The sequence below is a fragment of the Mauremys mutica genome, chromosome 13 (assembly GCF_020497125.1).
Source record: "Mauremys mutica isolate MM-2020 ecotype Southern chromosome 13, ASM2049712v1, whole genome shotgun sequence".
Lineage (NCBI taxonomy): Eukaryota > Metazoa > Chordata > Testudines > Geoemydidae > Mauremys > Mauremys mutica.
The window spans coordinates 4123501-4235258 of record NC_059084.1 but is presented as its reverse complement, the minus strand read 5'-3'; the positions used below and the strand labels follow the sequence as shown (position 1 = coordinate 4235258).

General features: G+C 40.4%; 1 protein-coding gene and 1 long non-coding RNA gene across 12 annotated transcripts; one reads left to right on the top strand and one right to left on the bottom strand.

Moving 5' to 3' along the window:
- Positions 1 to 3117: 3117 nt before the first annotated feature.
- On the bottom strand, positions 3118 to 8416 carry LOC123348080. Of its 2 annotated transcripts, none has more exons than XR_006573161.1 (3): positions 8027 to 8416; positions 4518 to 4779; positions 3118 to 3315 (listed from the first exon to the last, which is right to left on the bottom strand). It is a non-coding gene; the product is annotated as an uncharacterized LOC123348080 (long non-coding RNA). The 2 variants fall into 2 exon arrangements; XR_006573162.1 differs by having other exon boundaries at positions 8188 to 8413.
- A 113-nt stretch (positions 8417 to 8529) lies between these two features.
- ZBTB46 (zinc finger and BTB domain containing 46) lies at positions 8530 to 105623 on the top strand. Of its 10 annotated transcripts, none has more exons than XM_044985394.1 (9): positions 8530 to 8725; positions 9871 to 9938; positions 10890 to 10990; positions 16669 to 16801; positions 30682 to 31651; positions 66663 to 66938; positions 74664 to 74836; positions 75901 to 75952; positions 76038 to 76854. In XM_044985394.1, the coding sequence occupies exons 5-9, from the start codon at positions 30715 to 30717 to the stop codon at positions 76628 to 76630; spliced, it is 2031 nt and encodes a 676-aa protein (XP_044841329.1). In that variant the 5' UTR covers positions 8530 to 8725; positions 9871 to 9938; positions 10890 to 10990; positions 16669 to 16801; positions 30682 to 30714; the 3' UTR covers positions 76631 to 76854. The 10 variants fall into 10 exon arrangements, with proteins under 10 accessions (XP_044841329.1, XP_044841326.1, XP_044841328.1 ...); XM_044985391.1 differs by having other exon boundaries at positions 9729 to 9938; XM_044985393.1 differs by lacking the exon at positions 9871 to 9938.
- Positions 105624 to 111758: the final 6135 nt, after the last annotated feature.

Genomic DNA, 111758 nt, shown 5'->3' with positions numbered 1-111758 from the left:
TGGGCAGGTCCAATTGCAGTGGGAACTGCACCCAACTGCTGGGAACATGACGGTTGAGTGAGTTTGGATGGGTCCCCGGTGGACCCCACCGACCTGGAGAAAAAGGCTGCACTGGTTCACATTGCATGCTGCCGATTTCTGAGGAGATAGAAAGTCTCTGTGAGTTGACAGCCTGGAGACAGATACTGATCTCCCTGTAACCTGGTAGACTTTGCCAACAAGTGCCACACAGCTGGCATTAATACCACCTTTCTGAGTACAGGGGGAAACAGGTAACCTCTGGTAGTACTGAGTGGTGGGTTTGACCTTTTAACGGTGACCACTGTGTATCACCCACAGCTGACGCAAGAGCCCTCTGGCAGCCTGTGGTCAGCACCTATCACCTCAGCATTTAGACTTCTGCATTTTGCTTCAATACCATACGATGGCTGTTGTCGTGTGGGAGAAAGTTGGAATGGAAATTACTGTACATTCTTTTTGTAAACCAGTGGATAGGGTGCAGTACTTCAGTTAAGGACGCTTCGGTTCTCTTCTTGGCTAAGTCACTTAGGGTACATGTACCCTGCAATTAAACACCCGCAACTGGTCCGTGTAAGCTGGCTCGAGCGCGTTCTGTTGTATCTGTAAAAGGCAGTGTAGACGTTTGGGATCGGACTGGAGCCCAAGTTCTGGGACCCTGCGAGGTGGGAGGTTCCCAGGGCTCAGGCTGCAGCCTGAACCGTACAGGGCCGCCCAGAGGGAGGGGCAAGTGGGGCAATTTGCCCCAGGCCCCTAGGGGCCCCCATGAGAATATAATATTCTATAGCATTGCAACTTTTTTTTAACGGAAGGGGCCCCTGAAATTGCTTTGCCCTGGGCCCCCTGAAGCCTCTGGGCGGCCCTGGAACCATACATCTACATCGCAGTGTTACAGCTCCTCAGCCTGAGCCCCATGAGTCCGAGTCAGCTGGCACGGGCCAAGCACGGTGTTTAACTGCAGTGTAGACATGCCCTCTGACTGAATTTTCAACTCGAGTGCCTAAAGTTATGCACATAAAATAAAACTGACCTGCTTTTCAGAAATGCTGACTGCCTGCAGCTCTCACTGACTTCAGTGGTGGCTCAGCACTGCTGAAAATCAGGGTAAATATGGATTTAGGGGCCTAACTTTAGGCACTCGAGATTAAAAATGTCAGCCTGTGAACCGAACTTTAAAACAGTTTGTGTGCATGTGTGCACCAGCTCTTGCACACGCGTTATTTTTTGCACTATCAGTTGGGCGTACAAATTCTAGACTTTTCACTCACATACCCCACTGGCAGATCAAATAAGTTATGTAAAAATACATTTTGTTATCGGCACGGACAAGTTACTTGGGTGTCATTTAAAAATGTAGCCCTTACTGTGTGGTGGCCTTCTGTGGTGCTGATGGTGTTGGCAGTATTTTGTGTGATATCACAAAGGCCCCAGTTCTTCAAAAACTCACACGTGTACTCAACCTTATACACAGGAGTCTCCTTATTGATTTCAGTGGGACAACTCACATGCATAAAGTTAGACCCAGGCATAAATCTTTGCACGAGTGGGGCCTATGACTAATAGGCATAAACTTTGTGTTTTAGAGCTTTTTTCCATAAAAGTCATGATCTTTACACCCCAGCTCGTCCCCAATTAAGCAAGATTTCTTTCTGCATGATTCCTCACAGATTTAGCTCTAAATATGCCCAGTATATTGGAATATATTTTAATGTGGGTAAACTATTTGCTAAATATCATTACGTGGTTTTAAACAACTTGTAGTGTAACATAAAGGTCATTCATTTGACTTTCAACTATTATGTGCAATGACTGTGATTTATTTCAACCGAAACTGTGATTCTGTGCAATTTTTGCCATGGCTTTTCCCATTTTTTACAATGACAAGCACTTAGATATCTCTGCACCAAATACTTTGAATTGCACATACTGCGCTATTATGGGACACTGATAAAGTGCCATGAAATTTGGGACACTGTAGTAAATCCAGGTCAGTGGAGGTAAGGGACACTTGTTCTTGGAGCAGGTATACTTCATGGGAACATAGGCCAAATTCACCAATAGCAAAGTTTATTGATTTCAGTGGTGTTATATCAGGAATGTTTGCACCAAACTGTTTTAAGAAGACTTCATTCATTGACAGGTTTCAGAGTAGCAGCCGTGTTAGTCTGTATCTGCAAAAAGAACAGGAGTACTTGTGGCACCTTAAAGACTAACAAATTTATTTTAGCATGAGCTTTCGTGAGCTGCAGCTCATGCTAAAATAAATTTGTTAGTCTTTAAGTCTTTAAGGTGCCACAAGTACTCCTGTTCTTTTTTCATTCATTGAGAAGAACAAGTGAATCCTCTAGATTCACCTGTCAACATTTTTCAGATATATGATCTATAAGTATATGTAGCCTGAAGCATTGATCACACTCTGGCTAATTTCTGGAGAGTCTGAGTAATCTCCTTTGCTGGAGTACTAGAATTATGAGGCGATATCTGTCTGTGCTCATTGCAGAGAAGTGAAGGGATTGGGTGAGGAGTGCTTAGTTTTTAGTTCATTCATACATAACTGAAGCATTTTAGGGGACCATGTAGTGCCCTCAGTTACATGGTGCAAGTCCCATTGATGTTTCAACTGTCATTGTGCACAGATGAGAGCAGAATTTGGCTCATAGTATCTAACCTAGATAACTAAAGTCTAGAATGTGGCCTCAATTGTTGTACAAACTCCAAATATTCTGAGTAAACCCCAAACCACACTGCACAGCCTCTTCAGTAGAGTTATATATAGTTTAACTGCTGCTTCTATTTTTTAAGTAGATATATTGTACTGGTGCACTATTTATGCAATCTGCATGAAACAAAGGGTTTGTACACAAGCTCTGCAATTTGTTTGGTTTCTACAGAAAACAAAGATTTCTTTGCAGACAACAAGGAGCTCCCCCAGTGAAGTCCTTCCTATACAAATGGACTGGTTGAGAGATTGTAGCAAAATGGAGTTAGTTTAATGGAAAACTAGTTTATTTATCTAATAATGTAGATATTAGCATTTAGTTAGGGGCATTTACCTGTTTGTATCTCATAACAATAAAAAGACAATGAAGGTGCCCATCCTAAAATGATACAGTGCATCTGAACCACTGTAAACTGTATCACAGTTTGCCAGCATGAAGGGACATGGGTTGGAGAGGGAAAGGAGAAATCAAATTTATTTTAAACATGTCACCATTGGATTGGTGGACTCCAGGAAAAAGAAAAGCCCATATCACTTGTTCTCTCCAGATGTACAGTGAGTCCATCTTAAATAAAGACCTGCAAAAAGAAAAGATCTGATTAAAGGATAAATTGTCAGCCCACCAGTCCAAAACACGGCGATAGAGGGAAGTTGACCCCAATCAAAGTAGAAAACTTGTTAAAAGAATATACTCGTACCCAGTGCTCCAACGTATAAAATTAGATAGAAAGTGAACCTGATGCAAAATGGCTTGCAAAAGGGAAGCAAAGACCATTTACATGAATGACTGTAAGAGGAAGACTGTGTTGCTACAGCAAAGTTATCCATACTAAAGACCACTGGCTTCTCAGTCTGCACTAAAGTTGGACACAACCAAACACCCTAGAGCTCAGCACTTCCAGATTATGACGAATTTGCAATGGGACCTGAATTTTGCAGCTTGGGCCCTTCTTTAAGTTCAATATTTTGAGGGGAATGTATTTTTGGAGCATTAAACATCTTCTGAGTCAGGGCAGTTCCTTTCAAGAACTGCACTGAAGGAGGTCAGTAGGATGTGGCTGGTTAAATATGTTATAAATGATCATCATCCCCCACCTCTTGCGTTTTTACAAACCTGAGGACCATTTCCTGTTGCTTCCCACTACTTGAATACTTGTGTTTCTGCTCCTCTCTAATGATGTGCCTTGATTAATAATGAAGAAGCAACATATTGCCCCCGTTCTGCCCTTCAGTGCACAGAATAAAACTAAACCAACATTGTGCATTTAGTAACACAAACAGAACTAGATTTAACTTTCAAGCAGTTAAACAGCAGAACAGGGTAATGAGAAAAAATAAATGTGTGTGGTGGGGGAAGAGATGGGGGTGGAGAGAGGGAATTTTATTCTCCTGGGGTTTTTGTAATCTTCATTCACCATATTTAGTAGGATTGTGACTTGCCCTTGCTAGCTCATGGAGAATTCCCCCATGTGTTTACTCCCACAACCTAGTGAATGCCTCCTTACACATCATGGAAAAAAAATACAATTGACATGTTGACTCCCACTAGAGAAGGAATTCTCACTCACCAAGCAAGCACAGGCTGAGAGTATGTCTGTGTGAGAGAGAAAGAGACAAATACTTTTTCATTAGCTCAGTTTAAATGTGGTTTACTCCTAAAATGACCTGGTCAGGGTTGCACATCACCTCCCTTTTTTCCTTTATGGTCCCCTGACAAAGAAACCAGATGACCTTCGATTCAGTGTAATATGGACAGGAATATAGGTCCTTTAACACGTACTTTTAACATCAGCAGTTTGGAGGAAAATTGGCTGGAAAAGGTGAGAGTCTTGGAATTTTCATGCAACCAGAACCACCATGTTGGGCGGTAATGGGTCTCAGTCAAATTGCTTTCTTTCCGCTCTGGTCAGAAATGAATTGGCTCTGAGGATTGGGATTCATTTGTAGGGTGCATGGAAATCCCTGTAAGAATGGCCTCTTGAAAATGAGAACTGACGAAGCAGCTTATCAGCTCAGAATGCTTGTTATTTGGTTTTGGACATCTGTTTTAGGGTACAAAACATAGAGAAAAAGAGTGATTCAACCACTTGGGATTTTGTCTTGGTCCCCAGTACAACACATTCTGAAGTTAGCAAAATTACAAAGAGTTAGAAGAAATTACTTCGCATTTATCAAATGCAATTTCTGTTATGGTTTATAGATAGATAGGGGGACGGATGTATCTAGAGCTGAGCAGGGCACTGGGAGTAAGGATACTTGAGAAGTACTCATGGGATCTGCAACTGAATCATTGTGTGAAAACAAGCAAATCGTGTAGCCCTGTACCTCAGTTTCCCAGAACACGTGTGCAAAAATGTGTGGGCCTAATTTGTGTACACAGTTATTGTGAATAGATGCTCAGCATTTGCACATGCCTATATGATGACTGTGTATGTAGAGTGAGTATGCAAATATGAACGCATTAAAGTGTTCATATATTTCTTATCACAAGAGAACTGCTTGCAAGAATATGACTTCTAAATGCTTCTTCAGTGCTAAAAACTAAGGCTGCAGAGAAAGAAGCCTCAACCTCCCTGGGCATATGATCTGGATTTATGAGCTTTGTGATTTGGCAGCCTTGGAAAGGGTGGGATACAGAAGAGGTGGCCTTTAATCCTTGACATATATCAATGGTCCACTGTTACACACTGTTTAACTCTGTATCATGCTTCCAGTTGACGTGCTTTTCATTCAGCAAACACCTCTTGGACCACACCTAGGGTGACCAAATGTCCCCATTTTATAGGGACAATCCCGATATTTGGGGCTTTGTCTTATATAGGGGCATGCTACCCCCTGCATTCCCATCCCAGTTTTTCACACTTGCTATCTTGTCATCTGAACTACACCATCCTCTCTTTCCTGCCTTTTCTCCTTCTCTCTTCTTTTCCCACTGTCAGTTCTTTCCTTCTTTCTGGGGGGCAGCTTCCCCTCTTCTGAGGACAGATTGTGTAATTGCATACTTACTTAAAACGCAATACAAACTGCTCATCAAAACAAACAAACAAAAACCCTATCTCTGCACAGCAAAATACAGGCTCAAGTGTATTAAACCCATCCAGCTTTCCCCAGCCCTTTGTGTTGTGCAGCTTCAGGAAACTCAGCCTCTCTCCACCCTCCCCCTCTTTGAAAGCATTCCCCAGGGCAGTGCCCAGTCTGCAGCTGCTGCAGCTCATGGGGGAGTGAGTCCAGCATGACACACACAACTAAATAAATAAATACTTTCCTCTAACAAAGAGAGGAGGATGAAATTCTGGGTAGGGGTAGAACTAGGGCATGCATGCTTGGAATTGAAGGAGTCCAGGGGTGATAGAGGAATTCTCCTGCCTGGAATTAGAGGAGTCTTGGAAAGAGAAGAGTCCAGGAAAGGAATAATAGGATGGTTTACAGCTAGAAACAGAGAAACCCAGGGATAACACAGAGTGTTACAAACATACTTAGATATAGTTATATGGCCTGATTTATTGTGTTCCTCCCCCACAACCCAGCTTCCACTTGTGCACCTGTAATTATAGGCACTGTGATTCATCTTTAAAGCATACAATTGCTGCAACCACAGTGGAAATATTCTAATATCTGTATGTACATGTGAGGATATGTTCACATGTAAAACCCATCTGATAATTTAACATGGACCATGAGGAGTTGTGTGTTAAAATTCTGCCACCTGTGTGCAGGTGACAGTGACTTTCAACTGAATGTGCAGCAATGTGCACACAAGAAGACTGGGTTTACATAAAAGGAGGCTGAGGTCTAAAAATCAGGTCCATTACTTTTAATTTTATATTCCCTAAACTAAGAATTGTGCCCTTCATTGCATACATAGACAACTACTGCAAACTGTTAATTTGCATTTTAATGGAATTCTTTCTAGGGAGATGATAGTTGTACTCCTTTAGCAATACAGAAGAAAAGGTAATTGAAAATGTACTGGAGTTAAGACATTTCATTTTCATTAATTAAGTGCATTGGGTTTTTTTCCTAAAATAAAATTGTTTGGGTTTTTGGGGGGTGGGATGGAGTAGGAAGAAAGACATGCTGGAACACCTGTTCATCCACTTTAAAACTTACTAGGGATCAAAAGATCCTTTTAGGAATGCACTTAAGTAAGGAGCAGTGGTGTAATTTGACTGATTTCAGTGGAGTAGGTTCTCTTTATTCCAGAGCTCCATTTGATCCAATATCTGTTTGCATGGGGGAAAAATAAGTGACCTTATATGTACCATGATTTGAGGAAAAGGAAATTAGGGAGCAGATTCTGAGCTTAGGCACACAACTGTCTGTGCAATTACTGAGGTTACACACAGAAATCAGATAACTGCACATAAACAGCCACTTCCAGTTATTTACATACATAATTACCCAATTTGCGTTCATAATCACAATAAGTGCATGTACTTAAATACTTGGAATATTTGGTCCTAATCTTTCCAGCTAAATTCTGCCCTTTTACAACTGTACAACAACATGGGCTTCAGAGACCCATTGTCTTGCCTGTTAAAGCCATCTCAAGAGTGTGGTGTCCTGCAGGCTCCAGAGCTGTTAGCTCAATCCCATGACAAACAGATTGACATATAGCACACTTCTTTGATCTTTTCGTGTTATAGTCAAAGGGCATTATACTTTGCACTTAAATAATGTTTTTCAGCTGTAGATCCCAAGGCATCCAACATAAGCGAGGAAGCATGATCTCCATTTTACTGTGACAGAGTGCTAGAATCCAATTCTCCTGACTTCCAGCCATGATCTCTGTTAGACCCACACTGCCCACTTGCAATCCCATTGAAGTCAGGGGTCTCTGAAGTGAGCATGGTTGTATTGTTCTTGGGGGAGCAGGTTATCCTTTATAAAAGCCCTCCCTCCTTCATGTGTAACTAAAGTACAGAGAGTAGCTTGCAGAATCTCCCTACGTGTACATACAGAAGCTCATCCAATAAAAGATATTACCTCACCCAGCTTGTCTCGCTAATATCCAGGGATCCTACTAGCCCACAGCTACAACAACACTGCAAATAGTGGAATTAATTTTTTATACAACATTAATATTTATTGTAAAGCATTTTTATCAATTTAAATTTTCACAGAACGATGGGGGAAGGGGTCAACATCACAGCTACAAACATCCAAGTAAACCGCCTTCAGCCAAAGGGTAACTAAGTAAGTTCTCAGCCGGCATTTTCCTTGCATATTTCGATTACCGGGGACGGAAACATTTCCTCGTGGGCTGCGAGCGTGGGGGGTGAAACTGACCTTTGCTGACATTTACCAATAACCCTCCAAACCCGCCGAGCCGCCGCGGGGGCTAGCAACTGAACACCCCCCCCCAGTTCCCTGCTTGCCCGGCGGGCGCTCTGGGGGTGGCTGGGGGCGCTGGGCCTGATGCGGGGGGGCGGCGGGGGAGACTGAGGCACCTGCGGGCCAGGTGGGGGGTGGGCTGCTCCCGAGGAGGCACCTCAGGGGCCCGGCCAAAGGGGGATCCCGGCGGGGCGGGGGGGGACGCAGCCCCTCGGCAAGGCCAACGCTCAACCGCGCACCCCACCCCCTTCTCGGGGTGTCTCCCATGATGCTCCGCGCACTCCCCTCACTTCCGGTGTCCGGCAGTGGCAGCTGCTGACGGCGCCCCCGATCCCCTGGCGCAAGGGAGACGGGAGGAGGCGGGGCTAGGGGCGGGGCTTACGGAGGCCCGTGTCCGGCGTCCTCCAGTGGGAGCGCAGCAGGGGAGGGGAGGGAGGCCGCACGAGCCTCGTTAGCCACGCCCCCTTACCGGTCTCGGGCCCGCGCCCGCGCGCCCGCCGCCTGGGAGCGCGCGCCAGGGGGAGCAGCGGGAGCGCGCCCCGCCCCCCTCTAGCTTTCCCCCCCTCATCCCCACCCGTGAGGAGAGACATTGAGTGACCGAAGGAGCCAAAGCTCCGGCCGCTCCGAGACCCCGCTCCCCCGCCTGGGGCCCAGGTAAGCGAGACCCCCCCCCAGCCAGGCTCCCCCCGCACCCCGGGGGCTCGGCACGGCTGCCCGGTGCCCCCTCCCCTGAGGAGAGCGGCCGGTGAGGGGAGGGGGCCTGACTCCCCCAGCCCGCTCTCTCCGCTTCTCCCGGCCCCTCAGGGGAGAGGGATTCGGCCCGCCACCCCGAGCGACCTGCCCTCCCCAGCCTGGTCCGGGGCTCCGGGCTGTCCCCGGGGCACTGGCCGCTCCCCCCCCCCCCGGCCTCGGCTGGGCGCTGGGTCCCGGGGCAGCGCGGCGACGCGTCCCGCTGAGGGGGGGGGGGGTTCCAGGTGCCGCCGGGGCGATGGGGAGCACGAGCCGCTCGTAGTCCGGGGGGGGGTCGTTAGCGAGGTAGCTGCCCCCACTTCCCTCGGGCGGGGCGGGGGGTTGAGCACGGGAGTCGCGCGGCGCTTCGGGGGTGGGCGGCGCTGGCCTGGCGGAGGCGCCCCCCGCCCACCCCCCCAGGAGATGAGGGAGGCAGTTACCCGCCTCGCCCCCCGGGGTGCCGGCAGCACAGGGGGGCAGGCTGGGGGCGGTGCTGGAAGCCTGATTCACCCGGTGCCGAGGACCCCTCCTCCTCCCTGGCTGCCTCGGGGGAGAGTTGTTCCCCCCTCCCCCCAAGAGTGGGGTAACGGGGGGGGGGTGTCAGTGCCGCGATCCCAGGTGCTGGGGTCCTGACAGTGGGGAGGCTGTCTGAGCCCAAATGTCTCCTCTGCCCTGAAAACACCCTTCCCTATCCCTGAACCTCTCTGAGCCCCATGGGGGCCGCTGGGCAAAGCCCACTGCACTCGGGGGGGGGGGATTTTCCCTTTGTGGAAGGGGTATGGAGCCCCCTTGGGCACGCGTGACTGACTTGGCGTGGGTGGATGGGTTAACTAGGTGAGTGGCAGGGTTTAACCCCCCCTCCCCCATGACTCGTCCCCCCTCCTCCCTCTCCCCCCTCCCTGTAACCTCCAAAAGGGGAATTTTCCAGCTGGTAATTTCTGCTGCGTCAACACCCAGCTCAAGGGAGAGGAGAGGAGACAAGGGGGCATTTTAACAGCAGCTTCACTTGCAAATAACAAGCCTGAATTCTGGCTCCAGAATTAAAAACCTTTCCACCCCCAAAAAATCAGCATCTGTGCAAGTTGGACCAAGAGTTTGTCAAGAGTGTGGTTCAAAACTGCTTGGAAAAAGGGATGAGGTAATAATACTGGTGAAGCATGTTGTATTTCTCTCTCTCTCTCTCTCTCTCTCTTTTTAAAGCCAGGCCTGTTTTGGGTTATTGTCTCCCCCTAAAGCCAGACACAGATCGCCTGGCCTTGCCTCCATTTTAATTGCAGGCTGAAATGGGGGAAGTGACCCTATTAAAAAAAAATAATAATAACCTCCAAACAATGCCTCTCCTCTTTGGAGATGTAGGTGATTTTTAATATACTTGTAACAAGTGCAAAAGTGACTGAAATTGTTTTCTGTCAGGGTGAAAAACTATGTGCATAACGTCCTCCTCCCCACCGAAAAAAACCAAAGTATTTGTAAAAATAGGGAGGAGAGAAGAGGTGTTTATGAAGGTGTTTGTAAAATAAGGGGTTGTAGTACTGGATTGCCTTTGTGTCCCTGTAAATAGACATGTCAGTTTCACAAAGTAATACAAGTAGTGTCTGATAACTCAATCCCAGATGACAAATAGAGAATGGAGCAGATTTTCGAGACTGTTATAGTGGGAGGATTTCTCTTTGATGGGGAAAAAAATTGTTGATACTTAATGCACCACTAAAGAACCTGTGTTAAAATGTGTAATTGAACACTTTGAAAAAATCGAAATAAGTAGAACAATATTTTTTACACATGGCAAGGAAAATATAAACAAAGAAAGGTGTAACAGAGACTTTTAATGACTTTCCACATGCTTTCTATTTTACAATCTCAGCGATTCATTCGGCATGGATTATAGGGACAAGATTATTATCAGCATTGTTTAAAGATATGCTAATTAGCAAACGTGTTTTGCAAACAGTGCTATTGCAGACACCTGTACCGAAGTTCTTACATGCATTTTAATTGCCTCACTTGTATTATTTTTTACATTAGTATGGGTCTAGCTCCCAGTTGTCCTCAACAAAATATTTATTACATGTTCAAATTTTATGTCTAGTTCCATTTTTGTTAAATTACCTACCTTAAAGAGACTTTTTCCAAAGAGAGGATGGTGCAGGGAGAAGGGGGAACAGAATGATAATTGAAAGAGAGAACAAGGTAAGGTGATTTTAAAAACAGACAAAAACAAGGGTGTAATTTTACAAAAGAAGCTTACAGTTACTGGATCTTTTTTCCACTTGTATATTTTATTGTATATCTTCATAACTATTATTGCAAGAGTTAGCGAAAATGCATTTACTTCTTATGGCAAGTTCTATTTTATTGTGGATTAAATTTGGCTTTACTGATTTGAATTAAAAGAAATGGAATTTAACCATTGTTTGTCAAGTTCTCTATTTTTAAATCATTTTAGTGATGGAAAAAATGGGTGGAGGAGTGTATTATTAGTCACAACATTTTCAACATGTGGTGAAGAATTATCACTTTGAGGTGTTTTTGGGAGCTAACAGAAGCTGATAGAGAAGATTGCCCCATGGGCCACGCTGGGAACTACATAATGTTTGTATTTGCTGGAATTCTCATACACATGTTCCTGAAAATTATGATTTGGTTTGATAGACTAATGGGATAATTGCAGTTTAAATAGAAAATTATAGACTTTTGTTTTTCTGATGGGACATTTCCTCATGTTCCAACTTCACTATTATAGTAAAATAGCATCTTTTTAGATGCCAGTCACTTTCACTTACTTTTGTTAGTTTTCATGTAAGTGATTGGAAATAAAGTTTTATATTAGTTCTATGTGCAAAACTGAGAGTAAATTTTACAGACTTTAAGAGTGAAAATGATAATTTTATATTTTAAAAGCTATATAATGTAATTTCTGTTAATGTGGTGATATACATTTTAATAAGTTGAACCTTTGAAAATATGACCTGTACACATGATTCTTAGAGACTAAAGAAAATGGGCCACTTTCTCCCCATGGTCTGTATTTTTTCTGGGACAGTTGTACAGCAGTGGATATGTTCAATGCAAGAGGCTTTTATAATTGGACAGCTTAGAGGAAAACCAGTTTGGCAAGTAGTCTTCCCCCCCCCCCCCACCTCCTCCCTCCCCGCAAAAAGGAAAGGTCTTTAGCCTGTTACTTACCGTTTTTATATTCATTCATGCTCTGGCACGGTGTTGCGTTGATGTGAGATGGGGTATATTTTGAAACTGTTTTTGCCTTGCCTTCTCTTCCCAGTTGAAGTTCCTCCTAATAACACCCATTTTGATCTATTATGTACATATGCTTAAAGTTTTTAACGAAATGTTTCCTGTCTTGCCAGCTGAAGGCTACCACCCAATCCACATTTTTGTTCCTAGTTAGTATTTCCTACAACGGCCCAACTTTTTCTAAGGCTTCTTTCTCAGTGACTATTTTTGCCTGTGTTAACTTGCTACTCTGGAGCACTCCATGATGTATTCTAAACTGTCTTGCTCTGGTGTGAAGCACTCACATGGGTTTTCCTTGCTCCTACATGCTTAGTTTAATGGGCAAACAAAGGGGTAAAGAGAGGGCTTAGTTTAAATCTTTGAACAGCTACCTGCTGTTCTAATGGTTATTCCTTATACTCATTGTAATTCCTTGGAGCCAGCAGTTTCTGTCCATTACTGGCAACAAACTACAGTAGAAAATTCTGACACTTTACACAAAAGGATTAATATAACATTTTTATTTTGTTGTCAGTTTACTGCTGACCTATCTTAAACTTTCTGAATGTGCAGTGTACTTATACAATATGTCTCTTAACATTTATGTATCTTGCAGTTCAATAATGATAATGGAAAATGTCCTGTGTGGTTGTCTGTAAATTGCAGATACAATAAAAAGGACCTAACAAAGTTGTGGGATGCATAATTTTTGCTTAGCGTGCAATGATGATACTGGTTCTTTAATGATGCCTGTGATATTTCATGCTGCTTACCTTAAGATATAGACATGGACATATTTCAAGTGTTAATTTTTTAATGAACCATTATTTTAGGGGGGTTGTATCAAAAGAATATTCTCCGATGGTCTTGGCTAGTTCTTATTTCCCAATCTACGTGATTTCCCCAGACCTTCTACTGAATTAGTTGTCACTGGTGTTCTATCAGTCTTAGGGCAGGGGAGAGAAGAATTTTGACTCCCACAGCCCAAAGTATTAAATTACTTATCTGATGCTGCCTTGATGTTTTTGAATGCACAGCAATTGGGAGATTTGGGTTCTGATCCCACCTCTGCTAATGACTCAGTGTGCGAGTCACATAATCTCTATGTATATCTTTGGTCATCTCTAAAATGATGATGCTAATGCTTACCCACCTCTTTAAAGGGCTTCCAAATTCATAGATGATGTGTTCTATTAGCACACAGCATGCTTCTTCGTCTTAATTAATTAATGCAAAATAGTCTGAAATTTTGGGTACGTTTGTCAAACATTATGGTATATTTCTGTAAGAGATTTGTATTTCATTCTTCCGTAAAGTCATCAGCAATATAGTTAGAGGAAATTACAGTTGTAATTTTCTTACCTAAGCACACTTTAAGGAAACATTCGTTTATTAAATTGAAGTGTGGATTTTTCATTATTCTTGAATTCTTTGCTGAAGATGGGATTATTGACAGAACTCTAGTTAGATGGAACCATGATCTGCTTGATGTTAAAATTTGATATACGTGTGTGTGTGCATGCACAAGAATGAGCAATATGTCTGTAGATATGTGCAGTAGCTAGTTGAAAAGTAACTGGTACAGTTTCCCTTTAAATAGATGCGTACTTGCACTCCGTTCCCGTATTATTATGGAGTTTGTTCCTGTTCAATTATTTTATTAACTTATACATTTATATACTAACTATTCATATTAGTTATCTAAAATTCACTTATATAATGAGGTTGGGGTGGGAGTTTCCAGATATGGGACAGCAAAGAAGTCTAAAATATTCTACACATACAGTTACTGGTGTATGTGCTGAAATATACTTAGTAACTAGAATAGCAGGGTATATGTGCCAAGAATTTAGCTACTGACTGTATTTAGCAAACTGAGCAGGGGCTCACATACTGAGGAATAGTTAAAATTGAGAGTAGTTCCACACTTACCCAGTTACCTTTCACAATTTTTTCTTAGGTTATTACTAAAGCTCTTTGGATATAAATGACCTGCTGTGTTCCATCCAAGCCAGTCTTCTCTTTGTCACAAGTTAAGCAATGTAGAGTCAGGAAAACATATCAGAAAAGGCAGTTGATCCTATTGTCTATTAACTGCTCTTGGCACTTGATATCAAATGCTTGCAGAGAAGATGCAAAATCTTAATTGTGCATTACTGTAGCATTGGACGAAACTTCTTCCTGACCCTGCCTGGCTGAAGCATGAGGATTGATTAGTGTGTATGTCTATCTGGTAGTTGGAAAAAGCGTTCCCAATACCAGCTAATTTGGGGACTAAGCCAGATAGCCTGGATGAAAAATACCTGTGCTGCCACACCCGTCAGAACTATGCCCCCGATGTTTTAAATAATGAAATGGGTGTGAAATGTTTTTATTTGTAACATATTGTCAAACAGTTTTCTATTTACGATTAAAAAAAAATCTTAACTTACTATCACCATATCCTTCTTGGTTTCATTCCATTTCCTTTTTATTTTTTTGATAGATTATTAGATTTAAATTCTATTTATACCAAAAAAAATAGAAAGGGATGTCTGTCTACCATGCTAAATTACCGTAAATACCAAAAACAGATTGTCCACAAAACACCAAACATGGTGTATTTAATTCTGCAGTGTTTTAGTGTTTTCTCTCTCTTTTTATCATCCTTGACTTTCTTTACTTATGTTAAATTCTCTACCTCAACTTTTACATTTTGTTTCTCCCTTGTCTCCTGCAAAATACTTCTCAATTCCATACTTCTCTTCTCTAATATCTCAGAATTGTTCCTCTTTCTTTCACCCACCCCTTTTCACATTGAACTTGGAAACTTTGTCAGACATCCCATAGTGAGTGTACTAAACCAAACAGTAAGAAGGGTGAGGAGATCTCACTCTTTAGGTGCAATACTGGATGAGATATAGTTTCTAATGCTGGGATTCCTGCTAGGGTGCTTGCTGTTCTTTGACCTGCCTTTGGGGGCTTGGCATACTTCTCAAGCATCCTCTAACTAAGGTATCCTGCTTTTCAGATGCTTTATTTGCTAATTCCTGTTTTTTCCTCTGTGATGCAAGCCCCAGTGGTGTGAAACACTGCTGGAGCTGTTGTTCTGTCTCTGCTACATAGGTTACAGACTGAGGGCGCAGAGATGTGGCAGATAAGCAGTGTTTATGTGGCATGGGGGTGAGGGAAGGAGATGGAGAGAAAGGAGGGGAATGAATAAGAGGTGGGAGGACATGAGGAAATGAATTAGAAGTCAAGTACAAAGGGAATGCAGAGAGAGGGGATGAGAGGAGAAATAATAAGGAGAATATTGTGTTCTACATTGTATTCCCACACTGAAGCATTTTGAAGTTGAGAGGTTTATAGATCATGGTAACTTCTAATATCACAAAAGACTGATTTAATTAGTGGGCTGCGAGGGAGGATGCCATCCAGCCATAAGTATCAGCAATGTTATCAAGTGGAATAGGGAGGTTCTTGCTAATTTTTTGTTTGTGTTGGTGTAAAAAAATCCTGCTTCTTTAAGTTCAGTTAAGTCTCTAGTTGTACTTCCTTTTGTATCCTTGCTATTTTTTCAGAAGTTTCTCAGATTGCTAAAGGGCAACAGTTCATTTAGTGTCCTTGTGCAGTGCTTTTCTGTAACTGTGATTTGCTCTAAATGGAAGATGGATTCAATAGGGCTGGGAATAGAACCCATGTCTCCTACAGACTTCCTGTATTGTACTGGACAGATTATTTTAATCTTTGTCAAACTGAGTTGCCTTAGCAAAATCCATTTTAGAGAGATCTCATGGGGGGGAATGTTTGTTTATTAAGACTATTGAGGCGCTTGGATGGATGGTGTAATAGAAATGCAAAGTATAACACCACCAAAGTAAACACTTCACAATGTATTTAATTTTTTTTCACATTACTTACTTTTGGGACATATTGTTTGTTGAGATCATTAGGCATTCCTTCACTGTACTCCTGTGTGCTGGAAGTGTGAGGTTTTTGTACTGTACATTTTTCCTTTGCCTGATCACTGTAGTAACTGTATTCTGTTTTATTGTTATAATATCAATGTATTTTAAATACCTTTCTTTGGCAGTGTGTCACACTTCAGATAGAAGGAACTTCTGTATAACAGAGAGATTCTTTTGGTCTCTTGTGAAAGCCATGAGGCCACTTCTTTAATATTATAAAGATTCAGTTCCTGTATTGAAAGGGACTTGGAAGCATTGGGTTCAGGATTTCTTTCATAATGAGTTCTGCTGACCACATGTCTATTAATAGTATACAATCCTTAGTTAATTAAGACTGGAATCAGTATTTTTAAAATCATCTGCAAACTTAATAAAGTTTGCTTTCTATGCAGCTGATTTTAGACATTAACATTTTTGTGCAATTGTTCAGGAATATTTCTCTTCATGAGATGGTAAATATAATAGTATTTTGCATGATTTAACAGGTATACCAGTTTAAAGCACATGCTTTCTTTTTATTATTAAATAATAACTTTTAGTTTACTACTTAGACAACTTCCAGGCTTGGCTTTTTTTAATTGTTGCCTGTAAGAACGTGCAAGTCATAATATGTAATATCTGACTTAAAACTTACTGACTTTTAAATAGCTTAAAATTAAGATTATTGTTTCTTCTCTTCTTCCTTCCCAGTTACAGGACAGTTGATGAACCTTCCAAAGCCTGTTACCAGAAACGCTTTCCCTCCGTTCATTAAAACATGTATGGTGTACCATGACACCTCGTGGCATTTATCTTTACTAAAGAAAACAGTTTTCAACTACTGGTAAGTTCTGAACACTTAAAGTTGCTTTTTAGTTTGTGTGTGGTGGGGAGAAAGCATTACCGTGAGGACTTTGAATTGTCTTTAACCTTCGTTATCAATGTTAAGTTAAAATTTAATTTAAAAACTTAACACAGAATTAAAACCTGACGCAAATTTCTTTGGTTACTGTACTGCTCCTAACTTCTGGCGTGGGCACCTTCATTAATCCTGATCAGTCTGTTGTTCTCTCTGAGTAAATGAGAAGCCGGAAGAGAGACTATCACAGGACTCAAAACAAGAAAAAAAAGTAGGGGTGATGCAAAAACAGGAAAGGTAGGAGCTTCACTGCTCTTACTGTTCCTATTCTAGCTCAGCCTCAGTTCTATGAAGCCTAGCCATGGTCAGGTGCAAACAAGAGTTAGCAGTGATGGACCATAACAACAGAGTGGACATTTGTAGTTCTTTTGTATTTAGAAAAAACAGCTGTGGTTCCTCAAACTTTCTTAGACTTGCTGAAATAGTATGGCTTTAATGCTATGTCATTAAAAAAACTGGTATTGTTGATGTGAAAATTGATTCCCTTCCTTAAGGGAGCTAGTCTGTGACTAATAACTGTACAGAACACAGCTCTTAGAACGTAGGTATGTGAGTTTCAGAAAGTGGCTAGCCCTTTTAAAAGAGAGTGCACCTGGGACTGAGGAATATACTGAAAAAATCTTGTTATGATGGAGTTACAGCACACAAACTAAATTTAGAACAAGGTAGAGTGAAGAATTATAATTGAAACTTAAATGCGTTAAGAGTAATGAATAACATGTTTTCTTCATAATGTTTTATAGCAGGGAGATAGGTAAAACATAACAGTGAATCACATTATTTAAGAAGATGAAGTCATAACAAATAAATATACTGTCATATATAAGATTAAACACCTCATATCATTAACCCCTCGTTGTCGTCGTCGTCCCCTCCCCCCCAAAAATTGTCTGAAAGTCGCCTCTTCATCTGTAAACTAAGTTCCTGATCCTGGAAACTGTACTCCATTGGCTTCAGTGGGAGTACTCACACTATATAAAGTTACTCATGTGCATGATGAGTCTTTGCAAGATCAGGACCTATGTTTTTATACTGGATGTTCAAAGACACACTTGGTTTGCACAATGTTTAAAAGCACAGCTTGATTAAACAGTTGTCCAACAGAAGTAAGCACCCTTAATTTGATTTAAGAAACAAGTCCTTTTGGCCAGGAAAAAAAAAAGTCAAAATTGTGAATTCCAGATTCCTTCAAATATAGACCAATATCTGTGGTAAGGACAAACTGGACCTTTGGACCTGTGGTGTCACTGAGAACTAGACATGACTTATGATGAAGGCACTCCAATATACCATCTTGTCCCTATAGATAATAGAGAATGAAGACATTTACTTAAGGACCAGAATGGGTACTTGCCCTTATTTTTACTCCTGCAATCTCTACCCCTAGAAAGCACTGTCTTCTAATCTGAGAAACATTATGGATAAGGCAGAGATCTTTACTTTTATTAGATTTTTACATAAGCAGAGAATGTTTAGCTGATAAGTCACTTAAATATCAAGAACAAGTAATAGCAGTGATGAAACAAAAGTAAAAGTCTTTGACATGGCAACTTTTCATAACTAGGGGATCCTTAGGACATGTAGGATTGGGAGACATTCATCAGAGGGATTTCAGCCTGTCTTTTGTCCCTTTTTCCTTCATCAGCTTCTAATTTCTTTTTAAAGAGAGAACTGCTTCCTCTGCGCACACAGACTACAAGAGGTATTCTTTGTCTCCCTGTGAATCTGCAAGCACTAACTTTAAGATACTGAGGTTCTCACTGGTGATGTGGCAAACATTCCTTTCTTCATAAATTTAGGCCTGATCCTGCAAAGACCAACACATGCCTTAATTTCAATTGAATCAGTAAATTAAGCTGATCTTTGTAGAACTGAGACTTAAAATTAAATTTGGCTGTGAATATATAGTATGTAATCTGAATGTAAACATCACTGATTGATATCCAAGAGCATCCCACATCCGGAAGCTTTGTGCTTAGGGATCTTCACTATCACAAACTCTACCAAACTCAAAGGAAAGGTAACTATAGCAAGTAGCATCCAGGGCATTTTATACTTAATGGGACAATGACAAAGTGAACACCTGTGAAACATTTCAAAACTACTGCTTTGTAAAATAATAATTAGAAAAACAAACAGGTAATGTCATAGCCCTGGGCCTCTCCATGTTGATCGTGTCCATTAAGACCACTTCTCAAAAGTCATGGTGTAATGAGCCTGCAACTATAATTAGCATAATCGGGTAGAGGAATATGCAACTGAATTCTGGCACTGGGTTGAGACTAATTTCAAACTGCAGGAAAATTTCTTCCTTTTAGAGATTCTTATGATAGAGGGTGTCCAAGAACACAGAAAGACATCCAATTCAATCAATACAAGAACGGTTGGCAACTACACTCTTGGCATATTTACATGTTCTAACAGATCAGTGGATGAGGGAGGGAGTCAGCTGATTCACTCAGGCTATTTCCAAGCACTCTACCTCAGAGAACAGGTTCAAACTCTCAACCTGTATGGTGCAGATTAAGTCAGGAAACTCAAAATATGGTAGAAGATGGGAGCTTAGACATCAGTGGAGTCTACAGTTAGAAGATGACCTCTTCTAGGAGGAGAGCTGAAGGTGTCGTCTGGGCCAGAAATACTTTAGACCATGCTACCGCAATGCTAGAGATAAACAAAAACACATTAAAACCTCAACAGCCAGAACTGAAATAAGTGGGAGCAATCAATACAGATCAATGGATCCTAGGATTCTCTTCCGTACATTCCCCCCCGAAATACATCCTTACAGAAATAGGCTCTGCTTCTGGAGAGTGAGCTCTTCCATTACAAGCATGAGTAGCAGGAGAGTGATTACTGGGAATCATCATCCATCAGCGCTTTCCTTCTGCTGCTTTTTCTGACCCATTAAGTAGGTGGAGTAACCCAAACACAGACACAATTCTCTTCTGTTTTTCTGTTTTCCGATTAATTTGTAGTAGTGTAAGAACACACCTATGCCTGCCTTCCTGTACATTTTATTTTTCCAGTGTTCTCAACTAGAGCCAAGTGAAATTGACAAGCATCCTGTGTCCTATTCTGCAAGCAGCAGAGTTGAAAGTGTGACCCAACCTAGCAAAGTTCGTCTGCACTGGAATTTTAAAAATGTTGGAATGCTGGGGGATGGGTGTGTGTGTGTGAGGACATGGGCAGGTGATAAGGGAAAGAGAAACATGGGATGCATTCATTTAATTTTACATGGTAAACTTTTGGACTGAGTTTCAGTTCTTTCTTAATCTGTTAGCTGAATCTGTTTTATCTTGATATCTGTGAGCAACACTTGAATTTTTTTGTCTATATTCCAGTTAAGCTTTTCCCCCAGGACAGTATGGAATGGTAGATTGTTCTTAGTATGGCATATAATACATCCATTAATACAGAATGGGCAGGGATGGTGTCCCTAGCCTCTGTTTGCCAGAAGTTGGGAATGGACGACAGGGATGGATCACTTGATGATTATCTGTTGTGTTCATTCCCTTTGGGGCACCTGGCATAGGCCACTGTCGGAAGACAGGATACTGGGCTAGACAGACCTTTGATCTGACCCAGTATGGCCATTTTTATGTTGTTTTTTTTATAAATAATAGGCTACTATAAAATATGTCCTTAGTTTGTTTTTTTTTTCCACTCTCAAGGCTATGTACTATTTAATTTTACACAGGCTAAATTATTTGTGCACTTTTTTGGTTAGATTTTTTTTTAGGACAAAAACCTTCTCCTGGATGATGCTTTGGATTGATCAAAGAATTTTATAATCTGTGTTTTTGTTGCTGTTTTCCTTCTGAGCAAAAGAAACAAAATACCTTAGAATTGTTGTCTCCAAGATTTTTATGGGGGACAGTTCTGTAGACTTACCTTGCAACCATGAAGTGTGTTTTCTGCCTCTCATTTTATTCATGACTAAAATGTGATGTACCAGGGTTTTTTTATTTTTTATTTTTTATTTTTTGGAACCCTTTAATTTTAATTGGGTTAAATCTTAATCTTGGGACTACTCATATGTGTAATGTTGACAGGATAGTCCTATAACCATTTCCTATTTTAAAGGACTGTTCTAACTTAACTGATGATTCTTGAATTTTGGTAAGGCTGCTACTCTGTCCTTAGGGCATACCTGTATGCCTAGGTATTGATGGTGTAAAATCAACAATTTCTGAATTGCTTAGAGTACTTAGCACAGTGGAGATAAGATTAGTGCAGGGTTGTGCCCTTAAGGTTCTAAATTTCAGATACTAATTCAGTCTGAAAACTAAATAGTTAGTTTTACTACTATGTGTAAGTGCATTTTTGTTTAGAAACAATTTGTATACTATTTTTGCAGTCCGTTTATTAATATGCTTTCAGTAGAATCAAATTACTATATTTGCACATTAGCTTGTGGAGAAAATATGTTCAGACTACAGTTTATTGCTTGGGTGGGAGAGGATTTGTCAGCGTCCCTACAGATGAGCTTTCATTGTTCACTGGCCTCTTGGAAGGCAGTGTTGTGGCAACCTTCCTTCACCAGAGTATAGAGTTTTCCTCCCTCTGGAGGGTGTTATAATAACTGATAGGTCAATCAGAAAGGTCCTGTAGACTAGAGAGGCTTTCTATGTCAGAGACTGGGGATGCTGTCTCTGCAGGGTCCTTATTCCTTTGTTCCCTAGAAAGTGAGAGGCTGTACTTGGGAAACTAACGTGGTAATTGAGCATAGTAATGCAGAGCAGTGGTGGAATTGACCATATTTCAAAGTTCAGACTGGTAAAATACTAAAGCCTTTGAATGGTATATCTAACATACATTTTCTAAACCATTGGAAATGAGCTCTCCAAGGTTTGTTAGCTGTTTTTATCAATTAAAATGTTCTCTGCTCAGATTGGTTAGCAGAATAATTTATTCACTTGTACAATAAAAGTGGTATTAAAAAACCATAAATAGCCTGATCTCCATAGTATCTGTTATATAACACTGTCAAAGTAGTAGACAATTGCATTTTAATTTAATTTTAAATGAAGCTTCTTAAACATTTTTAAAACCTTATTTACTTTACATACAACAATAGTTTAGTTATATACTAAAGACTTATAGAAAGAGACCATCTAAAAACGTTAAAATGTATTACGAGCACGTGAAACCTTACATTAGCATGAATAAATGAAGACTCAGCACACCGCTTCTGAAAGGTTGCCGACCCCTGCTCTAGATTGAGTGAAGTGGTGCTTTAAACTGTAGCTAGCTGGCCAGTCGGGGCAGGAGGTGTGAATTGAGCTAATAATGGAGTGGGAGCTCAGCTATTCTGTGCTGCTAATACACTCTGTGCAGCTCAAATATTTTGTGGTGTGACCGCTGTCATGTGAACTAGGCTAACTTGAGTGCAGTTAACGCAAGCTAACACTACAGTGAAGGTAAGCAGTGGATTGGTTGTTAGTATTTATGTAACTACCATAGGAAATCAGGCAGACTGTTGTAGATGGAGGTCTGGGTTGGGGGTGCCCTACTTTTTTCAACCTCGATTCATACCACATTATTGGATATTTTATAAATGTGTTGCTAATATCTTTTTTTTTTGAGGAAGCTCTGTTTCTGTTGTGACCCCAATGAATACTTTTCAAGTCAGAAATTATACAACACTTTAAACTTGGATACATTCTATTTGAAGTTTTTCCTAAAGGCTGGAAGTTTGCATGTGATAGTTGTATATTGGAAACGGGTTGCGTAAAGTAAAATTCCGTGGAATTAAGGAGGAATACATAGCAGCGCAAAGGTAGAATTTATTAAACTAAAATTTTAGTGACATCACATATGATATATTGGTGAAAGGAGCTGGATAGACACATTACCCAAGAAAAATGGGATTTGATCTGGAAAAGAGGACCAGCATTCTCAATCTGAGATTTAGACGAAGATGTTTTTTCAAGGGTACCTCATATTGGAAGAAATTGTGGAGTGAGAGAAGATTTATGCATATATGGTGGACATATCCACTCATTAGAGAGTATTAGGATGCAGCTTATTACCAAATACCACAATTGTTGGATATTTATAACCAAATGATCCTTTGGTAATCCTCCTGGGCTTTCTATCAGAAATGGTCACACACAAGGAAGTAAAGAGTTACTCTCATCTGCTAGTAGCTGCAAGGTTACTGGTAGCCTTGGAAAAAGATAAATAGTCCAACACTAGAGAAATCATTCAAAAATGTGGGAGGTTTTTATGTAAAAATTGATGCACCAATTGTGTACCCAACACTATAGACAGAGGACAAATACTCTAGTCACTTAGCTATTTGGTTACGAATTATTCAGTACTCAGATTATACTCACCTCTTTCCCCCCCCCCCCCCCAAATAAAAGCACTTTCCAACTTTTTTGAATATTAACAACTGATAGACCTGCTGGACTTGTTAAATGTGTAATCAGAAGTTTCACTCAGTTTTATAAAATCACCAAAACATCATGTTATGGTAGTATGAAGATGCTCACTCTGTAATATGGTAACACCTTATTTAATCATCAGATCTTTATTTTATTACCTTAAGTTTCTCTAAAGCTCATTGTTGTAATGATTGTTTTGTCTCCTGATATTTACATAGCAAGGATTTGTAAAGAGGTTAACTTCTTAAATATAGCTTCAGAAAATATTTCTAATGACATCAGTAATTATTTAAGTAGATAATACTGTTTTGTGATGAGTGAAATATTGGTAACAGGATGTCTGCCAAAAAAACCAATACAGGTCTTACTTACATTTTGCTTTTAATAACTGTGCAGACTGTTCTGATCCAAAACTGGAACTTGTCTGTTCTTGGTATTCTATTTTTTGCCTGAGATATAGGCTAAATCTTAAATCATGTATTCTCTTCAAACTCAGCACCTCTTTGTACTTCTCACATGCTTTCTTTAAAGGCTGCTTCCTTATGTGTTTATGGGTATCTTGATAGGAAGGTAGCTATACTAAAGTTTGGTTATAGATTGATCCTGTTTGTAAAATGAGGCTTTAATCTCTGATAAAAAGACTGTGGTGCGCTTAACTTGGTTACATATTGACTGTAATGGGACTACTAACAATGTGTAAAGTTATGCACACAGGCAAGTATTCCAAATTTGGGACAAATTTAAAAGAAGTAAGGCATCTTTGAAATATGCAGGATACAAGTAAAGGCTTAGTGAAGAATAAACGAAGCTGTGGATAACTTCCGATTAAACAAAAAGAGATACATTTTCAAGACTCTTACTAACATTAGAGTTTGGAGAATTAAAGCATGTCAGAGAGATCGGTAGAGTGTGTGTGTGTGTGTGTGTGTGTGTGTACACCATGCAGTAAATGTTTCAAAATATAAAACTAAAACTGCTCATGAAGTAAAGTTAGCGTAATGCTAATCCATTCACTTAATAGTAAAACTTTCAAATTTGTTAATTTAATTGAGACCTGATTTTTAATACTCTGATGCTATGTTCGTTTAATTTTGTTCATCTATTAATGACCCTATTATTGTTAGTGAAATCATTCTGGAAGTTGTCAGTTATTGATTATTTTATTTTTTGAAATCTTTCATCTGGGTTAGTAGAACTGTGTTGGGCACATGTATGACTTCATCTGGTAAATATTTTCATTTAAAAAAAACTGCTATTTTCTTCAAAACTAGGACTCTTCTTATTAAATAGTTCTATTTAAGTCTTTCAGGAGCCACATTACATTTAAATACTAAGTAGAACTCAGGCCTAAATAATCCAATCCGAGTTAATTGAGATCTTGTTCAGAGTATTAAAAAGAGCTTTGATAAGCTCACATTTTAATAGTTTTGTCTATGTGATGATCTGTTTTTCTAAAATTGACTTCTGCTCCACAATTTATATTTCTTTAGTCTCAGGTGCTTTCATTAGTCATTGGAGGGGCTACATTTCTATAGAACTCCCATTATTTCTCATAAATAGCTATATTTAATCACAAAGGAGGGTAGAAAACCAAACCTTAAAACCACAAAGCAGTGTGTAAAACTGGAACACGGGAGAGGAGGATTTTGAAGCTTACTGAATTAACTACTAGCAAATTGCCTTAAATTTAACTTGTGCTAATTCCCTAGTGATCCTTGACATAAAACAGATGCTCTAGTTTGACATAGGTAGACAAAAAAACTAACGAATTCTTCTGAATTTGAGGCATATTTAATTTTCTCCCCCAAAGACCTCTTATATAAAAAGTACAATGATGTTATAAACGTGGTGAATGTGGAACAAAGTATATAAGGTGACCGGTTCTGTGACACAGATCAAGTAATTTATAACTGTTTCTCTCAAATTGGAAGATGTTAAACTTTACTAGTCAAACTGAACACAATGTTCTTATTATTGCCCACAAATTTGAAGGTGACAGATAATGTGGAATTCTCTTGGTGCGATGGTCACTAGTCCTCACAAATATTTTCACCACCTTGCAAATTGATGTCAGAAAGAGTGTGTGTGTGTGTGTGTGTGTGTAATATATATATATATATATCACCACCTTGCAAATTGATGTCAGAAAGAGTGTGTGTGTGTGTGTGTGTGTGTGTAATATATATATATATATATATATATATATATATATATATATATATATATATATATATATAAAAATACATTTTATTTTATTGTCTCCTCTTGCCTATCACTCCCTCTGGAAAGACCCACAAGAAGTTTCTCCAAAGACTTAAGATACCAGTCTCCAGACTTTCTTCAATTTAGGGAGACAGGAATGAGAAATTCAGTCATTCTTTCCAGTAGTGAGGTGTTATCAGTTTTTTCCACTTTTCTTTTGTAGCTATTCTGCCAGAATCAGATTTACCGTTGAGTGATTTTTGTTAGTCTCAGAGCTAGCTTGCTCCCCTTCCCTCAAGTAGATGAATCTAAGAACCCAAAGATTAGAAAATTCTCAGCATGCAGCACATCTCTTTGCATCAAACTTGTCTTCACTTTCAAGGCCCTTCACGGCCTATCTCCACCCTACTTGTTATGTCATTGTCTATCGGGAAGTTGACTCCCGCCTCTGATTGGTTGCTGATGCCACCCTCCATTTCCTACTTGTTAAACTTTTAAACAAGCACTTTTATGTTTTCTCCTATGCTGTCCATCCCACTTGGGAGGAGCCTCCACCCCCCCCTAAACATCTGCAAAGTTATCGAAAGATGCTCCTTCAAAACGGTCCTGAAACTTTTATTTTTCCATGATACCTAGAAAAAGTTGATAGCACAGCAGCTGAGACCATTGTCTGTTATGCTGACCAATATTGTCTCATTGTTTTCTTTTACTCTGTTTTGTCTCTTGTGTTATCCTTAGATTGTGGGACAGGGCCATCTTTTTGTTCATGTTTGTTCTACCACAGTAGGATGTTGGTCCATGACTAAGGCTTTTAGGTGCTACAGTAATACAACTACAGTGCTTTTGCAGTAAGCCACTTTTCGTGGCCCTGCAGAGCCTGGTTTCCAGTACTCTTACCACTCTTGTACTTAATATTTTAGTAGAGCCTGAACTCAGAGCAGAATAATTGAGCTCCTCAACCTTCTTTGGGCCAATCCTCACTCCAAACTGGCTTTAGTTCTCATGCAGTCTGCATCTATCTTGTCTGACAATACCACAGCTACTTACTGTCAGCCCTGTGCCTCAAGATTCTTGGCAGATTTGCATGGCCTACACTCCAAAGACCCTGCCCCATAGGGAAATATTTTGGGGGAGAGTCGAGCGTTTCATTCCCCCCCCCCCCCCCCAAATGTATCGTTCAACCTTCTTCCTCTTTAGTGCCCTTAGAAATATGGGCAAGCAAACTAGGATCATTCAACTCCTGCCCTTCTTTGATTAGTGATTCTTTCATCCTGCCCAGAGACTGCATCTTCTGCCAAGGGCTTGGTGAGTGGGAAGGAAGGCAATACTTGGTCCTTTATTGCTAGACTCTAGAATCTGGTAAGAATATACTGAACAGGAAATAGCCAAATCCAGTGAGAAGCTCTCCTCATCCAGTGAGACTAGCAAGTGCTCTGTCTGTAAAGACAAAGCTAGTAAAGATTGATTCAGGTTAGCTCCAGGGGCTCAGTCTCAAAAGGGTCTAGTCAAAGAAGCCCTGCTTGAATTTAAAACAAACAAAATGAAGAAAAGCAGCAGGAGATTCACATCACAAGCTAGCACAGGTTCCTTTATCCTAGCCACCTTCAATCTAGACACTTACACTGATTTCATCACTGTGGTACAAATGGCTTTTCTCTGATGTAAGATAACTAGTAATGAGATGTATATCCAGAAGGCAGACAACACACAAAGAAAAAACATACATATAGCCAAAATAAGCTGAAGGAAACACAAGTAGTGGCAGAGGTCTTCCTTATCAAATGCTAGGGAAATTATCTGAACTTCAGATTGAAGGCATTGAAGAAGAAACCCAAGAAAGGCTGCTGCTGCCTAAATTCTTCAAGATGGGTGAAAATGTTGCTAAATACTCTTGATATTATCCATAGCAAAATGAGGAAAAGTAACTCCAAGGGGAGCCTATTTCCAACGAAGTCCAAGAAGTTGCTCCCTTTCATGTAAACTTTCATGTTGGAATGGGAACACCAAAAGGAAAGAAGACACACATTAAAAAACAAACAAACAAACAAAAAAAACCCTGTTCACTTCATAACTGAGATTTCTTGCATCTTCCTTTGAATGAATGGATGGATGATGGACCACTCATTTGATCCTATATGGTTGTTCCAATTTCATAAAAGGCAAAGCTGACTTCTACAGCCTCTAAAAGTAGATGCAGCAGTGGCCTCTTTAATAAAAAATACTGTCCTTCCATTTCAGAAGGGGGGTTTCAGGAGCCCACTGGTACAAAATTATGAAGCTGTGGCAGTCATGTTCAAATCATCAATCACAGTATTTGTAGCCTAGACAGATCTAACAGTTTTTTTCCTTCCAAGTCCAAACACTGGAAGAACTGATTTTCAAATGTTCTCTCACTTTGATGAGAGAAGACTCTGCCTAATTCTTGTATAGGGTCTCTAAGGCTATGTCTGCGCTACAGCCAGATCGATGCTCTGGCGATCAATGCACCGGGGGTCAATTTAGCGGGTCTAGTGAAGACCCGCTAGATCGATAGCAGAGCGCTCTCCGGTTGACCCGGTACTCCACCGGGAACGAGAGGAGCAAGGTAAGTCGATGGGAGAGTGTCTCCTGTCAACCCCTATGTCGACCTAAGCTACATTGACTCCAGCTATGTTGTTCACGTAGCTGGAGTTGTCTAATTTAAGTTGACTTACCGTGGTAGTGTAGACGTGGGCTAAGATTTGTGGCATGGGTAATGGCTTCCAGTGCAATCTCCAGAACCCCTATATCTGAGAACTACTGGTTGAACCTGGAAATCTATCTGCAGTGATGTCAACCAGATATTCTGCAGGTACATAGCATCAGCCTCTTCTAATTCATGCCAGAAAGGCTAGCCCTCTTATGGGTCTTGTTTTCCTTGGTCCTTCTTTAAAAGAGCTTCTGGCTACTCCCAAGGAAGAGGATAGATATTCCCAAGGAGGAAAATCTAGGGCTTACTCCATCTGGAATTTAAACACACAAAATAACACATGGCTACCAGTTCTACCTGTCCAAGGATTCCTCTGCCCTTGGAAGAGGCTACTATTTTCAAGCATCACTTGTCAAAGATCATCTGACTGGTACCAGAAGATACTACACCATGGGATTTTCACATTCCTGAGGAGACAGTTATATTCTTGCAGATCTCAAGGAACCTCTGCAGACAAAGCAATGTGTGAAACAGTAGCTCACCTGCTGAAGTTTGAAGTCATTAGAGAGGTCCCTGAAATGGAGAGGTCTTATAGCATACTATACATCTATTGATCTAGAATACCTCCACATCCCAATTTCTGAAAGTCATTGGAGATGACTTAGTTTTGCATACTAGCTGCTTTCATGGGATGGAGAAGCGTTCAAATAATTATGGAACTAATTACACATACAGTTGAGATTTTGGAAAAACTAGTGAATTCTGAGGTATGGTATTGGAGAGGAGTGCTTCAGGAGATTGTCTTGCCTCTATCAGCTTCATGTATTCAAAATAATTTTTCTGAAGATGGAATTACTTCACCTGAGAGACGAAGATAATGTGCATAATGTCAACAGAAATAATTCTCTCAAGACCCTGGAAGGACAACACATATCTGATAGTAGCTGAACGGATAATGAGCTTAATTCCTGGCATCACAGAAGAAAATTCAATCAGACTATAAGACAGAGGTGACTTATTTAATGCTATATGGAAACCATATATGGACTATGTTCATGCTGATATTGGAAAATTAAATAGTAGTTCACTTGTGAATTTGATCCTACTTGCATTATGGATAAAATGTTAACCTTAACAAACCTTGTTTTATGAATTTCTTCAGAAGAAACAAGCTTGAACATTTAGCGGCTTTGAGAGGAGACTTCTGTTGGCAGTTAGTTTTTTTTTTTTCTTTTAAATTAAAGATGGTCAGGGAGAATATACTGATGTTGGCGAAGCTAGTAACGTCATCCAGTCTTGGCAGGAATCTGCTGTGAGGGTCTTCTGAATTGGTGGGTAAAATTCCAAGTCTGATGCAACAGATACTGTTTTGGGAGTCGGAGAACCCTTACTATGCGTACATCTACAGTATTTGGAGACAAATAGTGTTTTAGGGGCCCTTGATTGAAAAAAGGGTGGTTATATAGAGAATAAATCAAATCCATTAGTTCAAAAAGTATGCCTGGTAGATAAATTGTGTACAATACTATTTATCATGTCACTAAAAATGTTTTGATCGTAAATAGAAAAGGAGTTTAAGTTCAGGTGAAATTAACTTGATAGTCTTCATACATTACAACTTTACTTGATTGAGTGGGGATTTAAAATTTTCCGAAATGTGGTTTCAGATCTTTGTCTGATTTTTTTCTCTGACACCGTAACAGCATTATAGCCCCAAAGCAACAATATAGCAAAGTAAATGGCTAGTTTCAATTGGCTTTTACTTTTTGAGGATTTAGAGTATTTAGTGTGCTATACATAAGTTTCCCCCCCCCCCCCAAGGAAATATTACTGCTACAGGATACTATTCAGTGGTTTGCATCCATTAGCATAGTTTCAAATCTACTTCTTATTTATCAAATCTTAAATGATAAAAAACTGACAGGTATTTTACCTGGACCATTTTAATAACACAAAGCTTGTCTACAACACTAATGTGTTGCACATTAATTGGACCATGCTGACTGCTGGTGTGCACTAAAGATACCCTAGTGTTCTCTGACTCAGTGCTGCTTGAAACAGTACTATGTTAAAGCACACTAGGGAATCTTTAGTGCACACCAGCAGGGTATTCATGCAATAGTTAATGCACAACATGTTACTGCACTTCAGAAATCACACCTCCCATAGTGTGCATTATCCCACTGTGTAGACAAGCCCTTATTGACAAGCTTTTTCACCATAATCCTGTGTTAATTTAAAGTATAATCAATGGTACATGTAAAATAATGTCTGAGATGTTTCTGTATATTTGAGATTGAACTTCCACTCTGATTTCTCTTAATATTGTGAATTATTTGAATACTAGCATTAAGAATAAGATTAATCACATAAGGAACGCACAATCTGTGCTCGGCAATAATTTTTGTTTTATGGTGACAAGATAATCCTAGAAGAGCATTTAGTGTGGTGCAGTTTCATTTCATTTCACCAGTGCTATTGACAAAATACATTTTTACGTTTTGTTTTGCATTTTGAGGTAACACTTTCCTTTCTTCCTCCAGAGTCTGTGGACGAGAAAACACAAAGATTCCCAAATGAATAACCGAAAGGAAGATATGGAGATTGCCTCCCATTACCGTCATCTGCTTCGTGAGCTCAATGAGCAGAGACAGCATGGCATCCTCTGTGATGTTTGCATTATAGTGGAGGGGAAGATTTTTAAGGCTCACAAAAATGTTCTGCTCGGGAGCAGCCGCTACTTCAAGACTCTTTACTGCCAGGTGCAGAAGACATCTGACCAGGCCACAGTCACTCATTTAGACATTGTAACTGCACAGGGCTTTAAAGCCATCATTGACTTTATGTATTCTGCACACTTAGCGTTGACGAGCAGAAATGTCATTGAGGTGATGTCAGCAGCTAGCTATCTTCAAATGACTGATATTGTACAAGCTTGTCACAATTTCATAAAAGCGGCTCTTGACATAAGTATAAAGTCTGATGCCTCAGATGATCTTGTTGATTATGAACTTGGGGCCGCTTCCAGCAGTAGTACAGATGCTTTGATTTCAGCAGTGGTGGCTGGTAGGAGTATTTCTCCGTGGTTAGCTCGACGAACAAGTCCAGCGAACTCTTCTGGAGATTCGGCCATTGCTAGCTGTCATGAAGGAGGGAGCAGTTATGGAAAAGAGGATCAGGAACCAAAAACAGATAGCCACGATGACATTTCATCCCAGTCTCTTTGGTCCAGTGACATGAGCTATGGGTCTTTGCGTATCAAAGAGGAGCAAATTTCACCATCTCACTATGGAGGGAATGAATTGCGTTCTGCCAAGGATAGTGCAATACAGAACACTTTCTCAGAACAAGGAGCAGGGGATGGCTGGCAACCCACTGGACGCAGAAAGAATAGAAAAAATAAAGAAACTGTGCGTCATATTACACAGCAAGTAGAGACTGACAGCAGGGCAAGCTCTCCAGTGCCATCTTTTTTATCTGCCTCAGGATGGCCATACAACAATCGTGACCCAAGTAAGGTTTTTTTTTTCTCTTTTGATTTTCAGCAATGAGCAACTGTAGTAATGCAAATATAGACAGTATTTTGCTTATACCACACTGTTGTCATTCACTGAAATAAAAATATTAAGAACTTCTGGGGATTGATAATGGAATATAGAACCTTATATCTTTACGTCATTTATCCAAATTTATCTTTGGATAGTAGAGGACTGAAGTCATAGTCATCTGATAGATATTAATTTGTGAATAAAATAGTGGCTTAAGTCAGGTCCTTGATGTACAATTGTCTGCCACCAAAACTTCCATTCTTACTAGCAGTGTTGGTAAAGGATTGAAATTGGACTTGACCACCTGCTAGAACAGTGGTTCCCAAACTTTAACAACCCGTGAACCCCTTTCACTAAAATGTCAGTCTCGTGAACCCCCTCCTAAAAATGAATATTTTCAGGAATTTTCTCCCTTACCTGAGGATAAAGTATAAAAGCAGTGATCTTGGAAGTATAAAATCTGTTTTTATGAAATGCTTATTACACACTTATTTATTATTTATCATTAAAGTATTTTATTACATAATGAAAATGGCAACACTCTTCCAAGATCTCACTTTGGCAGCTTGTATCACTTTGATTAAGCCTGTTATAAGACAAGGCTCCTAGGTTTCATCAAGGAGTATCAGAGTGAAACAGCATGAAGGTATTTAAGAAGCCAACTCAGAGTTCCTCCTACACAACATTCAGGTCTTGAGCAGTCCAGGCAAACAACACACGTTACACAAAGCTTAAACTTGTTCTTCATCATAATTAAAAAAACAATACTAGCAGCCTATTTAATTTTAAAAACCGCAAAAAAAATCCACCTCCCTTTCAGTTTCTTATAAGGAGTCTTGAAGTTTGAGTCTCCTCGGTGTGATAGATATGCTTGCTTTGATCTGCATAGCTCTTGGAAGTCCCTGGGGCTCCGGGCTGGCCCTGTGGTGCCTGGGATCCCTAGGGACAGCTCTGTCCGCCATTAGAGAATTTTTTCCCAAGAACCCCCTATGACATTTCGTGAACCCCCAGGGGTTCATGAACCCCAGTTTGGGAACCACTGTGCTAGAATAATCATTTCAGGTCAGGGCTGAGGAGCACTGGTTGTATAGAGAAAGGAGTCTTTTAATTGCTACTGCATGTGCTCTAATCGCTGCATCTTAATGAGACTACTGTTTTTAACACTCCTTTCTAGTACCTACAGGAGCGCCAATTTCACTCATATGGCCTACTTAGATCACTCCTCAATGGAGGAACAGCTATGGTGTTGACAGAGGGGGCAATTAAGGACAACATAGCATCTACGTTCCTCCTTAATCAGATGTCAGCCAAGTGTTTAGTAGCTTTAAGAATGGAAGTCCTCATGTAGTTTTATGGTTTAGACCCTCTATTAGTTTATTATGAACATCTGCAGTCTTTCAGATGAGCAGCTTTAAATGCGTTGCAAGGGAGACAAACACATTCTTCAATTCTTTTGAATCTTCATCAGTGTTTATCTTTAAAATAATATGAAAATTGTCTAGCTATATTCACTTTATCCACCAGTTATTTAAGAATAAATATTTGCCTGTCAAAATTATGCCTGAGATTTTCAAAGGAGCCTGAGTGTGTTAAGTGCCCAACTGCCATTGAATTTCAGTGAGTACAAGATCCTCAACTCCCTTCGCCTTCTTTGGAAATCCCAGCCTGTCATGAGTTATTAACCAAATCTATGTTACTGCATGCTGGTACATAAAGCCAGGAAAGGGGGAGGGGGATGTGTGTGTGTGTGTGTGAGAGGTGTAATGTATAAAGTAAATACTATTATATGTTTTCATATATCTTGTGAGAAACAGAACTATAATTTTAGGAAAAAAAGCTACATAATTGATACTATTTGAAGTTGAAGGGCAGTATTAGTGAAATATTTGTGGTCTGGAATTTGAATGTTAAATGTCATGGAAAGTCAAATTAGATGGAATGAGTAACAGTCTAGAAATATTTTTGGATTTATTTTGTTGTGTGTAGCAAAAAGCTTGCATATAATTTTGATCATCCATATTGGTTAATGATAAAAACCTAAACAATTTTAATTTAAAACCAACAATGCCAAATGATAGTATTGGCTTATAATGAATTTTGGATTTATAGTTCTCAAACTTCAGAGTATACTTGAATAAAGCCTGTTCCCAGTTAAGTGATGTTGTTCAAGCAGAAGTATTTCTGGCTTGCACACCACCCCATAAAAACCACTCAAGCATTTATATTATTCACACTGCGGACATTTTTGGACTGGTTTATAGAGTAAAATACAAGTATGCTGGAATGGCTGCAAAAATGGAACTGCAAAACTAATTGCAGGGATATGTTCGAGGATTGTTTTAAAAGTATAGTTTCTTAAAACATATGTCAGAGAGATTCAGTGGCATAATACAGGAGATTCTGCTGTTGGAATTAATAGGGTCTATGTTACTGAGTTCCTAAGGTACTGAACAGTATTAACTTGAAAATGGCCACAAAAATACCCCACTCTCACCCAAAAGAGATTTCCAGCATTGATTCAGTGCAGTCTTCAGACATCTGCTTCAGTGGACGCTATCAAATAGTTTAGGATGGCCTTAAATCTACATTTTGTGTGTTAAAACTAGGGCTGTCAAGTGGTTGAAAAAATGAATCACGATTAATCACGCTGTAAAACAATAATAGAATACCACTTATTTAAATATTTGTGGATGTTTTCTACGTTTTCAAATATATTGATTTCAATTACAACACAGAATACGAAGTGTACAGTGCTCACTTTATTTTTATTACAAATATTTGCACTGTAAAAATGATAAACAGAAGAAATAGTATTTTTCAGTTCATCTCATACAGGTACTGTTGTGCAATCTCTTTCACAATAAAGAGAAACTTACAATGTAGATTTTTTTTGTTGTGTTTTTCTCTTTCCCGATAAAGAAATTGTACAACGGTACTTGTATGAGGTGAATTGAAAAATGCTATTTCTTTTGTGTCATTTTTACAGTGCAAATATTTGTAATAAAAATAGTGAGCACTGTACACTTCGTATTCTGTGTTGTAATTGAAATCAATATATTTGAAAACGTAGAAAAACATCAAAAATATTTAATAAATTTCAGTAGGTATTGTTTAACAGTATGATTAGCCACGATTAGTTTTTAATCACATTTAATTTTTTTGAGTTAATCGCATGAGTTAACTGCGATTAACTGACAGCCCTAGTTAAAACACAGATAGACCCTAATCACTAGAACTTCTTTAATTAAATCTTTTTTAAAAAAAACCCTAAACATTCCAGTAATGCCAGTAGATCAGAAAGAGAAACTAATTAGAAACACTCTTATTTATTGTTCACTGTTGAAATTGAGTGAAATGCCAGAAATAAACAAACGGGGTGATGCCAGCACAGATAGGGACCTACAGAGGTCTGTCTGCTGCATCGCAAACACTATGGTCCTGAATACCCCCTTCTTCAGTAAGATTGACTGTATCTGAAGGCTGGCCAGCTTGTGGTATTCCTACTTAAGCCAGCTGGAGAATTGATCAGAGACAGAATTCTCCTCTCCTTTACTGTTGCAGAGTGATGTTGCTCCTTTGCAGCATATGTACCACCTCTCCACAAGACTCTGTTCCCTGCTACAAGAGTGGGCTTGGATTGAATGCTGCTTGGCACACTTCAGCGAGAGCACTCTGTGATCCACCATAGTGCCAGAATCATTCCCTAAAAGTGTTTTAAGTGACTGAGAGATACTGTTTTTCTGTTTCACACCTTGTGTATTTGCTTTCTGTTTCTGGTTACAACTTAATCTTTGATACTTAGGATGCTTGCCAGTTGCAAATTTCCTTCCTGTGCCCAACTCTGCAGGTAAATTGGATGAAATGAAATCTAATTAAATAAACTATTCCAGGGCCGCCCAGAGGGGGGGGCAAAGGGGGCTATTTGCCCCGGGCTCCGCAGGGGCCCCCAAGAGAAGAGCGGAGGCTCCTGCCTCCGCCCCTCTCCTGGAGCCTCAGCGCATCAAGCGCCGAGTCTCCGCCGGGGCCCCTGAGCCCCGATCCGAGCCGCGTGGTGAGGGGGCGGGGCTGGGAGCTCCAACGGGGCCTGAGCCCCGCCCCACTCAGAGCGGCGTGGGGAGGGGGCGGGGCAGCTGCCTCCGCTCGGTGTGGAGCTCCCAGCCCCGCCCTCTCACCGCGCGGCGCTGAGCGGGACGGAGCTCAGGCCCCGCCGGAGACGCGCTCGGGTAAGAGGCTGAGGCTGGGGGAAGCGGGACCCGCCGCCGCAGCACAGCCCGGTCTTCGGCGGCGGGGGGGCCCTTCTGTTCCGGGACCTGCCGCCGAAGTGCCCCGAAGGCTCGCGGCGGGGACCCCCCCCCCGCCACCGAATTACCGCCGAAGACCGGGCTGCGCTTCAGCGGCGGGTCACGCTTCGGCGGTAATTTGGCGGCAGGGGACTCCCGCCGCGGGTCTTCGGGGCACTTTGGCGGTGGGTCCCGGAACGGAAGGGCCCCCCCCGCCGCCGAAGACCCCGGGCCCCTGGAATCCTCTGGGCGGCCCTGAGCTATTCATGTGAGTTCACTTCACCATTCCAGTGGGTGGAGATAGGAAAAAATCAGAGCTTAGTTGACCACTTCCTCCACTCCTATGAGTACCGGTAATAGGGCTTTCTGCCTCAAATTAATTTTTTCCATCTCCAGCAGGTGGAAGCAACCCTCTTGCTAGCTACTAAATCTAATAAACTGCTAGGCTTCAGAGCTGAGCTTAGGTTAGTCACTGATATTTTTTGGTTTCTTTAGCTTCTTAATTACCTATTTATTTAGTGTCCAAAAATATGCTAAGCACCTCACAAAGCTGTAATAGATATGCCCCAGCCCCAGGGAACTGATCATCTAAATAGATTAAAAACAAGAGATGATGGCAAATGCATGCCATATGCAAGCAGTGTTAGAGGTAATGTTTAGCATGTTTTGTTACCATTACCTTTTAACAAATTCCAGCCCCCTCCTCACTGTGAATTTAATAGTCTCCACCCTAATGAAAATCTTTTCAAACTGTCCCTAACTTTTTATGTAAGGTTCTCTGTCCTCTTTGCTAATCTGGAAGTGGGAGCCAAGGTGGAAAAAGTACTAACTCAATATTGAGGGAATTGGTGCTTGATATACCATCATCATGTGTGTGTTTGGGATACCTAGAAGAAGAAAATATTTAAAACTTGCTACAGATTTTGAGGCCCCATCTCCTCTTCATCTTGTTGAAATCTGACTGTAAGTATCTTGAGACATCTGATTGTCCTGGAATCAGGTCTTTTAGAACAATATTTGCAAATAATACCAAGCCACAGGTTAGTGTAGACCTTCTGGCAGCCTAAAATGATGATTCCCTGAAGGCCATTACAGGTTTATAGTCTGAAAGTGTTGATATCTTGCACTTGTTCTTCCCTAGAATTTTCTCTAGACCCTATAGAAATAGAAAGAAGCATGATTGTGTGTGGATTTTGGAGTGGGAGGAGAGTAATACAGGGTTCCATTGTCATCGCTAAGTCCCCTTAATTTATTGGTAACTTTTGACAGGTGGGTATTTTAGAGTTGCTGGGTTGACAGGAAAAGAATGAAAATAATTTTCTTTCTTGTTAGGACTTGAAGTAACAAGTGCTAGCCCAGAAACCCCTCCTGTGTTTTGCAGAAATAATTCATGTATTAAAACTTTGATGCTGTTATGGAGTTGATTATATAGTAAGTTATTTTCTGAAATTCTTTGCTAGTGTACACAACTGAACTGTAAAGGAGATACCAGCCCTTCAGGGTAATGGAGCTTATTTCAGTGGGAAACATACATTTTGTCAATACAGGTGCTGCATATTAGAAGGGTCCTAAATACCATAGCGGGCTGTATTTAAACCCATTGAGTGGCGCCTCAAACCCAAAAATATTCAGTTTCTTGGTGAAAAGGCTAAGAGAATAATTCATGGATCTGTTGGCTCCCGATCCCAGATGTGAATAAAGACACTGCTTTGCTTCCCTGAATTCCACTACACCACAGGCCAGTTAAATAAATAAAGCAAAGGTGTGGAGTAATTGTGATAACATTGTATTGGCCACAGGCACCATGGTACTTGGATACCATAGAAATAGCAAATGGGGAAAGGGATTCTTACTGTTTGCGGTGAAGTCTGGATCCACTTTCTCCAGGAAGGAATGCAGAAGCAGGATTTGTTAAAGAATCTGGAGTAAATTGAGATTCTAGACTGCTGAAAATGTGACAACTGCGTCATAAGTTGCAGTTTCTGAAGGATGGCCTTAATTGCACAAAATGTTTGTGCATCCCCTCTCATGGAGCTCTTTGGTGGTATCCAAGGAGTGAAAAAGGTTCTAGCTTGGTGAAGTATGCTAGGTCAGCTGTGTGGTCCAGTTTATGTTTCCTGGCATCTGTGGACACTTTATTTAACTGAAAGGGTCTTTCATGCAGATTTCTTTAGTGCTTTTGCTGTGTTCCTTTCCCATTGCTATTTGGATTACTGTAAATTGTCTTGCCAGTCTGTCTTTCCCTTTCCTCATATCTGGGATATGCTGGATTTTTTTCTCATAATTTAGGATACTTTAATTGCCTTACCTGTCAGTTGCTTTCCTATGAGGTGCCTGTCAATCCACCCCTCCTTTTTTCGGTTGGGGGAAAAAAACACTATACTACTTGCTCTGTGTTTTAAGTGTATGCTATTTAGTTGTTCTAGTTGTTTTTGTAGCTAGGCAGAGCAAAGGGGGTAAGGTTCATGGGATGTTCTTGTTTACTGACATCTCTACACTGTATTCATATCTGTATAGGATATCTAATAGGAGCAACCACCTTCACATGATTACTAGATCTTCACTTGGTTAATCTGCTAGTTTCTTTTCTGCAAGTCATTTATTAGAATTAAAGTACTCCGCTCTTCCTTTAAGAAGGTATTGAGACTTGTGGAAAGATGTATACTCCTTTACAGTAAGTCTTTTCTGACAAAATTTACTAGAATCGCAACTTTTAAAAGGTAAATTGAGAAATGTATTTTCACATTGCAACTTTTGTACAATTGTTTAAACAAGAAGAAGCTTTTTACAGATATTTAGCTTAAGAACTTGGCTGGCTTATTTTTCAACTTCCTGTTATAAACCCTTTAGCATTAGTAAAGAATTAAAATGCTGCTTCTTGGATTATTCTGAATATAAAAAAAGCATCTGAAGTTTCAGACAAGGTCTTGTTTATTTTTTAGACTGTTCAGTTAGTGTTAGGAATATTCCCTTTACAGGATTAAATAGAGTCAGACTCTGGACTATAGGATTTGATGGTATTAAAGGTTGGCCTCACAGAGGTCAGTTATCTTCACAGGAAGAGCTGTTAGCCTTGTAAAACAGATGTGTTGCTTTTCTCATATAATTGAAACTTCTGCCACTCTTTTTATGTGTGTTTGAGAAATTTATTAACCGTTTTGCTAATACATGTCAACTCAAGCACAGTAGTTCTGGTTCAGAAATTTATTTCTAAGGAAACACTCCCACTCATCTTTTGAATCTTTGCTCCCAAAAGCTTGGAATGATTGTTAATAGTTTAAAATAAATAAATAAGTCATGTAGCATTAGATAATTTTTCAAACCAAAACTGAATACATTCATTTTCCAAGATACAGAGTCTGTGGAACTTATAACCAAGTTTCAGCAGCTAGCACATGTAATAGCTGTATTTTGAATGAGAGGCTCTAGTTGTTATATTAATTTTATGGGGGTTTAAAGGGGTATCGCTACCTTTTGTGGCCAAATTAATCTACCATCACAACTGAGTCATATTTCCAAGATGTATGTTGTGCAGTTATTATCTAATTAATATTAAAATGCCTTAAAATTGTTGGGACCTGAGAAACCCAAACACTCTCCAGTCAAAACCCTTTATGCTGTGAAACATCAACTGTTGCCAATGGCGTGGAAGGCTCAGCCACATAGTGAGTAGAACTCCACACAATCCTGCTGCCTGCTGTTGGAGGACTGTTGTCTGTAATCCTGGTGGAGAATTCAGCTGGCTGCACGCTCTGTTATTTTGAAGAGAAAGCAAGAATGCTAAATGATACAAAGGGGTGTTTGTAAAATTGAACAAGAATAAAAGCATGAGAAAACATGCAGTGTCTTCATCCTCTAATATTTTCATACAATATTTTAACTCTAAGCATAGAGCATCAGCTTCATTATTTAAATATGTTTCTTTAAAGAATGGAAGAGAAAGTGCCTGTAGGCTACCAGAGCAGTGCAAGAATTTGGTGTGTGTTCAAACTAAAGTGTCAAAATGTCAACAAACTATTTCCATTTTCACATAAAGTGAAAAGAGAAACCCTAGGGGAAAAAAAGTTTTAATTCATTAAGCTACTAAGGTAGTATTTACTAAACAAAGACCACCTTGGTTCTGAAGTAAATGTTCCGTTTGGTCGTTGTGGGGAGTGGTATGTATAACTGCGAAATAGACTATGAAATGTTGTTCAGAGCGTTTGAGTATATTAAAGAAATACTTCTTGAGTTTTTTTAATCAAGCTAACAACAAAAAATTAGTGTAGCACTTCTGTGCAAAACTGCTATTGAATACAGATGTCAAACTTATTTACCTAAAAGATTTTAATAATTGGAAGGGCAATACCATACTAACTTTCTTATTTTGCACATTACCTTGTACACTACTTGAAGATATTTTAAGATTGCTATAGGAGTAGAAAGAGAGTGAATAGAGCAATGTATTGGGTTCTGTTCCATGACGCTGGAGTGAAGGGTGGTCTGGCTGAACTGAAGAATAAAACTTGAATACCTTTGATAGTACACTAGACTCGTGAAGGAATGAGATGTCTGAAAATTAAAATACTTTGTCATAATACAGAGCAACCTTGTTTATACCCTGCTTAGGTTCCTAGTTCACAACATTTTCTCAATATTTTTCGGCTTGCAAGAATGTCTTTCTACAAGTTGTCAAGATTTCCATCACATGTTGACCTTGATATCCAAAGCCTTCAGCTCCTGACGGACAGGTCTGTCATGGTTACAAGGATAGATGCACCTCTGTCTCCTTTCTGGTTTTTGAGTGTACCCCATCAAGTGTCTACCTCTGCTGGGGTGGAAGCCACAATTTTTCCCTTCACAGATGGGGCCTTGGCTGATGGTAGCCTATGTACCAACTGCACTTACACTGCAAGTCCAAGTGGAATTTAGTATTTGGTTTTCTTCCCTTGCAGCAGTTCTCAAACTTCATTGCACTACGACCCCCTTCTGACAACAAAAATGACTATGTGACCAGGGGTGGATGGAGGAAGCAGGAGTGGAGCCCAAGTACTGCTGCCCCAGGCTGGAGCCCTTGGGCATCACCAAGTCTAACACTGGCCCTGCTGACCCTATTAAAATGGGGTCACAGCTCACTTCGGGGTCACAACCCACAGTTTGATAACTGCTGCCTTAGGGAGTCTGTGACCAGTGATGAATATGGCAACAGGTCATTTCTATTGACCTTTCAGGAACAATGATCTAGCAGAATACTATTTGCTGAGGTAAACTGCCAACCATGAGTGGTCCTAGAAGGACTTGTGTTCTCAAGCTTATATCCAGCAAATGGAGCTTTCTGTGTTGGACCTTTTTGCTACCAAGAACAAATGGTCTTTGTTCTTTGCCAAAATATGTACCCGCCCAAGGTCCTTGGATAGGCATTTACAGCTGTTTCTTCTTTGCTGCTATAGTTGTTCAAGATAGCTTCATCACACATGTGCAGTCACACTTCTGATTGTAGTGTATACTTACTCTAACAGCTATTGTAGTACAAAAAAACCCCACTGAAATCCTTTTCTGTTCATTATTTTCCCTCTTCCCAGATATGAAGTCTCCTACCTGCAAGCTATTCTTACCCCTCCACAGTGACAGCAGCTCTACTAAAAATGCCCAGGCATGCTAGCCTTTCAAAATCTCTCCAAGCTATTACTCGCCCATCCTTCCCAGCAGCTATCCCTCTTTCCAACTCTGCTACTAAATTTTTCTGTAGTCCCACATCCCATTACAGCCCCACAAATGGGTATGCAACCCTTCTGTAATAACTTAATCCATCACCCTAGGATATAGGAAGTGTATCTGCAAGGAAGAAGAGCTAGTAATATGCATTTTCAAAGTACCCTTTCCCAATATATTTTGTATAATTACTGAGCTTTTGTTCAGGGTAATGTGTGTCTCTCAGCAGACTTGTCTAAGGCAAGTTTTAACAAATCACTGGCTGGGCTGGGGTTTATATCTTCCTACTAGAGATTTTTATATCAAATAGAAATACAGAACATATGGTTAAAATCTTAATTGTGGAAGGTGATGGGTATGGTATAAGAGCCTAGATGGCATAGACTAAGTTGTACATCAGGGACAGCTAACTGACACTGAGCTTCCCAAAACAGTTGGTTTTTATTTCATTTTCTGCAATCCAGATGCCATATGTTGCAGCTCCTCAACTGGTGGGCATATCTGCCATATATTTGGCACAAAAGAACACACTCTTGTTGACTCATAATTAGTATAGTCTTCATGGAGGCACCTTCATATGTTGCTTCTGTCAATGAAAATCTCTTTCCCTGTTCTTCCTCTTTCTAAATGGCAGTGTCTTTTCTTTCAGCTCTGCCTTTGGAAAGATCTGGTGAGTGAGACAATGGTATTAAAGTTTAACAATAAAATTGAATGATCTTTGCAGAAGTTCTGCTATCTAAAAGAGTGATATGTTGCTTCTGAGCCTGAAAAGGAGGTAAATAAACCAAATTTGCAGCAATCACCAGACAATTTATTGCTAGTTAATTTGTCAGTTTTTGCCCGTGCAAAATGAAGACCGTGTCAGTTAATGGGTAAAGAAACTTCCTTGCCTAGCCAGACACTGTATATAGGCAATTCTTGAGTCCTATGTGACTCAATGGAGCTAAACTAAGTGGTCAGCAGGTTTATATACAGAAAAGAACAATGAGGTGGTGGGTACATTAAAATGTACATTCATTTGGTAGCTGGGAGCCATTACAAATGAGCCATATTGGTTTCCACTTTCAGCATTTTATACATTTGTCTCCCACATTGAAATCTTCAGTCTGGTTTTAAATGTAATGGCTCCCAGCTACTAAACCATTTTCAAATTTTCATAGCTCCCTCTGTGGTCCAGGCCATTCATAGTTTGCTATCTGTGGACTTCCACTGCCATCCATGGGTCAGCATCTATGATGCAACTTTGATGCACTTTTTGAAGGTTTTCAGCCTGTCAGGTCCTTATCCATCAGACTGTCCCATTGAGCTATAGATATTCATAACATGAGGAAAAATGTTGGAGTTCTCCATCACAAATAGGGAATCATGACATCAGAAGAAAGACAAGTGTGTACAGCCATCAACATTGTTTTCAGGTTAAAAAGTACATAAGAATAGTGTGTGATCACTGAACACATTGGCATTTGCATGCATGCTGTTCTGAAAATCTTGCTTTGATGTGTGTAGTGATCCCCATCCTATGAACTGTGTGGACAAGACATGAAAAATCGTGGAGAAGTAATATTGGACCTTTACGAATTGCAGTAATTTGGAAAAGCCAGAGAAGACCTATTTGTTTAAGAAAAATTTGCTGAAACAATACAAACACTCAAGTATTATGTTATGCCTGCTAATTTTTTTTGATAACCAGACATTTTGCTGCAACTATATTACAGTCCTTAGTGCCAGGGGCTGACAACGGGAGCCCCGGCTGTGTGCAGGGTTGACAGCGGGAGCCCCAGCCACTGTCAGCTCAGAGAAATGGGGTTCTACTTCACTAATGGGGGGGGGAAGTGTGTTGCAAACCTTAAAATGTATTTAAATTTTACAAAGTAAGCTAATTAAAATCAAAATTGCAGTGGAAGCCTAATATTGTGGGATCTGCAGTATTGAAAATTAAGTAGGCCTTGTATATGAAATTCTTCTGCAAGAAAGTTATTTTGAGATCTTTGTGTAAGATATTTTCCTTTTATATGACTTCTTGTCTTCTGTATATCTGAGTGGGATCCACTTCATCTAACTCTTCATAATATGGATCATTAACCTTAGTCAGCAGAACACTCTGTTTAGTGAGTGGGACACTTCCCCTGTAGAATGTGGATGGCGGGCATCTGTCTGCGGAACTGGTAGTCTAATTGGCACATATCATCATGGAGAACGAAGGTTCTCTAGAGTCTGCTCTAGGGAAACAAATTTGAGGGTGGAGGGCCATTTAACAGGAATACTTACGGGTTCAGTAGTTCATATTCGGTATTCAAGGACAATTACAGAAGAGTCTGTGCTCCTTGGATGTTGCTTGGAAGAAGTAAACTGAATCAGTCCTCCTGAATATATCTGGATTAACTTAAAAATTAGTGAGTGTGGGAGATTGCCAGTTTGCTGATGGTAAGTATCCATTGTAAAATTTTATAAGAATTCAAAATGTTGGTTCTCCCAAAAATACATATTTTCCAGCAAGCCACCAAAATACACAGTGGTATGTAAGATGTAGAAAAAGAAGGTGCAAGCCATCATCGGCTGAGGCCTTATGTCACAGGCAGATAGTAGTGTTTTGGTTCACTGACATTGTAATTGTAGAGGTACTAGCGTCTTACCCGTTACTTAGAGCAAGTCTACCCTACAAAATTAAGTCAACCTAAGTTATGGTGAAGTATTGCCTCCACAGTAATTAAATTGTTTTTCATGTCCACACTACGCTTCTTGTGTTGGTGGTTTGCATCCTTTCCTGGAGAACTTCCAGTCATTTAACTATAAGTGAGGGGCATTGTGGGACAGCTCAGAAAGGCAGCAACAGTTGATGTAAGCAACACAGTGTCGCATTGACACTGTGTTGACTTAACTATATCAACCTAAGCCTTAGGCTACTCCTCTTGCGAAGGTAGAGTTATTAAGTCAGTATAGTGGGCTAGTTCACTACATTTCATAGAATAACAGGGTTGGAAGGGACCTCAGGAGGTCATCTAGTCCAACCCGCTGCTCAAAGCAGGACCAATCCCCAGACAGATTTTTGCCCCAGATCCCTAAATGGTCCCCTCAAGGATCAAACTCCCAACCCTGGGTTTAGCAGGCCAATGCTCAAAACACTGAGCTGTCCTAGTTACAGTGATGGGAGCTACATTTTAGTATAGACGCGTACACAGTTAAATTGCCTTGTGTCGACCTAACTCTGTAGTGTAGACCAGGATTTATTTGTACCAATGGCCCCATGAGGTTTCTGCAGTTAATGGAATTGTGAATTCCCATCCTCTTGTCACTTAAAGTAAGTATTGACCTAATAAAATCCTTGTATGAAAGGGGCTATTGAAATATATATTTAAGCTCATGGGGACCCTTTGGACCTTTGTTTTTGGTCTCTATTTCTAACCATCAAGATGGCAGTTGTGGTGGTTTTTGAGTGGGCCCATAAGTTTCGGTGAACTCTTCTAGGTTTATATAATGTATTTTTTATGTAGATAAATTTTTAAAAGGAGGTTTATAAAATACAATTCTATCCAGTCGAGCCAAGTGAAATTTGGAAGAGACAGATTGATTGCTTTCCAGAGTAATTTTCTATAAATTAGCTAACAAAAGAGGTTTATGCTATTCTATCAAGTTTTGTTTGAAAAGGTCCTAAGACGCTATCCTTTTTGTATTTTGTGTGGACTCCATAAAGGAAACCAAAGCCTCAGTCATTCTGTTGTAGATTTTATTAAGTAGATCTTAATGATGTACAATTATCTGTCCAATGAATGTCAAAGGACATTGTGTCTAGAGATGGAGAACAGGCTTTATTTGAATTTTTAATAAAATTTGTAATATAGTATTTTGAGGTTCTTCTTCAAGTGCTTGCTCATATCGATTCCAATTAGGTGTGCGCGCGCTGCGTGCACACTCGTCGGAAGATTTTTACCCTAGCAACACTCGGTGGGTCGGCTGGGTTGCCCCCTGGAGTGCCGCCGCTATAGTGTCATATATATACCCCTGCCGACCCAACGGCCCTTCAGTTCCTTCTTACCGCCTGTGATGGTCGTTGGAACTGTGGAGCGCGGCTTTGCTGATCTCCACATCCCTAGCTTCTCATAGTTCTTTGCTCTTTACTGAGTTGCGTTGCTCTGCCTCGGTACAACAGGTACTCTTGGGCAGTAGGAAGCCTTCCACTAGGATGACACATCTCGCCAAGTGGAAGCGTTTCTCCCACTGGTGCGCTCAGAGTAACTTAGTTCCCAGACAGGTATCTGTCCCTACTGTCCTGGATTACCTCTGGTCCCTGAAAGAGCAGGGCCTGGCGGTCTCTTTTATAAAGGTACATCTGGCAGCTATTTCCACCTTCCACCCAGGCGAAAGTGGCCATTCAATTTTTTCTCACCCCATAGTTTCCAGGTTCCTTAAGGGATTGGAACGCTTGTACTCTCAAGTCAGACGCCCAACCCCTACCTGGGATCTAAACCTGGTGCTAGCCAAGCTTATGGGGGCCCCCTTTGAGCCTCTGGCCACCTGCTCGCTGCTGTACCTTTCCTGGAAGACAGCCTTCCTCGTCGCTATCACCTTGGCGGACAAGTATCGGCGCTTCGGGCCTTGACAGCGGATACCCCGTATAAAGTATTCCACAAGGACAAGATACAGCTGTGACCGCACCCCTCTTTCCTCCCTAAGGTGGTGTCTGCTTTTCATGTCAATCAAGATATCTTCCTCCCAGTCTTTTTCCCGAAGCCGCGCTCATCGTGTCGGGAACAACTACTACATACCTTGGATGTCCATAGGGCTCTCGCTTTTTATATAGAGAGAACCAAACCCTTCCGACGTTCGCCTCACCTCTTTGTAGCGGTGGCAGACCGCATGAAAGGCATGCCGGTCTCTTCCCAACGAATCTCATCTTGGGTGACATTCTGCATCCGAACATGCTATGAATTGGCTCATATTCCGGCTAGCCATCTCACCGCCCATTCTACTCGGGCGCAAGCCTCTTCTGCCACTTTCCTGGCCCATGTCCCCATCCAGGAAATATGTCGGGCTGCTACCTGGTCATCGATTCACACCTTTGCCTCACATTACGCATTGGTTCAACAGTCCAGAAACGATGCAGCCTTTGGTTCAGCAGTTTTTTGCATTTTGCAACGTCTCACTCCAACCCCACCGCCTAGGTAAGGCTTGGGAATCACCTAATTGGAATCGATATGAGCAAGCACTCGAAGAAGAAAAGACGGTTACTCACCTTTGTAACTGTTGTTCTTCAAGATGTGTTGCTCATATCCATTCCAAACCCGCCCTCCTTCCCCTCTGTCAGAGTAGCCGGCAAGAAGGAACTGAAGGGCCGTTGGGTCGGCAGGGGTATATATCTGGCGCTATAGCGGCGCCACTCCAGGGGACGACATAGCCAACCCACCGAGTGTTGCTAGGGTAAAAATCTTCCGATAAGCATGCACGTGGCACGCGCACACCTAATTGGAATGGATATGAGCAACACATCTCGAAGAACAACAGTTAAAGGTGAGTAACCATCTTTTTTTGCACCCCTAACAGATGCTGTAGGTTGTATACTTTCTTTTGTAGATCCATTGTTTTTGTTTAGCACTGCTGTTGCACAGATGTGGAAAAGGGGGACAGAAAATAACTGGTCCAAGACACAAGTATCTACAACAGTGATACTCAGTGTTATTGGAGCAGGATGAAGCTGCAACCCATCAGTCTCCTTTTTATTTTTTTAGTTCCAGTGTTAAATATAAAATTGAACATTAGTGTTTGAGTATTGCTACATTAGTGAATTTAAAACTGGTTTAGTGAAAAGTTGAGCTGTCAGAGTTTTAGATTATAAAAGCAACATTTGGGCTCAAATTTTAAGTAGATTCTTAGAGCTTCATTATTTAGATTGCTTTTATGCCGCTTTTATACTCAATTTGTGAAAGATCACAACATTTCTTGTTTTAAGTCGGATAGACAGAATTATGGTGCAAGGTGGTTCTTGTGAAAGTTAGAGGTTAAGAATCTTGCAAAGATATCAGAATTTTTCAGGGGGTGTGTGTATATTTATGTTGAAGAGCAAAGTAATAGTTTTGCTCCAGTTTGAGCTTCAAACAACATGCCACCTCAGAAAAGTAACTTAATTAAAAACAGATTGGCAATTTAGCAATTAAGACAGGATTATGATACGGGTATTGTGGTTACCTTGCTACTATTTAGATGTGTTTGGCAATACGATTAATCAACTTGTGAAACAATTGTGCATTTTGTGACACCAAAGGATAGGTGGCGATATACTGGAGAGCTAGGCTCTCTTTAAAACCAGACCTGCGGGGATTACAGTTTCAGTGCTCCAATACCACTCCCAGAATTCTTTTCCTGAAGTCTAAATCAGTTTAGTCCATGTTCTGCATTCCACTGGATTAGGAAAATGCCCAGATTTTTAAATTCTTTTGGTACACTCTGTTTTAAATGTACAAAATGTATAATGTTAATGTATGCATGGAAATTGGCTTTAAATAGCTGCTAGTTGCAGCAAAACAAAGGAAATACAATGAATCCTGTATTGGTCTGAAGAATATTAAATGACTAGTTCATCCTAGAATGTTCAGGGAAGAGTTCAGATACTTCACTTAACTACAGTTATAAATTTATGAAATTAATGAGATTCAATCTTTTTACAGGAATAGCAGTTTCAAGTTTCCATTATTAAAGGGTTAGGTCAGGTTATTTTCAAGTCTCTGGAAACTGCTTTAAACTCAGACTTTCTTTCCCTGGCTACACCCTAGCTTTAAAATGGCTCCACCCTAAACCAGTTTTAGTTCAAAGCTCTGTCAGTTTCCCTTCCCCTCCCTGCATTCTTTTTTCCCCAGGCTCCAAAGCTCTCCTCCTTCCCCCTATAATAACAGCCATGTTTCTGCTAATCTGCTTTAACTCCACAGATCAGAGAGCACTTCCCTTCTGAGTGTCTTTATTGCAACTTTAATGTATTTGCCTCTTGAGTTGAGGCTATACCATTCCCTAATCTATACTTATCCAACTTTTAAACAAAAATTATATTACCATTTTAATCTTTGAATCCAGCCTTTTCTCTTAGTTATAACCTCTTTTGAATATTGAATGAATAGAGAATATTTTAAAATGTGAGTCAAATGTTCAGACTGTTAAAGTATTTTCTCATGTTTTGTGAATCACACATTCCTGTAAACTGTTCAGTATTTTCATCTTTATAATGGAAGGGGCAATTTTGCATTTATGTATGATATGTAGGAGTTCATTTTTTGAATTCAGTGGTCTGCAATCTGAAAAAAATCTGACATCTAAAAGTACAGTGTAGTTACTACTGCTTTTTCTGAGTATTGATCACTTCTTAAAACAAAATAATTATTTTAAAAAGGATTTTGAAAATCTCAACATTCTGAAATAAAATGCTAATCCAGTGGGGGCCATTAGCCCCAGTGGACCTGTCATTCAGTGGTAACATCATTTATTTATATTTTATCATAGCTTTGTGCGGTCCTGTAAAAAAAAAAAAAAAAAAAGGCAGATAAGGTCTCAACACTGAGAAACTTATAATATAATACACTTTGTCTAGAATTTTAGGAAATATTTAAGATTCAAGGGGTTAAATAAACATACAGTAGTAAACTAGCATTTGCAGTATTGCAGAATGGTACCATGTCATGTTAAAGGAGGGTGAATTATCCTTAAATTCCTATGGATTATTTGTTAATCTGTTAAACCTGAATTTAAATTATTTCTGTCTTGTGAGAGTGTTGGAGGAAGTTTTCTAATTTGGTGAAAAGGTCTGTGGTCTGTAACATGGAGTCTTCCTTTTGAAAGCCAATCAAGCTATCATTGGTACTTTACCGGTAATAATTTTTTTTCATAATTTAGTTTTGTAGTGTGGAAAGAGACTTGTGTGTCTGACCAAATAATTTATTTTTCAGATTTATATGTACGAAACATGTAATTATAATAGATTATTATATGTAATAATCATCATGGACTGTGTTAAAAGACATTAGCTTTTACACATGACATTCTCTTAAGGAAATGAGGGAGATACGGTCTAGATTAAATACCGTATATACTCGATCATAAGCCGGTTTGTTTATAAGACAACCCCCCCCCAAGATAAGTAAAAATGGAAATTTTTTATAACCCATTCATAAGATGACCCTATAATTCAGGGGTCAGCAAACTTTAGCTCCCGGGCCATCAGTGTAAGCCGCTGGGGGGCCAAGATGGTTTGTTTACCTCGAGCGTCCGCAGGCACAGAGGTAAACCTAAATAAACTGACGGGCCGGGACAGCAACTGGTGGGGAAATTTTTTGGGGTGGAGAAGCTGGGAGTCAGGGGAGTAACCCCCGTGACCACTCCCCACATGACCCCACCCCTAGCCCAGGATCCCCACACTATCCCCATCCCATCCCTTCTCATCTTATCTGGGGAGGGACAGGGGAGGATGCCTCTGACCTGGCTGGAGCTGCTCCGGCAGGCTGGGCAGCACAGTCACAGCCTGCTTCAGTGGACCAGACCAGGTGGCGTGGTCGCAGCACGTTTCATTGGGCCGGGCCAGGCGGCACGGCCGCAGCGTGCTCCAGCGGGACAGATGGCGTGGCCACCGCCTGCTCTGGGAGGTGGGACTGAGTGGCATGGCTGCAGCCTGCCAGCCTCGGAGCTGCAGCTGCTTTGGAGGCTGGGGGCAGAGCAGCGTGGCCAGAAATGGAGAGACTCTGGCCCCGCCTCTTCCCTTCTGCCTCTGCTGGCTGTGCTGCCTCTCCTTGCTCCCTTTGTTGGGGGGAGAGGCTGTGTCCCATCTCTCCCTCTCTATACCTGTTCATAAGCCGACCCCCATCTCTGGTGCTTCCCTTTTTCACTAAAAAAATTTGGCTTATGAGCGAGTATATACGGTACTATAAAGTGAATGTGCAACTGGCTGAAAAGACATAATCAGAGAGTAGTTATCAATGGTTCTCTTTCAAACTTTGAGGACATATCTAGAGAGGTCCCACAGGGGGCTGTCCTGTGTCCAATCCTATTCAGTATTTTCATTAACAACTTGGATGATGGAGTAGAAAGTACACTTGTAAAATCTGTAAAAGCAGCAGAGAGTCCTGTGGCACCTTATAGACTAACAGACATTGGAGCATGAGCTTAGTCTATAAGGTGCCACAGGACTCTTTGCTGCTTTTACGGATCCAGACTAACACGGCTACCCCTCTGATACTTGACTTGTAAAATTTGTGGATGACACCAATCTGGAAGGAATTGCAAACACTTTGGTGCCTGGGAATATAATTCAGAGTGATCTTGATAAATTGGAGAATTAGTCTGAAATCAACAAGATGAAATTCAGTAAAGACAAGTATAAAGTAATGTATTTAGGACAAAAAAAATCAAATGCACAAATACAAAATGGAGAATACCTGGCTAGGCAGCAGTACTGCAGACAAGGATCTAGCTGTTTTAGTGGATCTCGTATTGAATGAGAGTCAACAATATGGTGCTGTTGCAAAAAAGACTAGTGTTATGAGATGTTTTAACAGGAGTGTTGTATTGTAAGACACAGGAGGTAATTGTTCTGCTCTAATTGGCACCGGTGATGCCTCAGTTGCAGTATTGTGTCCAGTTTTGAGCACCACCCTTTAAGAAATTGGAGAGAGTCTAGAGAATAGCAACAAAAATAAAAGTGTGATAACCAAGAATCCAGTATAATGTGCCTGAATTCTGTCATACAAATTAACTGCAGTAAGTGAAATTAGTAGCTCTGCTTAATAAATAGTGACCTGTAGAAAAGTTATGTCTGCTAGGAGTTTTCATTTTTGCCAACTAAGGATTATTTGCCGCCTCACCCTGGAGAGCCATCCTGAGGTAAAATACAGTAACTCCTCACTTAACGTTGTTGTTATGTTCCTGAAAAATGCGACTTTAAGCGCAACGATATTAAGTGAATCCAATTTCCCCATAAGAATTAATGTAAATGGAGGGGGGGTTAGGTTCCAGGAAAAAAATTTTCACCAGACAAAAACCTATATATTATATAGATATACACACAGTATACATTTTAAACAAACAATTTAATACTGTTCACAGCTATGATGATTGTGAAGCTTGGTTGAGGTGATGAAGTTAGAGGGTGGAAGCGGGTGGGATATTTCCCTGGGAATGCCTTGCTGCTAAATCAGTGGTTCTTAAACTTTTGTACGGGCGACATCTTTCACATAGCAAGCCTCTGAGTGGGGCCTTCCCCCCGTTATAAATTAAAAATACTTCTTTATATATTTAACACCGTTATAAATGCTGGAGGCAAAACAGGGTTTGGGGTGGAGGCTGACAGCTCGCGACCACCCATGTAATAACCTCGTGGCCCCCTGAGGGGTCCGAACCCCTGTGCTAAATGATGAACTAGCTCTGGGCTGAGCCCTCAAGGGTTAACACGTTAATATAGCCTCTCACGCCACAAGGCAGCAGGAATGGAGGGAGGAGAGATAGCATAGCAGACAGAGACAGACACACACCTTCTGTGTGGGAGAAAGAAATGCACACTGCCCCTTTAAGTAAGCTGACCCACTCTTAAGTACATTGTCCTTTTTATGTGGATCAGGAAGTTGAGACAGCAGCTGCTGCCTCAGGCTCTCTGTCTCTCTCCATCCCTGTCCCCACCCTGCTGTATATGGAGAAAAAGGGGTAAGCGGGGTGTAGGAGCAGGGGGGAGGGGGACAACCTGACATTAGCCCCCTTCTCCCCTGCCCGCACACAGCAAGCAGGAGGCTCAGGGAGCAGCTCCAAGGCAGAGGGCAGAAAAATCTCTCTCTCTCACTCACTCACACACACACTCACACTCACACTCACACACTCTCTCTCTCTCTGCCCAATCCCGTTTAAAAGAGGTGAGCTGGGGGAGGCAAAGAAACAAAAAGCACTTGCAAATCAGTGTTGCCTTATATCAATTTAGCTCTTTTCACAGTTTGTTCTTGTTGAGTATATTAAAAGTGGAAATGTGAGTGCATGTTTTTCCAGACCTGCTTCATCTTCGGCACCTTGAGTAAGTCTAGTATCTTGCAGATTTTCACCAGTTCTGGACAGTTTGTTCTCCTAAAACTTGACACATTTAAAATAAGCAGTTAAGTGCATTTTGGAACAATTAAAGGGGGTTTCTTCTGCTTCCTGAATTTGGTTGAGGTAACAACATAAATACACCCCAAAAATATATGTTCTGATGCTTTTAAAGGGACATGAAGCCAATATAAACCCCAAATTTAGGTTTACTAGTATGTATCTATACATAAATAAATGGGTTTTTGAAACTTTGCTTAAGACCTGTAGAACTGACATTAAATTCCAATTAAAAGTTCTGTTTTACGCAAACATGAGGATTTTATAGACGTTGACTTTTCCAAGAAACTTAACAGAAATAAAATTCAGAAATCAACACACACCTTCAATATCCGTATCTATTGTCTGGTCTCAGTCAGGATCCACATGAACTTTCAACAAAGACTTTCATACAGCACATGTGGTAGGATTGTGTTTGCTCTCCACTGACAGCAGTCAGTCTCCTTTATGGTCACATTGGATGCTCACTGGCCAATTAAAGGACTTCTATTTGTAAATTAGCAGACGCTGGCCAATGGCACATGTTTCCTTATTACCAAGTGGCATGATGTCATTTTTAAACAGTCAAGTTATAATGGGGAGCCTTACATATCAGGGTGAGCAAATTTGGGGTCTAACCCTGATTTTGAGAGTTGGATGTGGCAACAGTTTTAGCCATAAAAGGAGTCCATATTAATGCTTTATTTTTTCTGTAAAGCTTGTTTGTTGTGTATCATCTTCCCCTCCATTTCTCCAAAATATAGAGAACATTATTTTTGAAATGTTTTATTTTTATTATAGCTAAAATAAATTAATACAGTGTGCACATTGATTAAAAAAGATGAGGAAAAGCCCACACCTCTGTCTAATGTATTCATCAATATACGAAAATAATTTCCTTGATACAAAATATGTCCCCAGTACTTCCAAATATCACTTGTAATATGGCACTTATCCAAAACCAAAGTTATAACTAAGTTTAAAGGTGTGGCATAAAGCTGGTTTAGATGAAGTACCTAGCAGTAATTTATAAATTTATACGGCATTCTAAATGCATTTGTTATTTGCAAAGGGAGCCAAAGCTTTTTATCAAAAGGACATTTCTGTCAAATGAGGTAAAACATTACATGCTTGCTGTCCATCACTTCTTTAAATCTCTCTAAGATTACAATATTTAAGATTATTTTCCAGGGTCTGTATCTTCTGATGTAACAATGTTATGCTTTTTAGGCATTTTAGGAAGGGGTTTTCAGCTCTCTTCCTGAGTTTGTAATTCAGTCAAATTTCTTCAAAGCTTTTAACATACCCACAGACAACACTCTCCCTTTCCCATGCCCACCTTCAGTCTGTCATCTGAGAGTTGGATGCATCACCATTTAATATAAAAAATATCAAATTTAATGTGAAGACTCTTTATTGTGTGAAGACATAATTTTGTTGTTTGAGGTTTTACTAATTTTCTTAACTGATCAGGAAACCTCACTGAATCAGAAGATGAAACGTTATCTCCTAATGGCATTAGACCATGTGATGTAGCTGGGACAGTCATTCTTTTACAGGCACCCTCTGGTTTTTTTGGTCATATAATTGAGAGAGAGAACTTCTCCATTGAAGATTTCATCATGTACCCATAAATAGGTTGATGATAGTAAATTAATATGACAGTGTCTCAGAATCATACCAAAAGACTGTCTTCATCCCATTGCAGACCTCCAGAAATCAAACAGCTTTATCAGAAAGTTCTAGTTCTGAAAGACTAATTTTAATTTTCATCTTTCCTGCCCTTTCTCTCTCAGCTGATTTGGGGCTTTGGACTTGAAGGGCACCTTAAAGGATGCTACTTTCATATAGTTGTCAGACTGGCTCCCATAAAATACCTCCTATTTTTGTCTGCAGAATTACCATTATAAGTACAAAGAGCTGTCCTTTGTCTCTTTCCACCATCAAGGGTATTCATTTTGACAGTGTTTGCCACCGTTTACTTGGCATCCAGCTTTGATGCTGACTTTGGGCCAGACTCTGATACCCCCCGTTATGTTGAGTAATGCCGTACTCCACAAAAAGTACCATTAACTTCAGTAGGGCTACCTTTAGAATAAATTACTATTCAACATGGTTAAGGATATCAGAATCTGACCCTTTGAGGGCAGTTTTACTATCCTTGTGGTGTTAGAATTCCTCCGTCCAACTTCCTGGGTGCTGCTTGCTAGCATCTTGCAAGTACAATTATGCAGAAGTCATTTTTAATCTTTTTGATTTATTCATACACTGAAAGTCTGACTTTGGCAGTCCAGCTATGTTCCCCTTGCCTCCCAACGTATTTTCACTTCCCACTCCCACACAAGTTTGTAAATTGCCTTCAGATAATTATATAGAGAGCGTTAGGAGTGGATGAAAAGGACATGTCCCTTTCTGTAAATTGGCTTACATATCAGAAAACCCCAAAATGAGATGAATTTATCAAGATACAAAGGCTTGTACTCTAAGTATTAATCCGATGTCATCTGTTAATGTCACCTATCTTTAAACTAGCATTTACAATCTAAGTTCTCTAGTAGTTCTTCTAGACTTGTCTATTTTAAAGAACATGCAATAAAATGGTAAGAATACGTTTTATAAATAACATGTTATAACAATGTAAAAAATGTTGTATTACAAATAATGAACCATACAATCAGAAGGCCTCAATCCTGCAAATATTTGTGCATGTAGTAGAGTTTTATGCGCATTAGTAGACCCCCTGACATCAATCCCATTGATTGACTTCACTTTCATAATGTTAAGCATGTATGTGTTCACAGACTTGGGGCCTAAATATTTTAGAACTTGCTTGACTTTCCAGCAACAATAGGCTGGCCATAAATGCTACGTATGGAACTTAATATAATACTATGATAATAGTGCATCTTATTAGGGAAAGTATTTGAAAGAAAATGTCTTTTGGATTTTGGACCTTTTTTATTATGGAATCCTATCTTTTTTTATTATTATTATTCAGCTGTGGGCTTTAGATATTCTTTTTTATTGAAGATAAAACAGAGTTGTAGACTGTCCAAGTTATTTTCTTACATAAGTGTTAAAACAGAGGTTGACACAAAAGTTGTTTATATTTAACTCTTATTTATTTACTCTAGAATGTGCATATGGGCCCTATCTTAATACTGCTCTATAGCTCTAAAGAAGCTTTGGTCTTTCTAGGGGGGAGTGCTATATAAATACATGACTTTTTTTTTTTTAACAGTGAATTATAACTTAGTGTTTCAGTACCTTCTGTTTATTTAAAGTTCCCACCTTTATCTTTTCCCCCTTTTTCTTTAAAGTTCTGTAGGCTGATTTGTCTGAAGTTGTCCATAGGTCTCGTATTCTACCAGATATAAAGCACCCAAGAATATATATGCTGATAACTAAAATATTCCATGTCTAGCTCTTACCGGCATGGATATTAAGTCCTACGCACCTTGCTACTCTACCTACTCTATCAGTCTTCTCTTGGAGGTCCGTCTGAGAGCTTGAAATCAGGGCGATGTCATCCGCAAAGTCACAGTCTTCAATATGACCAGAGGGTCCCCATGCGATCCCTCTTGGCCTATCTTCAGTGACTTTCCGCATCACCCAATCTATGACCACAAGAAATAGAATGGGCGAAATAACGCACTCTTGTCTAACTCCCGTTCTCACATGGAACCACTCGCTCTGCTGTCCTTCATGGCGAACACAACACTTATTGCCGGCATACATATCTTTGAAGATGTTAATCACTTTCGAAGGGAATCCATATATTTTTAAGATATTCCAGGGTAATAGGTCGTTATTTTAAAAGCATCAGGTACATTTTTCAGGCTCTTGAAGATTGGAATTATGTAGCCTTCTTGTTTTTTGTTCTGATATTTTTAGGGTCACATTATCACATCTTATTTTTGTTTTAATTCTTCACTGGAAACTTCAAGGGGTAAATACTTCATGTTTTTCTGGACAGTACATTCTTTTTATAAATAGAGCCTTATCTAAAAAACTTATTAAATCTGACTTCTGCTGCAAATAATTGTCCAGGATGCTAATATGTTTTAGTTGATGAAGGTGGGTTTTAAATGCTCACTCTCACAGATACCGCTCCCACAGTTTAATTAATTTTTTCATTTATCTGTGTCAACTTCTACCAGCATTGTAACATAGTTCATGAACTTGTTCTTCTCCTTATTGCAGCAGTAAATTTTAATCAAGAACAGAACAGTTTTTGGTTCATTGGTTACATGACATAGGTTTGGTGGATGATTATTGAGACAGGATAACTAAACTAAAAAATATTCTGTTCTCCTGTAGCATTCTTTTGTATATGGTCCAGAAATATTAACCCCCCGTTTTTTTGGTTTTTTTTGCATGGAGCATAGTAATACCATTTTCTAATCCAAATATGAGGCAGTGATTATAAAACAAAGAAAGAGAGGGGGGAAAAGTAATGACTTTTTATATGGCTTGAGTGAGAAATGCATGTCCAAGGTCAAGTTGCTATTTTTTTTTTTTAGAGCAAAATGTTTTAAATAAATTTGCATCTCGCATGTGGTCTGCAGTGTTTAATGCCAAGTTTCTGATCCTTTAAAAATTGATGTGAGATTTGGTATTTGCTTTTTTAAGGGTCTCTAAACCTGTATATTTTATTAATTGCAATTATTATAAGATGTCCGAAGACTTCAAGCAACCCAACAGCTACATGCTCTAACCCAAGTGTCATCTTGATGTCAATCATGGACAGACATGAGCACTACCTGTCTTCCTTCAAAGTAGTATGATTGACGTAATTGCATTACTGTCTGCTCACAGATGTCACTCAAGCTATCAGATCCAGGAGGCTTAAGTTAAGTTATACCTGTCATCCTCCATAGCTTCCCATTAGACTGATTCTGAAGTTAACATGGAAGTCTGCAAAGAAATTCTTAAAAAGTTAGTGACTGTATTTAGACCTCCTCCATTGGAATCATCCTCTTTTAGTGTAGGATCTTTTGCATTGGGTCCCAAATTAGCAACTTGAGAGTTTTGAAGTGGTCATTGAGCTCCTTGCCTTTCAAGTCAAACGTATCAGCTGCATTTCAGTGCATTCCATTATGGCTCTAAACCCTCAGTTTGGTGGCTGGACTTCTGCAGAATATAGGGAGAGGTTTAGGGTATGTCTACACCGTCCACGTGGCCGCGCTGTGACGTGGGCAGTGTCGTCACGCTTTATCACCGGGGGGAGAGCTCTCCTGGCGATTAAAAAATAACCACCCCAAACGAGGGGTGGTAGCTTTATCGTTGGGAGCAAGCACTGTCTATACTGGCGCTTTTCAGAGCTAAAACTTTTGTCGCTCAGAGGTGTGTCTTTTTTCACACCCCTGAACTACTAAAGTTTTAGCGCTGAAAGTGGCAGTGTAGACACAGCCTTAGTGATTGCTAAGACCATACTCCATTTTGCATCAGCTACATTTTCTTGAGGTACCAAATCCCAATAGTGTCCTCAGTCTGACCTGATGTGACACCTGAGTAATGTGTTCTGACATGTGGCTCTTGCTTCTTTCATGCTACAGTTATCAAGAACACGTCATGCTAAGTGTTCAAGATAACTATATAGCTGCACAGAATGAGAATTGTGTGTTCTATCTGGAGATTAGCTGATCAAATATCCCTGTGGGAAAGGGTTCAGTAGCGACACTAGGTTTTCTAGGGAAGTTATTCAAAGTGTAAGCTTGCTCCTTTGAAACGTTACATTACAGCCCTTCTAGACATAGCTCAGTCCAAAGAGCTCAGGTCTACTTGGCTGGAATGCTGAAAGAACAGCTAGAAGATATTTGCAACAACCATACTGAGAATGATAACCTAACAGTCACAACAGCATTTGTTGTTCTTGTGGTATCCTTTTGCATAATACACTCAAAATATGCTGAGATCTCAGTGATATGGCATCTTGAATCACGTGGCTGTGACACATCTCCTCAGAAAAGATTGTTATAAAGAGGACAGTGATCAATTGTTCTCCATGTCCACCAAAGGTAGGACAAGAAGTAATTGGCTTAGTTTGTAGCAAGGGAGGTTTAGGTTAGATATTAGAAAAAAAACTTTCTAATTATAAGGATAGTTAACCACTGGAACAGGTTTCCTGTGGAGGCTGTGGAATCCTGTCACTGGAAGTTTTAAAGAACAAGTTAGACAATCATCTGTCAGAGATTTCTTAGGTATATGTAATCCTGCCTCAGTGTGGGAGATGGACAGGTGACCTCTTGAGATTGTTTCCAGCTCAACATTCCTATCATTCTGTGATTTACCTGGAGTTGGTAAACAGTCTGACCTCAGACATGGACTTCCAAATTAGTAACCAACAACAGAACCAAATGTGTCATAAGTTTCAGAAATAGTAGCTGAACTTGCTCAACCACTGTTTATGAAACAATATTTTCAAATGATTAAAATTAATTTTTGAATGTATTTCACTGGTTAGTATCATGTATTTGGAAATTTAAAAAATATAATATTGCAACTTTTTTTTATGGAAGGGGCCCCCGAAATTGCCTTGCCCCCTGAATCCTCTGGGCGGCCCTGATAACTGTAGAGTAATGCATATTGGAAAACGTAACACCAACTATACATATAAAAGTATGGGGTCTAAATTAACTGTTAACACTCGGAGATCTTGGAGTCATTGTGGATAGTTCTCTAAAAACATCCACTTGGTGTGCAGCAGCAGTCATAAAAGTTAACTATCTTATGTACCTACCAAAGAACAAAAAACTGGTTTCTTGTCACTTGTACTCCTCAGCAAAAATAGTGTCCAGTTCACTTCTATCCAAGTAGAAATTTATGTGCAGAGGGCTTTGTCTGTGTTGGTTTAGGAAACTGCTACTCCAGCCACTCTGTTAAACTGCTTAAACACTGTTCCTAGAATTGTGCTAATGCTTACCGTGGTCAGCATAGTTAGGGATGAAGTGTGTGTGTCGTGCACTATTCAGCTAGAATGTGTGGTCTGTCTCCAACAAGATGCATGTAATTGGACTTCATGTGTAAATAAGGATTTTCCCAGTTAAACACTGCTTTTGGAGTTTCAGGCGTGTATGACCTACAGTATAGCAGAAGCTGTTAAAAGGAACCTCATGCTTTTTAAAAAAAAAAAAATCTTTGAGCAGACTGAATTTCCTAATAAAGATTTTTCTGAAAGCTTCAGTGTCTGGAAATGAGGGTGGGGCAGTGGAATAATTGTGGGAGAATTATTAGCAGATACTAATGAGCTCAGTTTTTCAGAACAGCATTTTAATTCCATGTGTAATTTTCTGGCGCTAACCAGGATTTCCTGTGAATGATACAAAAAGATGCAGAGAAATGCCTCTCTTTGGCAAGCAAATGTCATTTAAGCTCTCATTGAGGGTGTGTCTACATTATAAGTGAAGGTGTGAGTGTAGCATGAGTAGGCATATCTGTGCTAGATTTAATCTAGCTTGCATGGATAACCGTAATAGTGAAGACGTGGCAACTCAAGCTACTAACCCAGGTATGTACCCAGGTTTCCTGATGTGTTGTAGTCAGGTTGTTAGCCTATGCTGAAGTCCTTGCTGTCACATCTACATGACTATTATCAACAGTACTAGCTAGATAAAAGCAAGCGTGGTATGCTTAGTCACACCTTCACCTGCAGCATACACATACCATAAACATTAGGTGAATTAAGGCTTATTACATTCCTCCTCTCCTTGGATAATTAAAAAAAAAAATTACTGGAATTTGGTTGACTTGAATTTGAAGGGCCCTGATGAACTCATTAGTTCAGGGGTTGGGAACCCTTTTTCTATCAGGGCCACTGACACACAGGAAAAATGAGTTGGCCACACACAGCCCTGCGGGGGAGGGGGGAAAAAAGGGGAGGGGTCATGAAGGCTCAGGGCTTTCCTCTGCAGCGCGGCGAGCCGGTGCTTGCAGTTCCAGCCCCGCGGGGGGTGCGGAGGCTTGTGGCTTCCCCTAGGCTCAGGGGTGGGCCCAGAAATGAGGAGTTCAGGATGTGGGAAGGGGTGAGGCCTCCGGCTGGGGATGTGGGCTTGGGTAGAGCTGGGGTCAAGGGGTTTGAAGTGCGGGAGCAGGCTCAGGGTTGGGGCAGGGGGTTGGAGTGTGGGCTCCAGGGGGGACTTTGAGTGCAGGAGAGGGCTCAGGACAGGGGGTTGGGGTGCAGGTGGGGGTGCAGGGTATGGGAGGGAATCAGGGTGTGGGCGGGGATTCAGACCTGGGGCAGGGGGTTCAGGGTGCAGGTATTTACGGTGGTGCAGCAGGGCTAAGGCAGGCTTCCTGCCTCTGTGATGCTCCCAGAAGTGGCCGCCATGTCCAGCCCCTAGGCAGAGGGGCTAGGGAGCTGTGCATGCTGCCTGCAGGCGCAGCTCCTATTGGTCGCAGTTCCCAGCCAATGGGAGCTGCAGAGCCGGCACTGGGGGCGGAGGCTGCATGTGGAGCTTCCCTGATTGCCCCTGCTCCTAGGGGTCGCAGGGACATTCTGGGAGCTGTGCAGAGCCGACCGTACTTTTAATGGCTTGGCAACCCCAGCTTTCTCATGCAGCTGGGTGAGCTGGTGCTCGTTGCCGAGGTGCCGAGACCCAGGGCTTCTGGCCTGCAGCGTGGAGACTAGCCGCGGGCTAGATGAAATGCAGCAGCGTGCTGGATCTGGCCTGCCTGCCATAAGTTCTCCACCCCGCCTTAGTTAATTGGGCAGCGATGGATACTTTAGGTTCATATGATTCTTTGCTAGCAGATTAGAAGAGCTGTTATGTCAGATGAGAGAGGGATTTTGCAAACTTAATTAAGAGGGACTTTGTTTGGGGTTTATTGTTTTGTATTTTTATTTTGTATTTTTTTAGTAATTACATTAGTGTGATTAGTTATTTTGCCTTAATGTATATTTGATTAGGTCATTTCAACTATAAATACTGGAAGCCCTAAAGTAACTATTTCATTGGCTGCCTGTAATCTTGGCTTTTGACGAATACTTAATATCTTTTTGTGGTTACAATTAATCTGCCTGTGTTTTGGCAATTAGTGTTTATGTGCAGCATGCAGCAACACATTCTGGAAACTGTCAGTCAGCATCTGTAATTGGCTATGGAAAAGAAGTGAGAAAACTGGAAATGTTTTACTGCCCAATATTTGGCAACAGTCATTGTTGTCAAACATCCTTTCAGGCCTGAATTCTTTGCCACCTCATGCAAAATGCACTACAAACAATGCTGGTAGGAGTAATAGGTTTTAAAGATGTTTGTTAAATTGCCTTTTTAATTAGCCATAATTCTCTTCATTTCTTAATCTCTTCATGCGATACTTTATTTTTTAATCATTTTGATTAAAGGGACATTTTAAAAAATGCTTTTATGCTCTAATTATAAACACTAATAAAAATGTGGCTAAATATTAACATTTTAAATTTGGAAAACTAATTTTTAAAATACTTTTTTCTAAAAGAAACTAAGACTGTTGAGCTGACTCTCCAGAAATAAAATATGGGGAGGGAGGGAGGGAATAATCAGAAATAGTTCTGCTTTACAGAGGGAGAGAGAGAATATGTCTGCCAGCTGAATCTAAACACTGCTGTCATGTTAGTTGCAAAGCTTGCATTGCCATCCTTTAATTTCCCCTAAATCTCCAACAGTGTTGATTGAGTACTACAGAGTAGTGAATAGTTGTCATTTTTGAAGGAAGTGGAAGATGTAGGTATGGGACAAGAGCAGGCTATTGTTCTATCTTCATATATGCAATCCAGTTTAACAGAATAAACCTCAAAGTATGATAAGGACTCTAAAGTGCCCTGAGAGGCAGATATAAGATCAGAGCATATCACAAATAACTAACTTCAGATACACTTCTGTTTCAAAAAACTGTTAAGAGAAACTTCAAGTTGCATAGTTAAGCACTTAAAAGCCAAGATATCCATATGATTAACCTTAATTCTGCTATTGTTATGCAAATGTTTTGGGATAGTCTTTAGTCTCATGATCACAGTGTTTCTCAAATAGGGCTCTCAAGTGTAGGGTATTGCAGAGTTTCCTCTTTCACCCCTTTTATTCATGTGGCCACTAGGAAGGCCACGAAGATGGCATGGAGTACAGTATTTTAAGTATTTTTTATGAGGGTGAAAGCCAGCTTTGTCTTGTGTGTTCTGGACCAGTGGGTCTCAACAGGCGTCCGGGGCCCCCAGAGGGGCCTTGAGCAGGTTTCAAGGGGTCCACCACGCAGGGACGGCATTAGACTTTCTGGGACCCATGACAGGAAGCTGAAGCCCCGCCGCATGGGGCTGTGGCCTGGGGCCCCGAGCCCTGCCACTTGGGGCTGAAGTTGAAGCCTGTGCAACTTAGCTTCACAAGACTCTGTGACATGGGGCCTCGAGCAGGTGCCCTGCTTGCTACCCACTAATGTTGGTCCTGGCTTTTATATGCAGAAAAACAGTCGTTGTGGCATAAGTGGGGCATGGAGTTTTTTTATAGCATGTTGGCGGGGGGGGGAGGGCTCGGAAAGAAAAAGGCTGAGAACCCCTTCTCTGGACAATGCTGTTGAACACTTTTAGCCAGTTTTAGTCAGGTTGAGATGAGAGGTCATAGAGGAGGGCAGGTGAGTTAAAGCTCAAACTAGACAAACCTCAGGTGGTGCTAAATTGTAGGATGTCCAGTTTAGGATGATATGGAGAAATAACATAAGCCCCTTTGGTTGAAGGTATTTGTGACGGAATCCCTGGGATGCAGCCTGGGACTGTGGAACCGCTGTGCCCTCTTTACTCCCTGTTCTGGGTTGTCTCTCACAATGCCTTACTAGTGGCAAGCAGCAAACCCCCGCAGGTGCTGTTACCACTCAGTGCAACCGCACATGGAGCCCCACACCCAGCTAAATTGCATGAAGGCTCCCAGAGCCATTCATGAATCACACAGAGAAAGGCACCAGAGCCAAATCCCCCGAGCTCCCAGCCTTGTACCTCAGACATATATCGTTTTGCACTGCTCAAGACCCTTTCTTGAGCAATGCAAGTTTATTTATTGGTTCACCACTTCATGAATGGAAAGTGGACATACATGAGTCTTGGTAACTTGAGCATATTTACCAAGCACTTCAGGCAAACTCACTGGTAAAGATAAACAGTAAAACAAGTTTATTGATTACAAAAGATAGATTTTAAATGATTATAAGTGATCAGCAGAAAGTCAGAGTGGTTACCAAAATAAAATATAAGCACGCAGTCTAAACCTTAACCCTTATCACACTAGGCAGTATTTAGATCAAGCAATGTTCTCACTCCACTGGCTCTTACAGTCATTAATATACAGGTTTGTCCCTTAAACATGGGCCAGTCTCCTCTGTTGAAATCGTCTGTCTTCTCAACATCCTTGTTGCTTGCAGCGTAGGTGGGGGAGGAAAAAGGGCCCAGCATGGGGTGACTCTGTTCTGTTTTATACCCCTAGTCCCATGTGATTGGAGAACACAAATCCAGGCATGTCTCATGGTCACTGCTGAGTCCCCAGGCAAGGTTGAGCAATTCCCCTGGTGTGGCCTTGTGCAAGTGAGTCATTGCATTGTAGCTCCCTTGCTGGACAGTGGCTGTTGATAGTTGTTCTACACTTGCCTAGGTGTTGGTTATCTCCCTGGTTATTGTCTTTGGAGGCACTAGTATCTGGGCACTTCCCAAACCCATAGCATATTTTAGTGACAATCATACAACACAACTCTCCATAACTTCATATGCATTAATAATATATATTTAGATGTAACAATGGGTTTCAGCAGATCATAACTTTTCCCATGATACCTTTCAAGGGATACCTTGTATGCAACATCAAAATTATATACAAATGAATATGGGGGTTACAGGGTGCTCCCCTGGAGTGTAGAGTGTCACAGTATTCATCTGTTCTTAGTTTCTTAATTTTGGAATGGTCTTAGACCATCATTTAAAACACAGTGGCTTTTAGACACTCCATATTACAGCAGTGACCAATATGTCGTTTTTTGGTCTTCTCTCAGACAGGAGAGTGCAACCTTTGATCTCCGATTTGGATCTTGCTGCTGTTGTTCATAGCATTGTCACTTCAAAATTACATTACAGTAATGTAGAGCAGTGTGGTCTAGTGGATAGAACAGTAGATTGCAACTCAAGACCTGGATTCTATTCCTGGCTCTACCGTTAGCCTGCTCTGTGACCTTGGGCAAGCCACTTCACCTTTGTGCTCAGTTTCCCCATCTGTAAAATGGGGATAAAGATTGACCTCCTTTGTAAAGCACTTTGAGATGTAGTGATGGAAATTGCTATATAAATTATAATATGCTCTCTATGGGGCCACACATTAAATCCATTTGAAAACTGAAGCTTGTGTAGACTGCTACAACTCACTTGTTAAATGGTATATCTTGTAGGGGAGCACACAGCATCAGCAGTCTGATTTGCATTGGCTGCCTATTGGTTTGAGTGAATTTTAAAGAATTGGTTTTGACCTATAAAGTAATAAATCATTTGGGACCTGTCTACAGGAAAAACTGCCTCTCTCCCTATATGGTCCAGCCACACGTGCACTCTGCGGAGATACAGAATCCCCTTGATGGGGCATTGTCAGTGATGTCCTGCTGGCTTTTCAAAATAGCCATAATCTGTTGACTTTTAGGACATGCTGCACCGACTGTCCATTTACTCAGGATTTTGGCAATGGCTGTGTGTTTGAGATTGGGTTTTAGGTTTGTTGGGTATGTTTGGCTATTTTGAATTGATGGCTAGTTAACTTTGTTGTGTGTGTGGTCACTGTTGCTCTGTTGGGAGATTATTCCTTTGTGGAATATTTTAAATAATTATCATGATGGCTAAAGGTATGGATGTCATTTTTAGTAGAATAAAGAACATGCAAATGTAATATTTACAACTTTACATACGTGTGTATTATTTTCTAATATTCTTTTCGTTCTCCTGCACTTATGCTAATTGTTGTAATAGTCCATTATATTTTTTACTTCTGAGGCAATTAACTATGTCAGGTGGTCTGTTTTGTCAGAGTTTTTTCACAAGTACTCATGTTAAACTTCATTTATAATAGATGTGCAACTGTAGTTTATGGTATACTTTTAATATGAATGACGTTAGGGACCACGTGGAATTGTAGTAGACCTGTTGTTGCTCAGATTTTCCAAAATCTTCATCTTGGGGAAAAGACCAACCCTGGAAAATTTCAGCTGAAAAGCCACAATTTAAAGTGGTTGAAAACAGTTTCTGTACTAGTCTGCTATGATAAAATCTTAACTGTCATGGTCAGTGAAACTCTTGCTGTAGTACAAAATATGAATTGCTCAGTATAATCCAGTGAGTTACATTGATTATCCATCTACATTGTTTGTGATAGCTGTAATGTAACCACCTGCTTCATAGGACAACAGTGAAGACTACAACCCAAGTTGGTAGGATCTGGTGGAGAACCTTAACTGAATTGGTTCTGATGTATCTCTTGTAATTTGTAACGTGTACACACTTTCTGTTTCAAGATTATGGGTCATATAATATTGCAGTTCACCTTCAGGCTTTCTCAAGGGTGGAAGAGTTACTCTCACTAAATTTGTTTCTCACCATGTATTAGAATAAGTCTTTAGTGGTTGGTAACTGAAAACGTTAACAGAGTTTTTGCTTTAATTTTTGTGTAGTCTGGACATTAGAAGCATGTGAGTTGCATGTTTTGGGTTGAGTAAAAATGTGTAACTGTTTTAAATTAAAATATGTAACAGACAATAAAAGTTGAGACCCAAACCAGAACTCTGTACCATCTACTTATGAAAGCAAAACCAACAGGTCCTCTTCCTATGTTCTATTGTTGCCTAGCTGTTTAGTCCTAAGATGAGAAATGCACGTGGTAGATATCTCACCTTGAAAGTTTGAATTCTTTGTATGTTTCTCTAATGGTGTTTTTATTTACATAGGTGCTGATGTGACAGAACCCAGCAATTCAGATAACCGAGTGGAGAGATCAGACCTTTACGCAAATGTTGATGAAGCACTCCTAGGAGGTGATGCTAGCTACCTATCTCAGCCTCTTACCCCGGAGAAGGATGATGCACTTCAGGCTGCGACAGTTGCTAACCTGCGCGCAGCCCTCATGAGTAAGAACAGCCTGTTATCTCTGAAAGCTGACATGCTGGGAGAGGACAGTTCTCTGCTATTCGAGTACTTACCCAAAGGCACACATTCTTTATCTCGTAAGTTTATACTTTTATATTTTTGCTTAAAGATTAATTTAAAAACTAATTAGGGAAAAAGGAGGAAATTCAGGTCACTCTAGATTTATTACTCCTTTACTATTTATACCTATGTTAAACTTCTGTATAAATGCACATCCCTTGAGGTTTAGAATCCTGTTGTCTGTAGTGTTATGCAGCATAGCTCTAGTACCAATTGTTGGAAATACAAAAGGTATTAGGGAGATATTTATTACATTGATTTGGACATTGTGCTTATTGACAAATCACTAGCATGGTTTTACGTATTTAGAGAATATGGAATCTTTGACTTTTTCAGTTAAAGAAGGGATGCTGTGTAGGATTTGGATAAAAAATGAATCAATCTTAAATCCAGGTGGGAAGGAACTGCCACTCCAGTAAATTTTAAAAATAAAATGAGAGCTGTAGTCATGTTTGTAGACCCAACAAGCCGAATCCTTTTTTGCTTCTTCCTTTGGATTTTCTGTATTTGATAATGAACGAATAACAGTTTCTATAGCCATACTGACTTCCACTATGCTTATGCACAAAGAGTGATACTTCTTGTTTGTTTTGGGGTTTTATTTTCAGACTAAATATTTGATAATTACAAAAACTGGAATTGAGGAAGGAAGGGAAATTCTTGATAGCATCTTGCAACTAGTCACTTGCACATTTGCTAAGTATCCCCAAATAATCAGGGTAAAAGCGTTTACAGTGTTGCTGTGGCTGTGCTGATCCCTGGATGGTAGAGAGACAAGGTAGGTGAGGTAATACCTTTTATAGGTCCAACTTTTGTCGGTGAAAGAGACAAGCTTTTGAACTTACACCATGCTCTTTTTCAGGATAAACGTGACCATTCTGTTTATTCTTAACTTAAAACATACTTTCTTCAAGTCTGAAGTATGTGGAAACATCATAGTTCATAGGATGATTTCCTGGTTGCTTCAGGTTATGCTCTACTGGTTATGTGTACACACCATTAATAAGAACTTGAGTATATATGCTTGCCTATGTTATAAGGTAGTTCTATAGTTTCTTCTATGCATGTCTTTTGTAAAGTGTTTTAGATGAAACTTTGGTAGGCTGAAGAAAATAGAAATAACAACCATATATGCTGTACTGAGATGGTATTTTCAGTAGTGGGGGAGCAGAACGCTGGCCGGGGCATCGTACAAAGCAAAAGATGGCCATTAGCAGTATATGCACTTCCGACTTCCAGAAAGTGGGGGGGGGGGGAAACAACATCATTAAGGCAGCGAATGACCCAAATAAGCAAAGCGAAAAGAACATTTAGCACATATTTGATTTTTATTTATTTTTATTTTTGAAGGCCAAAATGTTTAGGTCACCTTTAAGCTAGCAATCAATCACCCGAATTGCATGATGAATTACAGTGCAGTGGCAATGCAATTAAAAATAACATAATGGCAAATCTTAATATTCCTTCTCATTCCCAAAATGAAAATAATTTAATTTTTTGTTGAAGTTAGTCTGGTTTTAAAAGTGAAAAACTAAAGGGGGTTGGCAGTTGTAATCTTTTTGTTTGTTGTTCATTAGTTTGTTTGCAACTTGGAGTTGTTTCATTTGTTTTTGTTTTGGAGGTGATGTTTTGCTTTTTTTTTTTTTTAGTTGCTAGGGTAGTTTCTTTACTTTGGTAATCTCTCTAAGTAAATAAGTAGAATATTCTGTTGTTCAGACTACTCCTAGAGTGCAGATGGCCCCATTGCAGTGAAGCAGCACATGGCCCTTTGTACCACCTAAACTCTTGTTGCAACTGTGTGGAGGAACCTGTAGGCAGAGTGTTCTGCACAGGGGAGTTTTTGCCCTCCTTGCATTCTGTAGAAGGGGTCTCCTCACCAGGCCTACAGGTGGGTGGAGGCTAGGAATAGGGCAGGTCAAAGGAGGGGACCTGGGATTAGTGTTACATGGACAATGTGTCATGGTCACTGCTTCTAGGAGTAATAGCATGATGAAGCAGTTTCTGCCTTCATGGGCAAGAGTAACAGCTCTGGGAGGATGCCACACTGCAGCCCCTCATCAGGGCCGGCTCCAGACCCCAGCGCGCCAAGCAGGCGCGTGGGGCGGCATTGTCGGGGCAGGGCGGCATTTGGCTCCGGCGGACCTTCCGCAGTCATGCCTGCGGGAGGTCCACCGGAGCCCCGGGACGAGCGGACCTGCCGCAGGCATGACTGCGGAGGGTCCCCTCTTCCCGCGGCTCTGCTTGAGCTGCCGCAGGCATGACTGTGGCGGGTGCGCCGGAGCCGCAAACCAGCGCACCCGCCGCACACACCTCTGCCCCGGCCACGGGACCGGGAAAGGGCAGCACAGCGCGCCGCCCTGCTTGGGGCGCCGTAATTTATAGAGCCGCCCCTGCCCCTCATCTTGGCCCTACATTGGCAGGTATTTGATTTCACATCCTTGCGCTTTCACCAGCACATGAAATTCACCCACATAGGCCCTAATTACTTGGTCTTCATGCAAGTGAAATGAATTTCTTCTGGAGTTAAGAGAAAAAGATAATTGGTCTATAGTTCTTGCCACAACCATGCCCAAAAGCCTGGGGAGACTCATTTTACAGCTGATTGAAGCAGGGAATTGGCGGGGAGGGGGAACCTCCTCTTTATATTTGATTAGACTCCTTGCTGTTTGTTAATGTATCACTAGGAGCTGCTGTCATAATTTTGAGTGTACTTGTTTTATAATGGTCCCTTCAATTTGAGTATCTCTTTAATGTTAATTCTTTAGTGATATTTAACTCTGTACACTAAAATTTCTCATTAAACTTTATATCCTGTTGATTTTGTTAAAAAGCCATAAGTGATAGCTTGTTTTTAAATCCGTGTTTAGGATTAAACTCGTAAGTTATAATGTATCAAGTGATTAGGGCACTGCTAATACAGTCAGAACATGCAATTTAGGTTAGTAGTTGATCTTTGGATTTTTCCCCCCTCCCATTATTTCAGTTCTTTACTTTCTTTCTCAAACCCATGAGTTGAGGATTTTGTCATTTAAATCTTTGGAACTTTAATTTTAAAAAAAAGGCAATGAACAAAGTTATTTAAAAATAATGATTATTAATTGTAGTTTTGTTTTCTATTTTGTCAAATCTGAAAATGACGTGCACTAACACCAAGCATTTCTAAATGGTTTTCATCCTGAAGCTTTAAAAAAAGAAAAGAAAGTGTGTTGGATCTTAACCATCTGTTGATTCAGTTGTCCTCCTGACCCAGAAAATAGTATTGTAAGAAGAGCACCTAAATAGTGTTGGTCATATTTGCTGTCCCTTTTCTGAGTAAGATTGAGGTAAGGAGGAATAGGTTGTAAGAGTGTATTTTCTTTGTTTGACATACTCATGAGGTTTCTAATGGGGGTATAACTCTGTCACTGTTAGGGAAGCAATGAGGGCAGAGAATCAGGGGGCCCAGGGTTCCCCCCCTCCTTGGCCATAGACGGGGAGGGGACGGGGGTTCCAACTCGAAGAAGTGAGCTGCAGCTCACGAAAGCTCATGCTAAAATAAATTTGTTAGTCTTTAAGGTGCCACAAATACTCCTGTTCTTTTTGGAGGGGAAAGTGTTTCAGTCAGTCAGTCTCTCCTGTGGGAGGAGAGCAGGAAGAGGTCATGGCAGTGCAGAGGAGGGGACGCATACACACAAATGCACCTCTCGGGCTCCCTCAGGAAATTTCTGGTTGCATCCCTGTTTGCTGTAGAAATACAGGGTTTCTTTAGTTTTTCTCTGGCATAGTTTATACTGTTGTAAGAAGCTAATTGAGAATACATAAAGGTGCTCATCATACCTTTGCTGATTTTTCTAATGGATTTTAAACCTGAGAAATCTTTGTGCTTGGTGAGTAAAGGGAACTGCTGATTCATGTCAACTTTAATGTGGTTCTGTTTTGTAAACATTAAGCTAACAAAACAAAGTAAAAAGTTCTGTGTAAATGAACATTAATTTTAAAGGATGTACAAGCATTGTACCTTTTGTAATGATGACACTGAAAGAGAGGCATGAAATCCCTAATACTCAGTTAATGGACAATGGAAATACAGGATCATTCTTGTTTCAGTGGATATTCATATATTGTGTTTAGAACAACTGAGCAGAAGGTAATGCAGTACTTTTAAACTTAACCAATTCAAATCAGCTTAAAAATAAAAGTAATAAAAAAATTTAAAAATTATTTTCATTTCTTGCCCTTCAGGTAATGCTATAGGAAATAATCAGATCAAGTTACTTCATCCATATTTTCCATAGTTAAAAAGTCAGTTAAGTTTTCAGTGTCTGGTGATTGAAGTCAACTCTCATTTAAAAAAAAAAAAGACTCCTTTCGTGTTTTCAGATTAGTCTGTTATAAAGTTTTCCATATGTCTGTTCAGCTCTTCCTGTTTACTCTGTTTGTTTATAGAAGCAATTCCTATGAAGCACGTTACACAACAAATTGCATAGTACAAAGGCCCCTTTTCTCTTGGGCTAACCAATTAATATTTTATTTTTAGATATTCATTTAAGCCAATAATTTATACTTTAACAAAAAGTTAAAGGAATACATTTACACAGTGGTCAGTTTTCCCAAGTGGTATTCATGTAGGCACGAACGTTTTCTTACAAGATTTAGAGGAGAATTGATGTCATTTTAAGCATGTCATAATGATCTTGGCATTTCAGTTTAAGTTTTCTACAGGAGTTTACTGTTAAAGCTGTTAGTGCTCTTGGCAATGGAGGATACTATTTTCATGTAGCTATCACTGAGATCTTCTGTGCATATTTTTCCGTGAACAATGCTGACTACAGGACAATTGATAGTTTTAATTTCTGATTAAGAAAATTGTCTTGCTTCCATGAAAGAATTTAAAGAAAAAAATAATCTTAACATTTCTTATTATATTAACCAGAATGGATTAAAACCTAAACTCTGACACTATTTACTTACATGCATAGTACAAAACATCAAGGATATACCTTAATTTGATACTTGCAATTGGTGGAAACAAACAAGTAGATACATAACAACAATTAATATCTATTTTATTCTGCATATCTTTCCTTTCCATTTTCAGGAGTAGCATATTGTTTCCCCTCATGCTCCAAAAAATTGCCCATTCCATCAGCCTTCGCTGTTGCTTTAATAAGTGGGCAGCTGTTTACTTCACATTTATTACCAAGTATAGCTTACTAATGGAACTAGCAAGGGAATTCCAAAAGCTAAACCATTGTTTCTTACTTTGCCAAAGTTCAGACTACATTTAGCCTGAATTGGACTCCGTATATAAATTCTCTAGAGTCACAATACAGAGCTGCAATGTAAACAGGGCAATCTGCATTAGTATTGTAGATTTAATCAGAACACCAGTTAATCTCATATCTGTGTAGGTGGACAGTGATTGTGCAATTACCTAAAGTGGTGTAATACTATAAACCTGATTTTTTCCCCCTGATTAATTTGAATGTTGAAAATATTTTTTACTCTGTATCTCAAAGAAGATGTATTAGAATTGGAAAAGGTACAGAGAAGGGCAACAAAAATGATTAATAGTATGGAACAGCTTCTACATGATGAGAGATTAAAAAGACTGGGACTTTTCATCTTGGAAAAGAGATGACTAAGGGATATGAGGGAGGTCTATAAAATAATGAATGATGTGGATAAAGTGAATAAGGAAGTGTTGTTTACTCCTTCACATACCACAAGAATTGGGTCAGCCAGTGAAATTAATAGGCATCAGGTTTAAAACAAACATAAGGAAATTCTTCACACAATGCACAGTCACCTGTGTTGGGGCTGTTGTGAAGGCCAGACCTATAACAGGGTTCAAATAAGAATTAGATAAGTTCATGGAGGGTAGGTCCATCAATGGCTATTAGCCAAGAAGGTGAGGGATGCAACCCCATGCTCTAAATGTCCCTAGCGTCTGGGTGCCAGAGCTGGGACTAGACAACAGGGATGGATCACTCGATGATTGCCTGTTCTGTGTGTTCTCTCTGAAGTATCTGGCATTGGCCACTGTCAGAAGACAGGATACTGGGCAGGATGGACCATTGGTCTGATCCAGTCTGGCCGTTCTTACATTTGTATGTACTCTCCATGTGTTCTTGAACCTGCCACAGATCATTGCCCATTCACAAGGAAATCACATATGTTCTAATGGTAAATTAAGACAAGAAATCCACCTGTTTATAACTGGAGATAGTAACTTAATAATTTAATTTTGCCTCATTACTCCCTACATTTTTTTTTTAATTCTCCCTGCAATGTTTATTGTTAAATAGAAGGCAAGCTTGAAAATATTCTCTTCTCAACGCTCCTGAATGTAACTCACTAAACTGTGAGAGTAACTCTAATACAGAAGACCAAAACGGAGGAGGCCAAACCAGAAGATAGTAAGAAGTGCAAGAGTAGCAGTGGTGTTTTAAATAAACTGAGGAAGTAATGGGGAATCCTTGTTACAAGGCATCTTAAAGTCACTTTAATCTTTTTGGGTATTTAATAAAATGTTGAGTGGTTGTGTTTTGGGGTGGGTGGTTTAAGTTTCAGTGGAATGCTCCACTGTAATTTTGATTAAGTTGTATCTTTTGTGAAATAATTGTTTATGCCATGTGACTTAACATTTGCACGTATTTAATAATTTGATTAAAATTATGCTAAGTTTGTATATACCTTGTTTGCTATCTTGCAAGCAAATTATTGTACTCTTGTAATAAGAATGAAAAGCCTTTGAAAGGATGTAAAGTATTTTAAATTGTGCTTTTTTTACAGCTTAGTTTACAAATACCATATTTAACAATGCATATACAGTATTTGTTCCTGATGATTTTGCCCACGTTCTTTTCACAAGCAATCATTTGTGAGGTTGAAATGAGGCAACAATTAAGATGTCTGTTAAGGTTTAATTAACAATTTTAAACTTGTATAGCAATTTGTCTTAGTCAAAACATCATTATATATTTTCACCATTGATTGTCAACATACTTTCTGCGTACTGTATACCATTTAGCTGCTGTCACAACATGAACAAAGGGATACACTTTTATTTTGTCTGGCACAGCAAAATTAAGTTGGCCTTTTAGTGGTCAGTCATTTTCTTTTCCCTTAAACTTTAGTAGAGGTTTAGAATGTAACTCTTTTTAGGGGTTAATTGTGCAACCTTATACAAGTCTCTTAAGCTCTCTACTTTCCCAATCATAAAATGTAGGTAATACTTTCTCACCTTTGTAAAGCACTTTGAGATCTGGGATTAAGGATACTATATAAAACAAATTAATTTATTTATTTATTATGGTTAAATGTTGGGCTTAAGACTTTGACAGAATTTTTAAAGACAATTATATGGATAATGGATAAATAATTTTTGTATATGTTCATGGAAAATTTAGAGCTATATGTTTGAAATAGTACTTGTTAAAGCAGTGTATTTCAGAGATGTAATTGTTCAGAATATTTGTGCTACATTTTGCTTCTTTCTCCCATGTGACTCTCTTTAGTGACCATTTTGCTGCTGTGAGATATAACCCCCACCACATACATCACATGCAGGCAACTGGCATTTTGGGTGGGGAGGCTGGTTTTAAAAACACAAAAGGCCTGGCATCACTACGCTGCTGCGTTCCCTCCCACTGACAGAAGATAAACTGCAAGTGCTCATTCACTGCCTTTTCAGGGCCTTTTTTAAAACCACCAGCTGGTGCTAGTTCACGTGGGTGAGACTCGTTTCCTGTGTTCCCCAGGGCCTGGTGCCAACTTGAATCGTTCAAGGGGCGAATTTGATGGCAAAGTGGAAGCACCATCTCCCCTGCTGCCTTCATCACACCTTGCCACTCAGAGCCCCCCTGTGATCTCCTGTTCTGGTGAAATGTCACCAGAAACCATGATAAAAGGAAAGCTGTCTTCCTCGGCTCAGGTAAGATCAAGAGATAGCTGCAAAAATTTGTAAATGTTAGGGGGGGTTAACACACATTCATCTTAGTAGAAAAATGTGCAGTGACCATCGTATTTTTATACTTTTGCCATGTCACACTAGAGAATTACATTTTCAAAATATAGTTAATTTAAAACTTCAGGAAAAAAAAAATCCAGATTTGCTCCTGAGCTGGGTTAAGAGCTAATATTTCCCTAATTTTGCAGCTCCCTTTCCCTTTTCTTTCTTTCCGCAATGGAACATACATCCGAAAGTAATTAGTGTTTTTTACAAAAATGGCATGTGTGCTTTTTATTATAAAAACCATTAAGAGTTATAATACAATATACGGATGCTTGAACACACAGGTGTCCAGTGTGCTTTTTTACTCATTACTTAAACATGGATAGAAGCAGGGATTGCTTTCCATAATGGAAAAGTTTCTGAACTAAAATATGTAGCTCTCAGTAATGTTACATTTTTAAATATTTTTGAATGAGATATTTGCCTCCTTATTAAACAAATGGAGGAAAATACAGCTCTTCTTTTGCAGTCACCTTTAGTAAAAAAAATCACATGGTAAGAAAGGTTAATTAACCATCCCACCCTGTCCCCAATCTCTGAGACACCTGCCCAGACTACAACATCCGCTCTGTTCCATAGACAGTAAAGGGTTAAGGGCAAAGTTATGTACCTGGATCCATATGCCAGCTCCTAAATAAAAGTAGCCTGACTTTCAGAATTGCTCTGCATCCGTGGTTCCCATTAAGTTGAAGGGAGCTGTGTGTGCTTGGCAACTCTGAAAATGGAACCACATTTACTTACGAGTCCAAATATGAATTTAAATTCCTATCTAGGTTCCCTTCTTTGTGCTCCAAACTTGAAAATTATGACCGCAATCTCTAAATGTTGTTAATAATGAAAAGTTTGTAGAAGAGAAATTAATTATTGCTGAATAGAATGCTGGATCTCTGTTAAAGAAGTGGAGGGTTGGTGAGTGGGTGGGTGGGTGAGAAATATTTTTCTTTGTGTGTTTATTTTAACTTAATTGCACTTTTCATTTACAGGCCCCCTATGATGGATTTTTAGCACTGTGGCAGTTTGACAACTCTGACACAGGTAAATGGAGAGAACAATACCTTTAATTAAAAATTATTTTCTACTTAAAGTCATTAACGTGTGTGTGTGTGTGTTTCTGTTTTAGATATAAACATTTCAAGATCTGAAGATATGGACTTAACGAATGAAGGCCTGTTCTTGGATTCAACCTTAACCAAGAGACTGACGTGTGGTTTCTGCAGGAGGGTTTTTGAGTGCACTGAAAAGTTGAAGGCGCACATACACGAACATGCTTTTTCCATGATTCTTCCTTTTGACTTAATTGACTGTGCCAGACCTGTGCTCATTGGCCTCACTGATCATGTGTCCCAGGATCAGCTTGCCCGTTTCCAGTGTTCTAAGTGTCCTGCAAGCTTCACACTAAAATCAAATATGGATAGGCATGAAAAGACAATCCACTTTAACCACAAGAAGATGCAGTGTCCTGACTGCTTAAAACTCTTTAGAGACAAGACAGATCTGAACCGGCATCTAATGTCTGTGCACTCAGATGAACGTACCTTTGTGTGTCTCTTTTGCAGCAAAGGTTTTGGTACACAAAAGAATCTCACTACTCATATGAAAGTGTGTTACCTGGGCTCTGCCCACCAAATCGGTGAAGTTCTGGATAGTGTGGATCAAAATCAGGAACCTGAGGAGGTCTATCAAAGCTGTATTAAGGAAATGAGAAAATCATGAGATTGGAGGGAGATGGGATCACGTTTTAGGCATTTATTTTTTATTAAATCCATAAATTAAGAGGAGTATATTGCTGGATTGTTACTTGCTGAAAATGGGTTTACCATTGGATAAGCTATAACACTATAATAATTCCCAGATATTGGACAGATTGGTCAGGCATTATTTCAGTTCCAGATTTTGTAAACTAAAAACTCTAATTAGAATCAAGATGCAATTTTGTGTTAGAATATTTTTGATAGATAATATAATGGTATTTTGGATTACTCATGATTAGAGGTTGCATTCCTTTAACATTTTTACATGTCATGATTAAGAACTTTTGGCTTATGTATTTTTTAATATAAGCTTAAGCCTTTAGAGAAGATTTAATTTGTTATACAGAGATAATGGTTTTAAAGATAATTAATTTATTTATTTTTAAAAGCAGTTTTCAAAGATTCCTTTGTAAACATAGCAATTTATGGCCATATGTTATTTGCTGTCCCTATGTACTGTGTGGGTCTGTATGAATGGAAATGATCAGTGATTGTAAACATTTCCTTGGTTTAAAATAGTCTCAAAGGGATTATTGAAAAGTATACAGGATAACTGCATTTGGGAGTGGAAGAGGGCGTGTCTCTGTGTCAACTTTGTCATTGAAGATTTCCCCCTCTGATGTTAGGCATTACACAGTTAAACTATAAGCTTGTTCTGTACTGCAGCTAAAGTGAATCTGTTCTGAGAAGTACAAATTCCAGCAGATGTCCCATGGGAAAAGGAATATAGTCCTACCAGAAAAGGTGAAGCTGGCCTGCTGTTTTATACAATTTGACTATGGCATTTTGAGATTTTTTTTAAAAACTTCCTTTGGCTTCCTGCCAATGTATCATGTATGTGCACTCAGCCACCTCCTCTTCCTTAAAACATTCTGATTGTTGCCTGTATTAGGTGAGAAACTCTATTGAACCACTGTGACAAGTATTTCTGCTTTGCTAAATGATGTCTCCATTTATACTAGTTTTAAAAACCACGCAAAACTTCTGGAATGCTATTGGACAAAGATTTAGATTTAGATTGCATCAAACAGATTATAAAAGAAACAGAACAACAAAAGACCTGAGCTTTGCAATTGCCCGACTGTGGGATTGAGCGGCTAGTTTCATCTGTGGCCCAAACTACCAGTTAATGAAAGTACTTTGCTATCACCAAATGCCACAAGCTATTTATAAAGAAGTCCAGTTTTCTGTATCATATTTAGAAACTCTGTGCTATGTGGGCATATGTTCTATACTAGGATTTTTTAAAAATTGCTGCAGGGGTAAGAACATTTGATTATTTAGTATGCTGCTGAATGTTACCTAGAGTTATTTTCTATATTTATGAGTAAAAGTGTGGCATTCAAAAACTAAGTTTCTTCAAGTCTTTTAACTCCATCAATTTGGTCTGTACATTGTGGTTGAGCTAGCCAAATTGAATGTACATAAAAATATATCCTCTTGCTCCAAAAAGCCTAATATTATATAGTGGAGACAGTGGAGCCTGACAATCAGACACTGTTACTGGAAGGTTGAAATCTAACTATAGTTCCCATTTAATTACTTTAGTTCAATTATTTGAAAGCTGTGAACTGTTTAACTCACAGTTTCCTATTTATTTTCATACAAATACATATTAGTTTAATTACTCTAACAATTGCTGTAGTTTAAGACTAAGTAGTGCTTTTCAAATACCCTGTGCACAAGTTGTCAGCAACTTGGTCTGGTGCTTAAGTGTTATGTAGTGTGTTAGGGTTAATTTGTATATTGGTTCTTTTGATGTGTGTGACAACATAACTAGGAAACAATAACAAAACGTTTAGAAGTAGTCTTGTGATTTCGCCAAAGTAGTTCTCTTGTAGCATGTCCATACCTCAGGAAAACAAGGCAGGGAAATGCTTAGTTTTGCACAAAGAATATTGTATACATGTAGGATGATTAAACATTAAGGGCCAGATTCTTTAGCTTGCTAAATCCACTTTGCATGCTGCACAAAGTGGGCATAAAACAGCTGGAGATGGCCAGTGGAGAATTTCTCATGCAGAGGAACTGTCTACCAATGAAAAGCTGGAAGAAGTGGCTCTACCACCCCCAGCATGGAGGGGAAGTGGCACCTACTTGAGCACTGACCCACTACACTCAGTCTTCCTCTGCTCTAAAATAAATCTGCTTCACTGCAGCTCTAATTTGCACCAGAGCTGGGTGGCTTAGGGCCAGGAAGCCACAAACACCACCAACCTCACCCCCACCCCCACTGTGTCTGAGCAGATCACAGACAGTTTGAGAGTCTGTTCCTATGTAACTATTATGGCACATATCATGTTAATTGATATAGCAAGAAAGTCATATTAAACACTCTTTTGTCCATATAATGCTTTCCCTTTATTGATTATTGATATATGTATAAATAGGCCTTGGAATCAACCTGCTCCTCCTGTTATGCTCATGACTAATCTGCCTATTTGATGTTTGGCAATTGCTAAGTAAATTTACTGTGCTCTTTGGCAGATGGGAGAGGAGGTGGGAAGGAACTGAGCAGTGAGAGGGAACTGTGAAAAATCTCTCTGCCCCCATGAAAAATCTCTGTGGCATTATGGAAGCAGCAAATGAGGGCGTATCTAGACCGTATCAGAAAGGGAGGTATGAGTAACAGCATACCTAAAAGGACTGTTGTCGCATGACAGAGTCATAGTTATAGAGTTTAAGGGGGATACTAAAGGGTCTGACCTCTTTATTGCAGTGACCCTCACGTTAATCCCAACTAACCCAAAGTATTACAACCCATCGGAAGTTAGACTGTTATGTGCCACAGACAGATATAATGGCCATATTAAATACTTATTGGGGGTAGGGGTTTCCCCCTGTACTGGGGAACAGTCATTAGAACTCAAATTGCCACAGTGGTAATAAATGTAGTGAAACACATATGGAACTGTTAAGGTCACTGAATACATCTTGTAAGTAAAAGGAGTAGGTGGATCATGAAAGAGGACCCTTGATCATTGCCTCCTCTTTTCTCTCATTCTAACCAACATCCCTGTTGGTTCTCTGATTTTGTTACTGTTTTCTGTTAGCATTTTCTGCAGAGTTTGTTGTTTTGAGGTTTTTAAGTTTGTCCTTTTATTATTTTGTGTTATTCTTTGTGAAAGTTCTAGATAATATTCTTTCAACTAGATTAGCCCTCTCCTTTCCCTAATGTTTAAGGGACTTAAATTAATTCAATCAACATCCAAATGAGATCACAGAAGTGTGTAAGAAATTATTTTCTATTAGGTTAAGTAGGCATTTTATTGTAATATGTACAGTTAATACCGATGGTATTGATTCCTGACACCTGTGCAAATACTTATCAAACTTCTTGAGTGACTTTTGCAAGTTCTTGTCTTCAAGGATAGGAGCAAATTAATTAAAAACACCACAAACATTAGAATTTCAGGGAACAATATAATAGATGTTTATATAGTTGTAATAGAAAACTTTCTTAAACTTGTGTTTTTAAATTCAGAATTAGGAAGTAGGAGAAGATGTGATGGGGATTATTGGTTTTACCATGTAAATAAAATTGCAGTTTGATCTTAAAAATATAAAATGCAATCTAATGTGTAAAATGAAGGGGAAAAAACTTGCCTCAAGTTATTTTGTGAAATACTTCTTGGCATCCAAAAGAGTCAATATTCCAATAATTGTCATGCAGTAACACAGCATATGCATAAATCACAGATTTATAGACTAAAATGTAGTTTTATATAGCACCTTTATGCAATAGTTATGCTGTGTTGTACAAACAGCTACTGGTATTGATGTAACTGTGTAGGAAATGTAGCAACTGTTTCTGAGGCCTGGTCTACGCTTGGGTGGGGTCCATCCAAGTTACGCAACTTCAGCTATGTGAATAACGTAGCTGAAGTTGTCGTACTTAGATCTACTCACCACAGTGTCTTCGCTGTGGTAAGTTGACAGCTGACATTCCCCCGTCGACTCCACCTGCGCCTCTCGCCCTGGTGGAGTAGTTGACGGGAAAGCGCTCAGCGGTTGATTTATCGCATCTAGACTAGACGCGATAAATCGACCCCTGCTGGATCGATCGCTGCCCATCAATCCAGTGGGTAATGTAGACAAGCCCTGAGAGGGAGAATTTTGGTCAGGAAACAAGTTTTCTCTTTAATTTAAAAAAATATTTAATTTCCATAGAATCAGGAGAAATGGCTTTTGGTTTAACATCTTAAGGATGGCAATTCTAATAACACACCAAATGGAATAATATATTGAAGTCTTACAGTAATGAGACTGACATTGGGTGGACAACTGAAGCAGGGGAATGCCAAACAATATATGGCACAGAAGTGATCTAGTTATTGCACAGGATTCCAGAAATGCTGTCTCTGTAATTTGGGCTTTGAATTGTGAACATATCTTTTTGGGGGTCCTGATGGTAGCAATCAGCAATAAAGAGAAATAATTATGAATAATTGTTGCAAACGAGATAAGCAAGATATTAAGAAAGCATAAATTTAGCTGTGGGGTTTTTTGTTGGGGGTGGGGAGGGGAGGGAGTTGTCTACAAATCTTCCAAACTGCAGACAAACCTTGCAATAAAATTTCTTCTGTAGACAATGTGATGCTAAATGAAATGGGTTCCCTTTATCACTGACCTGAAGTGCATATTCAACGACGTTATTTCCACTCTAGTTTAGATGTGAATATGTTACATGATAGGACTAATGCATAATAACTTTGCACAACAGGTTTTTTTCCTATATCATCTACGCATTTGTCAGTGTTTAACAGTGACAGTCGACAGACCAGATTTGTTTGGCGTTTATTTAGATTTGCAAACAGATGTTTTTAAAGATTGTATGCAGGAAATGCATGTACAGCCAGCATAGTGTTAAACCTGTACATCACTTTTTCAGGTGGGAAAGCGGGAGGGGAGCTAACGTATTAGCAAGGAGAGAATTCTAAAAATCTAAAACAATTAAAATCTACCTCAGTGAAACAAGATAGATAATTTGAGACAGTAATGCCAAAGTTTTTGTAGTGTTGCTGGATACTTTTTTTAAAAATGCTCATTTTATATAAATGTATTTATAAAATTTATTTGTTTTTGTTTAAAAATACAGCTTTGTTCATAATGCATATTTCACTTCTTGGTGCTATTCCTCATATAGAGATTTGCCATGTATCACTGCTGGTAATGATCTTGGTAATCTAGTCAATGATCATTTCCTTGTTTACAGATGCTGCTATTTCTAAGTGTTGTAAATATTTAATATTAGCCTTTTTATTTAGGGCAAATAGTTTGTACATTTAAACTTTGTCATTTAGACAAAAAAAGCTTTGTCCATACCAAGGTTAATATATTGTTGACTAAATACACATGCTTATAGGCATATGTGTTTAACAGATAGTGCTGTGAAACACTAAAATGAAACTGTATTTCTGATGATGCTTTTATTTTTCAAGTTTTTAGTTTTATAGATGCAGAAATAAAAATATATGGATATTTGACAAAATATTTAGTTTTTAATAAAATTATAACTGCACAAATTATTGTCCTGTGTCTGTTCAAACTTAAGTAAACAGAGTTTCTTATCTGAAAAAATTTGTCATCTGCACTGAGATTCATTGTACTACCCAAAGCAGTAAATTTGAGGGACATTTATCATAAAATGATCTGTATCTGTTATTTAAAACAGAGTTTGTATCTAAATTTAACATAAAACGTTCATATCTTTCTCTTGGTAAGCAGAAATAGTTAAAATGGTTTAATCTTTTTTAACCATTCTTTTAAAGCTTTTGTGCCTGATTTTTTCATACTGTTTAGGTATCCAAATACACACGTTATTTGCATGAATTTGCTATGATAGTGCACCCAAAGTGGGGTAAATGAACATTTGTACATGGGTTTGCCTGGTTAACTCCTGCAAATGTATACCTTGGCTTTCAAATTGGGGACTTTTATGTCTGCAGTAACACATGCAACGTTTCACTGTAATTTATTTAGCTTCACAAGCTTAAACCATATGTTGTCTGGACAATAAGTTGTGGGAAGACCTCCAGGGCGCATCTTAGTGTTGTAGGAAGTAATGTGTACAGTAAGTGGCATTCTTACCTCTGAGTTTTCTGAACCATTCACATTGATTTTTTAAAATACTTTTTGGAACACTGGAAGAAAACGTATGTGATGCCAATATTTTCAAGGGTAAGCAGGATGATGTGGGTAGCTATAGGCCTGTCAGCTTGATGTCTATCCCAGGAAACTAATGGAATAGCTGTTATGGGACTTGATTAATAAAGAGTTAAAGAAGAGTAATATAATTAATGTCAGTCAACTTTGGTTTAACAGAAAACAAATCCCGTCAAATTTGATATCTTTATTTTAAAAGAAGTTACAAGTTTGGTTGATAAAGATCATAATAGTGTTGGTGGAATATACCTAGATTTTGGTAAGATATTTGACTTGGTACAACATAACATTTTGATAATTTTGCATCTAGTTGTTGTTGTTTTTTTAATATGGCACACATAAAATGGATTAAAAACTGGCTAACTGACAGGTCTCAAAATGTAATTGTAAAAGGGGAATTATTGAGCTGGTGTGTTTCTAGTGGAGACATGCAAGGATCGGTTCTTAGCCCTACTGCGTTTAACATTTAGTTTTTTATCAAGGATCTGGAAGGAAAGATAAAATCGTCACTGATAAGGTTTGCAGATGGTACAAAGATTGGGGGAATAGTAAAATGGGAAAAGTCACTGAAACAGAGCAGTTTTAATATGACCAAATGTCAAGTCATATATCTAGGAACAAGGAATGTACCACACTTACAGGAGGGGGGACTCTATCATGGGAAGTGATGACTCTGAAAAAGTGTTGTTGGTCCTGGTGGATAATCAGCTGGGCTTGAGTTCCCAGTGTGAGGCTGTGCCCAAAAAGACTGAGAGTCTTGGATGTATGAACAGGGAAATCTGAAGTAGGAGTAGAGGTTATATTACCTCTGTATCTGGGATGCATGAGACCACTACTGGAATACTGTGTCCAGTTCTGGTGTCCACAGTTCAAGAAGGATGATGATCAATTGTAAAAGTTTCAGGACAGAGCCACAAGAATGATTAAAGGATTGGAAAATATGCCTTAGAGTGAGAGACTGTAGGAGCTCAATCTGTTTAGTTTAACAAAAGCAAAGATTAAGGGGTGACTTAATCACAGTTTATAAGTACACTGCTACCTTGATATAACGCCACCCGGTATAACACAAATTTGGATATAATGCAGTAAAGCAGAGCTCCGGGGGGAGGGGCTGTGCGCTACGGTGAATCAAAGCAAGTTCAATATAACACGGTTTCACCTATAATGCAGTAAGATTATTTTGGCTCCCAAGGACAGCGTTATATCGAGGTAGAGGTGTAGCTACATGGGGAACAAAAATTGGATTATAGAGGGCTCTTCAGTCTAGCAGAAAAAAGTATAACAAAATCCAATGGCTGAATGTTGAAGCTAGTCAAATTCAAACTGTAAATAAGGCATAAATCTTTAACAGTGAGAGTAATTAACCAAAGGAACAACTTACTATGAGTTGTAATGAATTATCCGTCAATGGAAACTTCAAAATCAAGACTGGATGTTTTTCTAAAAGATCTGCTGTAGCTCAAATGGGAATTAATTCAAGGAAGCCCTATGGTTTGAATTATACAGGAGGTCAGCCAAAAGGATCACAGTAATCCCTTCTTTTCTTGCCTTTGTAATCTACAAATCAGAATTGAAACCGTATTGCAGAATGGCATTGGGGGCACCTAATTTCTGTGACTACTCCTATGGCACTAAGTATAGGTGGCATCCTGGCTAATTGTAACTCTGTTAACTACATTCTGCCTATGTGAGTTTCTGTAGTTGAAACACCAGCAATTTTTTCTTCAGTTGCTGTTCTAAACAGCCACGTACTGTTGTTGTGACTTACTCCAGTCTTTCAATTTCTGTTCTTTGTTACCTCTTCTGAATAGCTCCAGTACCTATTTCTGTTGCTGGTAAGAGGTTTCTTGACAGTGTGAAACTGATATACAGTTTCATTATTGTTGTCAGGATTCTGAATAGCAACAGTGAAACTAACCATAGTCTTGTCACCTTGACTCCACTTAAATTGGGAATGCCAGCAGCAGCAGCAGCAAAGGCGCTTAGAACTGTCTGTCTTTGCAGACTCAGGTCTGGTCTACACTAGCTGGGGATCAATCTTAGTTGTGCAACTTCAGCAACATGAATAACATAGCTGAAGTCAACGTACTTAGATCTACTCACCGCGGTGTCTTCACTGCGGTGAGTTGACTGCTGACGCTCCCCCATCGACTCCACCTGCTCCTCTCGCTCCAGTGGAGTACCGGAGTCGACAGGAGAATGCTTAGCTATACTGGACACGATAAATCGACCCCCGCTGGATCGATCGCTGCCCGTCGATCCAGCGGATAATATAGACAAGTCCTCAGGAAGGCAGTACTGCATCAGTTCTCATTTGGAAGATTCTCTTTGCAACTTCAAGGATTACACTCGATTTTTCTTAAGAACATCTTAAATTCTACAGAAATGGATAGCTTCATCACTCCTTCACACACCCACAGGGGAAAATTTCCTACACCCCATTGGTGAGAGGATCAAGTCCTGCATTTATTTATAGTGTATTTCACCAGTAGATTACTATTAATGATATTTTTTTAGGTGATAATGAAAGCTAATCCAAAATATCACAAATTTGCTGTTAATTTGAGGCATTTTCATTGAAAGGACCCAATTTGTTTTGAATTAGTATGCCATACTAGGGCAGCATTTTTTTTTTAACTGATTTGGTTAACTGTACATGAGAAGGAACATCTCCTGTTCACAGAGTTGGCCTTGCAGGAGCCTTGTTTACTGCACCTGTGACTATTTTGATTCCTGTAAATAACCACCTCTGAAGGAATCCAACAGAGATGGATAGCTGAGAACTACATAAGGATTTTATTAAGTTATGTATGTTATGTTTAAATTGTTAGACAGTACTGAAAATAGCCTTGGAGCTGTGGGAGGCTTAGATGACCTTGACTGATCTTACCTGATCTGCTTATAGCTTGCTTACCTTGTCTAGATTCTGTAGTATTTGGGTTATGGTGATCCTGTGGCGTGCAGATGTTTTGTTTGTATAACCTCTTGTTAGTGGTCAAGCAGCTGAGAGATGTTATCCTCTGTTCAAATTGGTAACAGATTATCATAAATATCTTTGTCCTTCACAATATTCAAACTTGCTAAAGATTGCTCATAAAAGAAATAGACTGGGAAATGTGTTAGATACGATGCAAAGGCAAAATATTTTTCATCTACTTTAAGTTCTCCCAGGCAAGTTGGAAAAATAAAATAGACAAGAATATCTTTTCATTCTCTAGTTTATTTCAACAGTGCTTTACAAGTAAGAAGTTAAATACTGGTAGCACAGTGACTGTGCAAGCAAGCTGTTGCTATTGTTTTATCAACAATAGCTGGCGCAGAGCAATGGGTATTAGAACATGCTCTATTGAGAATGAATGGTGCTGGGAACTCAGGTGTTATATCTTTCATTTATTTTGCACCTTTCATCCCATAGGTTCCCAAAGCAGTTTGCATACATGTGTGTAATCCCTTTAAACTAACCTTAGGAAATTCTGCTTGACTGGAGCGGATAATCTTTTCTGACAAGTGAATAAAATAGTCTTTGTTTTTTCATTATTATTATAGTCACCATGGTACAGGTAGGTGAATAGGTTTTGTGCTTGGACTAGTAAATTTTCATGATAGTTTTCCAGAGCTGCTTTAAATAACTTCAGAGTGGAACACAAGCTATAGAACACAACAGAGCAACAGTTTGGGACAAGATATGAAGACTATTAAGTTCAAAGTGCTGATTTGAGGAGGTTGAGGTAGATTTAAAAATAACTGCCCCATTTGCTGGAGCAGGAAACTATACTTTGGATCGTCTCTCTAAGTGGTCGGGACTAGAGCCAGCCAGAGGATGACAATTGTGTCCACAAAATGGAATTGTGTTGAAATGTCCGTTTTTATTATCGAAAAGATCAGATTTTCAGTTTGGGCATCTCTCTCTCATCAGAAATTACCAGAAAGCCCTGGACCTTAGAAATCTTAGAAAACTGATAGGTCTCTGATAATGAAAATACATTTAGTCAAAAATGTTCCAACCAGTTCTTGTTAGGACCACTTTTGTGCATTATCAGGAAAATGGCATGTGGCAGCCCAGCTCCCCTAGCACAATTCTGGGGCATTTTTTTTTCAGTACTGGCCCAGAGAAGATTGTTTCTCCATCAGTTAGTACTAGAGTGGGACAACATTTTTCATCCAAATCCCTTTTTGTCAAAAAAAAAATGCCAATTTTTTCATTTAATTTCAAAAAAATTTCAATATTTTGAATCACCAAAATTTACAAAACTCAGTATTTTGCTTAGTCTCCTGTTCACATATTGAACAAATGTGACCTTGCTTAGCTTTTGGCATCTGATGGAATATGTTCATTTCCTACTCTTTTATTTAAAGTGCTGTGCGTTCTAACTTCTACCTGAGCGGTCAGCAAAAGTTAGAAAGGGTTGTTGAATGATCCCCTAAGGGATAATGTTTCTACTACTTCCTTCTCTAATCCTATAGTGTATTGCAACACTGGGAGGTGCCTCCATCTTTGGGTTTTATTTGAATCCACAACCTTCACGCCTAGAGATAAGAATGTAACCAATGAGTAACATTTAAATGTATAGGAAACCATAACATATCAGATTTAGTTACAAGGATACAACAAATGGCCCAGTTATAATCTTATTGTGTATGCTTTTTAAAAAGAGAAAGAGGAGAAAATTGCATTACTCTTCAATTATTCCATTGAAATTAATGGAACATCAAGACATATCTCTTTATGTTGAATAGCACAACAACTGCTGTTCTGCTGGATATATGATTCTTCCTCTGTCATCAAGGGCACAGTACTTAAATAGTTAAATGTGGACCAAAAAAAGTGAAGGATTTTCCATCTATATGCTTAGAAATAAGTTACATTGACTACAAGTAACCATCTGCATGTGAGTATGGTTCTAGTCTAAAAAGTCTCTCTATTGCGGGGGAAAAAACACAACCCACTGTGGTTCCATGTTTGTTTAATTAATTTTTACTTTGAATTTCACACTTTACCACTAAGAAGACTGGTTGGTTCTCCAATTACTAGCCCTATAAATTTAACAATGAGACAGTCAAGTTAGATTCTATCATTCTTGTGTATCAGTTCCAGTAATAAAAATTCTGCCAAAATTGTTCCCATGTGTTCCTGTGCAACTCCACTATCTTCAAAGTAAGCCTTCAGTTACACTTGTGCAACCCCATACTAATCAATGGGGTTTCACGGGATTGTCTTCACTGTGTTTGCATGAGGAATCAAACCTAGTTCCTCCCCTCTCGTTGCGTTTGCTCTGCAATGCAAATAAAAGTAAATCTTTAAAAACAACTGGTCACCAGAGTAAGCCGATGAGTTTAAAAAAAAAAAAGGCGTTTTAAAATAGTTCATTGTTCAGAGTACAATTGCACTTGAAGGGCGTGAGTCTGTAAGATGCTGAGAGCTCTCAACGTTCACTTAGCTAGTGGGATCTTTGCAGGATGTAATATTTGAGTTAGCAGCTCATAATTTAACTCGGTACCTTCAATGACATAAGACCATAATAGACACTAGACTTCCTTTGTTTCCTTCACTCTCCTACATGCAGTGCTTCATTTGAAAACCCAATGCTGGTTTGCCATCTGCCTAGAACAATAGCATATTTAAGCCCACCAAGGTTTAAGATGTCAACTAGAAATTCCTTTTATTGAATGCAAACCAGTATCCTTAAGATGAAGAATCCAGGTCCTTACTAGCAGTAAAAGATGCTCACTGGGGCAAAGATGACATTGAAGTGGGTAATATTTAACATATAGTAATGGCAACTAAGAGAATTACTAATGGGAAGATATCAAACACTACATACACAAGAACGAAGACCTCCAAATGTATAATGGGTGGGTTCCATTAAGGAATATCAGATCTTCTGTTTTCCCCTGCTTTGTTTTGCACGTTCCACTTTCATTTTTATTTGGAGGGCGAAACATCAACACAGCTTCTATGTGCATTCTGCTGGCAAATTAGACCCTTAGGCTGTCAATACTGTATGTATCCCTAGAGTCCAGTTTGAGTGCACTTCACTTCTAAAAGGATGGCAAAAGGAGAAATATTGACAGCACAGGAATAACTTATAAAAATTTATTCTCTTCCAAATCATTCAGGAGAATGTGATAAGAAAATTAATCTAGCAAAGATTATACAATTTGGACTGTGAACACTTTCAAGAACTGTGCTTTAATTCAACATTTTGTATCTGCTTTCTGTTATTCTCTATACTTGCAGCTATAGTAATACCACTTTAAAGATGGTTACTGTTAAATGCTTGCATGGTGAACTCTGTGTTTGTTCAAGATGCCCCTCAATCTTTGAACATTAATGGAAATACTGCCATGGTACCTGGTTTATTATAAACTGCATTTCACTCATTTGTTTTACTTAGGAGTTTAAAGAGAAATTCTACATACTGCTATCAACAGGTCACATTTGTGATCCTCTCTTCACAGCTAATTATTTCTGACCTGATTCTGCATGTAGCTGTTTCAGTACATCAGGGCATTGTCACTAACTAGAACTATGCTTGAATTTCACATAGCTCTCTGTTGGCCAACTAATTCCTGAAAATAATTTAGCATTATACCAGATTATAATCCCCTTTTGTTTTGTACTTTAACAGACATTAAGGAAATTGGGTCATTCTTTTGCTGTTGCTAAATATTTGACAGCCTGGTGTACTGTCTTATCAACAAGTTTCTCTGGGGAAGATGCTTGAAGTTCCCAGCTGTGTTGACACAGTATAAGTACCCTAGTTAAAATCTGCCGCTTAATAAGGCAGACATTAGAAAGACAGTGTAACATAATTGAACTTGTTAAATGTTTTCCTCATGCAGAGGATAAAACAGTGGGAATGTGGTCTGACAGCAAAAACATTAATGAAAATTAAGCAAGAAAATGGATTATTTGAAATGTTTTAAGTTGTAACCTGCTTTCTTGGGTTGCTCTTTTTCAGTAAATGAATTCACAGTCATCAGAAAAAAATTCAAGTGCCCATACTGCAGTTTCTCAGCTATGCATCAATGTATCCTGAAGAGACACATGCGATCCCATACAGGAGAAAGACCCTATCCTTGTGAAATCTGTGGGAAAAAATTCACACGCAGGGAGCACATGAAACGGCACACCTTGGTAAGTAGGAGCATTTAAAGTAGTTGGAAAACAGAAAGATGGTTTGTTGTGATTAAGGAGAAAAGGAATTTCACCTGACTTAAATTTGTGTTCTGTTTTTCCCCTGGTGCTCTTTTGAGTCTTTTATGGAATGCAGAAGATCTCTCTCCGGTTTTCTTCGCCTTTAAAAGTCCCAGTGTCTTGCTTATTGTTCCTTTGGAGTTATTCAACAACGGGTCCTCCAACTCAGCCAGAGGAGTTGCTGAAGAACAATTTGAAGTGGCCTGTTTAGTGCTCCTGGCCCCAAGGTGAGGGACTGAGCTGGAATCTCAAACCTCACTTCCTAGTGCACTAAACTACTTTTTAATGCAACATAGACTGCTGTGGAGGACCTATTAGGCTTTGGTGCTTCAAGCCACAAGAGGCAATGTTATCTTTAGGATCGTTGGCCTAAAGGCTGAATAATTAGGAACAAATTTTTTTGAAGTAATACACCACCCAGTAAAAGCAAGGAAATTCTGTTCCCCGACTACCGCTATCCTGTTGCGCTTAATTATCATTTAATACATAATTTCATTAAAGATTGCTTGCTGTTCAGAGAGCTGCTAGAACAGGGATCAGCAACCATTGGCACGCGACTCACGGGGGAAGCACCCTGGTGGGCCAGGCCGGTTTGTTTACCTGCCACGTCCATAGGTTCGGCCAATTGCAGCTCCCTCTAGCAGCGGTTCACTGCTCCAGGCCAATGGGGGCTGCGGGAAGCCGTGGCCAGCACATCCCTTGGCCTGCGCCGCTTCCCGCAGCCCCCATTGGCCTGGAGCAGCGAACCACAGCCAGTGGGAGCTGCGATCGGCCGAACCTGCGGACGCAGCAGGTAAACAAACTGGCCCGGCCCTGGCGAGCCGCGTGCCAAAGGTTGCCGATCCCCATGTTAGAAGGTCAATGTGTGCTGTTGTAACTTGCTGGCTTGTCTCAACTGCAGTGTTGTTATAAACACACGACATTGTGTGTGCGTTTTTTGTCAAATTTCCTTCTTAGGTGGTAGTATTTTCCCTTCCATGCATTTGTTAGCATCATTTCTATAGACTTGCACTTGACAGGCCTTCACCTTGATGGTGTGGGGTGATATTGTGGGATAGTACAGATGACATGAAGTCCTATCTGGTGATAGTGAAATTAGATATCATTGTAGCAAATACTGTTGTTCATACTCACTAACTACTTTTTCAAAACCTTAATATCCTGGCAATTTCTATTTATTATAATAAATTCAGTACCCACAAACTAGAAGTGCTAGAATCTAACACTTGCCAAGTTTATTTTTTATTTTATTTTTAAGCAGAATGTTTGGGCTAGAATTTGACACAAAGGAATCTAAAACTAACTCACATTTTTCTCCAACAACAACAAACCCTTGAAACAGTTTTAGTTTAAAAAGAACAAATTTTATGTCAACTTCTAGCACAATTGTTTCAACAGCCAAGACCAGCACTGTCTCTCTCCCCCTTAAATGAGGTCTGTAGCACAAACACCAGTTTCAGCTTTAATTTTAGGGATGATAGCGGCTTCATAGTAATACTTTCTCATACATCAACTGGTTTGTAACACTGTGGGAGAGAAAGGGAAAAAGAGTGCTGGGGAGATAAATCACTGAAAAAAATTATTAGAGCCTGTTCAATAACTTGTTTGTTTTTACCTTTTATCACCTTTTTAATTTTTAATTTGCAAATAGATAGAACTACTAGAGGATTCAATGGAATGTCTTGTCTTCAGAAACAACAGTTCTTGATTGTGGGCTATAAGCCTGACTAAAGTCTTCCAGGCTAAGAAAGACCCTTACCTTAATGGGTTTTGACAGCTAGGAGCTGGAGACAGCTTTTCCTTTTGGATGATGTAGATTCCATGTGAAGTACGTGTAAATTAAGGTATCACAAAAGATTAAAGATAAATTTAGACTGATTTATGTTTTACTGGTTATAATTCAAACAACAGATATCCACAAAGGAGTCCTCTCTCCCGTCACCAAGTTTTGAAAAGGTGATTTAAAATGATTGTTTAAATTAAATATAACACATCTGAATATCCTGAAATATCCTGCAAGGTTTTTTTCCTGTTGTAATGGATAGTTTTAAACAAGTTAAATGTAGCATATTTTTATTTTCTCTTGCACAGGAAGCAAACTACATTGTCTTTCAGAAGTGAAATTGAGGTAGTTTTGTACAAATCCATCTTAGATCGCCATTTTTGCTATAAGGAAGACCCATTCAGGTCACTACCCTGGTGTACTGAAATGGAGTTAAAATGATTTTAGTATATACATGGGAAGGTGTATCAGACATCTCTGTGAGATCTATAACTTTTCTTCATGTGCAGTTGAGCCTGTCCCTCGGAATCCAGTTATGGCTTGTTGTTTTGAAAGTGCCAACTGAGTGTGCAGATTTGTAGGGCAAGGAATAAAGTCCTGAAAAAGTGTCACATTGGAATAAAAATACATTACTACTTACGTTATCAAAGTTATTCCAAAGAATTTATCAGTTTAGTTATAAATCAGTTAAAGGTTGGGTTAACAATCATAGAAATGTTGGGCTGCAAGGGACCTCGAGAGATCAAGTCCAGCCTGAGGCAGGACCAAGTAAACTTAGACCATCCCTGCCAGGTGTCTGTCCAACCTGTTCTTAAAAACCTCCAATGAAGGGGATTCCACAACCTCCCTTCGAAGCCTATTCCATAATTTAACTACATTTATAGTTAGGAAGTTTAGCCTAATATCTAACCTAAATCTCCTTTACTACAGATTAAACGGTTTACTTCTTGTCATACCTTCAGTGGACATGGAGAACAGTTGATCACTGTCCTCTTTAGAACAACCCTTAACGTACTTGAAGATTATCAGGTTCCCCCTCAATCGTCTTGTCTCACGACTAAACATGTCCAGTTTTTCTAACCTTTCATCATAGGTCAGGTTTTCTAAACCTTTTATTATTTTTGTTGCTCTCCTCTGAAGTCTCTCCAGTTTACCCTCATCTTCCCTGAGGTGTGGTGCCCCGAACTGGACAGTGAAAATCACAATTAAAATAAATTAAAAATCATGATTGGTTCTGGGTTCAGACCATTGTTCCTTCTATGAAGAGGCAATAGGTAGGTGCACTTTGCTTTTTGAATGTTACAATATGGACCCATCAGGTATACTGAGAAAAATCTCCATAGAAGAACCCACTGATTGAATATTTTCACAAAAGTGGGAGCCCTACAGGGGAGGATCATGTATAAGACTCAAGAAAATGGACAGTTTTATGTTCATCAGATTTTTTTTCCAGTTAGCACAGCATCCCTTTGGACAGGCTACTAGTTCAATCAGTATCTTGATCTTCACTTACAGGGAGGTGTTGTGGGTTGTGTGAATTGAATATGGCTAGGGAAACCCATGGGATCTTGTGCCTTGTGCTTATTTGTCTTGTAACTTTATTTTCCTGGTATGTCAGACGTTTGTGCTTCTTAGTGCCAGTTTGCAGGTAGAACTGTGGAGATGAATGTTGATGTGCATCAAATGCAGACTGCACCTGTTATAAAAATAGCTTCCAGACATACATCTCAGAGTAAAAAGTTGAAGTAGAGAAAAGGAAATGTGTTTAAACCACCAAAGCCTTTGCTTCTTTCAGTTCCTCAATCAATGTGCAAGGTTTAAAGGGCCTGGGTTAGCTTATGTTTAGCCCAATTTTTTGTTTTAAAAATTTAGGGGAAAAAAAAAAGTTTTTACATAACCCAGGTCTGTAGAAATGTTTCTATGCTGTATCTTTTTAAAATCCAGAGCAAGTTTTTAAACAAATAAGATTTTCCCTGCGTTCCTTGCTTCTCAGCTACTTTTCCGTTGTCTTAGAGCATAAGAAGCTGAAAGTGAAATTAACTAGCAACAGAAATAACAGATATATTTTCATTGTCCAGGTTGAGAGAAATACAAACTATGTGAACGGCACAGATTCTAGTTTTAGTAATGTGTGCAATGTTAACATAGGTAAGGACATTCATTTTTAAAAATATGGTTTTAAATCAGATATTGTCTCTTTAAAACACTGTCTATAAAAAGTTAGTTTTACCAGTGTGATTTCTATCTAGTTAAATCAGCAGCTTGTGCTTCTGAAAAACACACAAATGACCTCAGATGGCAAATAACTCTCTGGGATTTCCTTTCTTCTATTTGATTTACAGATGTGTACTGAGAAATACATACTCCTAAATAAGGTTCATTTATTTTATTTTTAAATGATCATTTACTTTGGAGGGCTTAGCTGTAATAGCAAAAGTAACCAGTGGATAATGTGGTATCAGTTAACATTACATCATCACTCGCTTTCCTTGAGATTGCAATGCACATTGTGTATCCAAAAATGGATGTCCACCTTGGAAGGAAAATGTGAAGTTCTATAATCAAATATTTTTAAACGGCTTCAGCAAAAAGTATTGATCTGCTGCTGTTTGCTGTTGGGGTTTTTGTTTTGTTGTTTTTCCCTTTGAGTTGTCCCTGTGTTTGCTAAAATTTTCTGACCCCTGCTAGTTGCAGTGTCCATAGTCACCAGAAATTACTTAAATCTAGTGGCTTTGTGAATGAAAAAATAACAGCTTCCCTTGTTGCTGAGCACCCAACTCCTGGTAGAAGCTAGAGCTTTTTAAAAATATAAACTGACGTTTTTAGTGTAGATATTACATTGTGAATGCAGCTTATTTGGTTCACACGTGCATTCTGAAACAATGTTCAGTTCCTTTTTCTGGGAAGAGTTGTGTGTAGTCACCTGGTAGGCAGTTGTCTGTCTACAGCAGATGCCAGTGTCCTGTCTTAGCTTGCCAAATGATGGTGTTTATATACAGGGTGGCAGTTAGCCCATACCACTTAAACCAGAATGATCAAGGGGCTTATGTTATCAGTTGCTATGGTATCTAAAACCCTGCCATTTTTTACTTCCTTCCATGAGTATGTGGCCATTCGGATGAGTGCCCAGCCATCTGGCCTTGGGACCAACTGCTCCCTGAGATGTCCCTTTATTTTAATTTCCTTTGGGCGTTAGTCTTCTGGTGTTCAGTAGGTACATCCAAGCAGTCGGCTCTGTCCCCTGCAGACACAAAGGTTTCAAGGTCTGTTGTTAGTTTTGCCATTGTAGACACCTTGTCATACCAGCTGGTTCCCTGGATCTTTTTAGTTCTGTGGGGGAAAAAATTTCTTTTTCACACTAGGATTTGGTGTAGTTGCAGCCAGGGCAGTTATTCCCCTTGGAAATATTGGTGAATATCCTTATTATAATATATGGAGATATAACTATCTCATAGAATTGGAAGGGACCTTGAAAAGTCACCAAGTCCAGCCCCCTGCCTTCACTAGCAGGACCAAGTACTGATTTTTGCCACAGGTTCCTAAGTGGCCCCCTCAAGGATTGAACTCTCAATGCTGGGTTTAGCAGGCCAATGCTCAAACCACTGAGCTACCCCTCCCTCCAATATCATTTATCAAATACAATAAGAATAGGGTCTGTCTATCAGGAAAGTGGTCATTTTCAAATACTGAAGACAAACAGCATTTGTTTTAGAAAGTACATCTTTTGAGTTAACTGGGGAAATGGAAATAGTACGTTTTGATGGCAAAATCCATTAGGGTGGGTCACTTTGAGTATTCCAGTTGGACTATCTCATGTAGAAAAGGAGGGGGGAGGGGAAAGAAGAAGAATCATTTAAAAGTTTGGGCTGCTGGTCAGTTTTCTGTTTGAAGTGATGGTTCATTTTTGGTGCATATTGTGTCACTTCTGACTCTTGCTGTCTTGGCCCCAAGGACCTCACCTCATCTACCTATTTTGCCCTCTCCTGAGACGGTGTTGATGTTTTAATTCCTGAAAATCTTTTCAGTAACACAGACTGGCATACGTGGATGCAGCATAGATTATTTTAAATGGCTTTTAAGATCCCTTCTTTAGCATGGGTTTACTATCCAACTTTTAAAAAAAAAAGTTTGCTTCATATACATATGGTAATAAATACAATAGTATTTCAAATAGTTTTCAAGAACCCATCTTGAAAAATATTTCAGAGCATGGAATAACGTGTGATTCGATAGGAGTAAGAATGCACCGGCTTTGGTGAACTCAGTGTTGATCAAAGCAGAAGCATGACTAATGTCTTGTCTGCATTACGGGGAGAGATCAATCTAAGTTACGCAACTTCAGCTACATGACTAACGTAGCTGAAGATGACTAACTTAGATCTACTTACTGCGAGGTCCACACTATGCGATGTCGATGGGAAAGTGATCAGCGGTCATCGAACACCCGGTAAGTGTAGACAAGCCCTAACTTTTCTTTAGCAGTATGTTGAGTGGGTGAAGTTGATCAGTTTCTTCTCTCTCCAGATACCTTTAGTTCAGCTTCGTAACCAATAAGGAAATTGAATATCCTAGCTGTAAGCAATCCAATTAGCCTATGCTCAGAATAGGAACATAGGAATTGCCATAGAACAACTGGTTTGGTGATCAGATCCAGGAAATGTAGATCTTCTGTGACTCAGTTAATAATGTGCTTAATTGGCCGCCTTTCTGAGTAAAAACAATTTTTTTACGTTGATGAGCCCAAATGCCTTTGGGAGCAAGGAGGTGGAGCCAGCACCATGAGAACTGCTAGCAGACAATTAGAAAGTGGTCCATGGTCCTCAGCCAACTTTTTCTCAAGGGGTCTCAACTTCCCAAGGTGTGATTATGCTTGTCCTTGCTACAAGTTTTTGGGCCACTGTGTCCCCCTTTTAGTAGCTACATCTTATATGCAACTATGTCAAGAGCACACACAGTATATGGGCAGTTCCTCCCCATGTCTCCATGCTATCTTCTGATTGAGTTACTGTGCTTCTATCCTCTCTGCTCACTTTACTCTTCTTTTCTGTCTGTTTCTGTTTTATACTCCTCCTGTTACTCCCATTCCTCCTTTTTCCTGTCCATTTTTATTAGTTTTTGCTCTCTTGGTTTTTTCTCTCCCTTCCCCTTGTTCCCATTGCCTATTCCATCAGTGACCAGAAAGCTACACGCTGCTTGTGATGGAGGTGAATATTGGCTGCTTTCATGTGACCGAGACGCCTGTTCTCACAACCGAGCTGTGTGTTGCGAGGGGCGACACACACAGATTGGACCAGCAAGCTGCTTTCTGAGCCTGCACTCCCCACCCATGAGCTGTATCTCTTGGCAGCTTTGAGAGGGCCCATCACAGGGCCAGAAAGGCTGCCCACTTCTTTACCCCTAGCAGCATGTTTGCAGTGAGAAATTGGTCCTGCTTTAATTGCTCCATTACTCCTCTCATATGCACCTTACCCAAGTCAGGAAACCTAACATAATCCATAAGTGTTGCTAAACAGAATGACTACAGTCTGTTCAAACAACCTAACTCTGAGACTAGGAGTATTGTGTTCTCGACACTCCCAGCTGCCTTGAACTTTGAGAAACAGAAATCATCAGAGAGCTTAGTGCCCTCTGGAGTGGAGTGCTTGACTGTGAGGAAGTGTTGCTCTTAGATATAAAGTTTCGAGAGAATTTTTTGTTGAGTCTGGCGTTACGTTCCCACAGTTTCTGTCTGCTCAAATGCCTTAGTGGTGGGGGTCAGCTGCATTACAGTGGATGAGAATTATTCAGGAAACCCCTTTTCTTTGAGCTGAGACAGGAAATTACATATATTTGGGGATTCAGACCTAGTCACAGTTCTCAATCCTGCTAGCACAGCTAGCATCATCTCCTGAAGGCAGCAAGAGTGTGGGCAGTTCACCCCCTCTTGCGTGCATTTAGCCGTGGTACCAGCTGTGCTGGTTACAGACAGTTCATTTAGAAAGCACCGAAAGAAGAAAAAAGTCTGTTATGTACACTTGATTTGTGCTACAAGAATTCTTACTTTTACCTAAAATTAGTTGATTTCCAGCTGTCTGTTTTTAGTAATTATTTATGTCGCCTGGGGACCCCAAACAGGTTGTTATAGTGCCTGAGTCCCTAACCAGAATTGGGGCCATGCTGTTTTAGCTGTTGCACAAATATGTAATGAGAGGCTGTGTCCCTTCCCCAGAGAGCTTACAGTTGAAGCAAACAGAGCAGATGAAGGGTGGGAGAAAGGAAATAGGTAGTATCCCCATTTTGCAGATGGGTAATTTAGGCACAAGGATGAAGTGAATTGTCTGAGCTCACCCAGGCAGTTGGCAGCAGATTTGGGAATTCAACCCAGATCTGAATCCCAGAGCAGTGCCTCAGCTACAAGACTGCCATCTCCCGTTCAAAGTGACTTATTGCACAGCTATATCTTGACTTGTTTATTTTTTTCTCTCTCAATGACATTTTCTATGTGGCACATTTCCTGACTGGTTTCAGATTAATTTCAGATTTAGTCATGCAGAAACTTTGGCTCAAGTTATGAAAGTTGGGCTGCTTTAACATCTGTCCCCGTATCTCCTTTTTGTGTGGAAAAGCCAACTCACCACCTTACTTGAATGTGAGGAAGCATTTGTTCTAAACTCAGACTGTCAGGTCAAAGTCTAGCTATTAATTTTGGGTTTTTTATCCGTTCCTTACTATAATAACTTTGTGGCATAGCCAGCATAGTTTCAATTGCCTTAAAGCCCTCAAACAGAAAACAGCTTTTCTCTGGTGGACACGATAGGCCCATCAATTAAAAAAAAGACAGTCTCAGTCTATTTGAATGCGGTTCCCAGAGACCTCTTGGCACTGTAACATCTTAACAGAAAGAACCTTTAAAAGCGTGTTTGCGTGTGCTGTATTATTTTTGGTGTGACTCCATTGAAGTAGAGTTCAGTAGCCCTGACCTCACTGATATGTTCTTTTCTTTAGGAGTGGAGTGTAGCAAATGAGCTTAATGAGTAAATAGGCTCCCTTGCTTTACCTAAAGTGAAAATGCCCTAAGGCAGAGATTACATGTATTAGCGTACTTTGGATGGAGCCGTGTTTAAACACACAAACTCTTCAAGTGTTTAGTTCTGGTTATTATACTGAGAAGTTTGGGTCAGTTAGAACAATGTTCTCCCTCTGAATAAATTCTGCAGATGACTTTTCCATTGCTGCTCGTACTCTGTAACTGTAATAGCTGTGAATAATGCCATGTTCAGACACACAATGCTGTGTGACTCTTTCAAGAAACAGAAACTTTTGTGACAAACCTTCTTCAGCTGTCAGAATAGACATAGATTTTGAAGCTGATGTACATTAGAAGGTGGTTTGGTTTTTTGTTTTGGTTTGGTTTTTTTAGGTGGATACATTGGCTAGGTTTTTATTCTTTAGCCTGTGGTGATGGTGATAATGATGGAATACAGACTGCTAAATTGATGCATTACAATATCCTGACACCTGTTGATAAATTACCACCCTTGAGCCTGTCTTCATGGGGAACATTTTTGAAAAACTTAATCAATGTAACTGTGTCAATGCAACTAAAGCAGGATACATCTCTCCCACAGATGCACTGCACCAGTCTAAGACAGGGCTTGCAAAGGCACAACTTAATCTGGTTAATTGCCAAAGTAAACCTCACTTTACTTCAGTGCAGTGCAGCTGCATTAGCAGTTTGCACAGTGTAACTACACTGACCTGGTTACACCAGTGAAAATGTTCCTAAAGTAGACGGTTCCTTTGTCTGACCAATAGCAAACACTGAAATTCTTGTTGTTGTATCTTTGAGACATTTCTTGGTAGCTTTTAACTAGCATCTGGTGACAGCTATTTTAAAATAGTACGAGACTTTCAAAATGTAGTAGGAATTTTGGGAATGTGTGCACTTTAGTGCCCTGTGGTAAATATAGGCCAATAGAAGCAAGGAGGCTTAGGCTGAAATTACTGGTTTCACCGTCAGGGGTGTTTCAACAAAAGGATTTTCCATTGCATTGTAAAATACCTTCCTACTAATACTGGTAGAAAGATAGTGGCTAAAAGTCATACCTGGGACCCATCATTTCTGTTCCAAATACCAGCCAGTGACAGTTACGGGCTACGCTATTTTTTTCCCTTTACAGCAAAACAGAAAGCATCTCTTCTTTCATGGACCACATTTGCTTCATCTTCCCAGCCTTAATTTTTTTCTATTTTTTCCTTCCCTAGGTTCACAGCAAAGATAAAAAATATGTATGCAAAGTGTGCAACAGAGTGTTCATGTCTGCAGCCAGTGTGGGAATTAAGCATGGTTCCCGCCGCCATGGAGTTTGTGCCGATTGCTCTGGTCGAGGCATAACAGGCCACTTAGATCAGAATGGAGGAGAAGGATCTCCAGATGAATTGTATCCTGGTGAAGGCCAGTACATGGAGGATCCAGATGACATGAAGGTGGAGGGAGATGAAGAGATGGGGGATGATGATGATGATATAAAATGGAAAGATGATGTAGGAATTTCACAAGATGATGTGATACTAGAAGATGACAAAGAAGATGTCGACTCTCCACAGGAGCAAGAGAACTCTGGAGAGAATGACAAGGATTTTACTTGGATTTCTTAGGGAAACGGGGAAGGTTTTGTTTGTAGGGGGAGGGAGGGAAGACAGAGTGTGCTGGGAAAAACTAAGTAGCCTTGTTGTTGTCCATGTGTGCAAAAGAGTTGTTTGTGTTTTTTTTAAAACAAGCAAGTCCTTTATCTGTACCATTCAGATACTGTATTAGTAAGTGTCACTTTTAGTGGCATCAGTTACACCCCTTCCCCTTCTCCCCCATGGAAAAATATGATTGTCTGTCTTTGCCTCTCTGTGGGAGCAAATCAGATTGCATGCAAGTGACTTAGAGTTTCTGCAGATGTGAGCACTGTGAGGGGGGAGAGACGAGGAGACAGTGTAAAGCATGTTCCTTTTATAAACCTTCCCCACCCTGAATTAAATACCAGGGAGGTTTTGAGTCCCAAACAGTTTTTTTTTGGAAGTTTTGTTTGTTCTAAATTCACAGCAGCAGTGGACTTACTTACAGACTAGTATCATGTAAATAAACTGACCTGTGTGTTTGAGGGCTTCTCCATATAACCCAAGCCTTTCACAAAGAATTAATTTAAATATTTAATTTTTTTAATTTATGTCTTTTTCTTTTTCTTTTTTTTTTTTATGGAGCCTGTTAGATCAAACAGCAATTCAGGCTGCAGCCTTAAGAGCCCCTTTCATAACACGGGGTCTTAACTCCCAAATAGTCCATCAGGTTAAAGATCATGAAATTACTTGGGCCCACTGGCATCTTAACAGAATCCAGTTTTCCAACCTTTTTTAGTTACGTTATGTGAAATGAGTGTTGGTGTTTCCATAAGATTTCTTTTGCTATAAAAGACGCATGTAGTTTAGTACTCAGTTGCTTGGTTTACATGAAAGTTGTCACCTTTCTCCCTTAGGTGTCAACTAACTGCCTTTTTCATATTTATGTGCAAATTTTAGTAAATATAAGTCGTTTAGCAAAATGAATTACAAATTGTGATAACTAAAAAAACTAGGGGAGAAATCCTGGTTCTGAAGTCAGGATTTCTCCCAAGTTATATTATCATTCATCCTTGCCAAGCTAAAACATTCCTACTTAATTTGTAGGTGTAGTCCAGATGTTTAATTGACTATGTAAAATTTCCTTTGTTTCAGCCAGGTTGGTTCCAGGTAAGTAAACCTTCTCTTTTAGAGAACCAGATTTCTCCACTAGAGTGTCTCCTCTTTCTTATACAGTAGAGTTTACATGGGTGTGTTCCAAATAGTTCAGTTCATATTGGCCACTGCTGCCTTCCTATGACAATGTTTAAATAAAAAACTCAATGAAAGTGTCCTATTCATAATAAAAGCTTCTGCTGTACCTTTCACCTGTATGCTTTTGGTGCTTAAAAACAAACAAAAAGCTTGAAGACCTCACTGTTTTCTTGCTATGGAGCAGACTTTTATATAACCTGTATGAATATGGTGATCCTGAAACCTGCCACAAACAAGGCCAAGAGGCAACCAGTTAAATCTAGGAAGCCAAATGATTAAAAGGTGCTATTTCCCCCCAATTGTAGGAAAGGCAATTTCTTGTGGGAAAACCATATAAGTCCTTGCAGTGTCATTTTAAAAAATGGAAAGCATGGTTCTGCCCAGGGAGTCAAATAAAAGCAGATTTTACTGTACAAAATCCCGGTAATCAAATCTGTAGGTTTTTCAACAATTCGATGCCAGGAATCTCTTCCCAGTGAAGTGTGATAATGCAAGAACCTACCCACCTGGACCTTTAGGCATTGCTCTATTTGAAGGGTCATATCACCATTGTTATGTATTTTATTCCTTTCTCTGCAATTATCTTCAGTTTTCTTGACAAAAAAAAAATTCACCAATTTTCCTTTGCATGTTTTCCTCCTCCCCAAATTTTGGGACTCCACTCACAGTGGTTTATACTTTCACATTGTGCATAAGCACCAGAATTCTTGCTGTTCAAGTTTGGTACTTTGTCAGTAATTTGGAAAAATGTTTTTCTAAGCCAATCCATGTTCTTAGATCTACTGTTAGCTCGGAGCAAAGCTCTGTGATCACTTGTCTACACTGCTGCTAATATTTAGGATTGAGAAAGTTACCTGATAAAAATGGGCAACCAGATTCTTTATAGATTCAAGGAATAGTGGGGGAAAGTCATATAAAACCATTTTTATGAAACTGTAAAAATCTGTTTTTGCATTTTAGCTTGTTGTAAAGTCCTATAACTGTTTTAAAAAAAAACCCAATATTTTAAGATTGGACCTTTATATCCCTTTTTCTAAGTGCAAAAGAAATCAGCAGTTGTGTCCACTCTGTGTTGATCATAAAACCAGGCCATTGTTTCATGAACTTGACTGCTTTCACCTAGCAGATATGCAGGCTGTGGATTTATTGCCATTTATTCTGTAAATATGAAGTTTTTTTCCTAAACTTCCAGCAATCACTTGTTACATGTAGACAAATACATACAGTACTTTAAAGATACCTGTAGCTTGGCTTTTTATATATTAAATCTATTTAAAACTGGAGAAAGGAAAAAAAAAAACACCCAAAACCACAAACCTTCAGTTTCTACATTCCACTTTCTGTCCACCCTGACTCCACTATACAAATTCACTGTCTTCAGCTAGTATGTTTTAGGGAGAAACAAAAGGTATTGATCCTGAGTTGACCTTTTCCCTTGTCCCTGCCACCCTTTTGGGCAAACTTGATTTTGTATTAATATTTTGGGGTGCTTAGCTTTATTTCGTGTTTTATTTGGAAATATTTTATATTGCCTTTTTCTTTTCCTTTTTTTTTAATGGTGGACAATAAGCCAAATGGCTTTCATAAATGTTTTCTACTTGTGCCACTTCTGTGCTCTTCAAACTGAGGATTCAAAAAAAAAATAAAAACCCACAAAAAGCTAACTTGTTATAATGTTAAAATTATAATATAGCACATGCGTCTATATTACTAATTTACACTAAATAAATATATATACCAAATAAATCATTCTAATATGTGATGTATCCTTTTAAGTGCTTTGTTTTTGATGGAGGTGTGCAGATTTGGAAATTAAAAACCTTTCAGGAATTTCTTTTTAAACTTTCACACCCTATAGGGGAGAGACATGGGATTTTCTTTTTGAAAGACAGTGAGTTTTAAAACAGTGATACTTTCTATCAAATGGAAAGGGAGGCTCTCTATACAACTTTACCAGTTACTTCACTTCTGTGTTATAAACTGAAATCTGAAGCTGCACTGTGTTTAACTGCAGGGATAATCTATGTAACAATTAAAAGAAATCAGATTTGAAAACAGGAAATTAAGCATGGAAAGAGACCAGCAATGTCCAGGTCCATCCCCAGGCTCAATCCCACAAAGACGTAAGCAAATGCACAACTTTGTGCAGGTGTTTGACTTTCTAAATTTGGGGGGCCAGGTTAGAGTTTACCAACCATTGCTCACATTTTTCTGTGTCCAAATACTTGTGTAATTTGCTGCCTATATAAATTTCTATCTTTGCTGTTCTGTGTAAAGAAATTCTGCTTAAATGTTGTTCTATCCAACACTAGCTCAAATAATCTTTAGCATCCTCTCTTATATTTCCCTTCAGGAATGTGTATATTTTACTGAGGTTCCCTTTTTAAATTTCATTTTCTTTAAAAAATAAAATGCAGATTTAGTTTCAGAAAATAACTCTGTTAAAAATGAAAAATTAAGACATTTGATCTCAGTGGAAATGTGGGTAATTTTTTTTTAAAATGTCTATGTAATGTGTAATCACTGTACCCTGAATCTTTCTTATTCTCATCTTTTTTATATATAAAACGGGGCCAGGACTAAAAAGAGCATTTCAAATGCAGCTTTGCTAATTTCTCCTGCAGTTCAATGATTGAATGCATTTCTTCAGTTTTATATACACTATCTATGCAGCTCAGAATAAATACCTAGAGAATGCTAAATGATGCAGTAGGTTAGACCTTTGTATAATACTGCATTAAAAGCTTTCTTGAACAATACAGGCAACTTAGGTTCTTGACTTCTCCTTCCTGTCAACTTTTTGTTTCTTTCAAAAAGTCTTTTTTAAAAAAATCCTAATTTATATATATTTGAGTATTGTTTCTTTATATATTAAAGTTTAAGGTCACCATAAAACCTCACAAAGATACAGAATGATTTTTCAGGGAGATGAGAAGGGGGACATGTCTCATGAAGGTTTTCGAAGTGACTAGTTCTTTTTAAAAACAAATAGTGTTTGGACTATCAAAGGAATATTTTCTTATCAAAAGGAAACCTACTTTAGCATTAGGTCCCATTTTATGTTTTGTATCTTGAATTATGCCTTTAAATGTTCTGCAACTCCAAAGTGAAAATCGCATTCAGTTGACTTTTTATATATATGTATGTTTGGGAATTTATTACTTTGGGTTATGTGTCAAACTCTTGTTCCTGATAAAGTTATATATTTTGACTCTCAATTTGCAGTAGAGCGTTGAGTCAGAACACTGCCATCTTTGAATAGGCACCTCTGTGAAAAAGATCCACCTTAATGCTTCCAATTTTGCACATCATCCTTTAAAAAAGAAAAAAAAACTCCAAGAAAATGCAAAAACTGGAATTTTTTGCAATATTATGAAAGATAATCTTATTTTAGCTCATTCTGTGACATGTGCAACTCTTAAGAAAGCCATACTTAATGGTTCTTTTTATTTTTAGATTCTATATTGTGTTTTGAATTTCTGCCTTTTTTAGAATTTCTGCATAGTAAGAGTGCTGTGTGTATGCTTTCATATATATTTATTTTTCAACATGCTTTAAACCTGTCTACAAAAATAAAACTAAAAATAAAAAAAAATAAAAAAACACCAAGACAGTGTTTGAAGATTGTTGACTATTTTTTTTGCTGGGAATATTCTATATTATACTGACTTTATATTAATTATTATAAACCTGTGTTTGTATTGGAGATGTGTTTAATATTTTGGGGAGGTGGGGAGATTTTAGTAATCAGAAGTCAGTGGGAGAACATGACTGTGTGTTGTACTGATTTTCTGTAAATGTAGTTCAGGTAAATATTACCTTATTTTCTAGTTGATCTCACAGTTTCTTGTCTGCCTAGGCATGCCAAAGGTATGCCTATCGATTATGATTACTTTATGTGACGGGATTAGCTTAGACATACTTGCAAAAATCAATCAGTTTTAATAAATTGGGAAATTGCTGCTAAAACACGTTGTCTTGGTTTTTTCGCACACTGATTGAGACGTGATAGACGTCCAGGAGTCCCATAATATCACTTGAGAGAGTTTGGTTCAGAATCTTGAATGGCCTTTTCCCCCATTAAATTGTCTCCACAGAGACACCCTGTTGTAGCCCACCTGAGCATCAGAACTATTCATTTTGGAATAAGCGGAGACCATGTTAAGTCCAGCTCATGCAGGGAGATTTATAAAGGAGCATGAATCCCTTCTTCCTCAAGCTCCTTTTTTCCTATCAGTGGATCTGGAGTCCGACTGAGCTGCTCTGGCTTGAAGTTTTCTTTAAAATTTTGACATTTTGATGGATATTTTCCTTAGCTTAGATTTTCTTACTAAACTGAAAACCAGTTTTCCTTAGGCCTCATTGAAAAATTGTAATAGAAATTCCAGGGGTAACCCAACTCCTCTCCCCACTGATGTAGGAATATGTTTCCAGCTGTACCTTTATGACTGTTTGACAAGTCTAGTTTTAAATGTCCCAAGCGATGGGGCTTCCCTTCCTTGGGAAGCCATTCCACCTTGGGAAGTTTTCCTTAATATCATAAGCAAAAGGCCTCCCCTTCGTAATTCGACGCCATTACTCCTAGTGATGGCCCTTTGTACTATACTGAGCTATGGGAGAAGGTGAGAGGAAGTCTGGCTTTAAAAGCTGTGCTTCATGTGCATGTTTGAAGGGTTCCCCATGACATTTGTGTTCCGCCCAGAGAATGCCGTTCTCAGAACAGGCTTTCTCAGTGAGGCCCCCTACTGGGGGTGCAGGGAAGAGTTTCTGAAAGGAGCCTGAAAATCCTGTTAATTTAAAGAGGAGGAAGCAAGAAAATGCAGATCTCTGTATGGCCTTTTCTTTTACATCGCCCCCAAGGAGCTTGTTCCACCTCCAACCACATTCTCTCCTGTGCACCCATCAAAGGCTGTTAGGAATTCCATCTTCTGCAGTGATTCCTCCTGGCCACAGGCTGGCACTGTGGCACTGGCATGAAGGCCAGGGAAACTGTCTCCGGCCTCAGTGCTACCCAGGGTGGAGGCAGCTGCTGTTTCGGGGGTAGCTCCATGGCACTGAGGCTCCCTTTGAGCCTCTGACCCCTGGTTAAGAACCACTGCTCTAGTGGACAGGACGGATGCACGTGGAGTCTGGATTAAGGGGGCAACTGGAAATCTGGCATTCCCTAAATGGTGGGCACTTGGGCTTACAGCCTTAACATTTTTCATGTAGGTGGTTTTTGTTTGGTTGTTTGGTTGGTTTTTTTGTATGTGATGTGAGACCTGTAGCCTGGAGTTTAGAGAGGAGGGCGCTTGCTGCTACCATTTATTGGTGAGCAGCGGAAAGTGGCCCAGAACTGCTTGAGAAGCCAGATGGGCAGAGCTCTGTAGGGGAAACAGCTCTCTGCTGCCATCTACTGGTGATCAGGGAGAAGAGACAATTAGCCAGGCTTCATTTGCATTTTTGTTATGTGAAAGTTTTAGTGGTGGTGAAAATTAGTTGTTTTTTTGGGGGGGGGTGAAAGGATAATGAAATGGTGTTATCCTTGTGGGGTGACAGAAGGCAAAAGAACTGCACCAAATGTGCCCTGGATGAGGGGTCACCCTAACCTAATCCTTTGTCTGGCATAGTTGGATAGTGAAATATGGACAGACACCAAAAGGGCAAGTTTTGTCCCTACTATACTGAAAGAATCACAGCTGAGTTAAATGATGAGGACTCAGGGCCAGACTGCCTAGTATTTCCCCTAGGGGTTGGAGATGGGCCTGTTGAGCTCTGGACTGGGATAATCAATGATGAATGGAGTGCAGTAGCAGAGTGGGCAGGTGACTGTGACAACCAACCAACCAACCAACGAGAGGGTGAAAGTGAAGAAGGAGAAGAGGACAGAAATTGTTAAAAGGGGCATTTTCTTATCAGGTATCACAAGCAGGGCTGGCTCCAGCATTTTTGTCGCCCCAAGCAGCGGGGTGGGGGGGAAAAGCCGCGATTGGCGGCACTTCGGTGGCAGCTCTACTGCAGCTGCTTCATTCTTTGGCGGCAATTTGGCAGCAGGTCCTTCCCTCCAAGAGGGACTGAGGGACCTTCCACTGAATTGCTGCTGAAGAGCCGGATGTGCTGCCTCTTTCCATTGGTCACCCCAAGCACCTGCTTGCTGCGCTGGTGCCTGGAGCCGGCCCTGCCCACACCAGCCCTTCGGGAACCGAGCTGATCTTCTGCCAAAGATACCGTGGGGATGGGAGATTTATTTTATACATACACACACGTGTTGTTACTGTTCCGGAGTTGATTCTGCATCCCCTTTTCCTTGAATACTTCATACTCAGACTTGTGAGTGGGGAAGTATTGCCTATTAAAGATGCCCAGGAAAGGCATTTAGTTTCTCAGGTTTCTGGGGAGGGGCTTAAGCTGGTATTAGTTTAATTCTGAAAGGAGCCCTAGATATTTGAAGCTGGTTATTTTTGCTGCTGACTACGCCTGGCAGAAGGGTTACACTAACTTAGTCTAGAGTAGACTTTGCCCTTTTTCATGTCAGTATAATTTCAAGTACCAGTTCTTCTCCACTTCCTGGATTCTGACATGGGGTCTGGTAGCATCTTCTTGTATGTTAAAAAGTGGCTCTAATCTAACACAACACTTATAAGAGCCTGCGCAAGCAAAGGAAGTGACAGTAGAGTGCCTGCAAGTTTTGCTTTAAATACATTTGGGTCTAGGTTTTGCCCATTCATGATATTGTGAAGTGTTTTCCCTCCTGTGTGTGTGGGGGGAGGGGGCGGGGACACACATGGAAAAACAGACCCTGGCCCCAGCTATATAGAATATGCACAATAGGTAAAATGGGCAAGAACCCCACTAGCTCTTCCTACGCGCTGACCCGTTAGTAACCTGGTGTAGAGGTACCCGCTGCCCTTCAGTAGATTTGGCTGCGGCCACTCCAGCTTCGGGGGTGGGGGTGGAAGTGGGTCGAGGGAGAGGAGGCCTCACGCTGCCGTAGCTGGGGGGGAAATACACGATCTTCTATGTGGAATGAACAGATGGTGCAAATGGGCCCAACATGCTGCTCCTGGAGTGAGCGATGACCTGGGTCTCGCTGCAGCTCCAGGCACAGATGGCTGGGGCTTTGGCAGGAGTGCAGCCCTGGATGCATTGCCGGTGTGAGTACAGCATGCTGCACTGCAGGGCCCATCTCCCCTGGGCCCATGGCCAGCCAGGAAATTCACCCCCAGCCCTTTCCCCACTCAACCATGGGCAGCTGTCTCCTTTCATGCCTAGTTGCTCACCTGGCCCTTGCTTCAGCGTTGTGGCCACAGGCTCACAGTGTAGCATACGCTGGGCCGCGTAGGGACTGAGCAGCCTGAGAAGGGGGCAGGATGAATCTCTCCTCACCACCACCCGTTCGCTCTCACAAGGTGGTGGCAGGCTCCTGTTCACCAGCAATGCTCCAAGGGAGAAGGGAGATGTTATTTTCCCAAAGGGAAAACAGGACACCACACGGGGGCCAACCTGCAGCTTCCCACTCTCTCACACACATGAGCCTGCCTGCCCTGCCTGCCCTGTCTTCTGCCAGCCTGAGACACCCCCCATTCTCTCCCCATATGTGAGGCTGGCACGAGGCCCCACTGCCCACCCATGCAGCCAGACCAAGCCCCACTGCCACCCACACAGTACTGGCCCAAAGCCCCCATTGACACCCCGCCCCCGTACCTGCATGGGGCCAGCTCAAGACCCCCTGCTGCCGGCCCATGCACAGCTGGCCTGGCCCAAGCTGCTCTCCCTGGCCCGCCCTCCGGTGCAGGGCTGGTGTTGCCACTTGCCCCCACACACATGTTCCTCTGTGGCCCGTTGCGGGGGCGGGGGGGAACGACACACCCCACTTTTTTGGCAATGCTGCATTTGTCCAGTTTGCTCTTGCTGACTGATGAGCAGTTGGCTGGGACAAATGCCCAGTTTTGCCAAGCAAGGCAGCCGGCCAGGACAGGGCTTAAAAAAGGGCCTGTCCCAGCCAAAGCGGGACGTAGGGGGCGCCCTACCACGGAGAGCATGTGTGCGCACAGCCCCACCCCCCCACACACACCCCCGCCCCCTGGAGCCTGTCGGCTGCGGCGTGGCTGGGCGGTGACCTGCACCCACAGGGCTGGGGTGCTGCAGTACAGGAGCCCTGCTGAGCCCCTTAGGCTGCTGTTGGCCCAGGCATACGGGGGTGGGGGCACGTTACGCTTATCCTGGCATATGGGGTGGGGGGGGCGCAGCCTTCCTGTGCATGGCCTCCAACCAGGAGTTGTTTGTACCACGCCCTGAGTTGCTGTGGTGAGGCGCAGCAGGGGGCCTGCCGTGGCGCGAGCTGCAGTCTCGGGTGATGGGCAGCAGGGGGAGCCCTAGCTGCACCTGGCCCCACAGCACCAGGCCATGCGTGGCTGGGGCAGGGCAGCTGAGCCGAGGGGGCAGCAGCCCAGTGCTGGGGGGGTAACTTAAGGCCTAGTGCTGGGGCCTGCCCCTGCCCCTTGCAGAGCCAGCCCAGCCCTGACACTCTGGCTTGTGCCCAGCAACAAGCGGTGCCCACCCACTTCCGCTCGGGTCGCTGCCAGCCCGGGACCTGCCATGCAGGGGGGGGAGGGCGCTACACTGGGAGAAGAGACTCGCGGCGCCAACTTTCTGCTTGCAGAAAACCCAACGCTCTTGCCCCACCTCCTGCCCTGAGGCCCTGCCCCCCACTCACTCCACACCCCCCACACACACTCATTTTCACCAGACTGGGGCAGGTGTGGGCTCGGGGGGGGTGGGATGAGGGGGTGCAGGAGGGGGCACTGGGCTCAGCCAAGGGGGTTCAGAGTGAAGGAGGGGTTGGGGGTGCAGGCTCTGGGAGGGGGCTCAGGGCTGGGATACAGGAGTGGGGTTTAGGGTGCAGGCGCCGGCTGGCGTTTACCTCAGGCGGCTCCTGGAAGCGGCCAGTATGTCCCTGCGGCACCTAGGCGCAAGGGTGGCTAGGAGGCTCCACGTGCGGCCCTCGCCCACAGGCACCGCCCACGCAGCTCCCATTGGCCATGGTTCCCGGCCAATGGGAGCTGCGGAGCCAGCACTCAGGGCTGGCACACAGGACAGCGCTTCCCTGGCCACCCCTGCACGTAGGGGGCCGCAGGGACATACCGGCTGCTTTTAGGAGCTGCAGGGTTCCTGCCTTAGCCCCGCTATGCCACCGACTGGACTTTTAACGGCCCGGTCAGCAGTGCTGACCAGCGTCGCCAGGGTCCCTTTTTGACTGGGCGTTCCAGTCAAAAACCGGATGCCTGGCAACCCTAGAAGAGGCCACAAGGCTCAAGCCACCTGCTGGGCTTCATCGCCTCATGGCTCAGAGTCCCGGCTGCTGGCACCAGGGATGGGCTGAGGCGTGTTCGGCGGGGGCGGGGGGGATTGTGTATGTGCCTGATGAGTTAAAGGAGCAATAGGAGGGACTGCTGCTCCCCAGAGCGTCTGACGCGTGCACTGCTGTGCAGGAGGGGAGACGTCCCTGAGCCTTCTACCCCACAAGCCCTTGAACTCCGGGCCTGTTGGAACGAGCTGTCTGGGGCAGGAGCAAGGGGCGGGGGCAGCCTACCCCCCTATGTCCCTGGCTGGAAGCAGAGTGGCTCCATGTGGTGTGTGCCTAGCGTGACCAGATGTCCCAATTTTATAGGGACAGGCCCGATTTTTGAGTCTTTTTCTTCTGTAGGCTCCTATTACCCCCCCCCACCCCGATTTTTCACACTTGCTGTCTGGTCACCCTATCACACCACAGGCCCTATAGCGCTGAGCTAAGGCAGAGTCTCCTTTAGCCCACACAGTCGGGGCCTGGCCTAGATGGGCAGAAGGGGCCAGATTCTACCTCTATCTCTGTGACCCTATGCGGGGGAGGGGGCACTGGTTGAGGGGCAGCACGATCTGTGCCCCAGACAGATGTGGCCTTGCAGCAGGCTAAGCCAGGCTGCCATTGTTACTCAGCAGCTTAGCACATGCTGGGACCCCTGTGCAGACCCCTAACCTGGTATCTGGTGGGGCAGGAGTTCCCTTTGACTAAGTTACATCTGTTGTCACCCTGCCCTCCTCCCAGGCCCGCTGCGGGCCGGCTAGCGCACTGGATGGCAGGGAGCG

Bases quoted from the DNA above. Each gene is read 5' to 3' on its own strand.
- ZBTB46 (XM_044985390.1), top strand. From the start codon at position 30,715: ATGAATAACCGAAAGGAAGATATGGAGATTGCCTCCCATTACCGTCAT. The intron at 66,939-74,663 runs GTAAGTTTATAC...TGTGTTCCCCAG, and splicing joins AGGCACACATTCTTTATCTC to GGCCTGGTGCCAACTTGAAT. The intron at 74,837-75,900 runs GTAAGATCAAGA...TTTCATTTACAG, and splicing joins AGCTGTCTTCCTCGGCTCAG to GCCCCCTATGATGGATTTTT.